The 140,413-nt window shown below is 39.4% G+C and overlaps 11 protein-coding genes, 5 long non-coding RNA genes and 7 other non-coding genes across 37 annotated transcripts in view; 17 read left to right on the forward strand and 6 right to left on the reverse strand.

Annotated features, from left to right (window-relative positions):
- LOC143415788 (uncharacterized) overlaps positions 1–262 on the reverse strand; it is a 4,461-nt gene extending 4,199 nt beyond the window's left edge. For 2 of the 3 annotated variants that reach the window (XR_013096236.1, XR_013096235.1), the window contains exon 1: positions 1–18. This exon is cut by the window's left edge and continues 254 nt beyond it. This is a non-coding gene — a long non-coding RNA (uncharacterized LOC143415788). Of the gene's footprint in view, positions 19–118 lie in introns of those variants that run through there. The other variant, XR_013096237.1, reaches the window with a different exon arrangement.
- Positions 263–1,275: 1,013 nt separating this feature from the next.
- LOC106674529 (nectin-3) lies at positions 1,276–12,856 on the forward strand. Of its 5 annotated transcripts, none has more exons than XM_076881144.1 (12): positions 1,276–1,385; positions 2,117–2,230; positions 2,398–3,957; positions 4,063–4,192; positions 4,604–4,712; positions 4,874–5,073; positions 8,027–8,365; positions 9,202–9,504; positions 9,584–9,622; positions 9,726–9,813; positions 11,507–11,569; positions 11,734–12,856. In XM_076881144.1, the coding sequence occupies exons 6-12, from the start codon at positions 4,995–4,997 to the stop codon at positions 11,849–11,851; spliced, it is 1,029 nt and encodes a 342-aa protein (XP_076737259.1). In that variant the 5' UTR covers positions 1,276–1,385; positions 2,117–2,230; positions 2,398–3,957; positions 4,063–4,192; positions 4,604–4,712; positions 4,874–4,994; the 3' UTR covers positions 11,852–12,856. The 5 variants fall into 5 exon arrangements, with proteins under 5 accessions (XP_076737259.1, XP_076737257.1, XP_076737258.1 ...); XM_076881142.1 differs by having other exon boundaries at positions 4,063–4,188; XM_076881143.1 differs by lacking the exon at positions 1,276–1,385 and having other exon boundaries at positions 2,224–2,309; positions 4,063–4,188.
- A 1,177-nt stretch (positions 12,857–14,033) lies between these two features.
- LOC101466254 (nectin 1a) lies at positions 14,034–17,837 on the forward strand. Of its 2 annotated transcripts, XM_076881141.1 has the most exons (7): positions 14,034–14,142; positions 15,381–15,719; positions 15,851–16,162; positions 16,238–16,276; positions 16,373–16,472; positions 16,566–16,612; positions 16,878–17,837. In XM_076881141.1, exons 1-7 carry the CDS (start codon positions 14,079–14,081, stop codon positions 17,069–17,071), a joined length of 1,095 nt encoding a protein of 364 aa, XP_076737256.1. In that variant the 5' UTR covers positions 14,034–14,078; the 3' UTR covers positions 17,072–17,837. The 2 variants fall into 2 exon arrangements, with proteins under 2 accessions (XP_076737256.1, XP_004576150.3); XM_004576093.3 differs by lacking the exon at positions 16,566–16,612.
- A 1,309-nt stretch (positions 17,838–19,146) lies between these two features.
- Positions 19,147–21,242, forward strand: LOC106676805 (uncharacterized). 2 transcript variants are annotated; one of them, XR_013096166.1, is made up of 3 exons: positions 19,147–19,292; positions 19,376–19,651; positions 19,732–21,242. It is a non-coding gene; the product is annotated as an uncharacterized LOC106676805 (long non-coding RNA). The 2 variants fall into 2 exon arrangements; XR_001342451.4 differs by having other exon boundaries at positions 19,376–19,448.
- Positions 21,243–23,702: 2,460 nt separating this feature from the next.
- Positions 23,703–26,198, forward strand: LOC143415742 (uncharacterized). 2 transcript variants are annotated; one of them, XR_013096168.1, is made up of 3 exons: positions 23,703–25,493; positions 25,577–25,852; positions 25,933–26,198. It is a non-coding gene; the product is annotated as an uncharacterized LOC143415742 (long non-coding RNA). The 2 variants fall into 2 exon arrangements; XR_013096167.1 differs by having other exon boundaries at positions 25,577–25,649.
- A 3,793-nt stretch (positions 26,199–29,991) lies between these two features.
- Positions 29,992–34,914, forward strand: LOC106674528 (OX-2 membrane glycoprotein-like; the record flags this gene model as incomplete). Its single annotated transcript, XM_076881213.1, has 3 exons — positions 29,992–30,061; positions 34,152–34,490; positions 34,613–34,914. Coding segments are annotated over exons 1-3 (711 nt in total), but the record flags the coding sequence as incomplete, so codon positions are not given.
- A 5,632-nt stretch (positions 34,915–40,546) lies between these two features.
- On the forward strand, positions 40,547–43,018 carry LOC112429770 (OX-2 membrane glycoprotein). Its single transcript, XM_076881214.1, has 3 exons — positions 40,547–40,793; positions 42,263–42,601; positions 42,696–43,018. Exons 1-3 carry the CDS (start codon positions 40,730–40,732, stop codon positions 43,016–43,018), a joined length of 726 nt encoding a protein of 241 aa, XP_076737329.1. The 5' UTR covers positions 40,547–40,729.
- Positions 43,019–43,077: 59 nt separating this feature from the next.
- Positions 43,078–44,363, forward strand: LOC143415786 (uncharacterized). The gene is made up of 3 exons (XR_013096232.1): positions 43,078–43,117; positions 43,224–43,296; positions 43,543–44,363. It is a non-coding gene; the product is annotated as an uncharacterized LOC143415786 (long non-coding RNA).
- A 771-nt stretch (positions 44,364–45,134) lies between these two features.
- LOC106674490 (uncharacterized) lies at positions 45,135–52,717 on the forward strand (the record flags this gene model as incomplete). The annotated part of the gene is made up of 8 exons (XM_076881215.1): positions 45,135–45,257; positions 46,396–46,480; positions 50,317–50,655; positions 50,776–51,075; positions 51,156–51,188; positions 51,298–51,394; positions 51,481–51,545; positions 52,161–52,717. Coding segments are annotated over 7 exons (1,020 nt in total), but the record flags the coding sequence as incomplete, so codon positions are not given.
- Positions 52,718–57,257: 4,540 nt separating this feature from the next.
- On the forward strand, positions 57,258–90,374 carry LOC101466814 (OX-2 membrane glycoprotein). Of its 2 annotated transcripts, none has more exons than XM_024799465.2 (7): positions 57,258–57,662; positions 62,335–62,673; positions 62,773–63,066; positions 63,146–63,178; positions 63,265–63,361; positions 63,446–63,512; positions 64,157–64,780. In XM_024799465.2, the coding sequence occupies exons 1-6, from the start codon at positions 57,599–57,601 to the stop codon at positions 63,486–63,488; spliced, it is 870 nt and encodes a 289-aa protein (XP_024655233.1). In that variant the 5' UTR covers positions 57,258–57,598; the 3' UTR covers positions 63,489–63,512; positions 64,157–64,780. The 2 variants fall into 2 exon arrangements, with proteins under 2 accessions (XP_024655233.1, XP_076737252.1); XM_076881137.1 differs by lacking the exons at positions 62,335–62,673; positions 62,773–63,066; positions 63,146–63,178; ... (1 more) ...; positions 63,446–63,512; positions 64,157–64,780 and adding exons at positions 86,776–87,114; positions 87,214–87,528; positions 87,689–87,788; ... (1 more) ...; positions 89,338–89,457; positions 90,152–90,374 and having other exon boundaries at positions 57,261–57,662.
- Positions 69,681–70,917, reverse strand: LOC143415743 (uncharacterized). The gene is made up of 3 exons (XR_013096170.1): positions 70,825–70,917; positions 70,058–70,191; positions 69,681–69,972 (listed from the first exon to the last, which is right to left on the reverse strand). It is a non-coding gene; the product is annotated as an uncharacterized LOC143415743 (long non-coding RNA).
- On the forward strand, positions 72,654–76,096 carry LOC105940597 (OX-2 membrane glycoprotein-like). 4 transcript variants are annotated; one of them, XM_024799479.2, is made up of 7 exons: positions 72,654–72,722; positions 73,516–73,616; positions 73,873–74,211; positions 74,334–74,660; positions 74,740–74,772; positions 74,879–74,975; positions 75,129–76,096. In XM_024799479.2, the coding sequence occupies exons 2-7, from the start codon at positions 73,544–73,546 to the stop codon at positions 75,157–75,159; spliced, it is 900 nt and encodes a 299-aa protein (XP_024655247.1). In that variant the 5' UTR covers positions 72,654–72,722; positions 73,516–73,543; the 3' UTR covers positions 75,160–76,096. The 4 variants fall into 4 exon arrangements, with proteins under 4 accessions (XP_024655247.1, XP_076737265.1, XP_076737264.1 ...); XM_076881148.1 differs by lacking the exon at positions 72,654–72,722 and having other exon boundaries at positions 73,005–73,616; XM_076881150.1 differs by lacking the exons at positions 72,654–72,722; positions 75,129–76,096 and having other exon boundaries at positions 72,997–73,616; positions 74,883–74,973.
- Positions 76,644–81,967, forward strand: LOC101467095 (nectin 1b). Of its 2 annotated transcripts, none has more exons than XM_076881138.1 (7): positions 76,644–76,733; positions 78,730–79,068; positions 79,988–80,305; positions 80,379–80,417; positions 80,500–80,629; positions 80,816–80,866; positions 81,125–81,967. In XM_076881138.1, the coding sequence occupies exons 1-7, from the start codon at positions 76,679–76,681 to the stop codon at positions 81,306–81,308; spliced, it is 1,116 nt and encodes a 371-aa protein (XP_076737253.1). In that variant the 5' UTR covers positions 76,644–76,678; the 3' UTR covers positions 81,309–81,967. The 2 variants fall into 2 exon arrangements, with proteins under 2 accessions (XP_076737253.1, XP_012771764.3); XM_012916310.3 differs by having other exon boundaries at positions 81,128–81,967.
- A 2,094-nt stretch (positions 90,375–92,468) lies between the features above and the next one.
- On the reverse strand, positions 92,469–92,587 carry LOC143415811 (5S ribosomal RNA). The gene has a single exon (XR_013096252.1). It is a non-coding gene; the product is annotated as a 5S ribosomal RNA (ribosomal RNA).
- Positions 92,588–92,944: 357 nt separating this feature from the next.
- Positions 92,945–93,063, forward strand: LOC112430961 (5S ribosomal RNA). The gene has a single exon (XR_003022263.2). It is a non-coding gene; the product is annotated as a 5S ribosomal RNA (ribosomal RNA).
- An 854-nt stretch (positions 93,064–93,917) lies between these two features.
- LOC112430956 (5S ribosomal RNA) lies at positions 93,918–94,036 on the reverse strand. Its single transcript, XR_003022258.1, has one exon. It is a non-coding gene; the product is annotated as a 5S ribosomal RNA (ribosomal RNA).
- Positions 94,037–94,381: 345 nt separating this feature from the next.
- LOC112430960 (5S ribosomal RNA) lies at positions 94,382–94,500 on the forward strand. Its single transcript, XR_003022262.2, has one exon. It is a non-coding gene; the product is annotated as a 5S ribosomal RNA (ribosomal RNA).
- Positions 94,501–95,354: 854 nt separating this feature from the next.
- Positions 95,355–95,473, reverse strand: LOC112430965 (5S ribosomal RNA). The gene has a single exon (XR_003022266.1). It is a non-coding gene; the product is annotated as a 5S ribosomal RNA (ribosomal RNA).
- Positions 95,474–95,818: 345 nt separating this feature from the next.
- Positions 95,819–95,937, forward strand: LOC112430962 (5S ribosomal RNA). Its single transcript, XR_013096251.1, has one exon. It is a non-coding gene; the product is annotated as a 5S ribosomal RNA (ribosomal RNA).
- An 854-nt stretch (positions 95,938–96,791) lies between these two features.
- Positions 96,792–96,910, reverse strand: LOC112430966 (5S ribosomal RNA). The gene has a single exon (XR_003022267.1). It is a non-coding gene; the product is annotated as a 5S ribosomal RNA (ribosomal RNA).
- A 1,804-nt stretch (positions 96,911–98,714) lies between these two features.
- On the forward strand, positions 98,715–111,605 carry LOC106674817 (OX-2 membrane glycoprotein-like). The gene is made up of 8 exons (XM_024799467.2): positions 98,715–98,748; positions 103,095–103,150; positions 108,395–108,733; positions 108,817–109,146; positions 109,223–109,261; positions 109,362–109,461; positions 111,120–111,170; positions 111,421–111,605. The coding sequence occupies exons 2-8, from the start codon at positions 103,096–103,098 to the stop codon at positions 111,551–111,553; spliced, it is 1,047 nt and encodes a 348-aa protein (XP_024655235.2). The 5' UTR covers positions 98,715–98,748; position 103,095; the 3' UTR covers positions 111,554–111,605.
- A 3,832-nt stretch (positions 111,606–115,437) lies between these two features.
- LOC101472939 (OX-2 membrane glycoprotein-like) lies at positions 115,438–118,084 on the forward strand. The gene is made up of 5 exons (XM_012916442.3): positions 115,438–115,615; positions 115,790–116,128; positions 116,223–116,549; positions 116,707–116,801; positions 116,955–118,084. The coding sequence occupies exons 1-5, from the start codon at positions 115,561–115,563 to the stop codon at positions 116,982–116,984; spliced, it is 846 nt and encodes a 281-aa protein (XP_012771896.3). The 5' UTR covers positions 115,438–115,560; the 3' UTR covers positions 116,985–118,084.
- An 11,061-nt stretch (positions 118,085–129,145) lies between these two features.
- LOC143415798 (OX-2 membrane glycoprotein-like) lies at positions 129,146–130,197 on the forward strand. Its single transcript, XM_076881211.1, has 3 exons — positions 129,146–129,152; positions 129,421–129,759; positions 129,854–130,197. The coding sequence occupies exons 1-3, from the start codon at positions 129,146–129,148 to the stop codon at positions 130,192–130,194; spliced, it is 687 nt and encodes a 228-aa protein (XP_076737326.1). The 3' UTR covers positions 130,195–130,197.
- Positions 130,198–140,413: the final 10,216 nt, after the last annotated feature.

The raw sequence follows: 140,413 nt of genomic DNA on the forward strand, positions 1-140,413 counted from the left end.
GCAATAAACCATACAAAAGTATCGTTCTACCTGTTTCTCAGGTAGTTGTTTACATTATATAATTTATTGTGTTCTGTATACGTCACTACAATGTGATTTGGAAAATGTCTAAATATACCGACAACAGGCACTTCCCGGCAATCTCTTCAATCGGAGGACCCTTCACGTCAATTCCCGACGCGAGAGGGGTACCCTGCGCGTCCATAAGTGCAGCAGAGGGAGCCTGACCATGCGTCACACGTTTGACGAGTTGGGAGTGAGAACGTGTTGACAATTTACCTGAAACTGAGTTCAGTACAATTTGAATTTTTGGCGGCACAGTATGAAACTATGTTAATTCCGTTTTTATATTTTGGAGTCCTTGACAAATATGAGAAGTTGTATCTTAATAAAACAAATGTATATATGACGATATGGGAGTTAGGTATTTTAGTTATAGATGGGAAAGTTTACATTTTTTAGTGATGATCATCATGGTGAGCTGGCATGTTAGAGAGTTTAATGGTGCAACCTTGTACAGTATAAACATATATTTTCTCACCTCGTGTGGTGTAATTTGTTTAAATAGGCCTCACTCAAGGAATAGCCTGCATTAGCAGGTTAATTTTTAATTGTTAATTTCTAATGCGATTTGACCATAGTAGTAAACTTGAATGTATTACTCCGATTGGTGGTGATATATCAATAATGCGCGAATGTAGCAACAGCAAGTTCATTGTGGGAATAAACGCATTCTACCAAGAGTAGCAAAGATTAGCAGATCAAAAACAAGCAAAGCTAAAGGTAGAAGAACAGAAGAGAAGGACAGAAATACTATAGTGAAGGTGCAACTTTTACACATGCGTTTCCTCTCCAGAAATGAGACATGTCAATGAGAGGAAGCAGTTTTGTTGAGCACCAGAAATATGTGGGGTACATATTGAGATGACAGGAGTGACTACAACAACGCTACCACCTGATATAAGTCGTGTGTCTGTCTCAAGGCAGGATCTAACCTCTGTATAAGCTCTTTCCCTCATGCGCACCATCACTGTGTTGTTTTACTATTTCACTGTTTAGAGATTCCCAAATGATCCTTCAAAGATCTGCAGGTTTTTGTCTCTATGGAAGCAAATTCTTTCAACAGTGTCAAGGTCCTTGCTAAAAAGTCCTCCTGCCAGGGCATGCGTTACCTGAATGGGAGGAGCATGACTCCCCCAGGGGCCAATAGCCAATCAGAGTGCACACCCGTTCTCTCCTTGCTGTGTCTCCCTGCAGGCAAGTTATGGACTTGGATTGAATCAGACTAAGGCGGGTGTTGTGCCAAAACGTGATTGTCTTCCAAAAACTGATTTCCGGTATTTGCCAATTTTTAAGTGGACAAAAGGGAGCTGATTGATTATAATGTAAGTACAATAACACAGTTACAAAGATACTTGAGAAACAGGTTTAATTTTGTATATAACCCCTTTGTAATACCTGTTCACCAAAGTCTATTTAGCAACATATGTAACGATATTACACATAAAAAACACACAGAAACATTGAAAATCAGTTTTTTGCACAACACGTGCAAGTGTGCCTTCATAGACGCAGTAAGTCACATTGGGAAAGTATTTTATTTCTGTTGCTGTTATGTATCAATGTAAACAGCTGTTATTATTGCCTTGTGTGTTAGCAGCTGTAGGTAAGTAAGTTGTCGCCTGGCTCCACAGGATGTTCCTTATTTATAAGTTGTTTCAGTTGTTGCCGAGAGTTAATGTTCACAAAGATTTTACCTGATGGAGTTACTAAGTTAGCATACGAGTTTGTTCTTGTTTATAAAGCCTGCGTAAACCTGGCGGCCTTTGAGTGAGTAATTGTGTCCACTAGAGGGTGGTGTTGACTCATAAATGAGGGAATTGGCTTAACCCTGGAGGACCCTGTTTCCCTAGAAAACAAATGGAGTCGGCTCTGACCCCATGGCTTCTCCAGGGTTAAATTGATTATGATTCTGTGTTTATGCCATCCTGTTATGTTGTTATGATAAGCTCTTTTTCTGGTTCTGTTCATTTGTAATGTGGTATGGTGTTCTCTGTAATACTGAAGTGTGAGAAATGCTAAACATTATATTATTTCTTATTTGTATTAATTTCAGACACACATCCTTACTTGCCAACGAGAGTGTGTTTGATGTGGGCTCGTGGTAAATAAAGTTCTTCCACTCTGACGTCATTCCCCGTCTCTGACCGGACGTTATTACCAGCGAAGGGTACAGAATCACGTTTCAGAGATAGTGGTCCAGGGCGTCCGCTATAACAGTCTTCCTTGAGCTCTGTCACCACTGCCTGGTTAAAAAATTCAATGACTCAATCAATCTGTTGCTGCTTCATAGGTTTTCAGGTTAATATTTCCTTCTCGACTGTCTTTTTCTTTAAGGAATCAGGATTTCAGTCATCATACCCTGTCTGTGTTGTTGATCATCAGCTGCTCTCATCTCTGTCGAGCTTAGAAAGAAATCTCAGGATAAGTACTTCTCTTAAAATTGCATATGTACCTTTTATTTATCAGCTAATTCAGATGATAAAAGTTTGCGATGATCACTCTTTATCATCCTTTGATTTACACCTATAAAGTGAAATCATTCCTTTTGAGTCTCTGATAAGTTGTGACATTGTGAAATTTTTTAAACTTATTTCTGGAGTTTCTTTTATGCTTCTATTTCCTTTCTAATCTGGTGTGAATTGCAAATATCAGGCAAACTCTTGATTGTGCAATATCAACAGTGTACCGCTACATTATTTTATTTTATTTTATTTTATTTTATTTTATTTTATTTTATTTTATTTTATTTTATTTTATTTTATTTTATTTTAACAATTCAGGACACTTTCTGTCAGTTGAAAATCAGCTCTAAAAGCAGACAGCTTTTAGATATTAGCTTGTTACTGTTGTTACTTGAAAATGTTTTTTCAGTTTTTACATCATGGGTGAGGGAACTTGACTGCTAAAAAAGCGGAAGTTCCTTTTACTTTAATTAATATAATGAAGAAGTTGAGTTCAGTAGTTGAATTATATTCAAGGCTTCATTCAACAAGCCTGTGTAACACACGTGTGTTAGGCAGGTTGTATAGAAAAACGTGGTCAGATTCATGCTTGATTGGCAGGTGACCCTGGTTGCACTTTCTGTTAGCATTCAGCTTTGTGTTCTGTAACTACAGGGGTTCAACAAACAATTGCCACGCATCACACTGATGTCTTCGGAAGTTTATTTTTCTCTCTCTCTTATTTTCTTCAGGCATTGTGAAAACTGAAGAAAACACAACGTTCACAACGCAAATATCTCTGACCGTATCAAAGTCTCTCATCTTAGTGTCCATAAACAGTCTTGAGCTAAATAAAAATGCAATATAATGGATATCACTGAAAATGTCCTCTTACTGCCAGTGTAAGACATACATACAATATTATATACACAATATATATGAAAACCATTACTGTGTGCGCCTCTTAGACAACATGCAGAATAACATTACTGTTGTGACTTTAGCCACATATGTAGCTCTGTGTCCATGCTCTGACCCTCAATGACTGTGCTCTCAGCTAAACTCTGGTCATGTGACCATTACAAACTCTACCTCAAACAAACCTTACACACTTTACACATTTGACAAACTCTTATTTTGTAATCACATATTTTAGACAAGTTTTTAATCATTGCTACCCTTTTTATCATCTTATCCAATAATTTTTTAACCCTTTCCTACAAATAAATGAACTAATTTAAACAGGAATGTATCACACAAACATATAAAGCAAACACATATATTTAAGTGTTTCGGGGACGGTTACATCCTCTTTACATTATTCAGCATTCCTTAAGCATTATTACAGCAGAATGAAAAACCTTGATTCATCAAGATAAACCTTTATGTTTATTTGTAGCAGACAGTGCACTTGACTGACAAATGGAAGATCCATGCTTTGTAGCCAATAATGGTAAATAGACTGATTCTACTCTCTCGGAGTACTCAAAGCGCTCTATACAGCATGCCACATTCGCCCAATCACACCCATTCTCACAAGCACTTTATCTATACTTAGTGCTCTCTAACTACATTCATACTCCGATGGACGCATCGCAGAGCAACTTGGGGTTCATATCTTGCCCAAGGATACTTGACATGCAGACTGGAGGAGCCAAGAATCGAACCACCAACCTTCCGATCAGTAGGTGATCAGTAGTGAAAGTAAATGTTTTATGTGTTTTTCCACTTTTAGGAATAGGGACAATCAGGAGTTGGGTACTGTAAAATTGCTTTCATCAATGTAAAAAATCTATATTACACTATCAGATTATTTGCTTGTTAAACATCCGAGTGGATCCCAGGCTTTGTCGTGTGTTAATAATAAGCGGGATCTCTGCTTACATTACGGCTTTTACATATACACCCCTTAAAATCCCAGACGGAGGCTGAGTGAGACTCAAACTGCAATCAGAGCTAAATTTCGGCTCAAATGACAGTTCTCTTTGTTATATTATTTTTTACAGGAAAATCTGTGATTTTTAGATCAGGGACATTTTATAAATTGTACAACATGACACCAAAGGAAACTGAAAATCATTTTTGTACATTTATTATAGGTGGGATGTGCAGCACGAGTGCTCTCTGTGTAAGTGTCAATAAACCTTTCAGGCTCTCACAAATGGACCTTGAGATGAGTAAGACACCTAAAAGCAGAGACACTCACAAGTAAGTCACTCTTTATCCTTTTCTGTACTTGCAAAGTTATTTATTGCACGTGTCCAGCATTCCACTGTTTAAAGCTATTGATTTGTTCATAAAACATACCATCCAATATTAATGTATTGATGAAAATTATGAGTGAAAACATATTTTATCTTTGTTTTAAGGGGTAGAGGACATTTATTTAATAGCGATCTCAGACAACAAACGTCTCTTCAGAAAAAGAATGCTGACCAATGTTGAACCTGAAAAAACTGCATCGAAGCTTGAGACACAAGTACTGTCACAATGGGATGCACTCGACCATCCTTCCTGCCCAGATCAGAATACCGCTCACTGACGAGTCACAATTGGAAATATATCTTGAGTAGGTTTCTCTTTGTAGAGTTAATTATTTATTTTTTTGCATTTTTTTGTAATGCAGAGTATAATTAAAGTGCACAGCATCTGTGCAAAAAACACAACATATGAAGTCATAGTTCTCAGGTATTTAATGAAGGAATATTTGTCCATCTGGTAATGTCAAATAAAGCAAAAATTTGAAAAAAGAATTCACAATTTGAGTGTTTAGGAGGAGCGTGTGAAGATTTTATAGAAAACCAGTAACAGACTGATTTAGACAGGAGGATCAACCAACTTGGACAATTTTTTTTAACTAACTGATGAAAGTTAGCTAACTATGAAGCCATGATTGTTAAGTTCCTGAGTTTTTTGTTTTTCTTTTGGTGCCACATTATTTATAACACAATGGTGATTGACACTGTTTGAAGAACCCAGCTGTGAATTTTTCCTTAAGGAAAGAACCGGCTGTGGAACTGCCACTGATCTCCTGCAGAAAACTCCAGTCTCATTTAGATTTGTGTGGCTGCGGAATAGTGCAATAAAGAAATACAAGTTTTCTTAAATTACAATGACCTGATGTTATATAGTGATAGAAGCCAACTAAAAACCAAAATAGCCAGTGGGAGATAATGTCATCAGTGTAACACACACGTATAATTAATTTAAACATGTTGTTCTGTCTTGTCTTAATGTTCTGTCTTGTCTTAATGTTGGTTTAAAATGGAGCACTGTAACAAAAAATAATTTCCCCCAGGGATCAATAAAGTATTCTGATTCTGATTCTGATTCTGATTGTATGCCAGGCAGTATGTAATGAACTTGTTGACTTGTTAAGAACCATGTGATGTTTCATGGAGTAAACTATCTATTTATTCAGCATTACATGAGTTTATGGAAACATAAATGTCCCTGATCTTTAAAGGCAAAGTTTTATTTGCTGCCATCATGCATAGCATATTTGCATAATGCATAAAAGGTTCCTGGTTTGTAAATGAAAAGAAACACAAACCCAGCTTCAGGGGAGATAGAAAATACATGACACTGTTAACCTCACAGGAATATTGTAATTTGATAAAGGAGGTTGCCAGAAGAATTGTCTAAATGTATAAATCTTTGTAAAGTCAACAACAACTGTGCAAAATGGAGAAAATGCAAACACACATGTGATATTTTGTTTCTCCACAATATCTCATTAAATGCTTCTTCTTCTGTGTCTTTACTGATATATTGTGTCACTTTTTGCATACTGGTTGTTTATTTGTATGTGATGATAAAAAAAAGTTTCAGCTCTATTTTTTTTCACTCTAAGGTCTTCAGTGGTGCTGAGAATATTATGTAATTTACACAAAAGGGTAGCCTACAGCCTCTCTGGGATTCTCAAGATAAACCCACAATTTATATACCTGAAATGTTATTATCTTTGTTTTGCTGTGATTTCCTGTCAGGAAGTTTCAGAACAAGCTGGAAAAAAAACTTGGACAGTGTAACAGAAAAGTTGACTTCGATATTTGGTGCGCTGGTATGTGGTTACATAAAAAGAGGACTGTACCACTGCAGCACAAGAGGGGAGACTCGCTCTTCATATCGCATGTTGAAGTGATAACTGAACATTGCCTGTTGAATAATTTATTTGTTATTACATTATAATACCACTCAGGTGTGATTTTATCTTATTTTTTTTAGCTACTTTATTAGTTTATATGTGATTATATAAGTGCTGTGATGAACAATTAACCCGGAACTGCTTTGACTTGCCCAGCCTACACGTCAAATCAGTTTGAATGTTTTGGCGGTAAAGTACGGAGGCATGATGCCGCGCTTTGGAGTTACATGTTATTATGTTACTAATCTTCTTATTTTCGCAGTCTTTCACAAAGGTGAGCTGAAACTGGGTGTCAATGTTACACACGTGCATGGGCCAATAAGCGATTCTTCCCGAAAATACTGACTTCTTCCTCTTCTTTGTTAAACGTGAGGATGTTCATTAAGGTGAACTGGTACTTTGGACTGTTTGGGTTTAACTGAGTATTTAAGTGGGAGGCAGATTTACACGCAGTTGGTTTTTAGGTCTCTATAGTGTACACGCAGAGGCGCGCTTACGTATCTATGATGGCGCTGTAAAAATGTTCGAGCAAATTTAAGAAGAGACAAAAAGTCCTCTCTGTCCAGCGTTTCATCGGGAGAGAAAGCGTAATCACGACAAAGTATTTTCACGGGTGCAGGTATGCAGCTCTCGCGTTCAAATTCCTCGCGCGTAGTCTGAGCTCTCGGTGCTCCCTCTGGCTGCTCCGCTTTCCCTTAACTGAACGGTGAGCCCGCCATTCACCGACTTTTCAAAGTTTGGAGGGCGGAGCCAAAAGGGAACATGGGCGACATTCAAAGCAGTACGAAACAACCTCGAGTTGCACCGTGCGGCAACGTGACCGCTGTTTTATACCGTGTTTGTTCTTGAAAATAAATTAAAAATGCCGTCATTTTCTGGAGTTTATGAGTGCAAGTACTAATAACTACCATTAGAATACTTTAATGCAAGGGCAATCTCATAATCCAGGAGATTCTCAGGCAGGTCCTGAAGCATTTCCGTCCACTCACAGTATGTGCAGTTACATGTGTTTGCTGCAGATTGGCCATTAAATTATGTTTTATCTCGCGGAGGACTTTTGACATAATTCAATACAGTCTGATGACTGAGCAGAACTGAACTGGAGTTAATGTGTTTAAGCATAGTAATGACATATGTGTAAATGGCAGCCTATGACAAAATTTACAAAGTTATTCCTATTGAAAATATTCACATTTAATATATGTTGGAAGCACTTAACCTATATTTAGCAACCATATTTATAGTAAAACTTTAATGACGGTACATAGACTAATGACTACTGCAAATACTGACGTTGAATTTAAACAGAAAACTGAAAAAAATGGACTAATTGAAAACTGAATGTGCCTCACATCTTAAACTATATCTCCTACAGCTCTAACAGCAGTGATCCAAACACAGCAGACTGTGCTGGCAGCAGTGGGAGAAGATGCTGAAGTCAGCTGTCAGCTCTTGGAGCCTAAAGACGTCGTTCAGGTCACATGGCAGACAACTTCAAATAATGTGGAGACAAATGTTGCCACCTACAGCAAGCAGTTTGGTCAGAGAGTGAATGATGGCTTTAAAGATAAATTTGAGTTTAAACACACTGGACTACAGAACTGCTCCATAGTCATCAAGAATTTGACGGAGCAGGATGAAGGCTGCTATCGCTGTCTGTTTAACACTTATCCTGAAGGAGCCTTTATCGGTAGACCCTGCCTCCAACTCTATGGTGAGAACTTAAACCTTCCTTTTCCAACAATAAGTGACTCTGATGACAGATTAGAACTGAAGTTGTAAAACAGCTAACTAATCATATGCAGAGGAATGGCTTATTTCAAGAATACTGTACCCTCATCGCAGTACAGAAACGGGTTTAGGGCTTGCAGTTTCACTGTTATGCAGTTGACACTTAGTTAAACTGCCGGGATGTCTTAAGTAAGTAATGACCTGTGTGCCCTCTCACTTCCTGCTTCTAAATTCAGATAAAATGTGCTTTACTTGGCACTAAAATTTCTTAGAAATATGGTATCTAACCAGATTCTTACTCTGGATGGCATTCCCTTGGCCTCCAGTAACGCTGTGAGGAACCTTGGAGTCATTTTTGACCAGGCTATGTCCTTCATTGCACATATTAAACAAATATGTAAGACTGCTTTCTTCCATTTGCACAATATCTCTAAAATTAGACATGTCCTCTCTCATAATGACGCTGAAAAACTAGTTCATACTTTTATTACTCCTAGGCTGAATTACTGTAATTCATTATTATCAAGATGTCCTAAAATTCCCTGAAAAGCCTTCAAATCCAAAATGCCGCAGTAAGAGTCCTGACAGAGACTAGAAAGAGAGAGCATATTTCTCCTATATTGACTTGTCTACACTGGATCCCTGTTAAATCTAGATTGAATTCAAAATCTTGATATCCTGACAGCTCACATGCAAGGTCTTGAATAATTAGGCCTAATTTGAATTGAATTGAACTCAAACAAACATAGCTGATATAAATGTGTGAGCAGCTGGTGTGTTTGTAAGAACATGTTGATGATATCTCCTGATCCTTCACAGAGCTGCATGAACCTGTTGTTGATGTCAGAGAGTCAAACTCTACTGAAGAGTGGGTTGTTTCCTGTTCAGCCACTGGTCGACCTGCTCCCACTGTAACACTGAGTGTCTCACAACAAGACCTCAGCTTCTCACAGTACAACACTGTCAGTGTGTCCAACACCAACGCTACATTCACTGTCACCACTACAGCTGTGCTCTCAGGTTCACGTAAACACAGCACACAGGTGGGATGTGCAGCACGAGTGCTCTCTGCTCCTCACAGAGAGGTGATGGTGACGATTCCTGAAGATGATGATGATGATGGTGAGAAATTGTTTCAACATCACCGATTCATAAATTAATGATTTCTCTGTGATTCTAATGTTTGTGTTTCTTTTTCCAGGTTTGGATAAGAAGTCAGGATCTAATCAAAGGAATTTAGGTGTGTTAACATTTGTATGTTTTAAAGTCAGCTTTCCTGATCCTATTTTGTTTTGATAGATGTTCAAATTCTTATCACTTTCTTTCTCCTGTTTGTCGTAAAGGAATCACGATTTCAGTGACTTCATCCTCTGTGGTGTTGGTGCTTGGTGTTCTCATCTGTGTCTGGCTTAGAAAGAAATCTCAGAACAGGTACTCCTCTTAAACCGTGTCTATGTTGCATAGATTTTTGTGCAGCAAATATCTTCAACCTGTTCTTACAAACACACCAGCTGACACATTTATGTCCACTATGTTTGTTTCAAGAACTTACCATTAGGGATGGGTATTGATAAGATTTTAACGATTCCGATTCCATTTTCGATTCTGTTTAACGATTCGATTCTTTATCGATTCTCTTATCGATTCTTTTTTTTTTTTTTTAAAAAGGAGAACACTAAGGTCGATTAGCTTAGAACTTTGTTTTAAATCTTCTCTTTGAACAAGATAGAAATTTAGGAGTAACATGGCCTTACAAACCCAACAGTGAGATCTTAAGAGATCCACAGCCTACGGCTCTTCAATGGGGTGTCACAGGGTCCAGGAAAAGAAATTGTAAATGTAAAATAATAAAATAAATATTCTCCTGTAGCAATAACAAAGTATAACATAAATTGTTCTGTAGCAATTACACAAGAATATCCAGTAATGTCCCTGCCTACAATTAAACACATTCACTTACCAAAAATCGGGGCATCTGCTGTGGCAAATGGGTGCAAGCCTTTGACCACAAACTTAGACACTGCTGGGTGACATTCGTCTATCCTGGCCTGAAAGGAGACGCTACCGGTAGACTGCAGCGAGAACTACCAGCGAGCGCCAGCCAGACTCTGTCTGTCTCTCTCATCATGGTCACCTACATGTACAGTAATGGCAGGTCTTGTAATAAGGCAGATCGCGCTAACATAATATGCACTGTTAGTTGATTATTTACCTGCCGCATTAACGGGAGAGGACGTGCAAACGTTAGCGCTGCTGCTGGTTGAGAGTCACGAGTCCGGAGCGGAATTAAAAACGCGTGTCATCGCGTGTTTTGTGAGCAAATGCTTTTGCATATTCGTAGTGTTTCCTCCCTTAAATGAAATATCTACTTTGCAAGTTGCCCTGTTGTCATCGGTTCTCATAAAGTATAATCAAACTTTTGAGCGTTTGAGCCGCTTAGGCGCCGTGTTTCCTGCCAGGTAAATGACGCTCGGCAACGTGGTGACGTCATTCGGGGCGACTGGAATCGATAAGGGAATCGTTTGCAAAAATGGCAAACAGTTCCAAGGAATTGAAACAGTGGGAACCGGTTCTCAACAAGAACCGGTTTTCGATACCCATCCCTACTTACCATAGACTTGGAGGCAGGTTTTACTAATGAAGGAGCCTTCAGGATAAGTGTTAAACAGACAATAGCATCCTTCATCCTGCTCTGTTACATTCCTGATGACTATGGAGCAGTTCTGTAGTCCAGTGTATTTAAATTCAACGTTATTTGTAAAGTCAGTACACACTTTTTGGCGAAAGTACTTATTGTACGCGGCAATGGTTGTCTCCACATCATGTGAGATTTTCTGCCATGTGACCTGAAGGACGTCTTTAGTGTCCAAGAGCTGACGGCTCAATTCAGCATCTTCTCCCACTGCTGCCAGCACAGTCTGCTGTGTTTGGATCACTGCTGTTAGAGCTGCAGGAGATACAGTTTGCGAAGTCAAGAACTTTCAGAACTATTGTGAACTGTCCATTTTTCTTAGAGGTCAAGGGTCCAAACTATGGTTTTTATTATTTATTTCAAGTATATCATAATGCATTTGTGTGAGTGTATTAGCAATAATAAATCTAATAAATTTCTTACATTTTTCAGTCTTTCACACATGGCGATTCAGTTGAATGAAACACCTGAAACTGCAAACAGAGACACTGATGAGTAAGTGATTCTTCATCCTGTGAATGTACAACTGGAAATTTCAGCCTCTGTTGTTACATTTCACTTTCAATCTTTTAAATGTTCTCACACTTTGCTGTAACTTTATTCTCAATCATACAGTAATATTTAAAAAATTTAACTTTTTTGTTTGCTCTCATTTTAAGGACTGATACACAAGAGTGCAGGGAAGTCAGACAAGAGACTCCTGAGCGAACTCAACAAAATCATAACCAAGTGTTGTCATCAGCACCCGCAAGAAGACTCATTTTTGATGAAAACTGAAACAAAGATTTGAATGACAGAAAGTATCCCACAAGATGGTGTATAAGAACTTCTTTTATTTATGTATTAGTCACATTAATTAATCCTATATTGCCTTAGTGCCACTGGACCTTAGCATGTTTCACATTCATGCAGTTCGACAGATGGTGGGGGCCTGGTAAGGATGTTGGGGGGAAGCAGACCACTCCACAGGAAGAGTCTTTTGTCTCTTAGGCTTAGTCCACGCGTTTTGGTTTGAAAATGCATCGTATTTCTCCGTTTTGGCCTCGTGTCCACACTGAGACTTGAAAACTCTCCTGAAAACGCAGACTTTCTAACACGAAAGACGCATTTTAGTCATGTGATGCAGTCATGTGACCAATTAAACAAAGATAGTGGAGTGCATTATACAGCAGTTGTTTTGATGGCTCTCAATTTTGACATGCGCAGTGCTGGAACATAAGCGTTTTCGGCTGTTTCAATGTGGACGCACAACTCTGTGAAACGACTGAAAACGCTAGTGTGATGAAAACGCCTTTTTCAAATCTATCCAGGCTAGTGTGGACGTAGCCTGAGAGACTCTGCTGACCGTCTCTCCACCAAGCTTAGTTTTCTGTTCTTTGTTTTGATTAAAGAATGTTAGCTACCGCTCACCACTTGTCTGCAGGCTTTATTTAATGGAAAACTTCCACAACAACGGTAACAACAAAGAAGTTCAATCCTGAAGAAAAACAAAGGACTACACCAAAAGAAATCATCGTACTGGGGCTTAATTAACTTTCTGTTTACCATAATGAATTTTTTACACAACTGTACCGTGTCTGTAATTATGTAACATACTGTAAATATGAAAAATATGTCTGTTTGTTTTCACTGTGCATATTTTCATGTTGTTGTTCTTTTTAGTGTTCTAGGTTAGAGAAGTAATCAAATATGTAAAAAATACACATACTGCATATAATTGTTTTTGTTTTGTTTTGGCCCATCATGTTACTTTAAATTGTAAAAAATGGGCGACAGTGTTGATTTATTGATTTATTTTGTAATCATTAAATATATCCATCCATCCGCTTCTGCTTATCCTTTTCAGGGTAGTGGGAGGGGGAGGGGGGGGGGGGGGGGGGGCTGGAGCCTATCCCAGCTGTCATAGGTCAAGAGGCAGGGCACACCCTGGACAGGTTGCCAGTCTGTCGTAGGGCCAAGACACGGAGACAGACAACCATTTGCACATTCACACCTAGTGGCAATTTGGATTATCCAATTAACCTATCCCCACAAGTTGCATGTCTTTGAACGGTGGGAGGAAGCCGGAGGGAACCCACGCAAACACAGGGATAACAAAGACCCCGGCCTGATGGTGGAATTGCACTCAGGACCTTCTTGCTGTGCGGCAACAGTGCTAACCACCGTGCTGCTCAGTGTTGATTTATTTAAGTGTGTGATTTACTGATTTATTTTGGAATCATTAAATATATATGTATATTTATTCATTATGAATGTTTGGCACCTCTCTCTAAAGGGGAATGCCATATTTTAAAAGGAATTATGCGTGTAACTGTAGAAAGATAACAAAACAAAGGATTTGTGAAACAGTAGAATAAATATATATTTATAGTATGTTTCATTTGAATATTATTCTTGACTCACATGAGAATATCGTGTATTCAATATTAATTTCTTTTCAAAGAGTTTCAGTTTATCTGGTAACTTTACACTACGATGTGCAGCTGGTTTTGATGAACATCTGTGTTCAGCAGCTGAAAGACTTTGGGATCTATACAAACAACCTGCAATTTAGTTGTAAATAGATGAGAATATAACAGCTTTCCACAGAGAGACCTCTCACAACAAATGTCCTATAGCTTAATATCCCATCTGAAAACATGACTTTAGAGAAAATTCTAACATTTCTTTTCTCTTAGTGACAGAAATGCTTTTTTTTAAACCACATGAAATGTAGTAAAAGATAATATGATTCTGGACTGTACTATTATCATACGGGGATCATAAAGGCAACTGCGATGTATGTTATTGCACTTTTAAGTAATAAGTAACCATCAGTTACTGACAAATTCTGTTACTATGTCCTTATAATCATGAAATATGTGTTTTATCATCAGGCATTATTGCTTCTTTACATACATTACAGAAATTATTACAACAATTTACCCGGAAGTAGTAGCGGCTTCTTTCGCAGCCATACTGTCCAGCTTTGGCGGTACTTCTGGCGGTGCAGCATGGAGCAACAATGCCACAGCTTAGAATTACACATTATGTCACTGCCGTTTTTATTTTTGGAGTCTTTGACAAAGGTAAGAAGAAACTTTTATTCCAGAATACCTACGTCTATGTATGTGACCATAGGGTGATCTTATTTTATTTCCAAAAAAAGAGGACACTTGGCTCAGTCATGAAGAACTTGCTTAGAAACATATTTATAACATATTTAAACGATGCCTTCTCTGTGCGGTTAATGAATTATGGAATAAAATATGTCATATAGGCTTTTACAAGTCAACAATTGCAAAAAATAACTTAAAAGCCTCTGGAATTAAATAATGGTACAGAAATAATGCCTCATCTACATAAGAAAAAATACCAGTACTGGGTCGGTACGAGGGAAATTCTTTTGCAGTTCGTCTGAAAAGATGCACTTGCGCTTTGGGATCTTTTAAACATCATTAGGCGTGGGGACGGTTGGTCACCCTAGACCACACGGACGTGTTACACTCTTTTTTTCGTATAATTTGAATTGTGGAACCGCTTTTCAGTGGGTAAGCGTTGAGTGTGATATTACACGAGTTCGTCAAATTTCAAATAAACGCCTTGTTAAGAAACGAAGTGTTTCTTTTACAGCGTTTTAAATTTGAAAGGGGCTACAGGAAAAGTTGATTTTGCATGACGTGACTTCAACGGCGCAGAGTGTAAATAACCTAATTTATTTTTCACTCATTATTGTATCAAACAAAAGAAAAGAGAAAGGTTACGTTCAGCAAGATGAAGGTTGTCTAAATGAAGTAACGCTGTTCCTGATTTTGCTCAGCCTACAGTTTGAGATTCTTCAAATACTTCTGCTGCTTGTCATTTTAAAAGCAGACGCAGCTACCAGCAGCTTTTAAGGTACAAAGCTATCACGTCACGTTACGATGTGATACCTTTGTCCATAGACGTTATTATGGACATCGCCCACAGAACTTTCTTTGTTTCTTTTTATTGCTTTATATTTCTGTTATCATCATAAAAGTTACTGCCTTTGAAAAAGATTTTTATTGCTAATAAACTCACACAAATGTATTATGATATACTTGAAATAAATAATAAAAATCACAGTTTGGACCTTTGACCTCTAAGAAAGATGGACATTTCACAATAGTTAAACATTTATGCACACAATAGTGGTATAAAAAAACGAATGTGAATTTGATATTTGAATTTAAAAAAAGGTATGAAAAATTCCTTTAGGACAATGACAGGCCTTAATAAGAGTGACATGATAATGACAGTTTACTTTTCTGAAAGTTCTTGACTTCTCAAACTGTATCTCCTACAGCTCTAACAGCAGTGATCCAAACACAGCAGACTGTGCTGGCAGCAGTGGGAGAAGATGCTGAATTCAGCTGTCAGCTCTTGGAGACTAAAGACGTCCTTCAGGTCACATGGCAGAAAATCTCACATGATGTGGAGACAAATGTTGCCACCTACAGCAAGTACTATGGTCAGAGAGTGAATGATGGCTTTACAAATAAAGTTGAGTTTAAATACACTGGACTACAGAACTGCTCCATAGTCATCAGGAATGTGACGGAGCAGGATGAAGGCTGCTATCACTGTCTGTTTAACACTTATCCTGAAGGCTCCCTGACAGGGAAACCCTGCCTCCATGTCTTTGGTAAGAACTTTATCTTCTTTAACCAACAACAAATGCTTCAGGCATTTATGTCAACATTTACTGGACATAAATGTGTTTGCAGCTGGTGTGTTTGTAATTACATGTTGATGATATGTCCTGATCCTTCACAGAGCTGCATGAACCTGCTGTTGATGTCAGAGAGTCAAACTCTGCTGAAGAGTGGGTTGTTTCCTGTTCAGCCACTGGTCGACCTGCTCCCACTGTAACACTCAGTGTCTCACAACAAGACCTCAGCTTCTCACAGTACAACACTGTCAGTGTGTCCAACACCAACGCTACATTCACTGTCACCACTACAGCTGTGCTCTCAGGTTCACGTAAACACAGCACACAGGTGGGATGTGCAGCACGAGTGCTCTCTGCTCCTCACAGAGAGGTGATGGTGACGATTCCTGATGATGATGATGATGATGATGATGATGGTGAGAACTCTTTCAAAGTCATTTATTTATGAATGAATCATTACTCTAATCTAATGTTTGTGTTTCTTTTTCCAGGGTTAAATGAGACATCAGGATCTAATCAAAGAAATTTAGGTATGTTAATGTTTGTACTTCTTACAGATTCAGTGTATTGTTACTTTCTAGGTGTTCAGATTAATTTTTTTTTCTCCTTTCCCGTTTGTCTCAAAGTTCTCAGGATTTCAGTCATGGTTGCCTCTGTGTTGTTGGTTGCCTGTGGCTTTTTAGCTCCACTCATCTTTCTCCAGCTCAGAAAGAAAACTCAGAGCAGGTACTCGTCTTAAACATCATCTGTGTTGCACTTTCTCTCTTTCATTCATCTGATCAAAGTTTGTGCAGCTTTAACTGTTCTTGAATCTTTCAGTCTGTCACACAGGGAGACGATTAAAACACTTGAAACCACAATCAGAAGTAATTCCATCTTTATCATCCGGTCATCTCACATTTGGAAAGTTACTTCATTCTTTTTCACTCTCTGATATGCTGAGACATTTGACCTCTAAGTTACCTCTAGAGCTTCTTTTTTCTCTCATTTATTCGTAATCTGATGTTTACTGCACATCAAACAATCTCTGATACATATTCCGTTGTGCTGTCTAAGCTGTTAATCTGTCCAGAATACTTTGCTTTGCAGTATTAACAGAGTCATGATTCACTGTTTTTGTTGTATGTTAAGGCATGAAACACCTTCAGTCAACCAAAGTGAAAACAGGCTTAAAAAGCGGAGACCTGAGAGAAACCAACCAAACCACGATCCAAGCCTTTCACCTTCACTTGCACAAAGACTTACGTTTTAAGAGCATTGACTTGTTTTTTGGAGCAGGGTTTGCAGCTAGATGTCCGGCTTTTCTGGACGGCACACATGTTTAAATGGACAGCTAGCATGTTCTGAACTCTTTTTTTAACTGGTCTTAATCAGTTAAAACTGAATTTACAGTAACTAAAGTGTCTGTTTTCACTTCCATTTCCTTCAGTAATCAGTGTCCTCGCCCTCTTTGTCTTTGAAAACAAATTAGCGCCAGTATTAATTTGTACAACACTAATGATTCACTTGATCTTTGAAAACGTGCTCAAATGATTTCAAACACTAGATGTTAGCGGTGTAGCAATTCTGTAAAACCTTTAATACCTCGATTGTTTGAACACAACTTTTGCCGATACCTCAAAATTTCTTTAGGGTGAAGGTATAAAAAAACAACAAAACAGTATAACTGTTTTGTTACCAGAGGTCTGATCACTTGATCAGGACTGTATCATGTGAATAATTTCTATGTATCTTCAGTTTACTTTCTGGATGTACTTAATTTGCAGAGACCAAGTTTTGTGTGCATCTGTAGTGTAGTGGGTTATGCGCTTGATTGAAGAGAAGAAGGCCTCTGATTGGCAGCTCACATGTTTTTTTTACTCAGGAAGAATTTTTGTGTTTTTCAAAAGTGAACTGAATGTGATTGAAGTGAGAGTTTAAAGTTGACTTGTTTTGAAATTTCTCTGCTTTTTCACTTTTACAGTGTGATGTTAAGATTTGAAACACAAACCCAGAATCATATTGATGTGTTGTGATTTGCTTTTTTAATGTAAATTCTTTGTACTATTTTTTTATAACTTTTTTTAAACATTAAACGTTTTTATACAATAATTTTGAATGACTGGTTAAACTGTTTTTGCAGCCGAATACTCTTCAAATACGAATAACCACAATTAAAATCCCATATTGTGTTCACTTAGACGACAACAGATTTTCATGTGAAATTACACAAAAAGACCACATGAGGTCTCTGTTTATTCATGATGAAGGTATGGAGGCTTTTCAAAATTTGAAAAAATGACACACAAATACATATACATATCACAGCTGAAAGAATAGTTTTAGGATTTTCATCATCAACCTGCAAATTATTTGCAGTTATATTGAGGCAAAAAATGAGAGATATTTCATACTAACGATTGTATTTTATTTTTCAATTTTTAATTGTCTGTTTAATGTTATGTCCACACTCAGAAACTGTTTCCTCCCTTCCTCCTCTTGGTGTCTCTGTGGGTTAAACAAAAGGAAGGAAATCTGTATGATCAGTGGCCTTTACACATTGTCCAACGTGAGCATTACAAACACTTCTGTTAGGTCCATATGGACTGTGAATTAAGTTGGCAGGTAGCTTTTTTCTTTATAAAAAGTGGACCTGCATGTTGTTACTCATATTTCAACTGAGTGTAAAAATACAGAATGTCTAATTAGTGATGTGAAGACACACAGAGCAGAAAAAATATACACTTGAAGATAACATGTAAACTTTCATGCAGTAAATTTTAGTCTCATGCAGAGTTACAGTCACCGCAACAGCACACGTTTTCACGAAGCACGGTAACGTGTGGGAAGTGATCTCAAGGACATACGCCTTACAGAGTAGCTCTGTGTAGAAGGTCATCATTAAAAAAAAAAAGGATAAAGACTCACCGTTAGAGACAGAGGAGGACAGAATTATTAGCAAATGAGAAAATTTCACTTTTTAAAAGCTATTTCCCAGGTGCTGTTTAACAGAGCAAAGAATTTGAAACACAGTTTGATCTTTGGATGTTTGCATTATTTTATTTTTCTCACACAAAGAAAGTCATTTCATAAAAATAAAAATGATATTAATAATTTTGCTTTTCTGTGTATGACGGGTCCTGACTGATCAAGAATAAAAATTACATAAACAAGGTTAATCAATCAAAAACACAGGATAAGAAAGTCGTTTTATATTTTTAATGTGTGCACATTTTCAAACTAATCCTCATGTTCACTTCCCGTTAGTCAGAATTTCACTCAGCTTGAGCTAAGCAGATAATTTCTAATCAGAGATCTAATGTCACGGTCTGGCTGGCAGACCATGGGGATGAGGAAAGTAGGACCCAAAACGCAGGACTCTGCGATGCCACAGTGCACTTTATTTACAGTGTGTAACAAGTGTCACCTGGCAGTTTGTTGCTCGCTGCCAGGTGATTGGCTGAAGAGCTGTGAAAAGGTAGTGGGTGTGTGGGGTGAAGTCAGCGCTCTTCTGTGGAAAAAACCAGAGGCAATTAATTCACTCAGGTGCGAGTGGGTATACTGTCGGTAAGAGACTTTTGCCATTTTTTTGTTTGGATCTTTTGCTATTGCATGTGCCTATTTTTTAATGTGTCATTGGACTTTTTTAGTGTGACCACGAATTTTAATAGAAGAATTGATCAAGCCCTAGATCGACTGCGCGCAGGGAAACTGATCAATATTGTAGGTATATTGAGTGTTTGTTTTAGTTTCATGATTTTGAATGGTTTTATAAAATTGCTATTTTATTGGGTAATATTTTAATTGATAATGTTGTTTGTTTTTCAGCTGTGCTGTCTCTGCTGTCCTTTTTTTTGTTCTTTTGATTGATTTGTAATTTTGTTTTGGTTAGTCCGTCCAGCCGTAGAGGCGGTTATTGATTGAGAGTAAGTTTTGTAAGGGTGGACTAACCTCTCTTTTGTTTTTTTTATTTTAATTGTTTGTGCCACTTCCCTTTATCTCTCAGATCACAGGCCATACATAGCACTGATTCCCAGCTGCGCTGAGACCCGAATTGTTTGCAGTGTGTGCCACGATTGCAGTGTCACTAAGCGGGGTGTGACGGGTTGTAGTGTTATTTCGCACAGTTTGTGTGGTAAGTCTCATGCGCAGCTGGGATATCGGCAGGATGTGTTGTAAGTCCTGTCTGGAAACGACTGGGAATTTGTATGTTTAACTTATGTAATAAATAAATGATCAATTATTTCTTTGCCCCGTTTACTCATCCCTTGTCCTCGGTTACATTTTGGCGTTGTCGACAGGTTTCAAGGGAGTGGCCATTTTGTTTTGTTATTTTGTAAGGACAGCAGGGACAGGTTTGTAAGATTGGAGAGAAGGAGCAGCCAGGTCTCGATCGCCATCATGGAGGGAAGCGAGCAACAAACAATGGCCCAACGTATACAGGAGTTGGAGAATGAACTTAGAGACTTGAAAACAGCATCTGTGGGTACAGAGAGGCCCTCTACATCAACAGGAGCTACAGGAAGTGAATCAGAGACTGTGAGACCCAATCCTGTGGTATACGTACAACAGGATAGAAAGTTGCCAACATTTTCAGGGAAGTTGGACAATATGGGCTCACTGACTCTAGATGAGTGGATTGAGCAAATGAGAGACTTTGTGCGCACGAGAGGCAGAACAGAAAAAGAGCAAGCTCAAATCATTTTTAACCATTTAGAGGGTACTGCACGCACTGAGATAAAGTTTTTGCCAAAGGAACAGAAAGAAAATGTTGAGAAAATTTTTGATACACTGAAAGAAATGTACAGTTGCTTAGATTCCCACATTTCTTTGCAACGCAGATTTTTCAATCGTAAACAATTAGAAGGCGAGTCCTTAATTGACTTTTCTCATTCCTTGATGGCCTTAATGGACCAGATTATTAAAACGGATGAGGAAGCCGCAAGAAAAGCTTCAAAAGATCTGCGTGATCAATTTTGTGATGGTGTTAGAGATCTGACATTGAGGATCAGGCTGAGAGATTTGATTAATGCCAACCCACAGTGGACGATTCGTGAGGCGAGAGCCGAAGCGACCAGGTGGATGGCACAGTATGAGAATCAGCCTTTTAGGTCTAGATATAATCAGTCTGTTTCAGTCTCTGCAGATATGCAAGCTTCTTGTGAAAGTGTCGATTCTAGAACATCAGAATATGCTGAGTTGGTGTCCCTTTTTAAAGCCCAACAGACACAATTAGAGTTGGTCATTAAGGCATTAAACCCACAGGAGGTGGCTGCTTCTAGCAATCACACTTCTCGACGTAGAAGGACGGTGAATGGTAAACCCATTTGTTTTAGGTGTGAGCAAATTGGACATATTGCCCGATTTTGCCCGACATTACCCAATTCTGATGGAAATCAGCATGAAAGAGCAGCTAGGGCTGATGGCCAAACTACTGGGGCGGCGGAAAACTAGTACCCACCAGTGCACAGAGCCACACACTGGTGGGAGGGTTGCAAGGCTCCAGTAATGTAGAACTCGGTCATTTAGTTGGTGAATGCTTGGAAGGGGAGGTTGATTTGGGTGGGGTTATTATTTCATGTTTGCTGGACACAGGGTCCATGGTCACAACAATCACAGAAAGCTCTTTTAAAAATAACTTTTCTCATCTCAGTGATAAAAAGCTTAAAGACTGTGGTTGGTTGGGACTTAAAGCAGCTAATGGCCTACAAATTCCTTATTCTGGGTATATTGAGTTGGATGTTACAATCCTGGGAATTCACCTACCTCGTCGAGGGGTGTTGATTGTGGGAGATCCAACAGATAGCCACATGGCACAGAAAAAGATATCTGTACCTGGTGTGTTAGGAATGAATGTATTGAACCCCCTTTACTCTGAATTGTGTAAACAATATGGTTCTGACCTCTGGGAAGCTCCAGTTTTGAAGACTGCGCCACGTGGTTGGAGAAGAGCGTTGAGATACTGCCAAATGATGGAGGCCATGGCAAATTCTCCTGAACCCCATCGTGTTAGAGTACAGGGTAAGAAGTCTTTCTGTGTTCCAGCTGGAACGCAAAGTTATGTTCCTGTTACCTGTCCAAAGATGCCTGTGAATACACCTATTGACCTCTTGATTGAACCCCTCGGGCCTGATGATGGTTTTCTCCCGGAAGGCCTATTGGTGTCTCCTTCATTGGTAAAGGGAGAAGGAGGGGAGGCTTTTGTTCCAGTTACTAATGTTGGTAAAACTGATGTCTATTTGACACCTCGTCGGGTGATTGCTACAGTTCAACTGGCCAGTGTGCTAGCAGAGGGTAACTCTGAAATACAGGTCTCTGTAAATTCACAGTGTTGTACAGCTTATATTTCCAGTCATACAATGGCAGACAATGCAGCGGAATTGGATTTGCCTGAATTTGAAAGTCTTGAGGAGAGCGAGAAACGGCAAGCAAAAGTTTTATTGCAGAAGTATAGCGGCGTGTTTGCCAAGAATGAGTTGGATGTTGGTTGTAGTAAATTGATCACTCATGAAATTCCTTTGATAGATGAAACACCAGTGCGACAACCATACAGGCGAATCCCTCCGTCTCAGTATGAACTGGCAAGGGATCATATCAAACAGCTGCTGCAAGCTCGCATCATCAGAGAAAGTAGTAGTCCGTACTCATCCCCAATAGTTCTTGTTCAAAAGAAGGATGGAAGTCTACGCATGTGTGTCGATTATAGACAGTTAAACGCCAAGACCAGAAAGGATGCATTTCCTCTGCCAAGGATTGAAGAATCCTTGGATGCTTTGACTGGTGCTCAGTGGTTTTCCACTTTGGACCTGGCTAGTGGTTATAATCAGGTGGAAATGGCTGAGAAGGATAAGATTAAAACTGCATTTTGTACCCCATTTGGTTTGTTTGAGTTCAACCGCATGCCGTTTGGTTTGTGTAATGCACCCAGTACATTTCAGCGCCTGATGGAGCGTTTGTTTGGAGATTGCAGACATCAGTCGGTGCTTTTGTATTTGGATGATGTGATTGTTTTTTCATCCTCCGTGCAACAGCATTTGGAGCGGTTGGAAGAAATCTTCTCTCGTCTGGATAAAGAGGGGCTTAAAGTGAAACTCTCCAAGTGCCAGTTTTTCCAGAGGCAAGTGAAATATTTGGGGCATGTGGTGTCTGCCGAAGGAGTTTCTACTGATCCAGATAAAATAGCTGCAGTGCGGGATTGGAAAACGCCCAGCAATCTAGCAGAACTGCGTTCCTTTTTAGGATTTGCTAGTTATTATAGGAGATTCATAGCTGGTTTTTCACGCATGGCTGCTCCCTTGCATAGATTGGTCTCTGCACTCCTCCCTCCAGGTAGAAAAGGTAGGACCCCCCCAAAACCGTTATTGGATTTTTGGGATTTGGAGTGTGAACAAAGTTTTCATCAGCTCAAGGCTGCTCTGGTTTCTGCACCAGTGCTTGCTTTTGCTGATTTTCAGAAGCCATTTACATTGGAAGTAGATGCAAGCTATGGGGGTCTAGGGGCAGTGCTTTCCCAGGAGTATGAGGGTAAATTGCGGCCAATAGCTTTTGCCAGTCGGAGCTTAAAGCCTACAGAGAGGAATATGAGAAATTATAGTTCCATGAAGCTTGAGCTTGTAGCTCTCAAGTGGGCCGTCACTGAAAAGTTTAGGGAGTATCTTTTGGGTCATCGTTGCACTGTATTTACAGATAATAACCCACTAAGCCATCTGTCCACGGCAAAGCTAGGTGCCACAGAACAGAGGTGGGCATCAGAGCTGGCCGCTTTTGATTTGACCATAAAATATCGGCCTGGGGCTCAGAATGCTAATGCAGACGCATTGTCCCGCCTACATGGAACTGTAATGGAATTGGATGGTCCATTATCTAATGATATTGGAGTGCAGTGTGAGATGATTCCCAGTGTTCAGGCAGAGATAAGCGTTTTACCTGGTTGTTCTTTCTCTGATCTCTGTACATTACAGAAACAAGACCCTGTGATTGGTCCCTTCTTAAAGTATTGGGAGGTGGCCAGGTTGCCAGATTCAAAGGAAAGAGATGGTCTTGGTAAGGGTTCGAGGGAATTGGTCCGTCAATGGGGGCGGATGAAACAAAGGGAGTCTGTGTTGTATCGCTGCACTCATACTCCTGATGGAGTGAGGGAGGTTGACCAGCTGGTGCTGCCACAGTGTTTACAGGGCCGCGTCCTTCGTTTACTCCACGATGAGCATGGCCATCAAGGGGTTGAGCGTACACTGCAGTTGGTGCGCTCGCGATATTATTGGCCGCACATGTATGCAGATATTGAGAGATGGTGCAGAGATTGTGAAAGGTGTGTTCTTTCTAAGGCTGTTGTGCCAAAGATTAAAACCTTTATGGGTAGTATTTCTGCATCTCGGCCTCATGAAATTTTGGCAATTGATTTTACAGTACTTGAACCCTCAACTGATGGTAAAGAGAATATTTTGGTAATGACTGACATCTTTTCTAAATATACTCAGACTGTCCCTACAAAAGATCAGCGAGCCAGTACAGTGGCAGAGGCTTTAGTGAAGCATTGGTTTCATTTATTTGGGCCTCCAAGCCGTATACATTCTGATCAGGGGCGAAATTTTGAAAGCGCTTTGGTGCAACAGCTGTGTAAAATTTATAAGATAGAGAAGAGTCGGACGACACCCTATCATCCACAAGGTAATGGTCAATGTGAACGATTTAATCGTACACTTCATGACTTGCTGCGTGCCCTGCCTCCTGAACAAAAGCGCCGGTGGCCGCGGCATCTCTCCCAAGTCACATATGCGTATAACACCACAGTACATCAGTCAACTGGTATGACTCCATATTATTTGATGTTCGGGCGAGAGCCACGGTTGCCAGTGGATTTTTGGTTGGGTGCTGGCAGTGAAGTTGATGAGGACGTCACTCTTGAAGAGTGGGTACAGGAACACCAAAAGTCCTTGGCTGCTGCATATGATGTTGTGCAGCAACGGTTAGAAAGGAGAAGGGTTCAGAGAGATTTGAATTCCTCTAAATGTGCTAGTCCTGATTTGGAGCAGGGCGATTTGGTGTATATGAGAAACCACTCTGTAAGAGGTCGCAATAAGATTCAAGATTTTTGGGATCCCACGCCCTTTCAAGTAGTGCGACCTCCTCCTGGTCATGGCGTAGTATATTCAGTCGCTCCTGCTGGGCACACTGGTCCACTTCGACAAGTACATCGAACTGAGTTGAGAAACATTCCAATCAGGGAATTGGATGGAGACCAAGATAGTGGCCTACAAATGTCAAAACAGGATGATCTAACCGGAATGTTGGCCACAAATAACAGTATGGTTGATGAAGTGGAACAGATGTTTACAGAACAGGGAGATGGAGGCGATTCTGCAGTGTTGGAGGAAGGGACGTTGAGTCCCACACATGTGGGGGTGCCCCATTTGGATTGTTCTGGGGACCTAGAACCTGGGGAGGAAGATGTTGCCAGCTTGACGCAAGGGTCTCGTAGGTCAATGAGGAAGACTGCTGGACAGCACTCAAACCCATTTAAATTGCCACAATCCATTATAAAATGAGCAAAATTTTAAGTGTGCTCTCTTTTCAGCTCATCGTCGGGTCGCCGATGCCCTTTGAAGGGGAGGGTTGTAACAAGTGTCACCTGGCAGTTTGTTGCTCGCTGCCAGGTGATTGGCTGAAGAGCTGTGAAAAGGTAGTGGGTGTGTGGGGTGAAGTCAGCGCTCTTCTGTGGAAAAAACCAGAGGCAATTAATTCACTCAGGTGCGAGTGGGTATACTGTCGGTAAGAGACTTTTGCCATTTTTTTGTTTGGATCTTTTGCTATTGCATGTGCCTATTTTTTAATGTGTCATTGGACTTTTTTAGTGTGACCACGAATTTTAATAGAAGAATTGATCAAGCCCTAGATCGACTGCGCGCAGGGAAACTGATCAATATTGTAGGTATATTGAGTGTTTGTTTTAGTTTCATGATTTTGAATGGTTTTATAAAATTGCTATTTTATTGGGTAATATTTTAATTGATAATGTTGTTTGTTTTTCAGCTGTGCTGTCTCTGCTGTCCTTTTTTTTGTTCTTTTGATTGATTTGTAATTTTGTTTTGGTTAGTCCGTCCAGCCGTAGAGGCGGTTATTGATTGAGAGTAAGTTTTGTAAGGGTGGACTAACCTCTCTTTTGTTTTTTTTATTTTAATTGTTTGTGCCACTTCCCTTTATCTCTCAGATCACAGGCCATACATAGCACTGATTCCCAGCTGCGCTGAGACCCGAATTGTTTGCAGTGTGTGCCACGATTGCAGTGTCACTAAGCGGGGTGTGACGGGTTGTAGTGTTATTTCGCACAGTTTGTGTGGTAAGTCTCATGCGCAGCTGGGATATCGGCAGGATGTGTTGTAAGTCCTGTCTGGAAACGACTGGGAATTTGTATGTTTAACTTATGTAATAAATAAATGATCAATTATTTCTTTGCCCCGTTTACTCATCCCTTGTCCTCGGTTACAAGTGAATAGACGGGTCAGTCCAACAATTAACTCAGAGATGCAATTTGCCAATGGTGCTCATCACTTGCTCCCAGTGCGTCCCGTGCTGTAGCCCCCTTAGTGTGTGTGCTCCCCAACTAGTTTCTTCGCTCGACTTTCCTGGAGGAAGAAGGACAATCCACAATTAGCCACACACGCTAGCCGACTACCAAGAGCGCACGTCTCGCACAGACTATACCGGTCAGGAGTAATAATCCCACGTCGACTGTCGCCGTGGGTCCAGGTTAAATACCTCTTTCTAGCCGGGAGGGATGATTACCACCAGCTGGTCAGGTAATCAGCTGCAGGTGGGCCACGGCAACAGCGAAGAGGGACTCCCGATGACGACAGTCGCCCGGACACGCCTCTCCCACGACGCGCGCTTCCGTCAACAGCCCCGAGGACGGGGGGGGAGAGAGAGAAGCAGACACACGCACTCTACATACAAACGTGGACAGAACAGAAGACGACACAGACCCCAAATAGTAGTAATAATAATAATAATAATAATAATAATAATAATAATAATAATAATAATAATAATAATAATAATAGCTGCTCACGGACCCCTGAGGGTCCGTGACATCTAAGTGTTGGAGTTTTGACTGAATGCTGAATGTTTGCCTTATAAACCTGTTTCATGATTGTTTTTTTACTGATTTATCTTTAATATATTAATGTCTCAATTTCCATAGATTTATTGTTGGTCAGCTGATTTGTTTAATGGATTTTGCCTGTGTTTCAGATGTTGACATGAACATAGCTCATGCCCAGTAATTTCTTTTCTTAAAGCAGGTTCAGTTTAGCCGCAGTTCGTTTTGATCCGCATCAGTGACTCTGAAGCTGAAACTAGCCAACAGTTTAGGGTCACATGAACAACTTGCACTTTAGCTGCAAATACATAATAACATTTTAGAACAAATATAAAAACTTCCAAACTCTCTTTTCTTTATGAACAGACAGTTTCTTTTAACCACTTTAAATGCACTTGCTAAAATAAATAAATATCTATATATAGATATCCTGTGACTCAATGATCTGAGGTGTTTCGCCGGAACAATAACCCAGTACTTTCTCAGCCGTGCATTTCCTTTCAGTTTAAAGTTTTAGCGTGTGGAGCCACGATGTCGCATCTTCTTGTCTTGTTGTAGTCTCGTGTTGCTTTGTTGCTGTCATGTTGACTGGCATTGATTGGTTATTCTTTGTTTTATGGTGTTTTAGTGTTAACTTTTTATTACGTTTTAATGGTGCTGGTGTACCATTTGCATGTACCTCTGCTGCACTGCACTCAGTTGGTGTTCAGCTTGGATGTGCCAGATGTTGCTTTTAATTGAAGTTGTATTTTAAAGTGCATGTGTGTACGTGTGTCTCTGTGTGTGTGTTACTGTTTCTTTCTCTATTATTTATTGAGGTGTTTCGTGTTTTGTATTGCTTGATTTATAGATTTAATTTTATTTGCTTTAGTGGAGACACAACTGCTTCCACCTGTGGTGGAATTCCCTCTCATGCATGTGAGTGTACACACTGAAAAGCAAATATAGTGCAACATTTTAAGTTGCAGTAAGAGTGGTAGTAAGGATTGCAGAGAGACTGCAGGGGTGAGTAATTAGTGGCACCCCTTGGGCATTCCTCTCTGTAGGTTGCCTCCCCTGGTGGCCAGTCTCCACCATTAACTATTTTATTGAGCTGCTATTTTAACTAGGCCAGCATCGTGGCAGCGAACCTTGGTTTGTTTTGGGTTTTGGTTTTTTTTTAAAGTAATGTTGGTTAATAAAGTGTCTTTATTAAAGGTTTAGTATTGGAAGTCCTGCTCCTTAATTTCCTGTTTTCTTTTCCTCCCCTTCTCTCATTCCAAATATAAAGTGTTGAGTTATTCAAAATGAGAAAGAAATGTAAACAGAATGAACAATGGTGACATGGACCTAAAGCTGTCAGTCGAGTGTGTGAAACTTTCCCTGCTCTGAATACCCCTGAAGATGTAAACACAGTAAGCGCACCAAAATGAGCTTTGCATCAGCGGTCAAGTGTTCAGCGCGCAGAGTTCGCAATATAGCAGTCACAGTTGTAACGCAGTTTCTTTTTAGTTAATGAGACTGTAAGAAAGTCATGTCTTTGGTCAGGTGCATGATGGTGGTCATAACTGTGTTTACATGTTTAGATCATATGTGTCATCATTGATCATTTTTAATCCTGGTTTACTTGTAAATCTTGTTTGAGTGTCAGTTCAAAAGCAGCCCATACACTCCTGCTGTATGAGCTGTATTAGAAAAAAGAGCTCTGATCATAAATGTTCTTCTGCCCATCGTACGGCTCAGCAGTTACACACAGATTTCAGGTTTGTACAATGGAGCAGTTTGCTATAGAGCCCCGCAAGGGACATTGGAGAAAAAAAAAATTAAGAAGAACTTTTGCGAGATCTTGCAAAAGTAACTCGGGATCTCGCAAAGGTTTTGCAAAATCTTGTAAAAGTTCTTCTTAATGACTTTTTTCTCCAGTGTCCTTTCCGGGGCTCCGTAACAATCTATTTCCCAGAACTTCAAAAAAATTATTCAAACTCTTCGCCTCAAAAAACTGAGTAAAGCTTACTTAAGATAATATGTTATGACAACTTATTAATTTCAAGTATATAGTACTAAGAATAACGTTTTAAGTTCTAAATTAAAAATCAATTTGTGGGAAATTGAGCAATTTGTGGGAACTTGACATTGTTTTATCACAATTTCTAGTACAACACTTATATTAATACAACACTGAATGCAAGTATGATTCAAAAAGAATAGTTAACAACACTTCTTGTAATGGCGTCAAAATCAGCCCAACTTTTACTTCCAAATGCAAAAAAGTAAATCAGCCAACATACTGGACACTGTTCTTCTGAACAACAAATAATTATACTGCCAACACTGTTTCACTGTGAGGTTAATAACAAAGTCTCCGATTTCATGATTCTGAAACTAAGTTTAGACTTCCTACAATTTTGTTTTACAAGTTACATGCATTTTATTTTCATTATATATTGTTCAGTCATAAGTGCAGTCTCTAGATCAAACAATACATTTGTTTTGCATTCAAACACAGAAGCTTGGTATGTTGTAATACTTTAAGGATGGCTTGTTTCCAGTCCAGACATTACTTCCTGAATGACTGTCATGGATTTAGGTGATCCAAATGTAAGTGCAGGAGAAAGTCTTTAACTTCTCTTCCCTTAAGTACAGTGGCAGTGGATTTGGGCTGGAGATTCAATGACCTTGAACCTGCAGGCGGCCATCTTCACTGACCACACCATCTGTCATAGAGAACTCATCTCTCCTGGTGTCCTGCAAGAAAACAATCATATTCTGTAGAACCCCATCTTATTTGTTTTCTTGATTTTTTTTTATCTGCATTTACTATAGAACAGACCACAATTTGCAGGCTCCCTTCCCACCGGAGAGGTAACATTCAATGTCCTACTTGTCAGTCTGGATATCCCTGACACCACCTGACACACAATAATGTCATGAAAGCATTTTTTTTTTAAAAAGGGCTGTGCAAACACAGCCAATAACTTTTCATCCTGATGATCTGCAGAATAATTTGGGCATAAAACAAATTTCACTGTTCAAAAAAAAAAAGGAGGGGGGGGATAGCTCAGTAGGTAGAGTGATGGCCCCATGATCGCAGGGCAGGGGTTTGAATCCAATAGATGGCTACCCTGAGGTACTGCTGCAACACGTTCTCACTCCCAAAGCGTAACATTTAACGCTGGGTGACAAATCATCAACATGTCACGTTTTCGGGCACCCAACACGTTCCTAAATGACAACTTCGGAAAAATGAGGAACCATGAGAACCGTACCGTCCCCACTGTCCCCCGGGCACCCAATGGCTGCCCACTGCCTCACTGAGTCACTGAGTAAAACTGGTTTAAAAAGTGGAGACCTGAGAGAAGCCAACTAAACCATGATCCAACCCTTTCACCGTCACCAGCACAAACACATGCTTTTTGACAGCGTTGACTTTTTTTGGGCTGCAGGTTTTGCAGATACACGGTTTTTTCTGGATAAACATACGTTTTGTGTGGATTTGCAGTGTAGTGGTTAGTGCACCTGACTGAACAGCAGAAGATCTCTTATTAGCAGCTCACACATTTGTTTACTCAGCAGGAATTTGTGTTTTTCAAAACCTGAACTGAATGTGATTGAAGCAAGAGTTTACAGTTTACTTGTGTTGAGTTTTCTCGACTTTCCTTACAGTGTGGTGTTAAGATTTGAGACAGAAAAACCAGATTAATAATATTGTATTGTGCATTGTTTTTTTATGTAAATTCTTTGTTTTATTTTTTTATTACTTTTTTGAACATTAAAATTATTTTTTCAATAATTTTGGATGACTGGTCAAACGGCTTTTGTTGCTGAACACTCTTCAAAAACAAATAAACATAATTAAAGTCCCATATTTTAAACACTTAGCCGTCAACAGATTTTGAGTGAAGTTACACAAAAAGGCCACATGAGGTCTTTGTTTATTCATGATGAATTTATAGAGGCTTTTCAAAATGTGTACAAAAGACACACAAAATAGAAATACGTATATCGATATTTACATTTATAAAGTTTTCAGTTCTCAGTCCAGTAATGTTTATCATGTAAGACCATGCCAGTGTTTCTTGTCAGGTATTGTTGTATAGTGTTTTAGTCATTTTATATTTTATTTGGCAGCGACATCAACACACAAAAACTGGTCCACCCAAGGATTGGGTCCCCCAACACTAACAGTAACATAGTGTACGCTGTTAAGTGCCAGCAGGATTGCCAGGATTTATACATCGGGGAAACCAAACAACCTCTGGTGAAGCGGATGGCACAACACAGTTGAGCTATCAGGCCCAGACTCTGCAGTCTATTTACACCTACAGGCCAGTGGACACTCTTTCAATGATGAGGATGTAACATCCTGGACAGGAAGGAACGCTGGTTTAAGCGCGGAGTCAAGAAGGCCATTTATAAATAACCATCTGAAGAAGAAGTCACTTGAATGAGTGACTAATCGTTTCTCCTTGTAAAAACGCTACGTCCAGATGCACAGTTAATTAAAGTTCTTTACAAAAAAATGAAAAAGAAAAAAAAAATGTAGTCACTGGGGCTATTGTGCCATCTAGTGAGTCTATCATGGAAGTGGTTCACATGAGGCAACGACTATACTACCAATTAACTCGGAGCTGGACGGACTTTGAATTCAGAACGAAAACTTTAATAAAAAGATTTTAACCGAGCACTGAAGTGTCGAATAGAATATCCAAAGAAATAAATGTTTCATTTATTATTCCATCAGTTAAGCATACATTTCCCCTTCATTCCCAGACAGGATTTACAACAAATTCTACTAATATCCCAGCCGCACATGAGACCTATCAAACCAAAGGTCCAAGCAAATAGCACTACAATGCTCACTAAAAACAATCAATATACGTACTATATTGATTGATTTCCCCGCTCACAGCCGATCTAGAACTTGATTGATTCAACCATTAAAACCCTTGGTCACACTAGAAAGTCGAAAAACACGCATTAAAAATGAGCACCTACAATACTGAATAATCAAAATCAAACAGCCAAAGTCTCTGAGTTAATCGTCTGTGGAACTTCCCACAGAAGAGCGCTGACCTCACGTCACTCACCCTAACTTTTCAAAGCTCCTCTGCTGACACGACGGAAGGCAGCAAACTGCCAGGTGACACTTGCTACAAGATAATTCACACAAAAACCCTCCTTCACGAATGATTTAGTAGCAAAAACACAGTAGTTCTGTGTACAAGGTAAGTATTATTTTTTTCTTTTTAAAGATAAAGACTTACCTTCAGAGACAGATGAGGGGTTATTAGGCCCATATGAATAGTTCTCCTTTTAAAAACTATTTTCAAGGTGTTGTTTAGCAGAGCAAAGTATTTTAAACGCAGCTTCTCCAAACGTCCCAGTTTGAATTTTGGATGTTTGCATTTTTATATTTTGCTCCGAGAAAGAAAATCATTTCATAAAAATAATAATGATATTAATAATTTTGTTCTCATGTGCACTCGTTAAGCTGCTCGTTTTGATCAACCTGAAATTAGCCAACAGTTTAGTTTCACATGAACAACCTGCAATTTAGCAGCAAGTATACACAAAAACATCTTAGAACACATGAATTATAAAAGCTTTTAAACTCTATTTTCTTTATGGACAGACAGTTTTTTAACCACTTTAAGCGCACTTGCTAATATAAATAAATATCTCTTTGTTTCTCTCTCTCTATACAGTAGATACATATACTGTGACTCAGTGTCGGAGGTGTTTCCCCGGAACATTCACATTTCCGTTCAGTTTGAAGTTTTAGCGGTAAGTGTGGAGCCACGATGTCGCATCTTGGAGTCTCATTTTATGTGATTGCTATTTTTATTCTTGGAGTCTCTGACAAAGGTGGGAACAAAGTCTGTGTTAATACAACTCTATACAATCTCTCTCTCTCTCTCTCTCTCTCTCTCTCTCTCTCTCTCTCTCTCTCTCTCTCTATCTATATATATCTGTGTGTGTGTTCGATAGTTTACCACTCAGTTTTACTAACTTTGTAATCATTTGAAGTATTTGGACTTTCCCATGTTCAGCACGTAGGCGTCAAAGTGACAGATATTACTCAAGTTATGATAAATGAGAACTTGAGTTTGTGTAAACTGTGCAATGCAGTAACTAACAATGAGGGGTGAGGTTATCTGATTTTTACAAATTTACAAATTGGGAAAAATTGGCAAATTAGCGGATCAAAAACAATCCTGACAGGAGAACAGTAATGAGTGTGCAGTAATGGAGCCGCTTTCACGCACGTGTTTCTCTCCAGAAACAGCACGATGACTCAGCGCAACGAGAGGCAGCTGAAGGAAAATCAGTGTGTTTAATATCAGAGAGGCTCGTGTTAAAAAAAGCTGCGTGTGGATAAATGTTCCTGCGTGTCCTTGCACAGCTCAAGTTTCATCCAGAGGACTGCTTCATTGCAAACTCTTCCACCACGAACATCAAGTCTTTTTAACAGCTCACGTGTACAATGTGAAGAAGAACACAGAGCATTATTTACAGTCAAACCCTGAACCATTAGAATAAATATGAGCTTACGTAATAACTGTGCACACTGTTGTCCTTTACTAAAGTCGATATTCTGTACTGAGAGTGAGCAGACAAGTTTGCAGGGTTTCAGGATTTGAGTCACATTTCTGCACAGAGGCACATAATGAAAAATGTCTCACACTAAATGACTTTTGGTAAGTACTTTTTCTGCTCACTGCCTGCAAACCACAGCAAAAGGGACAGTTACAGTATCTTCATTAACACAGGGACTGTTGGGGCTCTGATCATAAATGTTCTTCTGTCCACTGTATAACTCAGCTGTTACACAGAGATTTAGAGGTTCATAGTGGAGCAGTTTGTAATACCTCAGATTTCTCTGGATACTCCCTGAGTCTCAGGACCTCACAGTCCCCTGACTGGTTCAATCTTATATCAAAAACAGAATAATTGCCCTTCGGCCTCCTCTCATTTAGCCGAATTGCCACGCTGTTTACAGAAAAACACTTACACTCTGTTATTTGCTTTTAAATATTCATATTTAATGTTTCGTCAGGTCTGCTCATTTCTTTACTCTTAATTTGCAATGCTCTTTTTGAAATGTCGGTCAATACTAAAATCCTCCTTGTAGTGTTAGAAAATCCCCTGCAGCAGTTACTGTATACTATTGGGGCAGTTCTATTCAGGAAGGAAACTCAAAAAAAAATAAAATAAAAAGACTGTAAAACATGTTATGAACAGTGAGAAAAATAACAAAAAAGTTTTAGCAGTGAAACTGCAACTTTGTGTGTTACAGTTCACCTGAACAAAAACTGAATGTGCCTCACATCTCAAACTGTATCTCCATGCAGCTCTAACAGCAGTGATCCAAACACAGCAGACTGTGCTGGCAGCAGTGGGAGAAGATGCTGAATTCAGCTGTCAGCTCTTAGAGACTAAAGACGTCCTTCAGGTCACATGGCAGAAAATATCACATGATGTGGAGACAAATGTTGCCACCTACAGCAAGTACTATGGTCAGAGAGTGAATGATGGCTTTAAAGATAAAGTTGAGTTTGTATACACTGGACTGCAGAACTGCTCCATAGTCATCAGGAATGTGACGGAGCAGGATGAAGGCTGCTATCACTGTCTGTTTAACACTTATCCTGAAGGCTCCTTCCCTGGTCAAACTTGCCTCGAGGTCTATGGTAAGAACTTTAATCTTCTTTAACAAACAACAAGTGCTTGTAACAAACATACTGGACATAAATGTGTGAGCAGCTGGTGTGTTTGTAAGAACATGTTGATGATATGTCCTGATCCTTCACAGAGCTGCATGAACCTGCTGTTGATGTCAGAGAGTCAAACTCTACTGAAGAGTGGGTTGTTTCCTGTTCAGCCACTGGTCGACCTGCTCCCACTGTAACACTCAGTGTCTCACAACAAGACCTCAGCTTCTCACAGCACAACACTGTCAGTGTGTCCAACACCAACGCTACATTCACTGTCACCACTACAGCTGTGCTCTCAGGTTCACGTAAACACAGCACACAGGTGGGATGTGCAGCACGAGTGCTCTCTGCTCCTCACAGAGAGGTGATGGTGACGATTCCTGATGATGATGATGATGATGGTGAGAAATTGTTTCAACATCACTGATTCATAAATTAATGATTACTCTGTGATTCTAATGTTTGTGTTTCTTTTTCCAGGTTTGGATAAGAAGTCAGGATCTAATCAGAGAAATTTAGGTGTGTTAACATTTGTGTTTTTAAAGCCAGTTTTTATGTTCAATGTTTTTCATCATTTGATAGTTGTTCACATTATTGTATCCTTCTATCTCCTGTTTTTCTCAAAGGAATCAGGATTTCAGTCATTCTGTCGTCTGTGGTGTTGGTGCTCTGTGTCGCTGCACTCCTCTTTGTGGCTTATATGAAAAAGAAATCTCATAGCAGGAAATCCTCTTAAACACTTTCTCCTTTTGATTCCCCTCATAAATGTTTGTGCAGCTTCATAAATCTTTCAGTCTGTCGCACACACAGTTCAAGATGAACGAAACACCTGAAACCTTAAGCCAGACACACTCAGGTTTATTGGTTATTTATCATCCTGTCATTTTGTGCGTGGAAATTTTTGTCATTCTTTTTCACTCTGTTATGTTGTCACATTTCAAATCTTCCAACTTGCTTCTAGAGCTCCCCCCCCCCCCCCCCTCCAATCTGATGTGTACTACACCTCAGTAGACTCTGCTGCATTTGTCTTTGTTCTGTCTAAGCTAATCTGCTCAGAATGCTTTGATTTTGCACTATTAACAGACAACTGCTGCAGTGTTTTTTATTATTTTTTATGGGACTGAAACACCTCCACTGAAACACGATGATAATCACCTCAGATAATGGACTCCTAGGAGACACCAACCATGATGATCCAGGACTTTCATCTTTATGAGAGCCAGCTAGACTCAATTCTGAGTCTATCTCCACCTGTCCTCATTTTTTCCAGGTCCTGGAGTCTCTGAAATATGGAGAGCATAGTTACTGAATTGCTTCCAGCAGCCCTGCCAGCCTCCCTGGCACAGCCCCTCCTTTGCAGCGGAGCCACAGACCACACTCTGCTTGCAACGGCTGCCAGACAGGACAGTCAAAATAAGAAACAAAGATAGCTAGCTAGATATATTAATTAATATAATGGTACATTGCAATTTTACTCTTAGTGATTTGTGCTATTTATTTGTTTATCTATTTATCGATTTACCTAAACACCAGAACCCAAAGTTGCATTACATAAATATTGGCTTATTCTGCTTATTCCTCCTAACTTACGTCGTAACTGGAAACTGCTTTTATCCTTACACCATAACCTTACATGCCATTCAGCTTTGTCCCCTTTACTTTATGCTTTAAATACATTACAGCAAATCAGACATGAAGCCTCAACTAAGTGAAGTAAGTAGAGGCTAATTTAATGTCTGTGTGTTATTTAGTGTGTTAGTAATTCTGGGCTCACGGTCTGTTTAGTTCAGCATCAGTATCTCACAGCTGAAACAAACGTTTTAGGATCTTCATGATCAACCTGCAAAATATTTAAAAATCTGTGAAACTATAACAGCTGAACACTGAGAAAGAAAACCTTCCACTTGAAATACAGAAATCTGGAAACGAGGCCACGGGACGTAACAGTGTGTGTGTGTGTGTGTGTATGTGACAGCTCAGGATTCATCCAGAGGAGGGCTGCTTTGTTAGAAACTCCTGCACCATTAACATGAAGTCTTTGTAACTTTGTAACACCTGACTGTCCAATGTGCAGAAGAGCACAAAACATTATTCACAGTCAGGTCTTTTTTACTTCCTGCATGACCTGTAACATTGCAGACATTTATTAAAGTCAATATTCTGTACCAAAAGTTTCAGACATGAATCTAACTCACTTCTAATATGAGTGACACTAATTGCAGCATCGTGACAGATGTGCTGTAGGCTGTAGTGCAGGTCTGAGAGAAGGAAAAACTACATGAAATTGATTTGTAATGTTGCAGAGGTTTGTGTGTGTTTGACTCCAGTTTTTGTTCATCATGGACCGATTACAAAATGTGTATACATATCTGAAAGAAGTCACTGTAAAAACTCAGTTGATTGTCTGTGTGTGTCTTTTATTGTGGCTCTCCTCCTTGACCCTGAGGCTTCATCTTCAGTTCTGCTCTGTTTCATAAAAACTGCAGAATTACTGAGGAGCAGAAAATTCAGAGTCAAAGCTTTGAGCACAGTGTGTCACGGTCTGGCTGGCAGACCGTGGCGATGAGGAAAGTAGGACCCAAAACGCAAGACTCTGCGATGCCACAGTGCACTTTATTTACAGTGAATAGACGGGTCAGTCCAACAGTTAACTCAGATGTAATTAGCCAATGGTGCTCATCCCTTACTCCCAGTGCGTCCCGTGCTGTAGCCCCCTTAGTGTGTGTGCTCCCCAACTCGCTTCTTCGCTCGACTTTCCTGGAGGAAGAAGGACAATCCACAATTAGCCACACACGCTAGCCGACTACCAAGAGCACACGTCGCGCACAGACTATACCAGTCAGGAGTAATAATCCCACGTCGACTGTCGCCGTGGGTCCAGGTTAAATACCTCTTTCTAGCCGGGAGGGATGATTACCACCAGCTGGTCAGGTAATCAGCTGCAGGTGGGCCACGGCAACAGCGAAGAGGGACTCCCGATGACGACAGTCGCCCGGACACGCCTCTCCCACGACGCGCGCTTCCGTCAACAGCCCCGAGGACGGGGGGGGAGAGAGAGAAGCAGACACACGCACTCTACATACAAACGTGGACAGAACAGAAGACGACACAGACCCCAAATAGTAATAATAATAATAATAATAATAATAATAATAATAATAATAATAATAATAATAATAATAATAATAATAATAATAATAATAATAACTGCTCACGGCCCCCTGAGTCCTCCAGAGCCGGTCCGTGACACAGTGCCAAAACTTTCTTTCCTCTAACTCTTTCTCGGTCCCAAAAAAGTTGATTCTGTTGATCTGGATGTAACGTTTTCAGTGGGAGAAATGTTTTGTTACTCAGCCAAGTGAATTCTTCAGTCTCAGCTGACTCCAGGTTTCCCCAAACTTATAAACAATACATTTCCATAATGACTGAAACCAGCACCACTCATGCTGTGAGGTCAGTTTCTTGGTTATTGATGAATGCAAATTGTCACTATCAGAGAGAAGTGACTGTTTAGAAACTCTTTTAAAGTAATTGATTCATAAATTAATGATTACTCTGTGATTCTAACGTTTGTTTTTCTTTTTCCAGGTTTGGATAAGAAATCAGGATCTAATCACAGAAATTTAGGTCTTTTAACATCTGTGTTATTAAAGCCAGTTTTTATGTTCAGTGTTTTGTCATTTAATAGCTGTTCAGATTATTATATCCTTCTTTCCACTGTTTGTCTCGAAGGAATCAGGATTTCAGTCATTTATTTAGTCGGTCTTTGTTACTGCACTCTGCTTTTTGGGGGGGAAATGCACTTTTAATTTTAAAACTTTGTATATTTGTATGTTTGTATATTTCTTTATTATTAGGAAAAACTGTTGTTCATAAAAGGTAAAATTTTGTCTTGTTTGTCAAATATTTTGACATCAAGTGATTTTAAGTGAGAATTGTGAAAATGAACAAACAAGCTGCTCGTGTTGCTGAAATGAAATCTAATGCAACAGTTTATTCACTGCACTGCTGTTTGACCTCTTTGCAAAGGTAAATCAAACTCACAAAGACAACCTAGTTGTGTGAACCTTGATTTATTTAAAAAATTTACACAGCAAATGTTTTTGAAAACACATTAATAGATCCCCACTTTTGGATGTCACCACATATAAGGTAATTTATTGGGGATCTTTTCACATTATATGTTTATTATTGGATACAAAAAAAAAAAAAGAAGAAGTTGAGAGCATCAAGCTAAGGCTTCGTTCATTAGGAATTGCATTCATTATAGGGATGGTATTGGTTTCCTCCAGACATGATGCTTGGCATTCAGGCCAAAGAGTTCCATGTTTGTTTCATCAGACCAGAAAAGTTTGTCTCTCATGTTCTGAGAGTCCTTGCCTTTTGGTAAAGTCCAGGTGTGTTTCCATGTGCTTCTTGGGACCTTCAATACTGCACACATTTTTCTGCACACTTTCCTACAATCCCGTCTCAGAGATATACAACCAATTCCTTGGACTTCATGGCTTGGTTTGTGCTCTGTCACCTATGTGGCCTGATAGAGACCAGTGTGCGCCTTTTAAAATCCTGTCCAATTCAACTGAATTCATCACACATATAGAAACATCTGCCAGATGATCATTGGCAACAGGATACACCTGAGCTCAACTTCCAGTGTCATGGTAACATCTGTGAATAGTTGTGTGTGTGTTATAGTTTTGGTTTTCTTTTTAATAAATTTGCAAGAATTACAAGCAAACATTTTCACTTTGTCACTCTGGCGTATTGTGTGCAGAGTTTCAAGGTGAAAATGAACTGAATGAGACAGTAACATGACAAAATGTAAAACAAATGACTGTGGTTACGTTCAGAACAGACTGCTGCAGAGAGACGTGCCTCCTTATTTATGGTGACCAGGCTTAGGAGACAGAAGTATCTGTAGATGGTTATTCTGCTTATTAACATTTCATAAATGCTCCAGTGTGATACAATAAAGCGAGTAAACTGACCATTCTTCCATCAACCATATTTTTCTAGTCTGCCTCGACACTCTGAATATGTGTTAAAGTCAGGTACCAACGTAGCTAGAAGGAACTACAAGAAGGTAACGTCTTGCTGTAGTTCCAGGCTGCACATGTTTATATTATTATTATTATTATTGCCTTTCATGCTGTTGCAGCTATTGTATGTGATAACCCACTGACTCCTATACAGTGAGACTTTTTTGTTTCCTCTCTGCCAACTGATGTAAGAGTTTGCTGTTGAACCATAGGCTGAGCAGTCACAACTGTTCAGTTAACATTTTATTTTATACAAAGTGCCAAAACCAGCTACCTATGACAACTACTGAAAAACATAAACACGTCGCTACAACAAGCATATGGTAGATGTACTGTGATCTGTGACTGAACCTGCCCTGCATCGCGCAACCATCACTACCAGCCAACTAATGTGATGAAGACTGAGTAGCCTACGCCACCTGCTGGTATACATGTACACTGAGCATGAGAAGCTCGGGGTTAACGAGCTTTAGATTACAAATGAATCTCTGCACAGATCAGATGTAGGAGAAGAGTAGCAAAAGTCGCGTGTAAAAATCAGACAGTTGAACAGCTGAACGACTTGTAACTGCAGATATTTAGGGGGAAAAATCGTAAAAACAACAAACAATTAAAATGTTTGAATGCTGATTGGAGTTTCACGTGTGTACAAACAGTCTGTAGGATTGTGCTGCTCTTGACCTGGAAAAAGATCTGAAGAGAAATCGAAAGTTACGAACATTGAAACGTGTTCAGTGCAGCCGCTGTCTGTGCTTTTAATCCTCTCGTGTTATTATGTAAGCTTTCTGTGCTTCTGCCGCTCCTGGTAAACTCCGCTTTCACTCTATTCCTGTCCACTTGTCAATCAATCAGCACTCGACCAACGCTATCCCTGTCCAGAGACATGCAGGTAGTCTGTTGAAAGACTGAACAGGAGCATTAATGGGGTGGGTGGAAAGCCCACTCTGTCAGAACGAAACACTTTAAGCGTAATTTATTGTCCTCGAGTGCGTTCACATCTCCGTTTGGACAGCGAACTGAGAGATGATGGTGGAGCTGCTCCGACTTTTAGAGCTGGAAGTGACGTGAAACGTTGAGTAACATGACTCCACGCGAGCTGTACGCATTTGATTGGATCAAACTCGAGGAACTGCAGAAGCAGGAACCTGGAGTTTAAATGAATGGCGAGTCAATGAAATGTCCTCCTTTGGAGTTTTATATTATTTTCTTGCTGTTTTCATTTCTGGAGCCTTTGACAAAGGTGAGAAAAAATGTATTTCTGTATGTATGTGAGTTAGACCCTTTTATAGAATAGACTTTTATTTTTATTTTTATACAGTAGAGGTCACTAAGGTGACCTGAGAATTTAGATTATGTTGTGACAAGTACAACAAGTTGTGACAAGTTTTTTCCAATTTCATTGTACTACTGTACTATGTATGACTGTGCAATGACAATAAAGAGTTATCTTATCTTATCTTATCTTAACCACCGACAGTGTTAAAGTTTATTTTCTGTGGTTTCTCTGAATATTTAGGAGGGGTTAGTGACGGTCACGGGGCTGTTGGAGCTTGTTCTTTAGGAAAATCATAGCAACACTTCAGCATTCCCAGTATGTTTTTTTCTTTTGTGTGTGTGTGTGTGTGTGTGTGTGTGTGTGTGTGTGCGTGCGTGTGTGTGTGTGTGTGTGGGGGGGGGGGGGGGGGGGGGGTGAATTAATCTCACTCTGAATCAATTTTCAATATGTGAATGTCATAGTTTGAAAAAGTAATAAGGTCCTGCAGCTTGTTGTTGGTGTCGACCGGCAAAGAAGAAGAAAAAGTAGAAGAACAAGAAGGGCAAAAGGGACAACGTGGCAGTTGTAATATTATGTCAGCTTACGATCTAAGGAAATGTATCCGGCTTGATGGCTAATGATGCCCTGAGTGACGTTTGTCTGAAAATGTTTGCACAGGTTCATGCCATAATCCACACAATGTATTATTTATCAAACATGGTAATGTGAGAATTGTTAATGCTGAATGGAGTTTTTATAATAGTCATTTTATAATGTTGTTTTAACAAATGTTTTTTAAAGAACTCAAACAGAGAAAGTGCATATGTCCCCCAGTGAGTCATTTATTGGTTTAGCTTTAAAATTTGGAGATTTTCCTAAACTGCAAACTGAAAAAAAAAGTTTGACCTTGACCTGTGATGTATGACCTCTAAGCATTACATACTATTGTATGTACTTTAACTTTCATGTGATATATTAGCCAAAATGATAAGTCAAATTTGACCTTGGGCGCTAACAATGAAGCTCAAAACAGCCTGTTTTTTGTTTTTGTTTTTTTTACATTCCTTGGCATAATTATAAGTCTGTCTATGGAGACACTGGGATGAATCTTACATCTAATATATTATGTAACCTTAAAATCTTGCCTTGTGGCTAGAAAGGGTGGATAGTGATCTGCACATGTGTGTGTGCACCTCTATGGTTGTGTTCGGGGTGTTGCAGTAGAACTAAAAAAAACATGTACTAAAAAACCTGAAACAGCTGGAAGCAACTTTGATTCCTGTTGCAATAACACAGTTACCAGATTTGTTTAGGCAGAGTGTCAGTGTGAGGCTGAAGGTACAACTGTGTGTTGCAGGAACTGGGATAGCCAGTAACACTGGACCTCATGTGTCAGCAAGTTGGACTTGAACATTATATTTAAAGTGCCTCACAGCTTGATCTATCTCCTACAGCTCTAACAGCAGTGGTCCAAACACAGCAGACTGTGCTGGCAGCAGTGGGAGAAGATGCTGAATTCAGCTGTCAGCTCTTGGACACTAAAGACGTCCTTCAGGTCACATGGCAGAAAATCTCACATGATGTGGAGACAAATGTTGCCACGTACAGCAAGTACTATGGTCAGAGAGTGAATGATGGCTTTACAGAGAAATTTAAGTTTAAACATACTGAACTACAAAACTGCTCCATAGTCATCAGGAATGTGATGGAGCAGGATGAAGGCTGCTATCCATGTCTGTTTAACACTTATCCTGAAGGCTCCTTCACAGGTAAACCCTGCCTCCAAGTCTATGGTAAGAACTTTTACCTTAATGTGATTAAATGCACCAGAAGCTGGTTTATTCTTGACAACATGGTCCTTATAACATATCTCCTGATCCTTCACAGAGCTGCATGAACCTGTTGTTGATGTCAGAGAGTCAAACTCTACTGAAGAGTGGGTTGTTTCCTGTTCAGCCACTGGTCGACCTGCTCCCACTGTAACACTCAGTGTCTCACAACAAGACCTCAGCTTCTCACAGTACAACACTGTCAGTGTGTCCAACACCAACGCTACATTCACTGTCACCACTACAGCTGTGCTCTCAGGTTCACGTAAACACAGCACACAGGTGGGATGTGCAGCACGAGTGCTCTCTGCTCCTCACAGAGAGGTGATGGAGACGATTCCTGATGATGATGATGATGATGATGGTGAGAAACTTTTTTGAAGTCACTGATTTATAAAATGATGACTACTGTTATTGTAATGCTTATGTTTCTTCTACCAGAGCTAGATGAGAAATCAGGATCTAATCCCAGGAATTTAGGTGTGTTAACATTTGTATGTTTTAAAGTAAGTTTTATCATTGAGTCTATTGACTTTTGATAGTTGTTTAAATTATTATACTCTTCTTTCTGCTGTTTGCCTCGAAGGAACCAGGATTTCAGCCATTCGGTCGTCTGTGGTGTTGTTGGTGCTCTGTGCTGCTGCGCTCATCTTTTTCTGGTATAGAAAGAAATCTACTCGTCTTAAACGATGTTGTTGTTTGTTTGTTTTTGTTTCAGCTGATAAATGTTTGCGCAGATTTAACTGTTAAATCTGTTGTCTGTCACAGAGAGAGCTCATCTTCTGACTAATCAAACTCTGATGAACTTGTATTTGTTTTTTCCAAGCCATCCCTCTTTCCAGAATACTCTGATTTTGCAACCTTAAGAGTGACATGCAATATTTTTCTTTTTCTGGTGTTTGTAGATCTGGATCATCTTAATAGAGGTTTCAGCGATTACACCACGATCCACGACTTTCACCTTTACCAGCAAGAAATGTTTTGACAAATTGTTTCTACTGGTCCATCTTCTGTTTTTGTTTTTGGTCTTTTTTTAACAAAATTTGAAAAGATAAAAGAAAAACACTCACACACAAAGCATTCATTTTTACTCATGTTGCAGTTTCTACTTCAGTAGTTTCTGCTTTTATTTATCTATTTTTATATTTATTCAATATTGTGTTTTTGGCAGATTTTTTAACATTAAGCTACTTGAAACAAAAAGTGTAAGAATGAGCAGGAGTGACTAACCTGAAATTGTTCTCATCAATAATTTTAGCTGATCGATTAAATTGCTTTTATTGCAGTAATTCCTCCTAATACAAGCAACCATGAAAACCTGAAGTTGCAAAAAACGGCCACTGGGGGTCTCGGCTTATTCATGGGGAGCATGTTGAGACATTTACTGGTCAATAAAACAATAGGTTGTTTTTTTTTTAAATCAACATATACATTGTTCAAACTTTAAATTACTCAGTGTTGGGATATTTGTCAACCTACTAAAACGATATCAACGATTTTTGTCAAGTATTGTGGGTATAACGGTTTATTCTCATGGTAAATGTGCAATCAACACTGTGCTCTTTATCGAAGATGTGTGTAGTAAATGTCATGAGCTTTTCACCTAAAACTCTATAAAACTTTTGAGATTTTGTAAGTTCTCTGTGTCATACTGAACTTCCTGAGGAAGCACACAAGCACACATTGTGTCAAAATGCACACAACATGTGTTGTCCCTGACCTGATGCAGCACGTGTTAAAGTTCAACACACTATGTGTTGAGAGTGAAGGGGGCCTAACCAAAGCACGCCGTGCCGTAATGCTGGGTTAAAACCACTGCATTTGAGTGGATTATATTTCTTGCCGAGTGAGCCCACTAGATGGCACTACAGCGTCAGTGCGCAGGACATTTCCTCGTTTTCACTTATCACGAAAACTTGCTCACCGTGCTTGAGGAAAGCATGCGACACTGCTCTGTGTTGTAGTGGAGAAAGTATGTTTTACTGTCATTTTAAGGATTAAAGCATGTTTTGAAACACAAAAATCTTAATGCTTTGACTCAGTTAACTTTGTACCGCTGCACATGTAACTCAGTATATAGGCCGACATAGCAGATGTCATTTTTTCAGACTGAATGTAAATACAAAATTTCCATGTCTTGTGATTTTTCGTTTTTATGGGCCGTTGTTTTTTTTTTGTTTTGTTTTTTTGTTTTTTTTTTGTAACAATGAATGAAATGAATGAAAGGTGGTGGATTGGCCAGATGCTGGCCCATGTGATGTGGGGGGCTAGAGGGGCTTGAGCACCCGCCCCTTTCCTGATGGGTGCCCAAGGTGCCCTTTTGTTGAGGCAACTTTTAAAAAAAAAAAACAATTATTTTTTTTAATGTGTGCGTGCGTGCGGAGTCCTGTCTGTGCCCCTCAACAATAATATTTAACTATTAATCACAGTTTTGCTAAATAAAAGGATCTGGCTTGCATCAGTCACATGATCACATTTAACCAATGATCGCCCTTGACGGCAGAACGCGCTGGTTACGAGCCGGGAACGAGCTCACAAAGAGCACGCGCATTTGTTGCGGTCCGGAGCTGTAGGAGAAACACAAGTTAACTCAGAGACACAGACTGATGCGACAAACCCAGTAAGTAGGTGTACAGCGTACACTGTAGTGTGTAGCACACAGGAGTATTAGCTTATTACGTACACGTTGGTAAGCTGTCTTGTTGCAACTGACGAACTGAAACAAACGAGCGTGCTGTGTGTGCAACAGCGTGACAAACATTACCTGTCCTTTTATTAACTGCACAAGTAGTGCTGGTCATAGCTGCTGGCTACCTGTGTAAGGCTGTCATGGGTCTGTAGCTCTGTCACCGTTTTAGGGAACATATTTAGTTTTAAAGCAAGTTACAGAGCATTTCCTGCCTTTCTGGGGGGATTATATTTCACTAAAAAACGATCTAATATGCATGTCCACATAATTATTATTATAATTATAATATATTAAAAACACACGCTGTATTTTAAAAAAACATACATTAAGAAACAGATTATATTAGATTTATATTTTAAATAAGACAAAAATTGGATTTTACAGCAGTAAAATGATTGTATCTCTACAGTTTAAAAATGTAATAAGCTTTGCCCCTGCACAGAGTGGATAGTGAAACAAATGGAATCATCATAAATACATTATTTCATATTTATTACTTCCCCCTCCTCATTGCTTTATTATTGTAGCTCTAGTAATAAATAATAATGTAAGGATTCTGGATCAGCACCATGATGCCCATAGTATATACAGTATTCTGAAGAAGGTCTAAAATGTCACTGTGTGTGCATGTGCTTGTTTTATGTATATGGATTTTTTAAATTATTACTCATGATATAACATTGTGCAGACATGGCTGGTAAGGACATGAGGAGGAAACAGTAGGAGCTGTGTGAGGCTACTAAAGGCAGTGCTATAACATTTTTCTGTCATCATTTTATTATAGATTAAGTGCAAGAGTTGTTAGGTGTGGATAATTAGATTATAGTTTATTGCAATAGCAAGTTGTGCCTTGTTCTCAGATAGACAGCAAGTGGAGAGTGATATATGAAATGATGGAAGGAAGAAGAGAAGCAAAGAGTGATTCACAGGCAGAGCCTAAATTATTTCTCACAGATTTTTGTTGCCTTATGGTTCCAAGCGCTGTCACCAATCTTTGCATTTTGTTATTATCTCATGACACTTGTTTAATCAGCTACCATCTCTCCTGTGGACTTTTTAATGCCTACAGTCTCAGATCAACACAGCCCTGCCCTCCAGCACTATCAGCAGCAGGAGCAGCAGAAACACCTCAACAGCAACATTGTACCCATCAGGTAAAACATAGGCTACGTTTGCTTTGCCTTGTTGCCCATATTAGATTCTTGATGAATGTGTGTTGTTGTTATTCAGCCTGGTTCAATGTGCCCCTTTTTAACTTTGAGCACCCGCCCCTTTAAACGTCTCTGCACGGCCCTGGATCTACATGTAAATCATTTGCAGCTGTTCAGTGATCATGGGGAGTGGCACATGCGGCAGTTTGCTGTAGTAGCTGAGCCCAGTGCCAGACAAAGTGTCAGCCTGAATAAAGTTTATATGAAATGTCCTTTTTTGGAGTTTCACCTTATCTTGTTGCTGTTTTTATTTTTGGAGCCTTTGAAAAAGGTGAGAAGAGACTGCATGCTAATGATTATACTATATGAGTTTTTTGTGAGACTTTTGAGACTTCAGTGAAAATGAATTAATTTTGTTCCCTCATAAGGTGATGGCACATTTCTGTTGTAGTGGTGGTAGGTCGCTATGGTGAAGTAACCTCTTAGAAAATGTTGTGATACAGGTGGAACCACAGGCAGCATAAAAGAGTGTTTTCTGTGTGTGTAGCTGAGTATTTAGGCGTTACTATCATTGGGGCAGTAGCGTTTTTAGATACGGGCGACACGGGCGGTTGCCCGGGGCGGCATCGTGGTGGGGGGCGGCATAACAGGCATCGGCAAAAAAAAAAATTGCTCGTACACATGCTGCCCCGACATCATGCCAGCGCATAGGGATGGTACAGGCACCGTCGGTTTTCTATCGCCCATTTGCTGGGAGTAAGGGCGCCCTCCGTTTGTGAGGTGCGCCTGCTGCTTGCGGCACAGGGAGGAGAGGACGGGCCGGCGAGGGGGATTCTCTGTCTGTCAAAATAAAAACAAACCAACAAACACGAAAACACCAGACATTATGATACAGACTTTCTATTCTATACGCGCGAGAGCCCTCGGTGCGCCTGCTCGCTGCTGAAGTCAAAGTAAACTTTATTGTCATCTCCGCTACTTACAGTCGAGCATATATAGAGACGAGACGACGAGGCTGCAGTTACAGCAGTGCAAGTAAACGAACAGTAAATATAAGAAGAGTAAGAAAATAAATATACACTTTAGGACTCGGGGTAAAGGGATCAATAACAATTAAAAATGTATATTTTATATTTTGTTGATTTAAAGTCTCACACACAACCCATTTTTAAAGTTTAAAGAGAGAAAAGAAGAGGAGGAGTGTAGCGACTTCCACAGTCGCTAGAGGCCGGGGATTGAGCCTGCCTATTTGCCTGACGCGCTGTCAACTTTACGCAATGAGAGGTGAAATTGCTCGCTTGTTTATTGAAGTGCTTGAAATTTTTACAGAGAAATGTGATCGGCTCGCGATTCAAACTCTTAAAACATCACAGACTCTCATGCAACAAGGGGAAACTCGTTGTGCTGCGGTCAACAAAGGCAGGTCATGTATCCTAAAACATTAAGAATCAGAATACTTTATTACTTACTTAATATGTTTTGTGTGTGTGTGTGTGTGTGTGGGGGGGGGGGGGGGCGCCAGAGGGAGTGTTCGCCCAGGGCGCCAAACGGGCTAGGACTGCCACGAGATGCAGAGAGGAATTTCCCCACGGGGATAAATATAGTATACTATATATTATTATTATTATTATTATTATTATTATTATTATTATTATTATTATTATTAATAATAATAATAATAATAATAAACTTGGTTTAGTCTCTGCACTTACGATTCCAGGGCTCTGGCTTTAGCTACTTTGTAATCACCTTTTACTCAGGAAACATCAATTGGTGGGAATTCAAAGAGTATAAAAATCTAGCAGGATCATCATTAAGGACAAAACAACAGTCTTCATCACTCAAGAATTCCTGTTTCTCCATCCTGCAATGATTTAAAGAGGGGTTTATAGACGTGCACAGCTTGGACCACTGGCCCTCCACCCATGGCAGTAAAATCATCAATGCCTTCAGACTCAGCCCCAACAGCTGCCCCAGTGGTCAGACAATTTTTTTTTCCATATATAGAACAAATTCCAGACTAAGAAGACACATTTTAACATTTGATTCTACAAACTCTTTAACTTTAACAACATATTTAACATTCATGGAAATGATTTAACTGGTGACGGGTGAACACAAACCGGTTTTTGTTTCTCCTGCATTCTCCGGCATAATTCAGTGAAAGCGTGTTTATGCAGACAGAGTTATGAATCTTATGACTCTCATATGTCCTGTGAGTTAATACTTGCCTTTTGTCAAACACAAAAAGGCAGTTGTTGCAAACAGGATACTGATCTCTACACAAGTGTGTGCAAATATCCTTGTATTTGTGGTGTTGTAGCGGAAAAATTGATTTTAAATATGCTTACGCATATACTTTTACAGCATGCCTTCATAGTGGAAAAGACAGACTGATAGGGGTGTGCCTGCTGATATTTAAAAATAGAAAAGGCATCTGATGGAGGTCTCAACGAAGGGCGAGTCAGTAACATCAGTTACAAAGGAATGTCGACTCTGCCATGTAACACTGAGCTGATACTGCACACCATTGCAAAAGCTGACAGAAGAGTAACAGGAAAAAAGTAACAAAGTTAAAAGAATATTGTGAGGGACCAAGCAGCAAAGAGGACACAGGAAAAATGTCTTCAAAATGTTTTTTATTTTTATTTTAACACTCAAAAAAATTGCAAAAGGACAGAATTCAAAGACATAATTAGCAAGCCCCCTAGCAGGTCACTTAAATATAGTGGAGGGGGACTATTCTGTACTAAATAAGCACAGAATAGCGCACATAAACCTAAGCACCCCTGTTTCTGATAGCACATGGTTGGTATTTTGACATTTTGTTTTTAAAGTCCTCAGCCACACCCCAAATCAGGTAACTCAAAGAAAGAGAAACATAATTAATGTAACAGAAAACATTATGATCAGTCAGAGAAATACAGATCGAGACTCTTCTTGTATTCCAATAAACCCCTTTTTTGAAGTATGTTCTCTGGTGTGGACTCCCTTTTTGTTTCTTTTGTCTAATGTTTGCCATTCTCCCCAGCATGTGTTACAACCCACCCAGATATTGGGGCAGATTGTAAAAAAGAAATGCAATGTATTTAACGTTAATACACAAGGTCTGTGGCATTCTTGCAGGGCTTTGAATAGATGTCATTTATAGGAAACAAAAGTGGGTATTTTGTGTAAAAGCTTGAGCGCTCTAGCCCCAAATTTAATTGAGTTACAAGTGCTAAAGCAAAAGGGGTTGCAGCCATACCTGATCTCCCCTACGCCAGAGACATATCACTCTAATTTTGGCTTCTCTTCATTGGTTGCCAGTAAATTTTAGGTTTCATTTTAAAATCTTGATTTTAACCTTTAGGGAGCTACATGGTCAAGCTCCCAAGTATATAGCTGACCTGCTGAAAGTTCATTCCTCTTCCCGAGCTCTAAGGTCATCATGTGAGAGGCTGCTGGTGGCCTCACACGACTTAAAACTCAGGGTGATTCGGTCTTTCAGACAGTGGCAGGTCGTGGAATTCTCTTCCACTGTTTTTATGCTGTAGAGACGCCATTAACTGTTTTAAAAAGCATCTGAAGACATTTTTAGATAGACCAGCTTTTAATTAATTAGTTTTTTTCTTTTTTTTTACATCAATATGTTGTATATTCATTTCTTATTTTATTGTGAAGTGCTTTGAGATTTTTTATTTTTTGTTAAAAGTGCTTTAAAAATCCTTTTTACTTATTTACAGTAGTGTGAGAGTGGAGGTAAAACTGGGTGTTAAATACAGGAATAATGAGAGCTAATGTAATTGTTGCATTAGAACATTCAAAGTGCCTTACATCTTGATCTGTATCTCCTACAGCTCTAACAGCAGTGGTCCAAACACAGCAGACTGTGCTGGCAGCAGTGGGAGAAGATGCTGAATTCAGCTGTCAGCTCTTGGACACTAAAGACGTCCTTCAGGTCACATGGCAGAAAATCTCACATGATGTGGAGACAAATGTTGCCACGTACAGCAAGTACTATGGTCAGAGAGTGAATGATGGCTTTACAGATAAAGTTGAGTTTAAATACACTGGACTACAGAACTGCTCCATAGTCATCAGGAATGTGACAGAGCAGGATGAAGGCTGCTATCACTGTCTGTTTAACACTTATCCTGAAGGCTCATTCATTGGTAGAACCTGCCTCCAAGTCTATGGTAAGAACTTTTACCTTCTTTAACCAACCACAGGAGACTCAAACTAATATAGTGGATATGAAAATGTAAGAAGCTGGTGAAGTTAAAGAGATATTCCTTACATTTCCTGATCCTTCACAGAGCTGCATGAACCTGCTGTTGATGTCAGAGAGTCAAACTCTGCTGAAGAGTGGGTTGTTTCCTGTTCAGCCACTGGTCGACCTGCTCCCACTGTAACACTCAGTGTCTCACAACAAGACCTCAGCTTCTCACAGTACAACACTGTCAGTGTGTCCAACACCAACGCTACATTCACTGTCACCACTACAGCTGTGCTCTCAGGTTCACGTAACAACAGCACACAGGTGGGATGTGCAGCACGAGTGCTCTCTGCTCCTCACAGAGAGGTGATGGTGACGATTCCTGATGATGATGATAACGGTGAGAAACTGAACTCAGTGATTTATAAATTGATGACTACTTTGTGATTGTAACTTTTATGTTTCTTCTACCGGAGCTAGATGAGAAATCAGGATCTGATCCCAGGAATTTAGGTGCGTTAAAATTTCAGTGTTTTAAATGTACTTTTTGTCCTGTTGAGTCTATTGTCTTCTGATAGCTGCATAAATTATTATATTCTCCTTTCTCCTGTTTGTATCAAAGGAATCAGAATTTCAGCCATTCTGTTGTCTGTGATGTTGTTGGTGGCCTGTGTTACTGCACTCATTTTTGTCTGGTATAGAAAGAAATCTCAGAGCAGGTACTCGTCTTAAACAGTGTTGTTGATTGTTTTTTTTTCCAGTTAATAAATATTTGTGCAGATTTAACTGTTCTTGAATATTTCAGTCAGTCACACAGGCAGGTTGAGATGAATGTTATACCTACCTGAATCTACGATGAGAAATAAAGGGGTAAGTCACTCTTGATCCGTCATTCTGGACCCACGAAGTTACAACCCGAGTTGTGAAAAAGTTGGGTTACTGTTAAATATAAATTAAAACATATTTCAATAATTAGAAAAGCTCATGAACCTATCATTTAATAACAACAGAATATAGTAAGCATATCAAATGTAATGAAGTAATAAAATGTGACATTTTATTATTGTGTGAAAATAATAGAAATAATTTCATGACAATATTTAGCTTATTTTTGATTCGGTTTGTCTGAATGCATCTAAAAAATGTTGCCACAGGACACCATAAGTTCAAAATGTAAGAAATAGCTGGAGGAACATTTTACAACTGATTAAAGGTTGACTTTTAAGATTGTGAACTCATAATTATAATGTAGTGAAACATGCAATGGAAAGTAAAAATTAAAAATATGTTGTGACATTTGAAGTTCTCTGACTTACCTCCAGAGCTGCTTTTTATTCTTTTACAATCTAATGTAAACTGCATGTCAACCAAACTGATGCGTCTTTTCAACTAAGCTATTACTTTGTTTAGAATTTTTAGATTCTGTATTATTGACAGAGCAGTGATATAATGCTTGTTTCTTTGATTTTGTTTTTTAATTTAAAGGACTCAAACATCTTCAGGTAAACACCGTGACAAGTGGGTACCTGCTGACACCAAATGATGATCTGGGTCATCATGTGGTGGTGATGAACAGCAACAAAACTACATAATGAAAAATCTTTACTTTTTTTGTTTACTTTTTTTTTCAAGAAGAGTGTGTTACCTAAAACAACGGTGCTAAAATTTGACAAATAACTGCATTAAAGTTGTACTAAAGAAAATGTCAAATGTTACATTTACATTGACAGTTAAAATTGTTACAATTCAATTTTTTTTATAATCCTCTGCGCTATATACGGTATTTATAGCACATGTATTTTTATTTTATTTTATTTTTCAACAGTTTTAAATGTTGTTATTCCTTTTTACATTTAGAAACATGTAACCATGTTCTTCCTTAGCAGAATAGCACAAAAGTTCAATAAGCACTAAAATGTGTTGCACTGAAACATTTGCAAACCATTAAATAATATTATTGTCCTGTACATTTCCATTTTCATGTACTTGATGCTATCTAATTTTTACACTGTTTTTTAAATATTTGAAAAAAAAATTGAAAATCCAAGAAAATAAAAATTTACAATAAAAAGTGATGTTCTGTTGTCATGTTAAAGATATTTATATTTTAACCATGGAGATTTGACCCCATGGTTTCCCTAGTAAACCAATGGGGTCGGCTCTGACCCCATGGGTTAAATTTAACTCACTTTAATTAATTGAAAGTCAGCAGGAGTGGCTAACATGAAACATTGTCAGTAACTTATGGCCTGGTAAATGGTCTGTATTTGTATAGCGCTTTACTAGTCCCTAAGGACCCCAAAGCGCTTTACACATCCAGTCATCCACCCATTCAAACACTGGTGATGGCAAGCTACATTGTAGCCACAGCCACCCTGGGGCGCAACCATACTGAATTTCACCAGAGAAACACACACACACATATGAGAAGAGAGAGAGTATGCATAGTATGCAAACGGATACCAAACAGCCATCATAATTTGTCATACAATGAGAACAGGACAAATCAACAATTGACAACGACTAATTAATATTAAAATCTGTAACATAATGTATTGTTTGGAGTTTAGTCTGTTACTGTTACTATTTTTACCATTTCTTCTTGGAGCAACTGTAACGCACATAATTTCCTTAAGGATTAATAAAGTATTCTGATTCTGATTGTTTCAGGATGAGCTGCCATTATCCAATCACACATCTGCTTACCTGTATCTTTGGCTCATTTCTCCTCCTCTTCTTTTCTCTTTTTTCTAAACTGAGCACCTGATGGCTTTGGCCTTTTCTTGTCCATCTTCCATTGGTTTTAATTTTGCACTCCAGTATGAACACCCATCCCTCAACCCAAGGATCACCCCAACATCATCTAACACACCTACACCTTAGTTCACAGATTCACTTTGTCGAGGGTTTATTTCTGGGATTTCACACAACCCAGGATTCAAATCATGAATACATAATGGGCTTGGATTTACAACATTATAAATGAAATGTGCTCTATTTGGAAGCAGCCGCCCCCCCCCCCCCCCCCCCCCCCTTTTGACATGTTGTGTGTGAGACTTTAAATCAGCAAACTGTAAATTATACATTTTAAATTGTTATTGATCCCTTTACCCCGAGTCCTAACGTGTATATTTATTTTCTTACTCTTCTTATATTTATTGTTCATTTACTTGCACTGCTGTAACTGGAGCCTTGTCGTCTCTCTATATACTGGACTGTATGCAGCGGAGATGACAATACAGTTGACTTTGACTTCAGCACCGAGCAGGCGCACCGAGGGCTCTCGCGCTCACTTTTCGCGTATAGAATTTCGAAAAAAACAAATTGCAAATTATAAGTCTGTATCATAATGTCTGGTGTTTTCGTGTTTGTTGGTTTGTTTTCATTTTGTTTTATTTTGCGAGTTGGTTATTAGATGCTGCTCCAGCCGGTCAGTGAAACCGCGCCGCCCCGCCCTCTCCTCCCTGTGCCGCAAGCAGCAGGCGCACCTCGCAAACGGGCGATAGAAAACCGATCGGTGCCTATGTCATTCCCAATATGCGCTGGCTGATGTCGGGGCAGCATGAGTACGAGCAATGTATTTTTTATTTTTATTTTTGCCGATGCCCGTGATGCCGCCCCCCACCACGATGCCGCCCCGGGCAACCGCCCGTGTCGCCCGTATCAAAAACCGCTACTGCTGGTCAGAGAGTGAATCATGGCTTTGCTCAAGTTTAAACATACTGTACAGAACTGCTCCATAATAATCAGGAACGCGACGGAGCAGGATGAGGTCTTCTATCACTGTTTGTTTAACCCTTAAGGTTCTCAAACAAGTGGAACCAGCTAAGTGCCAGAAACAAATATGCTGGATAACAAGGTGTTACCAGCCGGATGAACGTGTAACACAAATGCTGATTGTTTTTTTCATTCAGTACTCTGTGTTTTATACACTGTATATACATTGTATACATGTGCAGTATATGTAATAATGTTTTGTCTCATGTTCCACATATTTACTTTTGTCCTGCTAATTAATTATGGTAAATGGTGTTTGTAATTTCACTTGTGTACAGTGTTTTTGTTTCCAGTTATGACATTAAGATGTAAATAGGTGTAAATAAACTACAGCGGTGCTCTCAGGTTCACGTAACAACAGCACACAGGGGGGATGTGCAGCACGACTGCTCTCTGCTCCTCACAGAGAGGTGACTGTGAAGATTCATGTTGATGATGAAACTCTTTTGAAGTCACTGATTTATAAAATGATGACTACTTTGTGATTGTAATGCTTATGTTTCTTCTAACAGAGTTAAATGAGAAATCAGGATCTAATCCCAGGAATTTAGGAGTGTTTTAAAGTCAGTTGAGTCTATTATTTTTTTTATAGTTGTTCAAATTATTATACTCTTCTTTATCATTTTTTTCTCAAAGGTATCAGGATTTCAGTCATTCTGTCGTCTGTGGTGTTGTTGTGCAGTATCTTTGTCGGGTATAAGAAGAAATCTCAGAGCAGGTACTCGTCTTAAACACTGTTGTTGATTGCTTTTTTTGATTCAGAAGATAAATGTTCGTGTAGATTTAACTGTTCTTAAATCGTTTGCCTGTCATATTATGATTGGGATATTTGTCAACCTAATAAAACGACGACGATTTCTGTCAAGTATTGTGGGTATAACGGTTTATTCTCATGGTAAATGTGCAATCAACACTGTGCTCCTTATTAAAGATGTGTGTAGTAAATGTCAGCAGCTTTTCACCTCAAAGTCTGTTATTATCACTACTGCTGATAAACACATTTTGAAAGGTAAATAATTTTCACAAAATCAACCTGCTTGTGTACGTCTTGGTTTATATCAGATTTCCACCACAAATCTTTTAGAAAACGTGATAGTATGGAGGCTTTTGATTATCTGATTGTAAACAATTGGAATACAAGAATGAAAATCATTTAAACAGTTCACACATGTACATATGCATAGAGTAGATGCACTGTCACCACTACAGCTGTGCTCTCAGGTTCACGTGAACACAGCACACAGGTGGGATGTGCAGCACGAGTGCTCTCTGCTCCTCACAGAGAGGTGATGGTGACGATTCCTGATGATGATGATAATGAGGAACTCTTTCACTGATTTATAAAATGATGATTTCTCTGTGATTCTAATGTTTGTAAGGTGTGTTAAAAGCCAGTTTTCAATGTATATCAACTAAACTCTGATGTATAGCTCTGTCCAATAAGCTTTTACTCTGTTTAGAATACTTTGATACTTTCGAATATAAACAGAATAATGATATCATTTTTAGTTTTATTTTAAAACATCGTCAGTGAAACAAAGTAACACTTAGCTCAACAGGTGAACACCTCCTGACAGACACCAACTAAACAATCACCGTCACCACCAACTAAATTTTGACAATTTTTTTCTTTCTTTCTGTTTTTGTGTGTGCCTTTCCATAAAATAAAATAAAATAAAATAAAATAAAATAAAATAAAATAAAATGTAAAAAAAAAAATGTGCTAAAGCTTGACAAACAACTGATGCACTGAAGCATTCAGTAAATATTAATTGCACATTGCAGTCTTTGTGTGAGTACTTTGTGCAGTTAATTCCCCCCTCCCCCCCCCCGCCCCAATTTTTTAAGATTTCATTGATGTTTGTGGTGAAAAAAATGATGGAAAAAAAATGATGGTTATTGTGTGCCGACACATATTGGCACGCAATATGTGTTGTCCCTGAGCTGATGCGGCACATGTGTTAAAAACATCATGTGTTGAGAGTGAGGGGGGACTAACCAAAGTACCCCGTGCCTTGATATTAGGTTGAAACCATTGCATTCGTGTGGATTTGTCTCTTTCTTGCCCACTAGATGGCACTACAGCGTCAGTGCACAGGACATTTCCTTGTTTCCAGTTATCGCCAGAACTTGCTCGCTGTGTTTGAGGAAAACTTGCAACACTGCTCTGTGATTTAGTGGAGAAAGAATGTTTTTCGCCTTTCGCTTTATGTCAGCTGGGTTACGACTGCGACTATGAACTGGAAAATGGGAAGCCGATGGATGAATGACAATGCAGGGTTTCACTTGTGTACAGTGCTGTGACATGAAGATGTAAACTAACTAAAGTCCAGTGAAGGCGTTTACTGTGGACTCCGGTATGAAGCCAGTTTAATTCAACCTTAAAAGTTAATCATCAGATTTAGGTCGTCGACATGTAAGTAATTTACAGATGTTCGGTGATCCATGCACAGCAAAATCTCCAGCGTTAAATTAACACTAGAGAGTGTCTTTAAGGGTCCACTCCTCTGAGTGTTAAATATAACACCGTTGAGTGTTAAATGAACACTTCTGACAGTGTTATATTTTTAAAGGTAACCTAGTCAGTTTTGAAGATTAACAATGACTAATCTGAGCAGTGCTGATTTTCTGACACTGGAATATTTCTAACACTTTGAGTTATTTTCCAGTGTTAGGAAATCAGCACCGTTGGTCATTGTTAATCTTCAAAACTGACTAGGTTACCTTTAAAAATATAACACTGTCAGAAGTGTTCATTTAACACTCAGTGGAGTGAACCCATATAGACATCCTTAGTGTTAATATAACACTGGAGATTTAGCTGTGTGGGGAGCGGCTACAGCGCATGCGGCAGTTTCCTGCGATCTGCCAGATTGGTGTTATCTATCGACTGTACCATTATAATAAAAGGGGGGCAAAATGGCGACACGTGCCTTTACATCGCACTTTAAATTGATAATTCTCGATTATATTTTGTTATTTGTCTCACTATACGATCATGTTCACATGTATTATCTTATGATTCTTTTTAGCTAACCTGTTAAACGTTTATATGCATCAGACCAGCTGAAAGTTTACCCGTAACTGTAGTAGCTGAGCCCAAAGCCAGACAAAGAGTCAGCCTGAATGAATGAAGTTTTTGTGAAATGTCCTTTTTCGGAGTTTTGCTTTATGTTGTTGCTGTTTTTATTTCTGGAGCCTTTGAAAAGGGTGAGAAGAGACTGCATGTTAATGATTATAATGAGTTTGACTTTTTTATACAGTTAATTTCATTTATTTTGTTCCCTCATAAGAAAATGACTCAGTTGTGGTGGTGGGAGAGGTCGCTAAGGTAAAGTAACCATTTTGAAAATGTGATACAGGTACAACCACAGGCAGCATAAGAGTGTTTTCTGTGGGTGTAGCTGAGTATTTAGGCGTTACTATCATCAGGGGTGTGTGGATGATCCTGATGTATGCAGGAAAGGCACTTCAGCTATTGTTCTGTGAATTATTCATATCAATTCTCATTTAAATAAGCAAATACGATAATTTATAGTTTGAAAAATATTATTAAAAAGATATTTTAGATGAACATAAAAAAAAGTAAAATTCAGGGGGTTTTTTCCTCTGCACTTACGATTCCCGGGTTCTGGCTTTAACTACTTTGTAATCACTTTTTACTCAAGAAACATCAATTGCTGGGAACTCAAAGAGTATAAAAAGCTACCAGGCTCACTGTTAAGGACAAAACAACAGTCCTCATCACTCAAGAATTCCTATTTCTCCACCCTGCAATGATTTAAAGAGGGATTTATAGATGTGTGCACAGCTTGGTCCACTGCCCTCCATTCGTGGCTGTAATCACAGACTGCAGTAAAATCATCAGTGTCTTTAGACTCAGCCCCAACTGCCGCCCCAGTGGTCAGTCTTTTTTTTTTCCATCTATAGAACAAATTACAGACTAAGAAGACACATTCTGACATTTGATTCTACAAACTCTGACATTTTCCAACGTACTTAACGTTCATGGAAATGATGGTGATGGGTCAACACAAACCTGTCTTTGTTTCTCCTGCATTCTCCGGCATAATTCAGTGAAAGCGTGTTTATACAGACAGAGTTCTGAATCTTATGACTCTAATATGCCCTGTGAGTTAATACTTGCCTTTTTTCCAACACCGAAAGGCAATTGTTGCAAACAGGGTAGTGATCTGTACACAAGTGTGTGCTACTATGCTTGTATTTGTGGGGTTTATAGAAAAATAACCTTACTGCAATGTCAGGTGACCCCATAGCACCACATAGGAGAGACCTGGTATAGTTGTAACATTGGGATCACTGAATTGATCATATGACTCCTATCTCATCCCATGATCACTTCAGTGTTTAGCCACTTCCATCCCTGATTTGGGGCGATGGGGCAATTGTGGCTCAAAGCGTTGGCAATTTGTCTTGTAACCGCAAGGTTGCCAGTTTGCCGGTTCGTGCCCCGGCTCGGACAGTCTCGGTCGTTGTGTCCTTGGGCAAGACACTTCACCTATCGCCTACTGGTGTTGGCCAGAGGGGCCGATGGCGCGATGTGGCAGCCTCGCTTCTGTCAGTCTGCCCCAGGCTGTGGGGCAGCTGTGGCTACAACTGTAGCTTGCCTCCACCAGTGTGTGAATGAATAGTGGAATTGTACAGTGCTTTGAGGGCCCCGAAAAGCACTATATAAATGCAATCCATTATTATTATTTCACATGGTGGTTATCATGGCTGTAAGCAACTGCATGTAGATTGTAGAAAACTGATTTTGACTTATGAAATTACTTCTTTTGACCAGCACTAAGCTTTGTTAGGAGTTAAACAGCTGCAGACCAAATAATATGACTAACAGTATATTAAATAGGCAAGCTGTAATACATTTGCCCCCTGCTAATTTTAAGCCGCTATGCTAATAAAGTTAGATAAACAATGACCGACAAGGGTGGGGTGAGTTGTAACATATACTTTCAATGTGTTACAACAATTCCCTTCCCCAAAGTATGAATAGCTTATTGATTTTAAATATGCTAACACATGTACTTTTACAGCATGTCTAGATAGTGGAAAAGAAAAACTGATCAAGGTATGCCTGCTAATATTTTAAAAAAAAAAGAAAAAGGCATCTGATGAGGTCTCAACGAAGGGTGAGTCAGTCAGATCTTCCATGTAACACTGAGCAGATACTCCAAGTCATTGCAAAAGCTTATGGAAGAATAACAGAAAAAAGAATGGAAAAAGAATATCTCAGGAAAAATATATGCAAGCAGAAGAAAAAGAAAGTGAAATCTGCCCCCCAAAAATTTGAAAAATAACGCTGAAGATTCTGAGACAATGAATGATGAAAACCTTTGCATTGGTAACTCAAAGGCAAAAAAAGTTTGGGTAAAATTTACCCTGTGCAGTCTTTGGGCCCACCAAGCCTGCACTGCAGAGCTACCAACATTCATCTGTCAACATTGTGAATCTGATTAATACATGCACACTGCCATTGGTTTTTTTTGATACAGATAATATACAACAACATTGTGTGTGTGTGTGGTGTTGAGCTTTAACAACACACCAAACCACACCCTGAACCTGCTGGTCCACTCATCCCCTGCAGCCATGCCACAGAACACACCCAACCAGAAAGACCTACATCTTTTTCAGACAGGTGCATTGTACCTGTTCGTACCTGTGACTGAACTGTTTATTGAGTATTTGTGTTTGTTCTCTTAAGCTAATTTACACACCCACACACAGCAGAGTGCATTTGAGTTATGTTTAGTCACAAAGAGAGTTCTTTTATTCCAATAGACCAGCGGTCCCCAACCTTTTTTGCACCACGGACTGGTTTAATGTCAGACAATATTTTCACTGACCGGCCTTTAAGGTGTCGCGGATAAATACAACAAAATAAAATGATACGACCAACACTAAAACTGTGGTATTTTTTAAATTACTTTATTAGTAGCGTCCTCCTGAAATGTGCCAACAACATTGAGAGCAACATCCTCCTCTCTGTCCTTTAATGGTCTCTGGTATTTCTTTCAAAATAAGACACACAACTACAACACAGGAAAAGACCCAGGGAAATAGAGTTAATGATAAAAACCCTGAAAACCATAAATTTCACACCTGGGCCTCAACTCTCGTGGCCCAGTACCAAACGTGGCCCAATGAGTGCAATAAACCACTCTTTGAAGCATGTCCTCTGGTGTGGGCTCTGTTTTTCTGTTTCTTTTGTCTAATTGTTACAATTCTTCCCAGCATTTGTTACAACCCACCTGGATATTAGGGTACATTGTAACAAATTTAATGTTAACACACGAGGTCTTTTCTTGCAGGGCTTTGAATAGATCCCATTCATTGGAAATAAAAGTGGGTATTTTGTGTAAAAGTTTGAGAGCTTCAGGTGCTAAACCAAAAAGTCCTGTCAATGATCTCATTGAGAGGGTTCAGGCCTATGCAGAACAGCAGCAGGGACAGCATCTCCTTGATCCTGCACTTGATTGTGACTTGTGCTTGTGCTATGGACTTAAAGTAGTGTTGTACGCCACATCCCCAGTGAGCTCCCAATGAAGGCTCTTAGGATCCTGTTGATCTTATGCAATTATAAGCATTCCAGGATCCATGTGTGTGGCATCGAGTCTTAGGCTTTCTTGTAGTCAATCCAGGCAGTGCACAGGCTGGTCGGTTGCTCCTCTGGTATTCCTGCCTTTCTGTGCCCCGCTCAAGTTTTTGAGCCATGTGCCTGTTCATCTTAGCTGCTATGATGCCTGACAGGGGCTTCCGTGTGGTACAGATTATTGGCCAGTAGTTAGATGGGACTGTCCCTTCTGGGGGTCTTCGGGAATTAGGGCTGTCCGGCCTTCAGTAAGCCATACTGGGTGTCCAGTATTGCTCCATCTCAAGCCTTGGTGGTGCTGTTCTCATATTGTTCCCCCTACCACTGAGAGTACAACTTGGATGGTTCTGTGGCGAGACAGCTGGTTTATTCTCCTGCCTTCGATCTCTCGGGTATACTTCTTCAAACGGCTGGCCAAGGCTGTGATTCTTTGCTTGGCAGTTTCCAAGGCCTCAGGTATCAACAGTTTGCTGTACTTTTTAGGCACCTTCTTCATTTGACCTTTCTGACACTCTGATAGTTGGCTTACCTCCCTCTGTACTACCTTGATCTTGGCCTCTAGCTTCCTTCATGGAGGGTACTGCTCCTTGTGGTTGTTCAACTTGTAGCCAAGCATCTCACTGATCACTGCTGCTATAGTGTAGATCAGCTGGTTAGTTTTGGTAATAGTCACAGTGGGCATTTTCCATAGTACTGCATTCACATCATCAAGTCGATCCTCATAGGGTACTTCAAGTAGTCTTGGTAACCGGCTATGGAAGATCCAGGTTTCAAGTTTCATCATGATCCTATGTTTCAGGTCAGTTCCTCTCACACTCAACGATCCTTACATCACACTTGGGGCTTGGTACCCAATCTCGGGTGGGGGTGATGATATCTCCTCCCTGACCTGTCATCCTGGCTCTTCCTTGCAGCAGTAGCATTCCAATAGCAGATGATTTTCAGCCTGTCAGTGTGTTTGGCAAATCAAGCATATAAACTGTTTTGGGGTTTTTTTTTGTGTATTATCTGATGCGTATGGACCAATGCTGATGTGAATGCTGATTGTAGATTGCAGCTTTTTCATAAGGTGCTGGCTTTGATCCTTTCTTTAATTTGATATTGTATTTGTTTGAGCAGAATGTAAATGTGAGTGTGGAGGCAAAAAAAAAAGGTTGTTAATTGCAGGAATAATGATAGCTAACGGTACTAGACTTGTGTCAGTAAGGATTGCACTTGAACTTGAATAGAATATTTAAAGTGCCTCACAGCTTGATCTATCTCCTACAGCTCTAACAGCAGTGATCCAAACACAGCAGACTGTGCTGGCAGCAGTGGGAGAAGATGCTGAATTCAGCTGTCAGCTCTTGGAGACTAAAGATGTTGTTCAGGTCACATGGCAGAAAATCTCACATGATGTGGAGACAAATGTTGCCACCTACAGCAAGTACTATGGTCAGAGAGTGAATGATGGCTTTAACGATAAAGTTGTGTTTAAATACACTGGACTACAGAACTGCTCCATAGTCATCAGGAATGTGACGGAGCAGGATGAAGGCTGCTATCACTGTCTGTTTAACACTTATCCTGAAGGCTCTCTGACAGGGAAACCCTGCCTCCGAGTTTATGGTAAGAACCTGTACCTCAAACAAACATACTGGAAATAAATGTGTGAGCAGCTGGTGTGTTTGTAAGAACATGTTGATGATATTTCCTGATCCTTCACAGAGCTGCATGAACCTGTTGTTGATGTCAGAGAGTCAAACTCTACTGAAGAGTGGGTTGTTTCCTGTTCAGCCACTGGTCGACCTGCTCCCACTGTAACACTCAGTGTCTCACAACAAGACCTCAGCTTCTCACAGTACAACACTGTCAGTGTGTCCAACACCAACGCTACATTCACTGTCACCACTACAGCTGTGCTCTCAGGTTCATGTAAACACAGCACACAGGTGGGATGTGCAGCACGAGTGCTCTCTGCTCCTCACAGAGAAGTGATGGTGACAACTCCAGATGATGATGGTGAGAAACTCTTTCAAAGTCATCGATTTATAAATTAATGATTACCCTGTTATTCAAATGTTTGGGTTCCTTCTTCCAGGTTTGGATGAAAAATCTAATCACATAAATTTCGGTATGTCAAAATGTACACTTTTTAAAGCCAGTTTTTCTTTTCCATCTGTTGATATTTAAAACGTAATACCCCCTCTTTGTCCATAGGATCCAGGACATTAGTCATTCTATCCTCTGCTGCGTTGTTGTTTGCCTGTGTTTCTGCACTCATCTCTGTCTGGCTTAGAAAGAAATCTCAGAGCAGGTATCCTCTTAACAGCGTTGCTTTTTGTCTTTTTGTTCAGCTGATAAATATTTGTGCAGATGTAACTGTTCTTGAATCTTACAGTCAGTCACATCGGCCGGTTGAGATGAATGACATGGCTACCTGAAGCTACAATGAGAGATACTGAGGAGTAAGTCAGGCTTGATGCATCATTCTGCATCTACAAAGTTATAAACCCAGCTATGAAAAATTTGGAATGCTGTTAAATACGAATAAAAGTATAATGCAGTAATTAGAACATTTTATAAACCTATCATAATAGAATGTTGAAGGTATATCAAATTGATGAAATGTAAATCTAATGAAATAATGAAATTTTTAGCTTATTTTGGATTTGGTGTCTCTAAATGCATCTCAAAAATGTTGCCACAGGACACCAAAAGTTCAAAATGAAAGAAACAACTGGAAGAACATTTTACAACTAACTAGATTAACTGTCAAAATGCTAGTAGTATAAAATGAGGATTTTAAAGAGACAGGGTTTGTCAGAAAATGGCCAGATGTTGACTTTTAAGATTGTGAACTTGGAAAATAATGTAATAAAACATGCAATGGAAAGTTAAAATTAAAAATATGTTTTGACATTTGGAATTTTCTGACTTACCTCCAGAGCTCCTTTTTATTCTTTTACTTCCTTTGTAAACTAATGTAAACTGCATGTCAACCAAACTGATGCATATATCTTTCCACTAAGCTATTGCTTCATTTACAATACTTAGATTCTGTAATATTGACAGAGCAATGATATAATGTTGTTTTTATTTTATTTTAAAGGACTAAAACATCTTCAGGTAAACAACGTGTCAGTCAGCGCAAAAAGCGAATGCCTGCTGACACCACATCATGATATTGGGGCCTTTGAGTGATGAAACGTTTCTCCCACAAAACGCTACGTTCAGATGAACAGAATCAACTTTTGGAAATTCATTTGCATCAAAACTACAGTTTGACAGATTTTTGCTTTTTGTGTTTACTTTTTGCTTTTTTATCAAGAAGAGTGTATTTTCTAAAACAATGGTGCTAATTTGACAAATAACTGCACTAACGTTGGACTAAAGAAAATGGTAATTGTTACAGGGAAATTGCAGCTTTTATATCATCACTTTGTGCTATATATTTATAGCATATTTATTTTATTTATTTTTTCACCAGTTTTTAATGTTGTTATACCTTTTTATATTTGGAAACACGAGACCATGTTGTCCCTTAACAAAACAGCACTGAAGTTCTGTTTACAAAGCACTAAAATGTGTTGCACTGAAACATTTGCAAACTGTTAAATAATATTATTATCCTGTACATTTCAATTTTCTGCTGTTTATTTTTTCCACTGTTTTTTTAAATATTTGAAAGAAAAATTGAAAATGCAAGAAAATAAAAATGTACTGTAAAAAGTAATGTTTTGTTGTCATTTTACGGATATCCTCTGTTGTTGACTTGGCTGTCTCTGACCACTACTGTGTGTTTTTTAACATCACCGGTTTTATTCAGCGGAAGACCTCGGTGCGAACTGTGAGGAGGCGCTATCTAACCTCTGAAGTGGCTGCAAATTTTACCAGGGTTTTAGTCAAATGCCCCCCTGTGATTTTACCTGCACCCTGCGATTTGATTTTTAGTTATTTTAACAGCAAACTGAAGAAAAGCCTTGACTCCGTTGCTCCACTCACTACCAAAAAGATTAACGTAAAACATGCATCACCCTGGAGAAACGAAGAAGTCAAAAAACTCAAAAGAAATTGCAGGGCAGCAGAAAGGAGATGGAGGAAAAATAAAAATAATATCAACCATCAAATATTTTCCGAGCAACTTAAAATGTACAATAATACATTAAGGAAGTCAAGAAATTCATACTTCGCCAAAATAATCAGTATTAACAAAAATAATCCCAAGGTCCTCTTTTCCACCATAGATCATTTATTTAACCCTGATTTTAAAAGCTCCAAAAGAACCCCCACAGACTCACTCTGCGAGCAGTTTGCAGACCACTTCAGGGGAAAAATCAGCGCCATCAGATCTGATATTTTATCTAATCGCGATATGATTGTAAACACATCTGAGGGCTCGATTGTACCTGAGGAGACACTGGACAGCTTTGTCCTGGTTAATGCTGAGAACCTTCAGAAAGTTTTCTCCACAGTGAGACCCACCACATGTCTTTTAGATCCAATTCCTTCTTCACTCTTTAAAACACTTTATGGATTTTTTGAGGCTGAGCTTTTATACATGATGAATTGCTCTCTTCAGTTGGGTGTCTTCCCTGCTGCCTTTAAAACGGCGGTGGTGAGTGTTGTGATATTTTGATACCATGGTAGCATTTACAGGATATTGTTTTATAGTGATATTATACAGGAAAACTGTTACTCAATAAGGCCCATTTACTAGTTGTTTTTCTCTTTCTCTGTGACCCAAGAATTAATGTGTAAGAATCACAGGATGGTACCTCAAGGTTGAAAACACCACAGAGATCACTCCCTTACTCCCATTCTCCCTTCCTTATCTTTTAGAAAAGAGCTTGTTAAAAAGCCAGGTGGTTTGTTTCAGAATTCACTAATGAAAGAACTCTGTATTCTATGTCTAGGAGTGTATTTTGCTGGGATGATCATAAATTGTAGCTGAACTGATAAACTACACAAAGGATACTTCTTTGCTCAGAAGGCAGGAAGACGTTTCCTTATTTGGTCTGTACCGGTTTGAACTGAGAACCTGCTGACACACGAGCCTTTTTTTCTTCTATATAAACTGTTGTCTGATGAATAAACCTTTGAGTTGATTGTGGGAGAGCAACCTGAAACAGTCTATGTATCACTTTGTTCTCCTAACTGCTCCCGGCGCTGTAACTAACCCGCTGAACGGCATACTTAAGCGTTACTTTGAATAATTAGGAGTCTTATAAGGAAAGGACAAAACTCTGCTTATCGGTGATCACGCCTCGGAGGAAACCCGATCCACGGATGAACCCGGGACGGAGATTTCTTTCAGTGAGGCCCCTTCTGAAGAAGAGCAATTTGGATTGTAATGATTTTAATAACTACAGACCTGTATCCAACTTACCATTTTTAAGTAAAGTCTTAGAAAAACTTGTTTTTACTCAGATTACTGATTTTCTCAATGATAGACAGATCCTGGAGATATTCCAGTCTGGATTTAGGGTGAACCACAGCACAGAGACGGCTCTCCTAAAGGTTTTAAATGATCTTAGATGTAACTGGGACGCCCAAAAGCTCTCAGTCCTGGTGCTACTGGATCTAAGCGCAGCCTTTGATACAGTAGACCACGCTATTCTTTTAAACAGACTGAAACACATGGTGGGCCTCTCTGGTGCTGTACACAACTGGTTCACTTCCTATCTCTCTGACAGATCTTTTATGGTGAGTATGGATACATGCTCCTCTAAGATCCATAAAATGACATGTGGTGTGCCTCAAGGGTCGGTTCTAGGCCCTGTACTTTTTAATTTGTATATGTTGCCTCTCGGCAGTGTCATCAGTAGGCATGGAGTGAACTTCCACAGTTACGCTGATGACATGCAGCTGTACATCTCCGTGTCTCCTGATGACACCAGACCAATGGATGCCCTTTTTAACTGTATCTTGGATATAAGATCTTGGATGGCAGAAAACTTTTTACAGCTTAACCAGGACAAAACTGAAGTTTTAATTGTTGGTCCTGAGGCTCAGAGAGAGAAACTCTTGTCTAAATTAGAGGCATTTTCACTATGTCCTTCGCTACAAGTGAAAAACCTGGGTGTTATTTTTGACTCTGAGCTTGGTTTTATCCCACATGTTAAACATGTGACCAAAATTGGATTTTATCATCTAAAAAATATAGCCAGAGTCCGCCCTATTCTCTCTCGGGCCAACACGGAGATGCTGATGCATGCTTTTATTACCAGTCGCATTGATTACTGTAATGCCCTGCTCTCTGGTCTTCCTAAGAAGAATATTTCAACTTTACAACTCTTGCAAAACTCGGCAGCTCGTGTGCTGACGAAGACCAGAGGGCGGGCCCACATTACACCGGTTTTAGAATCGCTGCATTGGCTCCCCGTGTGTTTCAGGATCGATTTTAAACTTCTTTTATTGGTTTTTAAATGTCTTAATGGTCTTGGGCCTTCTTATCTCTCAGATCTGCTTTTACCATACGAACCCTCGCGGACCCTGAGGTCCTCTGGTACTGGCCTTTTAATTGTCCCTAAAGTCAGGACACATACTCACGGAGAGGCAGCTTTTCAGTGGTATGGTCCTCGTCTGTGGAACAGCCTGCCGGAGGAGCTCAGGGCCGCAGAGAACGTACATGTTTTTAAGAACAGGCTCAAGACCCACCTTTTTAATTTAGCTTTTACTTAGCGTTTATTTATTTTTTATGCTTATTTATTCTATCCTGTTATTCTATTATTAATTTAGGATTTACCTAATATTTGTTTGATTTTATTCTTATTCATTTTTTAATCTTCTTACTCTATTTATATTTATATTTATATTGTATCCTGTTCTTATTTATTTTATCATTTTACCCTGTATACATCGTATTGCATCATATCTCCAGTGTTTCCTCGGAGGGCGCTCTCTGCACCGGGGCTGTTATTGACCGTGGCTGCTGGGTCTCTGGGGTCCTCTCAGCCTGGTTGGGGGGCTCCTTTGCCTCCCTCCTGCTGTGTGCCCAGCCCGGAGGCTGCGGTCTGTGACCGGCTCCCGGTGCAGACGGCTCTCTGTTATAATGTTTCCTCACTTGGCTCATGCGAGCCCAGCCCAATTTTTACTCCTTAAGTGTGCGCGTGTGTGTATGTGTGTGTGGGTGGGGGTGGGGGGATATATGTGTATTGAGAGTGTGGGGAGTGAGTTGGAGGGTGGGGTGGGCTGCTTTTAACTATGTAAAGCACTTTGTGCTACATTTTTTCTGTATGAAAAGTGCTTTATAAATAAAGATTGATTGATTGATTGATATTTATATTTTCAATTTGACTTACTTTAAATGACTTTAAATGAAAGTCAGCAGGAGTGAGTGACTAACATGAAGCATTTTTCAGTACCTTTGGCTGATTGATATAATTTCTTTTGTTGCTGGAATTGATATGATTGATACCAACAACCAAATTTAAATAATTCCCAACAGATTTTCAGCTAAAATTGAATAACATGGCCCCTGAGGGTGCCTTATTATTCATGATAAAAATGCTGAGGTGTTGAGGAGAACAGATTTGAAGTTTATTATTAAAAGGACTAAGCATTTGTTAAGTCAGTGTAAAACTTTTGGATTTCTTTTGTTTTTTGTTTGAATAAAAGACATAAGAATCCAAATGTGTTTTAAGTAGACTGTAGGGCAGGGGTGGGCAATTCCAGGCCCCGAGGGCCGGTGTCCCTGCAGGTTTTAGATGTGTCCTTGAACCAACACAGCTGATTTAAATGGCTAAATTAGCTCCTCAACATGTCCTGAAGTTCTCCACAGGCCTGGTAATGAACTAATCATGTGATTCAGGTGTGTTGACCCAGGGTGATATCTAAAACCTGCAGGACACCGGCCTTCGAGGCCTGGAATTGCCCACCTGCTGTAGGGCAACACCCAGCGTAAAATGCTAATATGCATATAGAATTTAATGCTCTATATACTCCAAGGAACTTGGAAAGAAAGTGACTGGGCTTCTTTAAGTTCCTTGAAGATGTTTCACCTGTCATCTTGGAGGCTTCTTTAGTTCACTGGATGAGAGGTGAAAAAAATAACTCTTTAAATGAACATAAAAAAAATCATGGAAAGAATTTCCACGTGATTAAATTGCTTTATTTTAGCATTATGCAATTCTGTTACTCCAACTTAATGCACTCAAGTTGGACCAACTTAATTAAAGATTGATGAATCAATGTATTTACTGCATTTTGATCCAATATATTTTAATAGTGTTGATCCAACTTAAAGAGTTTTGTTCCAACTCAATTCAGTAGGTTTTCTCCAACTAATTTACTAAATTTGGTCCCAGCTTAAGTTAATTGAGTTGAACCAACTCATACAAATTAAGTTATTCCAACACAAGTCTTTAATGCTAATAGAAAGCAATTTAATCACGTGGAAATTCTTTCCATGAGTATTTTAAGTTAATTTAAAGAGTAATTTTTTGGAGCATTTAACAAAGTCTAGAGTCTGGTTAACATACATTTCACTATTACATCTAAAAGGTAAATAAAAATTTGTCATACACATCTTTTTGTTTTCTCCAATTTATTGAATTTATAGCAAATTTCACATAATGTATAAAGAATACATGAAATGCAAGTGCAAGTTACATAACAGAAAAAAAAGTAGTGGACAAAGTGGAAAGTTAACCTGTTAAAACAATTTTTTAACAACAATGAATGGCTGAAGCAGGTGATTTTCCGATGACCAATACAACTACTTTGAAGGTCAACAGATGCACTTTCAAAAAAGAAAATACCTGCAATTATTTTAGGTTCATGGTCCAGATACATGGTGTAGCTGTTGTAATGGGAACATTTCTCAACGAGAAAATAGTGTTTTGAGAACCTGTACTTTGTGTGCTGTTGGATAGTTCGTGTGCATCTAATTCCATAAGAATCTTCTGCAGGACCTCAAAGGTGTACCTGAGTTCCAGAGGGTAGCTCAGGTTCAGTGAATAGACCAGGCCAAGCAACATTGTCACTGCAAAAACTACATTGCCCAACTCACCCATCACTTCCACCCCCTCTAGAACAATCACAACATCCTGAGGGTCATCGCCAGGCTCCGCACCCTCTGACCGAATGACACAGATTCCAAAGACTGTCTCTGCTATGGCAGTGGCGATGCTTTTTATCAACTTCCTGTGACAATAAAACAAACAAAAAAAAGATAATGATTTCTCACTAATGTCCATTGCAAACAGTTTTAAAAGTAAATATCTGTTTTACATTAATGTAAAATACCTAAAAGCTTTATTCATTCAAGCCTTATAATAATGTAAATGTAATCAAAAATGACTGCCCGATATTTTTCCTGACTCATGAGAAGTTCATTCAATACCTCAACAATGTCCTGTCTTTCAAAATCTTGTGATAGGGGTGACTGTGGGACAGGAGGTAGAGCAAGTTGTCTACTGGTTTAATCCCTGGCTTCTCTAATCTGATACTAAAACTATCAATGGGTAACATACTGAACCCCAAGTTGCTCCTGATGCATCCATTGAAGTGTAAATGTTACATAAAAATCTTGTATGAATGTGTGTATGAATGAGGTTATTATAATGATATTATAATAATGATAGTATAAAACACTCAAGAATGGTGCGTGTAGTATCCAGTGAGAAACTTAAAGCTCTTACTTTTCCTATTTTAAAAGGTATTTTTTACAGCCACCGGTAATTTATAGGAAAACCCCATCCCCTGAAACTTTTTGTATGTAGTTCTAGCTTATCTTTGATCATCTCCTTAGTTAAGGATACAGGCAAGTTAACATACCAGGTAATCCTTCACCAGCTTCTCAGGATCTTCATTCAGGTACACGCAAAGATCTTTGGCGATGTATTCTCTTCTGATTTCAACAGCATCAGTCTTTATACACAGAGGGGGGAAAAAACAAATATATACGGAAATCCATCTCAACGACCTAGCAGTGGGATTAAAGAACTTTTAGTTGAATTACCAGGAATTTGTGAGAAATACAGAGGCTATTGTTTTACCGTCTTAATCTTTTCAAATAGTATTTATGCATTTTAGACAAGTCTGTCATTTTAATATTGTTTTGTAATTTGTGTATTAATTTAATCATGCCATACCCCCAATTCAAGAAAGTTTAGATGATGTGTACATAAAATCAGAATGCAATGTTTTCTTGGTCTCAAAACTATATGTCACTTACAAATGAAAATATTACATTTTTAACATGGGAATGTGATAACTTTTAAGAAAAATATTAGCTCACTATGAATTTGATGAACTGGCCTGTCAGCTCTCCAGACCTTTCACCACCTGATAAGATTAAACATTTATTATCTTTACAGGAGGGAACTGGAAGTCTCCAAGTTTATTAAGTAGAAAAATATTTAATTTCAAAAAAATTAAAAAACAGGAAAACATATCTGTTCATGTTTTGTCTTTCCTCCTCAGTGTACTAAAAACACATAAATTGTTAAATAAACCACTGTCCATCCGTTGCAACTTACAAACTTACAAATTTCAACAACCCACACGTAAAATGTAAATTTATCACAATAGTCTCTGTGGTAGAGCCAAACTAGCTTATTATAAACAATATCTATATTTGGAGTAGCTAAGTCTTTCATATTAGGCTATCATGCTAGCATGACATTGTGCTATATTCTTGCACTAACGTGTTAGCTAGCTAGAATGGCATAAACAAACAGATATTTAAAAACAAAAACTAATGTGAATAAATAGGACTGAAAAGAATCGACAAACTAATGATACCTTTGTGCAAAAAGTATTTTCATCAAGATGGATGAAGATAGATTCACTCTTACCTTTCCAAGATGACCGTGAAGCAAACCATGTGCTTTCCTGCCTCTTGTTGTTTAGAATCTCACGTGATCTTATGATATCGCGAGTCTTTAAGGCAGCTAACCACTCTTGTTAGATTTTATCATGTCATATCAACAAGAATAAATTTAAGAGGCGCTAAGTTGGTAAATTTCTTGTAGATCTTATATGATTTTATTACGTTCACCTTAGAAACATAAATTCATTGTGTTCAAATTACATGTTAGAGTCTTGTAAATGCAATAACCACCAAATTTCACTTTTTTGAGTGTATACAATGACTGAGAACCTACACAGACATTGACATATATAATTACAACAGTTAAAACTGACTGAGGATTTTGTCATCAGATCTCTGTCTGTATGTTCTGGCCACTGAGGGGAGGGGAGGGACTGAGCTGGCTGTTTTCCCCAAAGGACAGATTTTTTTTACAGGTCTGTCCTTTGTGTTGGACTTGAACTTGAACAGAAATCCTTGGCTTTGAAGGACATTCTTTAGATCACATGACATCACTTGAAGGACATCTACCATGATGGGGAGACAAATGTTGCCACCTACAACAAGTACTTTGGTCAGAGAGTGAATCATGGCTTTGCTCAAGTTTAAACCTGTACTGTACAGAACTGCTCCATAATAATAGGAATGTGACAGAGCAGGATTAAGGGCTTCTATCACTGTTTGTTGTTCTCTGACAAGTGGAACCAGCCTGAAACAAATATGCTGGATAACAAGGTGTCACCAGCCACCAACCTGTAACACAAATGTTGATTGTTCTTTTCATTCAGTACTCTGTGTTGTGTTGTGAATGGAACTCACTGAAGTTTAAGCCTTTCTTCTTTGTACCATATCATATAACGAGGTGAAGTAGAGACACATATTTTTTCACTGATAAAAAATGTGTTTCCTTTCTCAGTGTTTTTTGCTGTTTGGTCTTTTTAGGTTGTTGTGACTGCAGATTCTATTATTGCAACACTTTTAGTCACACAGTGTTATTTTTGTGTTCATAGTTTTTCTACAGTGTTCCCTGAAAAATTATACATGTGTATGTATATGTAACAATTTATTGTCTCATGTTCCACATATTTACTTTTGTCCAGCTAATTAATTATGGTAAATGGTGTTTGTAATTTCACTTGTGTACAGTGTTTTTGTTTGCAATTATGACATTAAGATGTAAATAAACGAACATACAGGATTTTCTTATCTTGGGGAGCCTCAGTTAGGTTGCTAAGATCTGTAGCTTTACATTGTGGGATGGAGCTTGTTCAGTGAAACATCATAGCTTAAACACTAGTTTGATCCACATCATCAACATGCAATTTAGTTGCAACTACATAAAAACATAACCACACAACACAGAGATGTAATATTTCTAGTTCAAAAATAATCTGAAAACGTTTGACTTTTTACAGAAACTTTTAATCTCTCTTTTCTGCACGGTCAGAAAAACCTTAGGAGAAGTTAAACCACTGGTTAAACCAGAAAGCAAACAAAGAGCCCCTTTTCTTAGTGCTGATATGAGTAACACAAATTTTGATTGGTTGGTTCATTCAGTACATGCTATAATGGATGTAAATTACTGGACAGAAGTTTAAAACTCTTGACTTTCCCTTTATGTGGTCAAACAAGTCACACATGCTTTTCCTGTGCAGCCTTACAGTTCACCTCGCATTGAATGAAATGGCGAACATTGGAGTTTTACTTTACGAGTTTTATGTTGCTGTCATTTTCATTTTTTGGAACTTTGACAAAGGTGAGATAAACTGTATGTTAATTACAATATGAGATCTAAGACAATTTTAACAGTAAAGACTCATTTCATTCCTTTTTTCCACAGGTACAGGCTCAGGTTTCAAAGGATTTTACTTGTGGTGGTGGGAGAATTATTAGTAAGGTGAAGGTGAAAATGTGTGTCATGTCAGACCTGTGGGAGTAACACTGGACTTTCTGTTTCAGTAAGTGTTGAATTTGAAGAGAGTGTTTGTCTTGCTTGACACCTTTATCTGCAGCTCTAACAGCAGTGATCCAAACACAGCAGACTGTGCTGGCAGCAGTGGGAGAAGATGCTGAATTCAGCTGTCAGCTCTTGGAGACTAAAGACGTCGTTCAGGTCACATGGCAGAAAGTCTCACATGATGTGGAGACAAATGTCGCCACCTACAACAAGTACTTTGGTCAGAGAGTGAATGATGGCTTTACAGAGAAATTTAAGTTTAAACATACTGAACTACAAAACTGCTCCATAGTCATCAGGAATGTCACAGAGCAGGATGAAGGCTGCTATCACTGTCTGTTTAACACTTATCCTGAAGGCTCTCTGATAGGTAGACCCTGCCTCCAAGTCTATGGTAAGAACTTATATGTTCTTTAACCGGATTAGACCGAAAGAAACCATGATGCTGTAAAATGGTTTAGAAGCTTGTTTCTTCTTGACAACATAGTCCTTATAGTATTTCCTGATCCTTCACAGAGCTGCATGAACCTGTTGTTGATGTCAGAGAGTCAAACTCTACTGAAGAGTGGGTTGTTTCCTGTTCAGCCACTGGTCGACCTGCTCCCACTGTAACACTCAGTGTCTCACAACAAGACCTCAGCTTCTCACAGTACAACACTGTCAGTGTGTCCAACACCAACGCTACATTCACTGTCACCACTACAGCTGTGCTCTCAGGTTCACGTAACAACAGCACACAGGTGGGATGTGCAGCACGAGTGCTCTCTGCTCCTCACAGAGAGGTGATGGAGACGATTCCTGAGGTCCAGGAGGAGTATGATGATGATGATGATTATGATGATGGTTAGAAACTCTTTTAAAATGATTGATTTATAAATTGGTGATTACTTTGTGATTTTAATGTTGAGGTTCCTTCTAACAGGTCTGAATGATGGATCCTATCACAGAAATTTTGGTGTGTTTACATTTGAATGCTTTACACTCAGGTTTTCTGTTCACTCTATTGTTATTTAGTAGATGTTTCAATGATTATGTCCTTCTTTTCTCTGTTTTTGTCAAAGGAAGGATTTTAGTGATTCTATCCTCTGTGTTGTTGTTGTTGTTGGCCTGTTTTACTACACTCATCTTTGTCTGGCCTAAAAAGAAATCTCAGAGCAGGTACTCTTTCTTATATTCTGTTACTGTTTGTCAATTTGATTCAGCTGCTAAATGTTTCTGCAGTTTTAACTGTATTTGTCACACAGCGAGCTCGAGACAAATGAGATCAATGATGTAAGTCACTCTTTATCTTCTCATTTTGTTTTAATTTAGGAACCAAAACACTTTTAGTCAGATGAGGTGACAATCCGCTCAGAAAACACAAACATCCTGAGGGAGACCATCCAGGGCTCACGTCTTTATCAGGATGAAGATCTGATCTTGACCATTGTTGATTTCTCTTTAATGAAGTGTGGCATTTCTGAACAAAATGGTGCTAGAGTTTGACAAACACAAAACACAAAAACCTGTTCCACTGAAGCATTCAAGAAGCTTTCCTGGTGTTCATGCTGCAACTATTATGTTTGTGCTAAATTTTACTACATTTTTTAAAGGTTTTTTTTATACATAAATTATTAAGGAAAAGGAAACGTTGGTGATAAAAAAGGATTTTTATTTTTTTTTTATTTTTTTGGTGGATATTATTACACTTAATTACTTCAAATGAAAACTTTGAAAATCAACAGGAGTGATCAACATAAAATTTTCACTTTAGTCATTTTTGCTCCCATTGCTGAAATTGAAGTTCTCTGTTTGTTGTGAAATTTTACAGATTTTTACAATTCAGTTTGTCAGCATCTATACAAAAATATAGCGCATACATATGGTTAAAGTTTTCACTTAACCCAGGAATGTTGGTTCTATCTAGTTCCATTAAAAATCCATTAAACCATCAAATATTGTTAGCATTATTTTTTATTCATATTTGATTTGATAAACACACAAACAACACTGCACTGCTTATGAGAAATATTTATTTTTTGCTAAAATGCTATAGAATTAATGTAATCGGATGTATACTCCAACGTGTACATGAAGTTATAACAAACTGAAAGCACTTTGTGAGGTTGTTCGTTTTTGGTGAATACAGGGGAAGTGGGAACCCATCTTTCTTTCTTCCTTCATGTTCATCTTATTAATATTTTAATAATAATAAATATAGATAATGAACACGGAAAGCTGTTTTGGTGATTTTATTTTGATGTTTTGTATGATTGAGAATAAAGCAATTAATAAGCTGAGCAATGCTGCTTTGTCTTGTCTGGAAGTAAATAATCTCATCAGTGAACTCTGAATGAAAACTTTGGCTGGTTTGAGCCGCAGTGAGATTCAGTCATTCATTATTAGATGGGAGTTATTCCCCAATATGACTCAGCGTCTGCGGCGAGCTTCACCTTCTCCTGTTTTGTTGAATGAAATAGACAAAATGTGATCAGTACATGTAAGAGATCAGGCGTGTTTCACACCACAGTCTGAGGTGTTGCGTCTCCTTTTAGAGAAACAAAGGCACGTTCATTCTTTTTGCGAGTTCAAAACGAAAGTGAAAGTAAGTCTGTTCCACTGCACTGTGAAGAGGGGACGATGAGGAATAAATGTGCTGTAAAACGACAGACAGGGTTTCCAAAATAGTAAATATTATCAGATTACTGACTTATTAGACATCCAAGTGAAAAATCATCATATGACATGTAGCTGTTGTTAATAAAAGGGATAATCTTTTATTATGTTTTTTTTTTTTTCACTGCACACCCAGAGATGGTACGGACTGGTCAAGCGGTAAGATTCAAATTTTTCTTTTTTTTATTTGGCGGCACACAGACAACATGGCAGGACGTAAAATCACACTGATCTTTTCTTTACTGGCGATCTTTTCAAAAGGTGAGAGAGATGCTGTTTTCTTTATGACTTATTGATTTGTAGTAGTCAGTTTGCTCTGTGGGGAGTGTATAAATTTAAGTGTAATCCACTGCAGACAGTCAAAGTGGGTTTGGCAGGTAGTTTGTTTTACAGTTATAGATACAGTTAGTGAATAAGATGGAATTTGTTACTGTGACACTATGAACATCAACAGCTTAAATTCAAGTCAAGTTGCTTCCTTTAGAAGCAAATGCTGTTAGTCAGCAGGCACACTGAGGAACACCTCATTTGAAGCAATACCTAAATTAACTTTTATTTTAATAGTGAGCGGGACATAAAAGTGCACGTGCAGAACATCGAGTCAAATTTGACTGTAAAAAAATAATAAAACACTTAAAAATTTGCTGACTTTGCACACAAAGCTTTATAAAGTTTTATCCCTGGAAGTATAACAACCAGCATGTTTGCTGTTTGAAAATCCCCTCACTTCACTGCCATCCTACAGGTGGGAGGGGCCTAACAACAGCCCCATCCTGGCTGCCAATCAGAAGTGATTTCTTTGGTTTTATTTTCAGTTTTTCAAATGTGCTCTCTGTTCTACAAAAGTAAAAGCATTTAAGAAGTTACCACAGGTGAATTCTGAGCGATCATAACAGGTCATTTTACACTGACGAATACCTCTCAAATCTAAGCAACTCAATTATCATGTAAATTATTAACTAATAGGTCACCTGTAATTGTTGGATGTGCATTGTTGCATTTTCTTTAGTGGTTTACACAGTTTTTTTTATTTGTTTGTTTTTACAGCACAAATGGGCTTTACATCAGTTTGTAATAGACTGCTGGCAAAGAGGTTAGAGTGACAATAAAGTCACTTAACACAGCGAATACATTTTATACTGAAAGTATAAAAGTATAAAAACCTAGAAAAACAGGAGTGAGAGCTTTTCTTTCTCTTTCATTCATAAGATAGTTTATTTATTATTTATATTTTGGATCTTGGTGTTTAAGTGAATGAACATCCTCCATTGGTGGAAGCTGAAGAAGGAAGAATTCTGTACAGCATTTGGGCTCCGGGTGTTAGGGAGTTACCAGCTGGAGTAACATAAGAGTGGAGGAAGGTGGAGTCCATCTCATTCAAAGGTGCAATCTAAAAGAGGCAGGAGACTGCAAGCTGATGTAAGGGGAAGCATCGCAGGGTCGTCTGTAGGGTGACTTTGGACATCAAGAAGAGGAGGCGGGCAAAGTAAATGAGACAAAGGAAAATCAATAGAGTAACAGAAATAATAACAATAATTATAATAATAACAAGAAGATAAAGATGAAGCTTATATAGATCTTTACAATACAATCCACTGTTTCGTTAATTTATAAGATTATTTAAAAGATCCAGCCCAAATTACACTCTGGCCCATCCAAATCTGGGCACTGTGCCTGGTCCCACATCTCTCGTATGTCTCTGTTGTTGCCCAGGACCTAACCTAGCAACAGTCACTGATGCTACAGGCTGTCACTGTGAACTATACCACAATAGTGCAAAACACAAAGCTTAGCCTGCACTGAACTTCCATTTTAGCCTTTGCATATCATGAAATTATTATCATGTGATTTACTTTGAAAGATATTCCACAATGTGACATAATTAGATAACTTCAGCAGCACGTCACGTACAGCTCTGCTGTCTGGTTACAAACATCTAAGTTGATTTAAGAGATTACATGTAACCTTTAAATTTCCATTTTGTAAAGTTTAAGGTGCTGAGCGATCAGAACAGCATATTTGTCTTTATTTTGAATTTGTCTGCCACTTCAAGTTTCTCCATTTATGCTACATCCTGTTCTGTAGTTCTAGCTAGAAACAGAAGAACCTTTAAGAGGACATGTATGATCATGACAGGGTAAAGGTGGCCCATGTGGTGACTTAACTGTTTCTGTGGCATCAGCAGGGATAACCATCAGCCTGTGGTTCATATGCTGCTCAAGCCATTCATAATTTTCGTGTCATTTTCTCTGTGCAGGTCATACATCTGGGATACAAACACAGCACACTGTGCTGGCAGCAGTGGGAGATAAGGCCTGCTTGAACTGTGAGCTCATGCTTTCTAAAGACGTCCTTCAAGTCACATGGCAGATGATCTCAGGAAGTTCAGAAAAAAATATGGCCACCTACAACAAGTACTTTGGCCAGAGAGTGAATCCTGAGTTTACAAAGAAAGTGGAGTTTAAAAATCCTGCACTACAGAACTGCTCCATAGTCATCAGGAATGTGACGGAGCAGGATGAAGGCTGCTATCGCTGTCTGTTTAACACTTATCCTGAAGGAGCCTTCACAGGTAGAACCTGCCTCCACGTCTACGGTAAGGACACGTGGTCTAGAGTTATAGAGGAAACCTATCCACAGCTAAAACTAGATCTCTACATCATCTGCACCCACAGTGCTTGTGGTATTTACTGTTAATGGCAATAATATAGAAAACAAAACAAATGTGAAAAAAAATACAAAATATATTAAAAATAGGAATTGCTCAGTACAGTTGGGAAGTACCAGTTTTACCTCGATACAATATTATCTCAATACTACACTCACAAATTAATATTATTGCAATTCCTAACATTTTACAATATACTGAAAAACCTTCCTCTTCTATATGAATATAACTAGAATACATCCTGGCAGTTGAGTCCCCGTTAGTTGTGCTTATTGATAAAAACTCAAAAGTGTCTTTTTATTAGGAGATAGCTTTGTCAAGATGGGTGCGTTGAATGTTTTTTTGGTTGAGTTGATTTAATGTAATTTTGCACAGTAGTGCATGAGATGAGCCATTTTATTAGGTATTCCCAGACATTTGTTTTGTAATTTATTCAATAACATTTTCATATTTGGTGTCCCTGTAATGATATAATATCACCATGCAAAATATTGAAATACTCTTCTGCATCGGGTTTTCCTCCACCCTTAGTGCTTAGTATGCAGGGTTTCAAAAGACAGGTAAGGAAAGAGACTGTGAAAATTTGTATTTCATACTTTATTCACAAATACTCTGTTTAGAAATTAAAATATTTTATTAAAAGAATAATATTTTGTTTCCTATCCCCAATGTTAAATCATTTTGAAGTTTTTACACCACTCTTCACAGTAAATCTATTTACATAGAGAATGCGATTGCCTAAAACACTGCACAGCTATAGTATACAAATCAGCAACACACACAGGCTTATTTGGATTTTTATTTCCACATTTAATGGTGACTTTTCTTAAATATATTCTCTTCGCAGAGCTGCATGAACCTGTCCTTGATGTCAGAGAGTCAAACTCTACTGAAGAGTGGGTTGTTTCCTGTTCAGCCACTGGTCGACCTGCTCCCACTGTAACACTCAGTGTCTCACAACAAGACCTCAGCTTCTCACAGTACAACACTGTCAGTGTGTCCAACACCAACGCTACATTCACTGTCACCACTACAGCTGTGCTCTCAGGTTCACGTAAACACAGCACACAGGTGGGATGTGCAGCACGAGTGCTCTCTGCCCCTCAGCGAGGGGTGACGGTGATGATTTACGAGGTCCAAAAGACACCTGATGCTACTGAGGATGGTGAGAAACATTCAAATTCACAGATTTATAGATCGATGCCCTGCCACTCTAATATTTGGGTTCCTGTTTTTAGGCTCTTATGAGAAGATCACATCCCATAGCAGTGAATCAAGTAAGTTTGCCTTTCCATGTGTGTAATTTGTAAGTGCTTTATGAATGGTGCTCCAAGTCACAGTTTTCCTCTGTTCTCCCAGATTTCACCTGGATCATTGTATTAGTTATGGTGTTGGTGGTTGCAGTGTTAGTGGTGATGTTGTATGTGGTTCATCGCGATTGGATCTCGGCTTTCTTCACTGCTCATTTCAAACAACAAAACAAGACTGGGTAATTTTCACTTTAATATAGTCTCCTCGTAATGTAAGTTTGTCACTGTTAATATAGTAATGATTTACTGACATTAAGAAACTTCACATGAACACCTATAAATCTTTTCAGAAAAACCCCAGTAAATACCATTTATATGTTTTTGCAGTATATAATTTAAATCCTTTAAATGTTTTCATCACTCAGGGACCCAGAGAAGACCAACACACCACTAAAATCAAAGCAAGACATTGATGAGTAAGTACATTTCATAACTATTCATATTTTACAGCATTTTTTCTTTGTCAGTTTTGTTTTTTCCATTTTCTTGTCTGTCAGCTTAACTTCATCCTGATGAAACTGAAGTGTTTCAGTGAATCACACACTTAAGTTAATCACACTTGATTGTTTCATCTCCTTCATGTATGCATTGTTCATGAACTTTAATCTTCATGTATATATACAGTCATCATTTGCTGTGTGAGTGGAAATGAACTCATGTCTTGTTTCTGTCTGAAGGAACAAAACACCTTTAATAGCGCACGAGAACGAGCAGCTCAGGCAGCGGACGTCTACAAAGAAAACTCCAAAAAACATCAGCAGGAAAGACCCTAACCCATTAGCAGCAAAAAGACTGTTTGGAGACGATCAGTCAATCAAAACTAAAATAGATGAACAAACTGCATCACTGGCTGATTAAATAAAGAGGACCGTGTCAACAACAAAGATTCCTACCTGATATTTCTAGACAACACTAATAAGAATTCAATAAAGAGAGATCAGTGGGAAGAAATGAACATGAGTTATTAAAATAGAGAATTTAATGTACTTGGTGATTAGACTCTGATGACCCGCCACGTCAGAACGGAGGCTTGGATGGAGCTCTGACTGAGCTGTCTGTGAGGTGGAGACAGGGAGGAGGTGGGCTGAATGAATAACATGTACAACTGATTAATAATAGTTATTCTGCTTCATAGACATTTGTTTGTTATATCATACTGTTAACATGTAATTGGTTATAAAGTTTTGATATTTTGTAACATGGATTGTAATAGAGTAAAATAAGCTGTGAAGTGTGTTAAGTTGTTTCTGCAGATTAAATGAGGACTGCAGAGATGTGATTTATTTCCAAATGTAACTCAGTGTGTGCTGCAGATCTGCATCTAATATACACAGAAAGAGCACATGATGGCACTGTTGGTTCAAACTAACTGAGGAAGTTTTGCAACTGTCAAAGGACCATGCCTGTAAACATTACTCTAAGAAAACCAAATGTTAACGGTGTTTCTGGTTAGTTATTATTATATAAGTATAATGTTTTTATTATCTTATGGCAAAACTCTAAATAAATCAATTTGTATCTCCTATTTTCTCCTGCTTATGAGCTCATGTTTTGTTTAAAGTTGCATAGACTCCAAGTGCTTGTCTAAACAGATTAGTCATGTTTCACAACTTAATCCGAGGTATTTGAAGCGTTTCATCTTACATTTGTCAGTCTGTCTGTGCGAGTATTCTAAACGAAAGTAGAAGTAAGTTGTTGGTCTGTTCCACTGCACACTGAAGAGGGGACAATGAGCTGTAAAATAGCAGAGAGGTTTTACAAAAAGAAAAATGTTTATCAAGTCAGTGACTTATTAGCTATCACATCAAACACCATGAAATGTTGTGTAGCTGTTATTAGGAAGAAGGATGACTTTCACTTTGCTGTTTTTCACTACACTCCCAGTGACATTTTGGACTGGCCGAACGTTCAACGTAAGTTCAAAATTGGGCGTTGTTTGTTAGCTTTTTAAATTTGGTAATATGCAGACAAAATGGCAGCACGCAGTCACAATTGTCCTTTCATTGCTGGCAGTCTTTTCAAAAGGTGAGAGAGACACTGTTTTCTTTATTATTTTTAATGATTTTAAAATGACTTGCTCTCACTTTGCTCTGTGGTAAGTGTCTAAAATGATTTGACAGACGGTTCCAGTGTAACGGGGCGAAAGAGAGAAGAAATCCTCTAAGCTGTATAAAAGGTAGAATTAGGAAAGTGTTACTAAAGAAAGCCATCGGCTTAAATTGAAATTGACCAAACATAATCTTAATAAAACTAGTGCTTTCAGTTTGATTTCCAAATAGCTGATGAGTAACTAATTATTGTGCTTCTAAAAACTGGAGAGCTGCTCTATGCTCCCTGAGTACGCCCCAGAAACTCAGAAATTATGTTCTTAATAGCATTTTTTGTTTTGGGTCCATCTCTCTCTCCCTCTCTCTCTACATATATATTATATACATATATCACACACACACACACACACACACACACACACACACACACACACATATACATATATATATATTCAAAACACAGAAACAAACCCCACCCCAGAGGGATCAATCAATTGTAATTTGTAAATTCTAAACACATTTCAATTACTTTTATTTTCCACAATAATTAGTTAACACAGTAAAATACACCTTTCAACTGAAACTGAAATGTAAGTATGCCCTAAAACTAACCCAATCAAACTACAAACATATATAGAAACAAGAGCACAGGTGTTCTTTCCACTCAATTTAAATAAAGGAGCTACAGTCTAACCGATGCACCCTGGTGGCCACATGTTTTTATGAATCATCAAATTCTTAAAACCATTGCAACAATGGACAAATCAGTCTACTGAAGTAATAGCTATAGCCACCAAAAACACTTTAAACACACATTAAATAAATCTCAAGATTCTCTATTAGTCATGACTGAAACATTACTTTCACCACTACAAGAGCTATGTGGCTCATTGCCTCTCTGAAAGGACTGACAGTGAGCCTCTGTCTCTGCACTAGGACTCTGGGTCTTCTCTTCGATTTTCACCCTCCTGTCCAGTGGCAGTCCTAGCCCGTTTGGCGCCCTGGACGAACACTCCCTCTAGCGCCCCCCCCCCCCCCCCCCCCCCCCCCCCCCCACACACACACACACACAAAACATATTAAGGATTGTACATTAACATAAAGCTGTTGTACACACACATAGATATGAGGAGAGAGAGAGTATGCATGCAAACGGATACCAAACAGCCATCATAATTTGTCATACAATGAGCACAGGACAAATCAACAATTGACAATGACTAATTAATATTAAAATCTGTAACATAATGTATTGTTTGGAGTTTAGTCTGTTACTGTTACTATTTTTACCATTTCTTCTTGGAGCAACTGTAACACACATTATTTCCTTAGGGATTAATAAAGTATTCTGATTCTGATTGTTTCAGGATGAGCTGCCATTATCCAATCACACATCTGCTTACCTGCATCTTTTGCTCGTTTCTCCTCCTCTTCTTTTCTCTTTTTTCTAAACTGAGCACCTGATGGCTTTGAACTTTTCTTGTCCATCTTCCATTGGTTTTAATTTTGCACTCCAGTATGAACACCCATCCCTCAACCCAAGGATCACCCCAACATGATCTAACACACCTACACCTTAGTTCACAGATTCACTTTGTCGAGGGTTTATTTCTGGGATTTCACACAACCCAGGATTCAAATCATGAATACATAATGGGCTTGGATTTACAACATTATAAATGAAATGTGCTCTATTTGGAAGCAGCCGCCCCCCCCCCCCTTTCGACGGGTTGTGTGAGACTTTAAATCAGCAAACTGTAAATTATACATTTTAAATTGTTATTGATCCCTTTACCCCGAGTCCTAACGTGTATATTTATTTTCTTACTCTTCTTATATTTACTGTTCGTTTACTTGCACTGCTGTAACTGGAGCCTTGTCGTCACGTCTCTCTATATACTGGACTGTATGCAGCGGAGATGACAAGAAAGTTTACTTTGACTTCAGCAGCGAGCAGGCGCACCGAGGGCTCTCGCGCTCACTTTTCGTGTATAGAATTTCGAAAAAACATCGGTGCAAATTATAAGTCTGTATTATGATGTCTGGTGTTTTCGTGTTTGTTTGTTGGTTTGTTTTTATTTTGCGAGCTGGTTATTAGATGCTGCTCCAGCCGGCTCTCCTCTCTGCAAGCAGCAGGCGCACCTCGCAAACGAAGGGCGCGCTTACTCCCAGCAAATGGGCGATAGAAAACCGATCGGTGGCTCTGCCATTCCCAATATGCGCTGGCATGACGTCGGGGCAGCACCAGTACGAGCATTTTTTATTATTTATTTATTTTTTGCCGCTGCCCGTGATGCCGCCCCCCACCACGATGCCGCCCCGGGCAACCGCCGGGGTCGCCCCTATCTGAAACCGCTACTGCTCCTCTCTTTACTCTTTTGCTGTTCGTGCCAAGACAAAGTACTCCTTTTCGTGGTCTTTCATGTATGTATGTTTGAAGAGTTTCATCTTACATTTGTCAGCCTGGCTGTTCGTTTCAAACGAAAGTGAAAGTAAATTGTTGGTCTGTTCCACTACACACTGAAGAGGGGACAACGAGGAATAAGCGTGATGTCAAATGGCCGAGAGGTTTTACAAAATAGTAAAATGTTTATCAAATCAGTGACTTATTAGATTTCCCAATGAATGCTTTGTATTTTATGTAGCTGTGATTAATGAGAGGGATCATGTTTTGCTTTGTCGTTCTCACTACACACCCTGTGACATGGACTGGCCGAGCTTCTCTTGTGCAGTTTGCAGTTTTGAAATTTAGCGGTAAACCGATAACATGGCAGGACGCGCGATCACGTTTGTCTTTAGTTTGCTGGCGTTTTTTTCAAACGGTGAGTGAGATACACTGTTTCATTTATGAATTTATTTATATTAATTCGATCTGCTGTAGTCAGTTTGCTCTAAAGTGATCTGACGGATGGTTTCTGGGCGATAGACAGAAGAAATCACTCTAACATATAAATTTAGAGTTAAGAAAGTGTTACTAAAGAAAGTCATCAGCTTAAATTGAAATTGATGAAGCGTGATCTCGACTAACTTTCATTTTCACGGTTGGAACATAAAAGCTGCATTTACATCAAGTCTGACAAAAAAGAAACGCCGGATGTCACTAACAGGTAGACCTACAGCCATAAAACGGTGATATTTAAACGTTTTAAGGGTCTGTTTTAACAGACGCAGCTTTCACAGTAGGCGTTTAGTTGATGAGGGACTGCAGAGAACAATTGGATGCAAGTTAAGCTCTCACACCGGGTAGCAATCAGTCAACCAATTCCGTGTTTAATACCTTAATACTCAATACTCTAATTTTTGGTAATGAGCCAATAACAAGTTAATACGGAGCTGGTGTTGACAATACCGGTACCAACAGTAATAATTAGAATTAGAAAGGCAGGTTAGGTAATGTTATTTGTGTTAATTAAGGGTTTTGTTTGTTTGTTTGTTTTTTTATTTTCCAATGTAACACGTCTCATTGGGCTGAATGTATTATATTTAAAGTCTGAATATAGTCTATAGGTAATCAGTCTATTAAAATGACAACTATGTTGATCAGTGACTGGTGAACAGTAATTGATCAACATAGTTGTCATTTAGTTGTCACGTAGTAAAACTTCCAGCATTATATTGAAAAGTCTGCAGTGTAGATAAATAATTCAAACTAGTTCGTCACAGCTTGATTTCAGCAGGTATATGATGCAGATAACTATTAATAAATACTCAGATATCATATTAACCATTTCTTCCTCCTTTTTATTGATGAAAAAGCTGATCAAAAGCAGGATCATTGTTGCTAAATGTCAAACACAAAGACGTAATGTCAGAAGAGTTCCTGGGATAAACAACTGTAAGAGGCAACGTGGAGGTGAAAGAGAGTCTCAAGGAGATGCACCTTTTTAATGTCTTTAATTATCATTTGTAATTTGGATGAGTTCGGAATGACAAACATAGTGGATAATTAGAGAGCCAAGTGTTTGTCTTTTGAACACATGTAGATCCTACATAATACTTCTGCACGTCTTTATTAATATTGTGAATTTAATTGATTTGCCAAAAAGAAACATAACACACATCTTACTGGTAGCACTGTTTTTGTTTTTGAAATTCCATATTAGACATCCAATAATATCATTGAAGTACATTATTTTATTCACATATGTGAAACCTGATACATTGTTATTATTTAGTGCCATAAATTAAACTCAGTCTAATCCCTAGCCCGAATTATTGTTTCAGTCTTCCCATCAAGAGCACTCAGTTCATCTTTAACTGATGTTATTCTCCTACAGCTCTAACAGCAGTGGTCCAAACACAGCAGACTGTGCTGGCAGCAGTGGGAGAAGATGCTGAAGTCAGCTGTCAGCTCTTGAAGACTAAAGACGTCCTTCAGGTCACATGGCAGAAAATCTCTCCTGATGTGGAGACAAATGTTGCCACCTACAGCAAGTACTATGGTCAGAGAGTGAATGATGGCTTTACAGATAAAGTTGGGTTTATATACACTGGACTACAGAACTGCTCCATAGTCATCAGGAATGTGACATATGAGGATGAAGCCTTCTATCACTGTCTGTTTAACACTTATCCTGAAGGCTCTCTGACAGGGAAACCCTACCTCCAAGTTTATAGTAAGAACTTTTACCTCAAACAAACATACTGGAAATAAATGTGTGAGCAGCTGGTGTGTTTGTAAGAACATGTTGATGATATCTCCTGATCCTTCACAGAGCTGCATGAACCTGTTGTTGATGTCAGAGAGTCAAACTCTACTGAAGAGTGGGTTGTTTCCTGTTCAGCCACTGGTCGACCTGCTCCCACTGTAACACTCAGTGTCTCACAAGAAGACCTCAACTTCTCACAGTACAACACTGTCAGTGTGGCCAACACCAACGCTACATTCACTGTCACCACTACAGCTGTGCTCTCAGGTTCACGTAAACACAGCACACAGGTGGGATGTGCAGCACGAGTGCTCTCTGCTCCTCACAGAGAGGTGATGGTGACGATTCCTGAGGTCCAGCAGACGTCTGATCATGAATATGGTGAGAAACTCTTTCAGTCACAAATTTATAGATCGATTATATCTGGGTTAGTTCGACTGAGACCTAATATCAATGAACTTAGTACTTCTGCATTTCCTTTTTATCCATGATTAATGTATCCGTGTTGTTCAGTGTCACATTTTCCTTGCTTTTCTCTCAGATTCCACCGTGATAATTGTATCAGCTGTAGTACCGGTGTTGGTCCTTGGTTGTGTAATTCTGCTCGTCACTGTTCGTCTTAAAGAAAAAGACAAGCAGAGGTAACTTTCACATGTGGTTTAATATGTGTCTTCTTGTTAATATGATAATATATGGTGTCATTCCTGGATATGTTAATATAATAATGATTTATGACCCTAAGAACCTAACCCACATCTATCCAGTAATATCTGCAGATATTTATAGTACTGACTTTAAACTTTAAACCTTAAATCCCTCTGTCACTCAGGGACCATGAGAAGAGCAAAACACCACAAAAGTCAACCAATAAGATGGACGGGTAAGACTGTTTGATAATTATTCAAATTCTTTTTGTTATTTTTTTCATTAATTCGTGGGAATATCATTTAACCTGCTAGGACCTGGCATCCACATATGTGGACATCACATTTTGGGTTATTTAGACCAAAATACAAAATTTTGCTCTAGGGCCTGATATCCACTTACGAGGACATTATACTGCTACTGTTCTATCAAAATTTTAAATGAATATCCTCATGTGGCTCTCATTTTTCTTAGAAACAAAAATCAGGTAAAAAAAAATCTGGTAATTCTTTGTTTTTACATTCATCGGGCCCCAATATTCATAATATTCATCGGGCCAAATATCAAGGAGAAATTAAAAATGCATGCCGTGTTTTTGAACACCCAGCCACAAACATCTGCTGCACATACACTAGTAGAAGTAGACTAGTATTAGCAGATGTTTTCCAGGTGGTTGCTCCCAAACCTGTCTACATGTTTCAGCATTAATGGTCTCTTCACCGATGTCCACCATGTGCACGAGTCCACCCCAGATGGTCCCTCTCTTCTGTAACTTTGAGGATGTGGTCCATGATTTCTAAGATGAATTTCAGGTGGTGATCGGTCAGACCACACAACAGTTTTGGACTTTGTGTCAGTCCCACGGTCCCAGAGAGGGTGGTGTCATTCCTGGATCTAGTTTGGTTTTCTGTTCACTGTCACAGTGTCGTCTGTTTTCAGTGTAGCCTGAGAGTCCAAAGATGATGATCACTCAGTGTGTGCAGAGATATCGCCAGATTCTCTGAATCTTTAAATAGAGCAGATGATGGAAACTCTACAATGTTTGGACAAAGATTGTTCCAGATGTGTTGTTGTTTGTTCACATTCAAATGTGTAAACCTGAGCCATTTCAGAGCACAGAGGCTTTTGCCTGACCACGCTTCCAAAGACTCAGCTACCTCTGGGGCTCTTTTTATATTTTATCATATCATTATATATCATTTCTGTTACCTGTTGCCAGTTTATCTCATTGATTATAACATACTTCACCAGATATTTGTATGCATTGCATAATATCTTCAGTCTTTTTTGTCTCTGTCCCAAATGTTCTGAAATGTGTTCCTGGCATGAAATTCAAATGAGATTTTTTTTTTCATATAATTAAAATGTCTCAGTTTTAATATTTCATTTTTTTGTCTTTGTACCATTTTATTTAAATATACATTTTAAATGTATTTTTAAATTGTTGTATATTGTTTTTACACGACAAACAGAATTCAGATGCTTTAGAAATGTGGTGGCGTTATTGAAAGTAGTAATGATCTCATATTTTGTTTTTATCTAAAGGAACCAAACACCTTTAATCAAGATGAAAAGCGAGGAGATAAGACAACGAACACCAAATAACAACAGCCCAACAAATGATCCCATAAAACCACCATCACGAGCAGCAAGAAAACTTGAGCTGTAAATAAATATTTACTCATATATGCTTAGAAGTATATAATCATGTGTAGATTGAAAGAATGTCTCATCCTAGGAGGTCTGTTGAAGAGGGGGGTGCGTTCACTCCTCTACAGAGTGTTCTGGCATAGATCACACACCTCCTAGGAGAGGTCGTATCTTCTCTTGCTGATATATGGTATAGCAAACACATGTATATCTGTTTGAGTGTAAGAGCCTTTTGTGTGACCTAATTATTTGTCATGTCACATTTTTTGTTCTATTTGAAGCACAACTGTATTAAATTGTATTGATTAACAGCAGCAACATGTTGTAACAGTAGAGAGCTGTTGCTCGTTAAAACGAGTGCTGCAGCATTTTTATCAGGATGAGTTTTGGACTTTGGTCGTTGCAAATTTGATTCTTTTAAGTATTTCGCACCTTAAGTGAACACTGTTGTGGACTACATTTTTTATTAGCACTTTTTAATATTTTTGTTATCTTCTTTTGAACACCACACTAAAAAACTGCATTACTGTAACTTTCCATTTTTACATTGACAATGAAGCTGTTGAACCTTGAATTGTGTGTTGACACATATTTGTTAGTGTAGGTTTTTATTGTAATGGTTGAAGCACTTTTAACATTTTAATTTCAAAATCATTGATTATGATAAATGATCACACGGCAATCTTAATGTTTGGGTTTCTTTTTCTAGGTTTGGATGAAAAATCTGGATCCATCACTAGAGAGTTTAGTATGTTTGCTTTCACATATTTATAAATTCCTGTTCAGTCTGTTTTACCTTTATAGTGCTTGACTTTATTACATCTTTCTCAGTCTTTTTCTTAAGATATTCATAATCGCATCTGTGGTTGTGGCCTGTGTTACTGCACGTAACTGTTTAATGTCCTAAATAAATAAATAATCAATGCAAATTTTCTGACTTGTCTCTGTTGTGCTTTTTATCCTTCTGTTGTTGGGTCCAATCCAGTGTACCACAAACTCAGATACTTTGCTCACTTTCAGTCCTTTTACTGCACTCTGAGTACTTTAACCACGCAGTTATAATTCAATAATTGTGAGTGAGATCAGACAAGAAGCAGCATGAGACGTCTTTGCACAGCTATTTATTAACTTTGGTAAATAATAGATGCTATATTCACAAATGTGAAAAAAGTGTGTGATGCGGATTTTCACCTTCTATTTCATTAAAAATGGCCACGAGATGGCGCTTTACATTCAAGATTATAACCGCTTGTCTCGTTAATTTAAAACATAGAACTGTAACATTTTATTGTGATTACCAGATAGAGTTAGGGACGCGGGTTCTGTAATATGAGTTATATTGGGAAGACGCTGACCATTTAAGGTGGTGACCTGCAAGGAGTGGGGAAATGCTTGTGTGTTAACTTTGAGTTCGAGAGCCAGGGAAGCATCCATGAAACTCTGCTCCACCCCGGAGTCAATCAGTGCCTGAAGGGAGTGGGAGGCAGAGTGGACAGTCACTTTAGCAGCTAGCATGAAACGTGGAGGAGAATGTGAAAAGGAGACCTTGCCCAGAGAGGGACAGAGAGAAAGAGCCAGGAGCAGGGATATTATGATCAGCGCCTTGCTGATCCTGCAGGTCGTGACACAGAGATTATTTCCCGTTCTTGACTAATAAATTATGTTTTAGAACTTGAGTGGTTCCCATCTATTACCAAGTAAAAGTATTTATTGGCACCTTATTTGAATTTTTCAGGATGACAAATTTTTAATGTTTTGCTTGTTTACTGGCGGTCTTTTCAAAGGGTAATTTTCATTCCATTACAAAGTTATGCTGTTGAATCATTATGATCGCTTTCAAGACCAATATTATAATTTGGAATCCAAAATGCCTCGTCAGTTTTAGTTGATTTATGGGAAATCTTTGAAAATTCAGAATTCGTAAATATGCATTAAATAATGCACAGGATTCTCTATTAGTCATGACTGAAACATTACTTTCACCACTACAAGAGCTATGTGGTTCATTGCCTCTCTGAAAGGACTGACAGTGAGCCTCTGTCTCTGCAGTCTGGGTCTTCTCTGGGATTTTCTCCCTCTTCTCTTTAGTCTTTGCAGTTCGTGCCAAGAAAAAGTACTCCTTTTCGTGGTCTTTCATGTATTAAATACAGCTTACATGTCTTGATACTTCACAAAGCTGTTTTACTAACTAACTAATCGAGCTTTGCACCACTTCATAATGTCCGTAACTCTGATAAATAATAGCTTCTACTTCTGTTTCATGGGCAAATCTTAGTATCATACTGTTAAAAACAATTAATTAGATATAATGTTTTGATATTTTGTAACATGGAGTGTAAGATGTGAAGTGTGTGATGTTCTTTCTTCTTGTGTTGAAGTCAGTGACCCCATAAGTGCAGATTAAATATGAACACTGCAAATTTGAGCAGCAGTGAGATTCAGTCAGTCCTGCTTATGTGGAAAGAGCTCATGTTTTGTTTACAGTTTCATAGACTGCAAGTGCTCGTCTAAATACATTAGATATGTTTCACAACTTAATCTGAGGTGTTTGAAGAGTTTCATCTTACATTTGTCAGTCTGGCTGTGCGTTTAAAACGAAGGTGAAAGTAAGTTGTTGGTCTGTTCCACTACACACTGAAGAGGGGACAACGAGGAATAAGCGTGATGTCAAACGGCCGAGAGATTTTACAAAATAGTAATTTTGTAGCTGTGATTAATGAGAGGGATCATGTTTTGCTTTGTCGTTCTCACTACACACCCTGTAACATGACAGCACAGTTATAATGCATACTTAATGCTGCAATATTCACGTCATAAACAATTGTGAGTGTTTGCACAAAAACATCTACAGGTGCTCTGTGCATGTACAGTGATACTGATGTAACGCTTGAAGAATTTGACATTACTACATGAGTGGAAGAGCTCTTTGCGCAAGACTCACTAACCATCCTATTCGAAAATGAGCTTAAAGAGTGCCTCAGATCCGTTTCACTATTTAAACTGTCATTTGTGTGTTGAAATGCAAAAGCTTACAGCACCTGGTATTCCCAGGCGGTCTCCCATCCAAGTACTGACCAGGCCCGACCCTGCTTAGCTTCCGAGATCAGACGAGATCGGGCGTGTTCAGGGTGGTATGGCCGTAAGCGAGGGAGACCCGCTATAAAAGACCTTTTATACTTGGCAAATGTCACGCACTTTAAAATATAGGATTGTACTAAGCTTCACATGTTACAGCGAAAACATGCAAACCTTTGTTGTGAACTGCAGCTTCAACACTGAGCTGCAAAAATGCTTTTCCCGCGGTAACGTCACCATAATAACACATGTTACTTTCTCACAGCACAGTGTTAAAGTGACACAGAGCACACAGTGTGTTAGGACCATTTGGAAGTCCAACATTTTTGTGCTTTGGACAATTCAACTTATATACAGGACATAAAAACCTAAGCATGACTGCGTCATCACAGCATGTATAAAGAGGCTGTTTGTGAAGCAGTCCCTCGCTTACGGCCACACCACCCTGAACGCGCCCGATCTCGTCTGATCTCGGAAGCCAAGCTGGGTCGGGCCTGGTCAGTACTTGGATGGGAGACTGCCTGGGAATACCAGGTGCCGTAAGCTTTTGCATTTCAACACACAAATGACAGTTTCAACAGTGAAACGGATCTGAGGCACTCTTTAAGCTCATTTTCCAATAGGATGGTTAGTGAGTCTTGCGCAAAGAGCTCTTCCACTCATGTAGTAATGTCAAATTCTTCAAGCGTTACATCAATATCACTGTACATGCACAGAGCACCTGTAGATGTTTTTGTGCAAACACTCACAATTGTTTATGACGTGAATATTGCAGCATTAAGTATGCATTATAACTTTGCTGTCATGTGCAGCTATTAAAAATAAAAGTAGAAACTAATCAATATGCTTCACTCTAAATTGTTTTTTAAATCCCAATAAATGGGTTACAGTATCTACATGAAGCCCGTTGTCGAGGAAGCCTCTCACTTACGGCCATACCAGCCTGTTCTCATCTGATCTCTGAAGCTAAGCAGGGGCGGTCCTGCATAGTTGCGTCACCTTCACCTTGCTCCATGTTAGAAACTCCATGATATGGTGTTCCCTGCTCAGGGTAGCACACTGATGCGCATTTATTCAGTATTCTTCGGGGCCGCAGTCGGCAGCCAATAAGAGTTAAAACTGGTTGCACAAGAGTGTCAGGTTGACACTGTGCCCGCTGCACGCTACAAGGTTAACGAGTTCCTCACTATTGAGCCCAGACGGACTAGCCGTAGACATTCTCTACATTTACAGAATAAATAAGTTCGTGTATTTCCTAAATATTTCGTTCCTGCTGTTCTTTTGTTTTGTTTTGCACAAAAGGGAAATGCAATGAGGAGCGTTGTCATGAAGCTTTTCCTCAAGCTGCCTCCACTGAGTGAGCAGCGGCGCCCTCTGCAGTTTGTGTGTGGGAGTGCAAAAGCTTACAGCACCTGGTATTCCCAGGCGGTCTCCCATCCAAGTACTGACCAGGCCCGACCCTGCTTAGCTTCCGAGATCAGACGAGATCGGGCGTGTTCAGGGTGGTATGGCCGTAAGCGAGGGAAACCCGCTATAAAAGACCTTTTATACTTGGCAAATGTCACGCACTTTAAAATATAGGATTGTACTAAGCTTCACATGTTACAGCGAAAACATGCAAACCTTTGTTGTGAACTGCAGCTTCAACACTGAGCTGCAAAAATGCTTTTCCCGCGGTAACGTCACCATAATAACACATGTTACTTTCTCACAAGTGACAGAGAGCACACAGTGTGTTAGGACCATTTGGAAGTCCAACATTTTTGTGCTTTGGACAATTCAACTTATATACAGGACATAAAAACCTAAGCATGACTGCGTCATCACAGCATGTATAAAGAGGCTGTTTGTGAAGCAGTCCCTCGCTTACGGCCGCACCACCCTGAACGCGCCCGATCTCGTCTGATCTCGGAAGCCAAGCTGGGTCGGGCCTGGTCAGTACTTGGATGGGAGACTGCCTGGGAATACCAGGTGCCGTAAGCTTTTGCATTTCAACACACAAATGACAGTTTCAATAGTGAAACGGATCTGAGGCACTCTTTAAGCTCATTTTTCAATAGGATGGTTAGTGAGTCTTGCGCAAAGAGCTCTTCCACTCATGTAGTAATGTCAAATTCTTCAAGCGTTACATCAGTATCACTGTACATGCACAGAGCACCTGTAGATGTTTTTGTGCAAACACTCACGATTGTTTATGACGTGAATATTGCAGCATTAAGTATGCATTATAACTGTGCTGTCATGTGCAGCTATTAAAAATAAAAGTAGAAACTAATCAATATGCTTCACTCTAAATTGTTTTTTAAATCCCAATAAATGGGTTACAGTATCTACATGAACCCCGTTGTCGAGGAAGCCTCTCACTTACGGCCATACCAGCCTGTTCTCATCTGATCTCTGAACCTAAGCAGGGGCGGTCCTGCATAGTCGCGTCACCTTCACCTTGCTCCATGTTAGAAACTCCATGATATCGTGTTCCCTGCTCAGGGTAGCACACTGATGCGCATTTATTCAGCATTCTTCGGGGCCGCAGTCGGCAGCCAATAAGAGTTAAAACTGGTTGCACAAGAGTGTCAGGTTGACACTGTGCCCGCTGCACGCTACAAGGTTAACGAGTTCCTCACTATTGAGCCCAGACGGACTAGCCGTAGACATTCTCTACATTTACAGAATAAATAAGTTAGTGTATTTCCTAAATATTTCGTTCCTGCTGTTCTTTTGTTTTGTTTTGCACAAAAGGGAAATGCAATGAGGAGCGTTGTCATGAAGCTTTTCCTCAAGCTGCCTCCACTGAGTGAGCAGCGGCGCCCTCTGCAGTTTGTGTGTGGGAGTGCAAAAGCTTACAGCACCTGGTATTCCCAGGCGGTCTCCCATCCAAGTACTGACCAGGCCCGACCCTGCTTAGCTTCCGAGATCAGACGAGATCGGGCGTGTTCAGGGTGGTATGGCCGTAAGCGAGGGAAACCCGCTATAAAAGACCTTTTATACTTGGCAAATGTCACGCACTTTAAAATATAGGATTGTACTAAGCTTCACATGTTACAGCGAAAACATGCAAACCTTTGTTGTGAACTGCAGCTTCAACACTGAGCTGCAAAAATGCTTTTCCCGCGGTAACGTCACCATAATAACACATGTTACTTTCTCACAAGTGACAGAGAGCACACAGTGTGTTAGGACCATTTGGAAGTCCAACATTTTTGTGCTTTGGACAATTCAACTTATATACAGGACATAAAAACCTAAGCATGACTGCGTCATCACAGCATGTATAAAGAGGCTGTTTGTGAAGCAGTCCCTCGCTTACGGCCACACCACCCTGAACGCGCCCGATCTCGTCTGATCTCGGAAGCCAAGCTGGGTCGGGCCTGGTCAGTACTTGAATGGGAGACTGCCTGGGAATACCAGGTGCCGTAAGCTTTTGCATTTCAACACACAAATGACAGTTTCAATAGTGAAACGGATCTGAGGCACTCTTTAAGCTCATTTTCCAATAGGATGGTTAGTGAGTCTTGCGCAAAGAGCTCTTCCACTCATGTAGTAATGTCAAATTCTTCAAGCGTTACATCAGTATCACTGTACATGCACAGAGCACCTGTAGATGTTTTTGTGCAAACACTCACGATTGTTTATGACGTGAATATTGCTGCATTAAGTATGCATTATAACTGTGCTGTCATGGGCAGCTATTAAAAATAAAAGTAGAAACTAATCAATATGCTTCACTCTAAATTGTTTTTTAAATCCCAATAAATGGGTTACAGTATCTACATGAACCCCGTTGTCGAGGAAGCCTCTCACTTACGGCCATACCAGCCTGTTCTCATCTGATCTCTGAAGCTAAGCAGGGGCGGTCCTGCATAGTCGCGTCACCTTCACCTTGCTCCATGTTAGAAACTCCATGATATCGTGTTCCCTGCTCAGGGTAGCACACTGATGCGCATTTATTCAGTGTTCTTCGGGGCCGCAGTCGGCAGCCAATAAGAGTTAAAACTGGTTGCACAAGAGTGTCAGGTTGACACTGTGCCCGCTGCACGCTACAAGGTTAACGAGTTCCTCACTATTGAGCCCAGACGGACTAGCCGTAGACATTCTCTACATTTACAGAATAAATAAGTTCGTGTATTTCCTAAATATTTCGTTCCTGCTGTTCTTTTGTTTTGTTTTGCACAAAAGGGAAATGCAATGAGGAGCATTGTCATGAAGCTTTTCCTCAAGCTGCCTCCACTGAGTGAGCAGCGGCGCCCTCTGCAGTTTGTGTGTGGGAGTGCAAAAGCTTACAGCACCTGGTATTCCCAGGCGGTCTCCCATCCAAGTACTGACCAGGCCCGACCCTGCTTAGCTTCCGAGATCAGACGAGATCGGGCGTGTTCAGGGTGGTATGGCCGTAAGCGAGGGAAACCCGCTATAAAAGACCTTTTATACTTGGCAAATGTCACGCACTTTAAAATATAGGATTGTACTAAGCTTCACATGTTACAGCGAAAACATGCAAACCTTTGTTGTGAACTGCAGCTTCAACACTGAGCTGCAAAAATGCTTTTCCCGCGGTAACGTCACCATAATAACACATGTTACTTTCTCACAGCACAGTGTTAAAGTGACACAGAGCACACAGTGTGTTAGGTTTGTGGAGTGTTTTGATGGTGACAGATAGCGAACCACTGATCATTCCACTGAGAGATTTGGAGCCAGCGAGGAATAGAGGAGGTTCTGTTGTGTGGGAGTATTTTGAGTTGATTTTTGTCAATCGGGTGGGTTTTCCAGCTTTGTGTTCTGGCCGTTTGCTTTTGTTTTGTGGGTGTTTATTTGATCTGAAAACGGGAAAAAGGTAAAATGTCAAAAATCTGCTTCCATAATATAAATATCATTAAATAACTTTAGAAAAACTTCCACTTGACTCTTTACTTGTAATGTTGTAAAAATATATATATTTTATTGTTTAATTAATCTGAAAATGTTAGTCTGCCAAATGTGCAGCAATTGAATTCATTTATTCTCTTTATCTGATAGTTTGTGGGGCCCAGTTAGACTGTATAACTGCATCTGTGTGAAGGGATGTTCCTTAAGGCACGATAAATTATCTCCACGAAAAGGAACAGGTTCGGCCATCGCACACTAGAACAAATTCTCTTCTTAAATAAAAATGAAAAAGGGCTACTTTTTAATTTGTTTTTAATTTGCAAGTTCATAAGCATTTTCCCTTTCCAGTTCACAATCAATTCTACCCCCAGGTCAAAAATATGTCTTGGAAAATTTCCCTAATATAATATTATTTATAAATATACCCGTCTAGCACATGCACAAGTGCATGGAGGCAGGACCTCACAGCAGAAGCCTACTCCATAATGTGTTGTACCTTATTATATGTATATTATATGTAATGTGGTATTTTTCAATTATTGTATTTACCAACATCAAGAAGTCACAAGCAAAGGAAGACCAAACCATGGCGCATGTTTAAACAAGGAGAGTTTACTGATCAAAATTATTTATTAAACAAATAAAACACATTTTTTTAACCACCAAAGAATACACGTTCAAAGCAACACAACAGCGGCCCAATATCAGACAGGATTCCACTCTGTAGAGTGGGCAATCATAATGAAGCAGTTGGTTTTATTTTGTGGATTCAAGCTGCGCTTCATATTTCTGGCCACCAGATGTCACCAGAGAGGACTGTGTTGAAAAGCTTCGAGTAATGAACCGTTTTTCGATACAAGCTTCAGTGCTTCAGAAAGCTTCATTTGGCCATCACTAGTCAAAACCTACTGCCAAAACAGACACCAACGTGAAGTCGATGACAAACTGGCGGCAAAGGAGAGTCTGAGTGGACCTTAAAACCTCAACCTTATTACCCAGAATCAGCTTCAGGTGTGCGGGACTGCAGGAGAGATGCTGGCTCCGCCCAGGGGTGCAGACCAAGGAACTCAGGTGCCTGATGAAATTTTTTGTGATGTGTCGGTCGTGAATGAAACGGCTCTTAGAGCCAAGTCTTTGAAGTGAACGAGGCGAGCTGGTTCCTTATTGGGAGCCGTGGATTTTTGTTTTTCTTTCTCTCACCCTCTCTCTCGCACTTTTTTTCCGCTTCACTCCGCACGCATGCGAGCCTTGTGCTTTGCGCTGGGAAGAGGTGGGAGGGGCAGTAGTTACATTAGCAGTAGCACAGGAACAGAGCTGGAGGGAGAGACAGAGAAAGAGAGCCAGGGACAACAACGTCACATTAGAAAGGTATAGTAATCATCCACAACTATTTTCGGTTGCGGATGATAAAGGATTCAGAAAGTTTATTCATGCAGGCCTATATGACAGAGAATATGCATGTTCTTTTAGTTTTCATATTTTAATTTATATTTAATTGTGTTGTGGTTTGCAATGTTTTGTGTTGTTTCACTTTAAATTTGTTTAAAAGGAAAAAGCTGAAAATTAAATAGTTAAAAGTTGAAATGTAAATAGCTGGTTATTGTATCATATGATTTATTTATTACATTTTATGTGGAGTGAATAAATAAAACTATATTTACGGTGGCCCCTACAGACAAAGCACGTAAAAACTCCAAAACAGTTAAAAACTCCGAAGTACGTACAAAACACAACAGAAGTGCTCCAGGATGCTAGGCGCAGTGTTGTGTGGTAGTGTGTGGTAGTAACAGGTAAATGAACATTTTTTAAATTATTTGAATATATATGAGTGCTTGTGTATAAATTCACAAACAATACACCTATGCTTTCAATTGTGTAATTTAAGTGATCTAGGTAGCTCTGTTTTGGAAGTTCAGTTAAAGCTAGAAATGTGTTTTGGAGTTTGTATGTGCTTTGTCTCAAGGGGCCACCGCATATATTTATATATAAACATATATAAATAAAACCACAGGGTTTTTTTACATTAGTAATTCCTTTTGTGCATAATTTTATGTTGTTGTTAATAATAAATTAATTAAAGCAACAAAACAACCTCAAGAGGTTTTCCTCTTGAGGTTGAGCACAGGTTTGGGAGCCGAAAGAGCCGGTTCTCTAAAAAGAGCCGGAAATCCCATCACTAGAAATTTTCCAGTCATACATCCAGATCATGACACCCTTCAGTTGTGGTGTTGGGTTGGGTGCTACTGTTATATTGTAACACTAAAATTTAGGACTGCAACAGAAACAGCAGCACAGAATTAAGCTTGTTAAACTCTGGCTCAGAGTGTTAATAAGCCTGAAGTGCTTCGGGATGTTCCGCTGTACAGTGAATAGGGGATAATAATGACTAACGTGCTGTAAAGTTTCTCAAATTGGCAGCTTATTAAAGACTCGGAGTGACGTTATTTAAATTTTACGTTCAACAAGGATGAGACCGAAAGCCTCAAATTAAAATACTATTGCAGCATGTCAGTACAGCCAGCCAAAAAAAGCAAACTAGTCTGATTTAAATCGAACCTCTGACTCCGTTTTGACAACAGAAAGAAGCAGCTGACTGTCAGTCTGCCTAAATTTTCGTATGTCAGGAGACATCAGCGCTCGATCTTTCCAGGCTAGAGTCAGCTTGTGTTGGAGAACGTGTTGTTGTACGATGTTGCTTAATGTCCCAAAGGACAGATGCAACAAGCTTTTAGCGATAGTTACTAAAATGGACGAAGAAAAACAAAAAAACAGAGATGGGTGCCCCAGCCAAAATGTAAACGAGAAGCAGACCGCGAACCAACCACACAATAAGTCATCAGTTTCAGGCTATCCACGCAAATCTAGTTCTGAGAAACTAAACTAAGCAACTAGACAGGAAACTGCAAGAGGAAGTTTCCGGGTAAGTCTGCGAAGCACGAGTGATAGCGTGTGTGTGTGTGTGCGTGTGTGTGTGAAAGAGAGAGAGAGGGAGGGAGAGACTCAGACCTGTGGCAGAGGAAAGAGAAAAACCCTGAGATGACGCAGTCTCTGTGCGCGTGATGTCTGATAATGGGCCCCAGCTGACTGAAATATTCCAGTATTGTCAGCCAATGAAAAAAAATGCAAGTCTGCAACTTAAGTGGAAAATTAAAGTCAGCTCTAAGAGTAGGATCTGGGGCTGGATTTAGTAACGGTTTGCGAAACTTAGAATAACGTCTGAATTAGTGATGCGCGAATCATGAACAAATCGTTCAATATTCGAGAATCACTTTACTAACTCATGAATCATGATTCACAAGCCCAACTGACTCAGTGACTCATCCCTGTTGCTGTTAGCAGCAATGTATCTAGCTTATAATTAAAATTGTGGAGAAAAACACAACATCCAGTATTGTAACAAAAAAATTTCTGCTCTTAAATGGAAGAAAAAAAACCTGAGTAGAAGCTCACATCAAGAAAATAGCTCCTCGGTTCACAGTAGCATCGCTCTGCTAACATGCTAACAGCACATTTGAGCTACTCACCCCCTCCCTTCCTGTATTGAATCATAAGCGTAAGCGAATCACTCAGGACTCGCTCACCCCCTCCTTCCTGTGCTGAATCATAGGTCGTGTCCAAATTCATGGACTGCATCCTCCTGAGGACCCGGCCTTCGCGGTCTACGTGGGCCGGGTCCTCAGAAGGTCGGGTAGGCCGGAAGTAAACAGCTGGGGAAATTGGACGGTCTAGCCTTCTGATTTGCGTCACCGCTGTCTCGGTGGAGTTTAATAAACTCAGCCATCTGCTCCTTGCTATCTAAAATATAACAGGACACTGGCGTAAATTCTCGACTGTCTCATACTTCTGTTTAATCAGTTTTCTGTTTGACGTTTAGTCAGCTGTGTAAAAACCAAGGAGGAACCCACCCGGGGGATTAATAAAGTTTTATTTTATCTAATCTAATCTAATAACTTTAATCTCAGCCAAACCGATTTACTGACGAACAAACAAAACTGAAAAAAGCCCAACAATAACATTTTGAGGTTGTCTAAGTGACTTATATATTACGTTTAACCCGAGCAGCGAAAGTCCGCGGTGATCTGAAAATGATGTGCCGGGAGTTGTGCCGTTCTCGGCCGCATCAGTGACCCTCGAGCTCCCGGCGAGCTGTCGAGCTGGTGGGTAGCAGACGCCTCCGAAAACGTCGAAGCACTTTTGCAAATATGCGATATCTTGATAAACCGAGCAGATATTTGATGTTTACACAACTACTTTCTCGCCTGAAAATATGTTAAAAAAAATTTTTGTGACCCAGAAAGATTAGTATGAGTAATTTTAAAACTTAGTAGCGGCCGCCATTGTTGGAAACTGGAGTTTGGCTGGGCCGCACTATGAATTCTGGGATATGGTAGGCCACGAAGGACACACCCGACCCATCCTTCAAATTCGGGGAAAAGGAGGACGCATTTGTTGGCTGCATTCGGAGGAGTCTACGAATTTGGACAGCCTTCGGTGCGTCGCTATGCCGTAATCGGTCTACAAATGCGGCCTCAGGAGGATGCAGCCCATGAATTTGGACACGACCATAGAGCGAACGAATCACTCACTCACTCACCCCCTCCCTCTTGGCTCACAGCTTCTTCTTCTTCTTGGTTGGCAACGAATGTTAAGGCGCATTACTGCCCCCTGGCTCACAGCTCAGTGGACATTTAGATGAGAAAATATATATTTAACACATTTAAGGAAAATACTAATAAAATAAAAATAAAACAAAATAAAATAAAAATAAATAAATGTTTATTAAGCAATTTTGATAGGAAATTGCTTAATTTTAGAAATGTTTTTGCTCTTTTTTGCTCTATATAATAGTTGTTTTCTTTTAGAATCATTCATCTTAGCAGTAGGATTTACATGAAAAGAGAAACAAATTAAGTTTGAGTGAAAATGTACATTTTTTGCACTCTTTGGTCAACTGACTCAGTGAATCAAATGACTCAAAAAATCCGATTCACTTTGGTGAGTGACTCATTAAAACTCAATTCAGTAAAAAGAATCAAATTTACCATCACTATCCTGATCATTTATAATAAAGAACTAAATCTGTACATAATTCCTGTAGATTTTGTATTTAGTCTTGAGAAACAGCCTCAGTGGTGAGCAGTTCAGTGACAGAAGGACGTCCTATCTCGGGAGACAACGAGACAGGAGACACGAACGTTGAGCACAGGATAGCGGAGTTCGGAGCCTTGCCCCTGCGGGGATTTTATTGTTGTTTTCATGTGAAATAATTTATTTTTTAGAAACTTAGTTTTTATATTCTCTATTGCCTTGAATCCTCCACTGATCTTCCGGTTTTAGAAGGGGTTTTTCTTCACAGAGAACACCTCGTGACAATCCCAAGGCGTTGTAGGCATGTCATGATTTGAACTTTATTCTCAACATCAATTTTTTTTTCTTCTTAATTTGCCCCTAATAATACATCGGAACGTTCACTACAGACTGAATATGGGTTATTTTTATCTACCTGGGATAAATAAACTTGCTGCTGTGGTGAAATAAAGTTTCTAAAAAATGAGTCAACACTACACGTGAGCAAAAACAACACAGAAAAATTCCACAACTGCGTGGAATCCCCCCCACCTCATATGTAAGAACCACTTAATGTAATTTTCTTTTTATGTCTTTAAAATACCAAACGCACACTATAGAAACAGCTCGTGTTACTCTCTTTACAGCATGGCGGATGGTGCAATTGTATATTTGCTTTCTCTTCTAATGGTCTGTTCTGAAGGTAAGCTGTGTTCACTATTCTCCGTTTTGTTTTTAAAGCTGTTTTGTGGATGGGTGAAGAAAAAACGTTTCACTCGTAATTATTAGAAACTGATCTCAAAGAGGTCACAAGTATGATTTTTGTTTTTCATCTGAAGCCATGAGAGATTCTATACGAACAGTGGAGACATTAGATTTTATTTCTGTGAATATGGATTATTTTCATTAAGCGTTTACTGCAGCTGATGCTCCACACGGAAGAAAAAACTGTTCTTAATACTGGTTTAATGAACATGTTTGTTAATTAATTTTCTCTTCCCATATTTTTTTTTTACTCTACAACATTATCACTGGAGTATACCCAATACACCATTCTAGTATTCATTAAAATCTTCAGCAGTCAGGAGATGTTTGGTACAGTATGAGTATTGTTCATTTTGTAAAAACATAATGTTTAATTGATTCCCACTTTTTATGTTAGATAACAAAATATGAGATAGGCCATTTTCATACTACAACTAAGAATTACTATTATCATTATTTTTTCCCTGTCCTGTCCAGAACTGTAGTAATCAGAATTACTGTCTGAAAGCCAAGAAAAATGGCCAACAGATTTATTTTCCCAAGTGGACCTTATGCTGTACTGGTCCACTTGATTGTTATACACTGTAAAAAAAAAATACAGTACAATCTACTGTATAAACGTGAAGGAATTTTCCGTATTAGTCATTTACAGGTATTTTTCTGTATGTCTCAACTACTGCAATGCATTGTGGGGAAAAAGAACCCGAAAAGGAGTGAAAAGTAAGTGCAAGAGCCTTAAAATCTCTGTGGTAAGTATTAAAACTCATGTTTTCTTTTATTAAAATAATGTTTTTCAAAAGACCACGTATTTTTATTTAGAAAGAATTGTTAATTTATTTGTTAACTGGTTTCGGCTGTCTCCAGACAAGTCAGGAATATTTTGCTGACTCATTTTTTAAATAATCGTTAGTTAGGTTTAACATGACTTAAGCTTTCCATTTTAATTAATGTTAAAAATAATTTTTACTGTGATACCACCGGTTTTGTCCTTCAGTGGCTGAACCAGTTTTCATAAATATTATAGTTAGCTGTCTGTGTCTCTCTGGGTATTACTAATGTTAGCCTCTGATTTGGGCTGCTAAAGTAAAGACTTTTAGCTAGCTGACCAGCATAGATTATTTCGGTTAGCAGGCTGTAGTGGTAATATTATTGAAAGTATAGTTTCACCTCAGCACATTTACAATTATGTCTATTTTGTAGCACATAGAAATGTTTAGTTAATATTTACAGACAGACACATTTTCCCTGTAACTGTGTTTTTACTCCAACATTTGTTGAAAATGTAATTTATGAAATGTTGAGCAGCATTTCTAGTATGTGGAATATTTTTGTTACCCACTGTGCTAATGTGATTAAATACTAATAATTATTACTAAAAGAATTCAATAATAAATCAATAATAACTATTTATTGATTGAACTATAATGTAAGCGCAGTGCTGGTGTGCAGGGGCTTTATATGCCTTGTGGGGGATCCTGACATATTATAAACTGTTGTGTCTATATCAAGCTTTTAGCCAAATATAAGCAGAGATATTTGTATCTTTCTTAAAAATCCATATCCTTACAGATTATTTGAGAAATGGATCAACAGGTATCACTACTTGAAGCACTCTAAGTCCTGCAGTGGAAAAATATCCCTTATTTCACCTTTGATCACACACTTTGGTTTTCCAGTGCAGAGCAATGGCCAAGAAAAGGAAAGACTTCCCCGTGTGAAAAAAAAGACGAAGATACAAGCTGGTGATGATCCAGAGCAGCTGGTCTCAGGAAATGAAGAAAAACCCTGATCACCTTCTCTACAGAAACAAGGTGAGTTTAATGTTGTGGTTGATTTAGTTTTTCAAGGTATGTATGTTACTTTAATTATAAACTGCTTTTGTTGCAACAGAATGGTGTTATGTGTATGCAACTCAACGTGAATTATAATCCTTTGTAGGGCTGCGTGATATGACCAAAATCTCACATCCCAATATAAGACGTATCTCTCCTGATAACGATATATATCACAAAATAGTGCATTTTCTGTAAATTCTGTGATTCTCGGGCAACTCGACTTATGTGAAGTGTTTTCAGCTGGGGTCCTGTTTCGACCTGGAGTCGAGTGTTTTGATCAATGCGTGAAACTATACATTTTTAGACATGAGTTTAAACGGCCGCCATTTTCTTTCTGAGTATTTATTACACGGCGTGCTGCGAGGAAAAGCCTGTTCTAACGTTTGAGTCTAAGGATTATTTTGAGCACCTGACGGCTCTTTTTTGCTTTTCATTCGTAAACTCTCTCGAAACTCTTTCATGTGATTCTTGTGTAGGTGGTTAAAGAGGTTTGTCGTGTTCGAGTGGTGGTGGGGACCAGTTTGTGGCATAATTTGCATAGTACAGTTTTCTGGGGCGTGTCAGACTTTTCATAACCAAACCATGTCCATGCTACAGAGGTAGCCTCTCGTTTAACAATAAGGTCCTCGATTTGTTTTGACTGGTCCTTCTGTTTGGAGCTAGCTGGTTCTGCCTCATCCTTGCTGGCCATGCTGGTATTCTCTGTGCCTTCATCTGCGTGGTGACTGTAAGCGCCATTTATAGTTACTTGATGTTTTTATTTGAGGTCATTTGTTTGATGCATATTCTGAAATTTTATGTTTGAGAATAATGTATATCATTTCAGTTTAGTTTGAAAAGTCTCAACAGAAACTTGAGCTTTATTGTGAAAGGTTTATGTGGAAAATAAACAAGCGGACGGCGGAGCCACACGATAGTTTTACCGTCATTGTTGGTAACGAAAGTACGCGTAAAAACAGTCACGTGTCCGTCCATAGTGTGGTTATTGTATAGTATAAGTATAAGAGAAGGAGAGAACTTTAAGAAATAATATAGCAACTACAGTGACCATCAAAACCATGAAAAAAATATTGCCGTAAACAGTTTATTTTGCAACAGCACAAAACAAACAATAGTGTATAATATGAAACGATAGAAATTTTTATATCGTCATCTGATATATATCGTCATATCGCACAGCCCTAATCCTTTTTTTGTTTCTGTTGTTTATGTTCAAAGTAAAAAAATTATAAAAATACAAACTTTTTAAAAATGTGTTGTGGTTTCTCTTTTTTTCCTCAGAATAAATTGCGACTAGTCTCAATGGCTGAGCCTGAGATTTATTTAAAGCTCAGATGGACCTTGATGGACTAACATGCAGGCTGCATTCAGGACTTTGTCACACTGGTATATGAAGAGTGGTAACAAGAGAAATTGTGCACACACAATGTGTCACTTTATGCTTGCTCTTCTCCAGCCTCTGGTGTCACTTTGTAGTAATTTGTCTTACTATTGTCTTATTTATTGTGATTTAGGGTCTGTGCGCACAAGCAGAGGTTTTTGTTTGTAACCGTAACCTCGTTTTCAGAGCCTTGTCTAACATTTAATGGCCGTGAAATATGTCAGACTTTTTCCTCTACTTAAACAGCTAAGAGCATTTGAACCCCGTGGAGAGAAAGATGTGAAAGATTAAGGATTTTGAACTATGATGTAAGTGTTGTCACTGCTGAGGATTCGTGGACACAGATCCTTATTCACTACGCTGCTACAGTTTAACTTTTCATCAGAACAAGCACTTCTAATTGTACTTTGCTCTTCACTGACAAAACAAGTCCAGTAAATGAACTTTTGTCTTTAAGTTTGGGACAGTAATCTGTCTTAATTTATTTTGTGTTTTAGTTATCATATGGGGAAAAGTTCTGTGGTTATCCATCCGTCCTGTTCGAATAAACCCAAAGTTCAGGAACATCTTCTTTAGATCTGTTCAGTTTTAATCATGTGGCACCACTTAAACAGTCAAGTATGTTATATTGTAAGGTAAAGACCCCAAAGAGTTAATCTCAGACAAATGTTCAGACAAATGTGAATTACATTCACTTCATTAATGAAGTGAACGTAATTCAGTAATCAAAGGTGTTTGGCTATAACTGACTACATGTGTATACTGTACCATAAGTGGACAGACATGGATGTAAACCACACCTTAACCATTTGGCTGAGGCAAACCTACCACAAGGCAGTGATTCTAACTCAAAGGTACTCTGGATATTATTAAATGTGAACATATCGTTAAATATGACATTTTTTGTTTGTCAGGTGTCCTGTTTGAATTTAACACCTGGGAGCTCCTTGAATGAATGTAAATAAACACATTTACATGAGGGCAACCTGATTTCAAGGAAATAAAAATGCTCAAATTTGAAAGCTTGTGAGTTATTTTGTTCATGTATCAGCTGTTTAGTCGTTTTATGACAAGATGGATGCTGTCGTTATATTTTAGTATAGTTTTAGAGTTGAGGAGAATAAAAGAATATTTAACATTAATTGTACCAATGCTGTTGTGTACGAAGCACAAATTAATTAAAAAAAACCCTATGAAGCAAGCATGAAGGAGAACCGGGCCCCAGACTTCTAGAGGACCACTGAAGGGGCAACGTTTTTAACCTTTGACACAGCTGAGCGGCCGTGTGTTTAAGGAACGGACTCAAAAGCAGGCGCAGGAGAAATGTGCTGAAGTTTAACCAAAAGTGAGCCTTTATTGTGGCTGACACAAAAAACAGAAAACCAGGCAAGATGACATTAGGGCGAAACAAAACTAAAACCTAAACTGGGAAAAACTAAAACTATCTATGAAGATGATGACAACGGACATGGACATGAAACTGGACAGGAACATGCAACCAACATAACTATGAAATAATCCAAACAAAGGTAACGAGGGAAGTGGAGACACGGCTGATACAAATGAACATTACGCCACAAGGGGAAGTAAAACAAAACACACTGAACATGGAAACACTGGACTCCTCGAAATAAAGCAGGAAAGCTGGAGAGACTGGACACGAGAAGACAAGCTTGATAACCTGAAACACGCAGACAAGAAACACATGAAAGACTGACACAAAATACAGAAAAAGACAAACACGGGGACATAGATAAAACCTAAACTAGACTGAAACTCAACTAACTCCTTACTAATAATAACCAAACAAGAAGTAAACAGACTTCCAATATAACATAAGAAATCGAAAATACACTCAAAACGTGATTATGAAAAACTTTACAGTGAGATGCCTACAGGTTTTATTGCAGCTGATAAGTAGCAGACACACACTTGGTGCTCATGCCTCACATGTCTGTTTGTGCAGCTCTAACAGCAGTGATCCAAACACAGCAGACTGTGCTGGCAGCAGTGGGAGAAGATGCTGAATTCAGCTGTCAGCTCTTAGAGACTAAAGACGTCCTTCAGGTCACATGGCAGAAAATCTCACGTGATGTGGAGACAAATGTTGCCACCTACAACAAGTACTTTGGTCAGAGAGTGAATGATGGCTTTACAGATAAAGTCAAGTTTAAATACACTGGACTACAGAACTGCTCCATAGTCATCAGGAATGTAACAGAGCAGGATGAAGGATGCTATCGCTGTCTGTTTAACACTTATCCTGAAGGAGCCTTCACAGGTAGAACCTGCCTCCGAGTTTATGGTAAGAACTTTTACCTTCTTTAACCAACAAGAGGAGACTAAAAATAATATAGTGATGTGATGATATCTCCTGATCCTTCACAGAGCTGCATGAACCTGTTGTTGATGTCAGAGAGTCAAACTCTACTGAAGAGTGGGTTGTTTCCTGTTCAGCCACTGGTCGACCTGCTCCCACTGTAACACTCAGTGTCTCACAACAAGACCTCAGCTTCTCACAGTACAACACTGTCAGTGTGTCCAACACCAACGCTACATTCACTGTCACCACTACAGCTGTGCTCTCAGGTTCATGTAACAACAGCACACAGGTGGGATGTGCAGCACGAGTGCTCTCTGCTCCTCACAGAGAGGTGATGGTGACGATTCCTGATGATGGTAGTGGTGATGGTGATGGTGATGATGATGATGATGATGGTGAGAAACTCTTTTAAAGTCACTGATTTATAATTGATGATTACACTGTGATTGTAATGTTTCCTTTTTTTTCCAGGTCTAGATGAAGACTTTGGATCTAAGCGCAGAAATTTAGGTGAATTCACATTTGTATGTTTTTGAGTTCAGTTTTTTTCCATCTTTTTTTATTTTATGTTTGAATTAATTTTTCCTTCTTTCCTCTGTTTTCTCAAAAGCAATCAGGATTTCTGTCATTCTGTCCTCTGTGTTGCTGGTTGCCTTTAGTTGTGTTGCTGCACTCATCTTTGTCCATCATAGAACAAAATCTCACAACAGGTAATCCTATTAAAACGTGTCTGTGTTGCATTTTCTCCTGATACAGGGAGTGCAGAATTATTAGGCAAATGAGTATTTTGTCCACATCATCCTCTTCATGCATGTTGTCTTACTCCAAGCTGTATAGGCTCGAAAGCCTACTACCAATTAAGCATATTAGGTGATGTGCATCTCTGTAATGAGAAGGGGTGTGGTCTAATGACATCAACACCCTATATCAGGTGTGCATAATTATTAGGCAACGTCCTTTCCTTTGGCAAAACGGGTCAAAAGAAGGACTTGACAGGCTCAGAAAAGTCAAAAATAGTGAGATATCTTGCAGAGGGATGCAGCAGTCTCAAAATTGCAAAGCTTCTGAAGCGTGATCATCGAACAATCAAGCGTTTCATTCAAAATAGTCAACAGGGTCGCAAGAAGCGTGTGGAAAAACCAAGGTGCAAAATAACTGCCCATGAACTGGGAAAAGTCAAGCGTGCAGCTCCCAAGATGCCACTTGCCACCAGTTTGGCCATATTTCAGAGCTGCAACATCACTGGAGTGCCCAAAAGCACAAGGTGGGCAATACTCAGAGACATGGCCAAGGTAAGAAAGGCTGAAAGACGACCACCACTGAACAAGACACACAAGCTGAAACGTCAAGACTGGGCCAAGAAATATCTCAAGACTGGTTTTTCTAAGGTTTTATGGACTGATGAAATGAGAGTGAGTCTTGATGGGCCCGATGGATGGGCCCGTGGCTGGATTGGTAAAGGGCAGAGAGCTCCAGTCCGACTCAGACGCCAGCAAGGTGGAGGTGGAGTACTGGTTTGGGCTGGTATCATCAAAGATGAGCTTGTGGGGCCTTTTCGGGTTGAGGATGGAGTCAAGCTCAACTCCCAGTCCTACTGCCAGTTTCTGGAAGACACCTTCTTCAAGCAGTGGTACAGGAAGAAGTCTGCATCCTTCAAGAAAAACATGATTTTCATGCAGGACAATGCTCCATCACACGCGTCCAAGTACTCCACAGCGTGGCTGGCAAGAAAGGGTATAAAAGAAGAAAAACTAATGACATGGCCTCCTTGTTCACCTGATCTGAACCCCATTGAGAACCTGTGGTCCATCATCAAATGTGAGATTTACAAGGAGGCAAAACAGTACACCTCTCTGAACAGTGTCTGGGAGGCTGTGGTTGCTGCTGCACGCAATGTTGATGGTGAACAGATCAAAACACTGACAGAATCCATGGATGGCAGGCTTTTGAGTGTCCTTGCAAAGAAAGGTGGCTATATTGGTCGCTGATTTGTTTTTGTTTTGTTTTTGAATGTCAGAAATGTATATTTATGAATGTGGAGATGTTCTATTGGTTTCACTGGTAAAAATAAATAATTGAAATGGGTATATATTTGTTTTTTGTTAAGTTGCCTAATAATTATGCACAGTAATAGTCACCTGCACACACAGATATCCCCCTAAAATAGCTAAAACTAAAAACAAACTAAAAACTACTTCCAAAAACATTCAGCTTTGATATTAATGAGTTTTTTGGGTTCATTGAGAACATGGTTGTTGTTCAATAATAACATTATTCCTCAAAAATACAACTTGCCTAATAATTCTGCACTCCCTGTAAATGTTTCTGCAGCTTTAACTGTTTTAAAATTTTTCCGTTTTTCACACAGGAATCTCAAGATAAATAAGACATCTGAAACTAAGATCAGAGACAGTCAGGAGTAAGTCACTCTTTATACTGTTTTTCTGCACTGTTGACATTTTTTAGTCTTCCTTCGGGCTCTTTTTTATTTTCATTTTTCATTTCTTCTAATAAGTGTCCATAGTCCTCTGTTATCATTTTCATTTCAAGCCTAATCTAACACTAACCACAAACACTTAAACAATTTGCTCACTTTCCTCTGTCCAGGCTATTTCTCAGAGTACTTTAATCATGTGATCAAATAAAACTATTTCTTATTTTCATTGAAGGACTGAAGCATCTTTATTCACAGCAGAGGGCAGCGAGGTCAGAAACGAAGGAGCGTTTGAGAGAAATCACCAAGACAACAACCTGATGTTCTCATCAGAAGCAGCAGGAAGACTGAATTTTGAGCAGTGCTGAACAAATGTATTGTTGATGTGACTGGAGATTAAAAACATCTTTGTGTTATAAACCACTGATGTGATTATGTTAATAGTTTACCGACAGGTTATTATTATTATTCAGTTATCATTGATGCTGATATATCATTAATGATGCATTGTGTCACTTTACATGTATGAAATGAAGATTTAAGTATTGTTTCAAGTTGCCATTTAGGTGCAGATATGATGCAGCGGGTGGAGTTCAACATCAGCGTGTGACGGCTGAAATAGTTTAGGATCATCAACCTGCAGCTGACTTGCAAATAAATGTGACCAACAGCTAAAGACAGAGAGAGAGAAACCACGCGTCTAGTTCATGCATTGGTGTTTAGACTCCGATGGTCCAGCGCAGCAGAACACAATCACAGCTGTGATAGCGATTAGGGAAGGACCCCCAGAGTATAGATGCTGGTGGTGGAGATGAAGATGGAGGCTTGAATGGCGCCTGACAGAGATGAGTGAAAGGTGGTGGAGATGGGGAGGAGGTGGGTTGTACGAAGGCATCTAAAAAGAAGAATCACAGATGTGCAGTGAGATTTTAAGTACATGGAGTGAAGGCTGATTGGCCTAAAGAAGGAGGGCTGAGTGCTGATTGGACTAGACCCGTGATGTCACAACCAGCTGGACAAGCATGGGAAAGTGGAAGTGATGTAAAACTTACATTAGCTGCCAAACACCCGGGAAGCAGACAGACGTGTGACTACAGAGCTTCCTTAGTGAACTTGCGCATAAGCCTCATGATGGTCACATGAAAACCACCAAGCTTAATGTTTTTAGCTGATTTGTTAGTGTGTGTGTGTGTGTGTGTGTGTGTGTGAGAGAGAGAGAGAAAGAGTTAGAGATCCAATGTTAAATCTTAAACCTTTTGTTGGATGATAAATAATGTCTTTTCATATTTTGCTAATCACATGCCTCATTCCAGGAGGGATGTTTGCTGTAACTTTGTCCTCGCACACTGACAGTAAAGCTGTCCTGTCTTAAATTGCTTGTTGGGACATGTTTGTTTGTTTGTTTGTTTTATTGTGTGGATTCTTCTTATCAATGTTTGAAGCATTTTCCAACTGTATTTAAAATACATAATTATTTCATTAATATAATAATAATATATTTCACGTCATCTGCTTTTTGCGGATGATGTGGTTCTGTTGGCTTCATCGGGTGAGGGCCTCCAGCTCGCACTGGAACGGTTCGCAGCCGAGTGTGAAGCAGCGGGAATGAGGATCAGCACCTCCAAATCTGAGGCCATGGTTCTCAGCCGGAAAAGGGTGGAGTGCCCACTCCGGGTCGGGGATGAGTTCCTGCCCCAAGTGGAGGAGTTCAAGTATCTCGGGTCTTGTTCACGAGTGATGGGAGAAGGGAGCCGGAGATCGACAGACGGATTGGGGCTGCAGCTGCAGTAATGCGGACGCTGCACCGGTCCGTCGTGGTGAAGAGGGAGCTGAGTGTAAAAGCGAAGCTCTCAATTTACCGGTCGATCTACGTCCCTACCCTCACCTATGGCCACGAGCTGTGGGTAGTGACCGAAAGAACGAGATCGCAGATACAAGCGGCGGAAATGAGCTTCCTCCGAAGGGTGGCTGGCCTCTCCCTTAGAGATAGGGTGAGAAGTTCGGCCATCCGGGAGGGGCTCAGAGTAGAGCAGCTGCTGCTCCACATCGAAAGGAATCAGGTGAGGTGGTTCGGGCATCTGACAAGGATGCCTCCTGGGCGCCTCCTGGGTGAGGTGTTCCAGGCATGTCCCACCGGGAGGAGGCCCCGGGGCAGACCCAGGACACGCTGGAGAGATTATATCTCTCGGCTGGCCTGGGAACGCCTTGGTATTCCCCCGGATAAGCTGGAGGAGGTGGCTGGGGAGAGGGAGGTCTGGGCCTCTCTGCTTAGGCTGCTGGCCCCGTGACCCGGCCTCGGATAAAGCGGATGAAGATGGATGGATGGATGGATATTTCACGTATTTCAAGGCAATGGCCACACAACAACAGCATGTAACAGTCATAAATGGATATCCATCCATCCGTTCGCTTCCGCTTATCATTTTCAGGGTCACGGGGGGCGCTGGAGCTTATCCCAGCTGTCATAGGGCGAGAGGCAGGGTACACCCTGGACAGTTCGCCAGTCTGTCGTAGGGCTAAATGGATAATTTAGTGATATTAGTCCATCTTACAGGAGGAACTGGAACAGCAGATTTTTGTGACTTCAGACTTGAACATTTCCTCTCCTTTAATATAGTGAAAGCAACATGTTTCATCTACATACATGTGCTGCAATCAGAGGACTCTTATGCATTAGAGTGATAAAAACTACAAGCTGAGCGTTAATGAAGAAATGAAACTGTGGCGTCTCCCCAGGGATGAAACAAGATACACAGAAGATTTTACAATCTGCGTGTCATTCTGCAGACCCTCGATCCTCCAACTATCTAATGAAGGTAATGCGCTGTGACAGAGTTACAAAATGAGAATATTATCTCTGACAAACCACCGATGGCATTCATTGACACGGACACTGTCCATTAATCTCTCCCTTAATTAAAAATGGCATTTTGATTTACATTAATACATTTCATCTTCTCAGGCTTTAAAACCAGGTTTGTCATTTGAGAGTCAGAGTGTGTGCAGTTCAGATAAAACCAGTTCATACCTGATGGGATGAATACTTTATTTGAATTTTTTTCATGCATTCCTGTTAAAAACTTATTTACTGAGGTTTTACTTTTACTTTACTTTATTTATATAGCACATATAATAACAACAAAATGTTGACCTGTACAAAGAAGGGAAAAAGTTTACACAGTAACAAATAACATAAATAACAAATACCTGATAAAAGATGATTAGGTGGACAGACAGGTAACTCTCATGCGGTGTCGAAAACCAGTGAGAATAAATGTGTTTTAAGATGGGATTTGAAAAGACTGATGGTCGGGCCCTTTCTAATGTGGAGAGGTAAATCATTCCACATTTTCGTTGCCACAAACACAAATTCCCAGTAACCTCTGTGGACCAGCCTCGACTTAAAAGTGGCCAAGAGCGAGAGATCACTTGATCTTAGATCTCTAGGGGGTATATATGGCTGCAGTAAGTCAGACAGATGTTCTGGAGCCGGACCGTTCAGTGCTTTGTAAGTCAACAACAAAATGTTGTATTTAATTCTAAAGCGGCCTGGGAGCCAGTGAAGTGAGGCGAGCACTGGGGAAATATGCTCGTGTCTCTTTGAACGTGTCAGGAGACGAGCTGCAGCATTCTGGACCAGCTGGAGCCGTGCTAGACAAGACTGGCTAACAGCTGCATATAGAGAATTACAGTAGTCCAGTTGAGATAAGATAAAAGCGTGAATTGCTCGTTCTAGGTTTTTAAAAGATAAAAAGGATTTCACCTTGGATAAGAGCCTCAATTTAAAAAAAAGGACGACTGTACAACAGAGTCAATTTGTTTCTCAAAGGTAAACTTACTATCTCGTATAACCCCCAAATTTTTTGCATGCAGTTTAACAAAAGGTGCTAAACTGCGCAGGTCAAGATCCGGGGTACTAGAATTGCAGCTTGGTCCAAAGATGATCACAAGATGATCACGAGAAATTTGAGGCCATCCAGATCTTAACTTCGCAGAGACACTGAAATAAGGATTCCAGTGAAGCGGAGGTGATGTTATTTGTAATCTTGTCTTGAGGATCTGATTCAGATGAGGAATGCGAGAAATGCAAATAGCAACGTTTTCACTTCCACTTTTTTGTGGCCGTTGTAATTTGAAACTTCATACTTAACTTTTTTTTTACAGAAGCCCTGAGAAAAAGCAGAAAGAAAACCATGAAAACAGAAGTATCTTCTTTAATTGAAGTTGTGTTTTTAAAACTTGCCAGTCATTGTGTTGTATGTCTGCACAGAATTCTGTGTAGTACATGCATATATTTATTCAATACAAACCTGACATCTTTTTATATCCACAGAGCTCTCGGGTTCATCTCAAACTTTGACACTTTATAACAGCAATGACATATTGTGTGCTTGTCTATCTACTTTTTGTCTGTGGAGTCCTTCCAAAAGGTAGGAAACAGTAACCAGTGTTTCTCTTTGATGCTGATTGTTTTTTTTATCATGTTAATGTTTGACTTCATGTCAGGATAAGGATAAAAAGATAAGCTAAGAAAAGCTGCTTCTTTCACTGACTAATATTTCCTCATTCTCACATCTAACCGTTCATTTATTTTCTCCATGCAGCTCTAACAGCAGTGATCCAAACACAGCAGACTGTGCTGGCAGCAGTGGGAGAAGATGCTGAAGTCAGCTGTCAGCTCTTGGACACTAAAGACGTCCTTCAGGTCACATGGCAGAAAATCTCACGTGATGTGGAGACAAATGTTGCCACGTACAGCAAGTACTATGGTCAGAGAGTGAATGATGGCTTTACAGATAAAGTCAAGTTTAAATACACTGGACTACAGAACTGCTCCATAGTCATCAGGAATGTGACGGAGCAGGATAAAGGATGCTATCACTGTCTGTTTATCACTTATCCTGAAGGCTCCTTCACTGGTAGAACCTGCCTCCAAGTCTATGGTAAGAACTTTTACCTTAATGTGATTAAATGCACCAGAAGCTGGTTTATTCTTGACAACATGGTCCTTATAACATATTTCCTGATCCTTCACAGAGCTGCATGAACCTGTTGTTGATGTCAGAGAGTCAAACTCTACTGAAGAGTGGGTTGTTTCCTGTTCAGCCACTGGTCGACCTGCTCCCACTGTAACACTGAGTGTCTCACAACAAGACCTCAGCTTCTCACAGTACAACACTGTCAGTGTGTCCAACACCAACGCTACATTCACTGTCACCACTACAGCTGTGCTCTCAGGTTCATGTAAACACAGCACACAGGTGGGATGTGCAGCACGAGTGCTCTCTGCTCCTCACAGAGAGGTGATGGTGATGATTCCTGAGGTCCAGCAGGTGTTTGCTGCTGCTACTGCTGATTATAATGGTGAGAAACTCTTTCAAAGTCACAGATTTATAAAGTGATGATATCTGAGTGAATTTGCATCTAATAACAATGACTTCAATAGGCCTACATTTCCCTGTGATCTATAATTGATGTATTAGCGTTGTCCATTGTAACATTGTTCCTGCTTTTCTCACAGATTCCACCTCAGTGATTGTAATAGCTACAATAGCAGGACTGACAGTTTTTGCTTTAGTAGCTGCTCTCATCGCACTCCTGCTTGAAGAAAAAGTGGTAACGTTTTTCTTCTGACTTAATATATGCCTTTTATGTGGCTCTTCCTATTAAAAGAATTATATGAATTGACTCCAAGAGTCTACATCCACATATATCCAGTAATATCTGTAAATATCTGCAGCGCTGACTTTAAACTGTTTAAATCCGCAGGTCTCCAAATCCAGGACCTCAGTCCTTTAGAGCAGCTGTGAGATGTACTGGAACAGGAGATTGTCATTCTTTGTGTGGAGCAGACAAATCTTCAGCAACCGTGTGATGCTATCAGCTATCATTTGTGTGTGTATGCTAAATCCTCACAGGCTAGTCTAACAGTGTTTTACTATTTTTGATTGTATAGAGAGATGAAACCATTGAAAGAGCTCATGAATTATATAGGAAATTCAATTCAATTCAATTTTATTTATATAGCGCCAAATCACAACAACAGTCGCCTCACAGCACTTTTTATCTTAGAAGATGTGATCACCAAACTGGCCCTCTCAAAAAGCAAAACATCCACTGTAACGTGTGTCTTTTCGTTTTAGTTCATTAAGTAATAAAAAAAAAATCTGGTGATCACATAGCACCCCTCCTCTTCAGTCTTTCAGTGTGAATCACATTACACTTCCTGTTTCTAAACATAATGACCACATAGAAAGCACAGCCTTGTACTTCCAGTCACATGAAAACCTCCGTTTTTTATTTTCTCTTCCTGTTAGTTCAATTTTTTGAGGTCAAACCCTCAAAACTCTAGTTAACCCTTCTTCAGTCTCTCATACCTGCTAAAAACCAAATAGTGTCACCTTTTCATAAACAGCCTGGGTTATAATTTTGGCTCTACTTTATGGCTGTGAATACATTAAAGCATTTTACACTTAAGTGCTGTGCTGTGCTCAGTGTTGATTTTCTTTTTATAATGTTCATATTTCTCATATTTGTACGTTTTATACAGGATTTGTGTTTATCTGTGTCCCTGTCTTGATGTGAAAGTCACACTGGAGTACAGCATGTAATGTAATGTTGTAGTTTTTGCACATTATCAATAGGGCTTTTCAATCCTGCGTGCTGTGTGAGATACTTCCTGGGTTTGGGGTGCAGCATTGCTGTTCTTGCCTTTTATGTGAAGGTCCTCTTAGGGAAATATAGCCTGACAAAGTAGGACTATCATAATGATTTATTTTAATGCGCAATATAACAAAAAAATTGTAAAGAGCCAGAATAAAACAATAGATCTTATGCAGAAATATTAGAGACAAATCGGGACTAAATTACTAATAAAGATTATATAAAGACTGTTCCCACTTCTACTTTTTTTTATTTATTTATTCTGTCTTTTTATAATTATTCTAGACCAGGGGTCAGCAACTTTGAACACCCACAGAGTCACTGGATTTGGTTTCCACGGAAAAGAAAACACTGGGGGCCGCAAACACTGTGTTGACATCTAACATGAAGATAACACTCTATAAATTGTTTTTTTTTCTTTATGCTTTGTATAAACAACTATAGTGTGTTGCTTGTTAAATCCATGAAGTGCTATAGAGAAAATTTAATTTTATGTATGTAAGGAATACATTTCGAACTTTTAAAAAATTATAACAAAAAAGAAAGACACCCAGTCTAAGGTCTCTTTTCAGTGAATTAAAAAGCTGAACTATCACATCACAGCAAGGTACGCCAGTGTGTTTTGTTGAACGGACCTAGAAGCAGAGTTTGAAGAGGATTAGCAGGTTTTAACAAAAAGCAATCTTTTATTTGGATGATGGCACGTGAAAAACATGGACCCTAGAAAAACTAAGAAAACTAGGAAACAGTTTGTCTGTGACTATGGGGGAGATAACAGACGACCTGACAAAAACATATAGTGGACACAAATGTACACAGGAGGTGATCACGGGAAGAGAGGACACATGGGGAAACGGCTGACTGACTAATGACGTGACAGGGGAAGTGAAACTACATACAATGAACAAAGAAGTAGCCTTGATCTGAATTTTAATTTTTTTTTTAAAAAGCACTATGCTACTAAAAAATTGCTTCTGCTCCTGAACCTCTGCAAACAGCACCTGCAAATCGGGGCTGTACAAAGTCACTTCCATCTTTACGGAGGACTGTAAGCTCTCGTCTGTGAGGCGTGAGCGGTGTTTGTTTTTAACATAGTTCATGGTGGAGAACAGCTGCTCACGTACAACGTCACATACGTATCTGGATCCGAAGATCGGCAATCCACATATTAGGCATACTGGTAGGCTGCCCTCCTCAGAAGTAAATGCAAATGAATCTGCCCAGGCATCATTAAATGTTCTATTTTCTTCTGATATTTTTCTTTTTTCACATTTCTCCATACTTGGCCTACCTGGAGTTGAAAGTCTCGATAAATGCACGGCAGGTATACCGGCTTCCACAAGTGTGACGCTTATTTTGAGTGACGAAAAATAATAAAATATAATTTTATTTTTATATTTCAAGATCGCAATAATCTTTCAATTTAGAATTACAATTTTTAAAAGAACTAACACAAATAAAATACACTTCAGTTAAATACTTGTATAAGGACTAAAGAGCTGCATGCGGCTCTGGAACCGCAGGTTGCCGACCCCTGTTCTAGACTGTATGCTCCCAGGTCCCTCTTTGACTTTCCTTGTTGCTTTGTTGCCCAGCATTACCACTCTTACTTGCTATTTTGCTGGTGTAAAGTGTTAATTAATCGGGGTGTTATTATCGCAGATGACCTCAATAAAGATAGATTTATTACACCTCAAACCACTTTTATTTAGTTGTTTTTTCTTCTTCAGAAAGATCAGAAGTGTCTTAAATTAAATCTGAATCTTTCATTACACAATATTGTATTACAAGAAAACAAAAGCGCATTTACTCACGTGTCACAGTTGAAGTCTAAATTCAATACTCGTATGATCTGATGGTAAAAGGAGCATTGTGTTCTTCCACTTCATACTTCTCGGCTGTTACACAGAATTCAGGTTTACATGTTGCAGAATGTGGCGTGGTGGAATAATTGAGTAAATCTCTTACTTGTGTGAGATGTGGACCACACCCATGTGAGAGTGGAGATTCTTCTCTAGTCCAGTTGGCAGCTATTTGGAGTTGAGTAAAGGGAGTAGTTGACTGGTGATGATTTGAGCCCTTCTCTATAAAGGGGAGAGAAAACAGGTTATGGGGGAAAGGGGGGAGAGACACATGAGGTTGAGGAGTGGAGGTTTGGAGAGCTGTGTGCTTTCAACATGTATGGTGTGGTTGTTGGAGTTAGTGTGTGTTTGGATTTCAGGAGTACCTTAGTGGATTTTTTTTTTTTTTGCCTGTCCCATTTGGTCCTTTAGCCGTCAGAATTGTTGTCTGAAGACCAACAAGGATACCCAATGGATTTACTTTGCCAAATGGATCATCCTGGCATTGCCGTATTGGTCCATTTGATCGACCTTTGTTTTTATTATTTATTATATTTTATTTTCAGATGTTACAGACGGGACAGACATGAGTGAGGGATAGGAAAGGGAGAGAGAAAAAAAAATCTCCTGGATCACCTGTTGAGAGGAGAAGAATAGAAAACAAGCAAAAAAAACAAAAAAAACAAAGCAACATACTAAACACAACACCATCGCATTAATCTAGCTAAGTGTAAACAGCAGTAAATACTAAAAATTCAATGTTGTTGTGCAGCACACAGGACAGACAGCGCACAATGTGCTTTGAAGTAGCAGCCAAGAAAGGTGTAATTTAAGTTTACGAGCAGTGAACATCCGTGTGCACACCTGTGTGGATCAGCGCGCTTGTATTCAAATGGTTTCCACATGTAATGGTCTGCTAGAGGATGTAGCAAGCCATAGCCCCGTCCCCCAGGGCATGAAGCAGGCATGGAGGAGATCCAGGCCCCAGACATCCAGAGGCCCCAGAGTGTGAGAGCCCAAGGAGGACCTACCTTAGTGGATTTAGTGAGTGAGATTAGCAGGAGAGTCGGTCGAAGGCCTGTACAGGTCTGCAAGTTGGAGAAATCACATATGCTAAGATACTCAGAAATGGAAATCTACTGATTGGTTGTAACATAGAAGTGCAGGTGGAAAAAGCAAGAAAACTTTTGGGTGTGTGCAAAGTTAACGTGAAAAATACTATAAGAGTAGGGGAAAGGAGAACTAATGGAAGTAAAGGAGCAAGGAGTGCCCTTAAATGTCAATATGAAAAAAGAAAGCGACATTTGTAGAGGTATGTAAAATGGTTGAGCAAGAGAGACAGATTAGGAAACCCAGGTTAGGGGAGAAACAAGTGATAGAAAGAGTAATGGAAATGGGTGAAAGGAAACTAGAGGAAGAGAAGAAGATGATGGTGACATTCATTGTGAAAGTAATACATGGAACATCAGATGTGAAGTCCAAGACTGAGAGGATTCATGTCATAGTTTAGATATGAAGAACATCATTTGGGAGGACATAAGGGGTGAACTAAGTAGTTATGCAAGTCAAGAGGGATAATGTGGTGGTTAATTTTTATAACCATATTAATCCTACAGTGGAATGCAAGTTTTTTGTCAAATGGTCAAGATTTTAAACAGTCTATATATGATCAGAAAGAAAAACCTGACTGAGGTCCCTTTTCAAGACTCTCTAGCTCCCCCTGGAGCCTCTGCTTATCCTTTCTCTCCAGATTGAACTGAAGAACAAGCTCTACTTAAAACACCTCCGGGTGCCCAGGTCAAGCCAGACGCAGCTTCCCAAACCCTGACTCGCTTTAAGCCTTTCTCTCCAGAATCCCAGACATCTAGTAGCTACGTTTCTGTTAAATTCTCTGGTCCTTATGTTGTAGAGAAAAAGCTCAGCAAGACCAACTACATTATTCAGACCCCAGATCGTAGACGTCCTACTCGGTTGTGTCACGTCAACATGATGAAGTTGTATAACTCTCGTGAACCTTCAACTGTGCCACAGTGTGGGAAGCATCTGAAATGTCAATTCAATTCAATTCAGTTTTATTTATATAGCCCCATAACAACCGTCGCCTCAAGGCACTTTATAATGTAAGGTAGACCCTAAAATAACACATTTAGAGAAAAAAACCCAACAATCATATGACCCCCTATGAGCAAGCACTTTGGCAACAGTGGGAAGGAAAAACTCCCTTTTAACAGGAAGAAACCTCCGGCAGAACCAGGTTCAGGGAGGGGCGGGGCCATCTGCTGCGACCGGTTGGGGTGAGAGAAGGAAGACAGGATAAAGACATGCTGTGGAAGAGAGACAGAGATTAATAAAAAGTGTGATTCACTGCAGAGAGGTCTATTAACACATGTTGGGTGAGAAAGGTGGCTGAAAAGGAAATACTGAATGCATCATGGGAATCCCCCAGCAGCCTACATCTATTGCAGCATAACTAAGGGAGGATTCAGGGTGATGCGATCCAGCCCTAAATATATGCCATAGATCTCCAATCTAAGGAGATTGGATTTTGGGGGCAAGAGAAGCTGCAGAGAGGTGTGTAAGACTGCAGCTCTGCTTCCTGGTCCCAACTCTGAATAGTCACATTTTGTGGGATTTAATAATTTGGCCAGACTTTGAGATTTCTAAAAATGAGAGCTGCTCCATCCAGCTGGGATGGATGCCATCTCTCTTAACAAGACCCGGTTTCCTCCAGAAGGTTTCCCAATTATCTATGAAGCCCACATTGTTTTTTGGACACCACTCAGACAGGCAGCAATTTAAGGAGAACATGCGGCTAAACATGTCACTACTGGTCCGACTGGGGAGGAAACCAGAGAAAACTACAGAGTCCGACATTATTTTGGCAAAGTTGCACACCAATTCAAGACTGATTTTAGTGACTTCCGATTGACATAAACGGGTGTCATTACTGCCAACGTGAATTATAATTTCAGCTTTTGTAATGCTCGACCACTTCCTGCAGTACACGGTTATGCCTTTTGGCATGTGTAATGATCCTTTTGCAGGGAGCCGGGTAGTTGTGGGGGATTTGTATTCAGCTGCTCTCCCTGATCGTTTCCCAATGAAACCACCAAAGTTTCCTACCTGATTGGAACACTGCAGGGTAGAACCTCTGTTATGGGCTCAGGCTTATCTCTCTTCTCGTCCACTCCAGTTCTGCTCGTGTGATGAGTTTTTGGAGGAATTAAAGAAGACTGGCGGATTAAGGATGGCGGATTAAGCTCGAGGTCTTCCAAATGTGCTGTTTGCGTCAGATTCTGGGAGTGTCCCTCCGTGATCGTCTCAGCAACAGCGTGATACGTAGCCAATGTCACCAGCAGCCCTCAATGGAAGAGCTGATTAGGAAGCAACCACTGCAATGGTTTGGCCACATCTGCCACATAAGCAACCATTGCCTACCATATCACCTTTTGATCCAGTAGAACCCCGCTCACTGGAGAATCAAGCATGATGCGCTCAAGAAGACTTGGATCAAGCAAATTGGAGACGATCTTAAACAACGACATCTAACCCTCGAGCAAGCAAAGGTGAAGGCTAGAGACCACAAGGCCTGGAAGTGCATCATTGATCAAGATGGAAACCCTACTGCACCCACAGTGACGTATTGGCTTTGTTGACAACCTCCCCTGCCAATCCCCAGCTAGGGACAAAAGAAAAAGAAGTGCGGCGGATTACCTCAAAAATTTATGGTCAGCTGCAGCAGAGGTGGGTTGGCTGGATCGAGCATTGCAGGAGTATACATTCAAATACTAATTCAGACTAAGAGGGATTCACTCGCTTCTCGGGATGAGACTATGACCTTTGAAGAGTTAACCTCTCTTATGCTTTGTATTGACAGTCTCTTAAGGAAAAGGGTAATGGAGAAACACAACAGTTCCTGTTGGGCTTTGCCTCTTTTTCAGGGAGCTCTGTTTAGTTTTAGCAGCGGCAAGCTCCTCTCCTCCTTGCAGGTCCGCGCAAGGAGGAGAGGAGGACGGCAGCAAAAAGGAAGAACCTGGATATAAGAAAGTATTTTTCAAAGAAACCTGTAAGTCACTTAAAGCCAAGTTAACTCGTAAAATTTGTCCCTCATAATAACGTTACAGGCTATGCTAGGCTTTGGCCCACATCAGTCTGAAATTGTATTTTGATTGAAAGTGTCAGAGAAATCGGCAGCCTCGAGCAAGCCAGGATATTAGTTTACAGAGGCTGTTAAAATTACATGTCTAATGTTAAAATGTTGGTGAGACAATAATTACATTCTAATGGCACTGACATATTCATAGGGTTAATTTTTGAGACAAAATATCATGAGGTAATCTTGATTTTGCAAATATTCCACCTTGTAGTGCAGTTTGCACAAATTGTTTTTAAAATGCACTCAGCCTACAAACATTACTGACGAGTCAAGATCTGCACAAATTGACAGAAACACTGAAGCAGCTACACATTTTATTCTTATTGTGATGTATGTCCTATTGTCAAAAAGTCGATGGAACGTTTTGCATTGTCAAAGGCCACTGCGGGTGCCTTTGGCTTTATTTTGTAATACTGGAGTTATTTTTCTACGAAATTTTGAACTTTGAGAGTGTTTAAACAAGAGAGAGAAGTGTGGAAATGTTCGAGCCTGTCGGAGAAAAGTGTATAAAGTGTGCAGTGAGGGGTTTTACAGCCAAATTAAGTTAGCTACTTTCTATATTTCACCTATCGCGGGTTGGTTTTAGAACGTAACTACTGCGATAAACGAGGGACCGCTGTATAGCTAACTTCTACCGGTGCTTCATCCACAACTACAGTCAGGTAGCAGCAGCACACTCACACGACTTAACTCCACAAAGCTCCCCTTCACCTGGTCTCACGAAGCTGATAGAGCTTTTGCCAAACTCAAAGACTTGTTTTCATCTGCTCCAGTTCTGATTCACCCAGAGAGCCATAAGCCATTTATTGTAGAAGTAGATGACAATGGATCCTCTTTTAGGTCTGGAAGATGATATGATTATGAAGATGATACAGATTAATAAACAATATATTTTTTGGGTGTAGTTTTTAATAAGATATTAACTTGAAAAAAATCACAGAGCACATTATGGGGAAAAGTAAAAAGGTACTTAATATTATAACATGTTTAGCAGGGTTGACAAATGGTCTGTCACGTTAATTTGCTCAAGAATAGATTTTGGACATGTAGTATATGGGTCAGTGGATAAAAATTGGCTAAAAAATTTGGATGTTATCCAAGCTCAAGCACTGAGACTTTGCTTAAGGGCAGTTAAAACAATGCCAATGTGTGCTTTACAAGTAGAATCAGAAGAAAGTCCACTATATATTAGAAGACAACTAGTTAATAGTTAACAATTGGATACAGGTCATAATAAAAGTCATCCTGTTAAGAAAGTGTTAGAGAATTGTTGGGAAAGAGAAAAGATTTTAAAAATAGTTTTGGGTGGGTTGGGGATAATAGAGCTAGAACATTTAAAGTATTAAATGCTTTACCATTTATTAAGTATTAAGAATAGAAGAATTACAACAGATATTTGTCAAGAATTTTATAATAGAGTGGTACAGTGACTATTTACAGATTTATACAGATGGATCGAAAGGTCACAGTTGCAGAAGGGAAGCCAGTTAAAATTGGAGACTCCAGTTAGAGAAATGAACATTTCAAAGGAAAATCGTTTTAACCTGGCCTGGAAGCTTTTCCTTTTAAAATAATCAAATGACACTGGAGGGAGGACTCGTTTTAATCAGGATTTATGTGGACTTGTTGTGATAAAAAGACTGGATTGGAAACTTTTGGTGTGCTGAGTTCAAGGAGCAACACCCTATTCTGGAATTCGCAGGTAACCAATGAGAGGAGTTCAAGACTTGAAGAAGAAGAGCTTGAGAGTTGAACTCCCAGGATCTGGTGTGGAAACCCATTCTCTAACAACACAAGGTCTGATAAGGTGGTTGGAAAGTCTTTCTCAGGAAGATGCAAAATTTGTATGTGCTTGGCTGCTTGTTCTTCTTAGTGATCACCTTTTCCTGTTTGTAACCAGGCTAATAATTTGGGCAGCTTTGGGCCTTGGAGGAAAAATAAATCTTGTGCACCTTATTTTCAGTGTGAGTGTGGTGGTTTTCTACTGGTCACTATTAGAACTTGTTACTTTCTTGGATGCCATTTTTCTGCCCATCTAACATACATGGTGTATTAGTTGGTAGTAAAGCAACTCTCCTATGGATGAATACTGCCTCCACCTGAGAGGTCAGCTATATCTGTAACTATGTGAAAGAGCAGAAGAGCAGAGAGCTGAAACTGATGGTGGTGGTCAGACACGTGACTTTATGTTCTTTTTGACATGAGCAGAGGAGGGAGGGTGAATGTGTTGGAGCTGAAGCTGCCTGGAAGGAGGAAAAGAGGAAGACCTCAGAGAAGATACATGGATGTAGTAAAGGACATGCAGAGGGTTGGTGTGGCAGAGGATGGATGGGGTGAAATTCAGGCAGGTGATCTGCTTTGGCGACCCATTAAAGGGGGCAGAGAATTAACTACATACATATTTATTTATTTATTTTTAAATATATTATTTATGTGACTTATTCATCCAAGAGCAACTTAGCTTCTGATACGAGTAGCAGGTACTAAAAAATAAAAATTACCAAGCGACGAAGAGGCTTTACTGAATTCTCAAAATGCAGAAAAATAACAATTTAGATGGATGATTAAAAGATTTCAGCCCTGCAAGGAATGCACAGATGACACTCTACTGCACTGGGAAGTTTTTGTACTTTACTTTGTGTTTATTTCACAGCTGGGAATTTCCACAAGGAAGGGACTAAGTGAAATTCTCTAATTTGTTTCTATGCATTGTATAATAGCCAGTGAGGGGACAGACATGGCAAATGGTGCAACATGTCAGACTGTGGGATTATACATTTGTTAGTTTTTCTAATGGCCTCTTGAAAAGGTAAGTTTTATTCCATATTGTCATTTTTGGTTTTTTAAGTTATTTATTGTGACAGGAAAACAAAACAAAACAAGAAGCTCCTAAAAAGGTCATAAATGTGAGAACTTTTCCAAAGAAATCTCAGTCAGTTATGCCTGAGACAGAGAGATGATTATAACAGAGTAAAGATAGCATTAAAATGTTGGTGACAGAAGTAATGCTAAAATCTCAACAAGCCAAAGTTACATACATGTTAAAGGGAAAGATCAAACAGTACTGAAATGAAGAAGTGGGCATTACGGGGCTTCCCCAGTGAAATAACTGAACTTGGAGCACAAAATAATAAATAACATACCAGTAATGCGCGGAGGGAAGGCTTCTGAGAAAATGTATAAGTTCACAGGAAATTTCTACAATAGCACGAGTTAGAGGTGGGCAGATTGATGCAGTTATCAATAGTATTGATACCAATGCTGGTATTGTTACTGGAGATATACTACTGCAATAGGATTGGTACTTTGTTTCTGTCCTGTAAGTTCAGTATGTACCTCAGTGAATTCTGTTATGTAGTTTTTTTGTTTTTTTTTTTAAATGAAACATAAAACACGGACTATGAAAGCCTCTTATTTTGTTTGTGCAGCTCTAACAACAGTGATACAAGCACAGCAGACTGTGCTGGTTGCAGTGGGAGAAGATGCTGAATTCAGCTGTCAGCTCTCGGAGACTAAATACATCCTTCAGGTCACATGGCAGAAAATCTTACAAGATGTGGAGACAAATGTTGACACCTACAGCTTTACTGAATTTTCAAAATGCAGAAAAAAATGATTGAGTTTGCTGATTAAAACACTGATGAAACTCTGCACTGGGAAGTTTTTGTACTTTACTTGGTACAGTTGATCATTCTAACACGCCTTGGAATGTCCCACAAGGAAGGGAGATTCTTCCTTCCTTCGTGGACATTTGAGTTTTCAATAATTTGGCTATTGTACGACGTTGTTTCAATACGTGGTACAATAGCCAGTGGGGACACAGAGACGTGCACCATGTCAGACTGTGGGATTCTGTGTTTGTTTTTTCTTTTTATGGCCTTTTCAAAAGGTAAGTTTTATTCCGTATTGTTGTTTTTGTTTTTCAAAGTTATTTATTGTGACAAGAGAAAAAAAAAAGAAAACAAGAACCTTCACTCGTAATAATTAAAAATTGATCCTAAAATGTGAGAACTTTTCTCTGAAGTGACAAAGAGATTGTCTTGAGACAGAATTAGAGGGAGATACAATTACTGAAGAGTTTAGATTTTGTTTGAATGAGTGACAAAACGTTTCTCCCACTGAACACTCAGCCTAATAAAAAAGAACAAAATCAACTTTCTGTGTTGAGTTGTTCATCATTCAGATTAATGAGACTGTTTTGAGAGCTGTGTGAAAACAGCTTTAGACTGTTTTGTTAAAGGTTGCCCCATGCCTATTCATATTACGATGAAAGCAATAGATAAACCACATGTTTGTGTGTTATGTATGTATGGTTGGTAAATTAACAAAAATTGGGTTGTATGTGGCCTACAATGTAAAAGACGTTTCACAACCCCAATGTAGTTAAAAACAAGAAGGCACTCATTTCCATTAGACAGAGACGGAGTTCAGGTCATAAGTAGTTTACTGACAATTATTTAACATTTGAAATTAAAAGATCCGTCAGTCCATTCACATATATACTGTTCAGAGAAGGAATGTAGTTTAGAGCAAAGTGTAGTAGTGTGAAGTGGCTAAACACACTCACCAATTGTTCTAAAATAAACAATTTATCAAAACATTAACAGTCTTTCACACATACATACGGTTTATACACTATTTTAAAAAGAAGGGCTTGAAGACTTGATTGATTACAAAAAGTCTATTAAAATGTTCTGGGTAACCACAGAAATCTTAGTCAGTTATGTCTGAGAGAGAATGTTTATGACAGAAGTAATGCCAAAATCTCAACAAACCAAAGTTACATACATGCTAAAGAGAAAGATCAAACAGTGCTGAAATTAGGAAGTGGGCAATATAGGGCTTCCCCAGTGAAATAACTGATCTGAAATAATTGAGGCACAAATTAATAAATAACATACCAGTAATCCACAGAAGGGGAGGCCTCTGGGAAAATGTAGAAAATCAATGGGAATTTCTACAGTAGCACGAGTTACCAGTCAATACCAGTCCTGGTATTGGTTATGTTGAAGTGATGGGTTTTATAATTCATTTTTGGTCCACTGAAGGGATTGTTTTGTAACCCCAATATTGATATTTTGTAAATAAAAATATGACCTCAATTAAACCTTTAAATTCCCTGCACTTGTCATAGATATCTACATGATGTCCAAAAAATATACATCAAGTCCAAGGTTCTAATGTTGAACGCCATATTGATGTCCAGCTTAAATCATGGTTGGACCTCCAAATTGTTGAAAAAGTTCAAATGCAGTACAGACCTCCAGAATTGGTCATGGACCAACAGAACCAATATAAACATGATCTGTACATCTATCTGACTTTCTTTGTTTAGTTGGTAGCTAACTGAATTGTGTTACTTTTTATAGATTATAGAAAATGTACCTGAAACATACAGTATGAAACAATGAGTGTCAGGTTTATATTTATAGTCTACATCACATTTAAGTGGTACCCATATGTCAATTTGTTTGAGCCTAAAACACAGACTACTCCATGACCCGAATTATTGTTTAATCCTTCCCATCAATACCTCTCAGTTCCACATCTCTAACTCATGTTATTCTCCATGCAGCTCTAACAGCAGTGGTCCAAACAGAGCAGACTGTGCTGGCAGCAGTGGGAGAAGATGCTGAATTCAGCTGTCAGCTCTTGGACACTAAAGACGTCGTTCAGGTCACATGGCAGAAAATCTCACGTGATGTGGAGACAAATGTTGCCACCTACAGCAAGTACTATGGTCAGAGAGTGAATGATGGCTTTAACGATAAAGTCAAGTTTAAATACACTGAACTACAGAACTGCTCCATAGTCATCAGGAATGTGACAGAGCAGGATGAAGGATGCTATCACTGTCTGTTTAACACTTATCCTGAAGGCTCCTTCACAGGTAGACCCTGCCTCCAAGTCTATGGTAAGAACTTTTACCTTAATGTGATTAAATGCACCAGAAGCTGGTTTATTCTTGACAACATGGTCCTTATAACATATTTCCTGATCCTTCACAGAGCTGCATGAACCTGTTGTTGATGTCAGAGAGTCAAACTCTACTGAAGAGTGGGTTGTTTCCTGTTCAGCCACTGGTCGACCTGCTCCCACTGTAACACTCAGTGTCTCACAACAAGACCTCAGCTTCTCACAGTACAACACTGTCAGTGTGTCCAACACCAACGCTACATTCACTGTCACCACTACAGCTGTGCTCTCAGGTTCACGTAAACACAGCACACAGGTGGGATGTGCAGCACGAGTGCTCTCTGCTCCTCACAGAGAGGTGATGGAGACGATTCCTGAGGTCCAAAAAACATCTGTTGGTGGTGAGAAACTCTTTCTGTATACCACAGACTAGACTAGAGACGGATGATACTTGGGTAAATTTGACTGGGATCTAATAACAATGACTTCAGTACTTCATGAGTGATGTATTATTGTTGGTCAGCGTCACGTTCTTCTGTTTTTTTCACAGATTTTCCCTCAATCACTGTAATAGCTGCAGCAGTGCTGGTGTTGGGGTTTGTCTTTTTCTGTTGCTCCACTATGCTGCTTGAAGAAAAGTTACCTTTTCACTTTCTAGTATGTTGTTTTGTAATGTGTCTTATCTTATTAACATGATAGTGATTTATTGATTCTAACCCTAAATCTATCTAGTAATGTCTGCACATATTTTCAGTACTGATTTTAAAGTGTTTTAATCCTTCTCTCACTCAGGGAACCAAATAAGGATTCAAATACTTCAAAAGTCAACCAATGACACTGATGTGTAAGACTATTTAATAATTATTTATTTTTTATATTTCATTTATTCATTCATTCTTTGCACTGTGATTTAACCCATCTTTGTGTAAAGCAGGGGTGTCAAACTCCAGGCCTTGAGAGCCAGCGTCCTGAAGCTTTTAAATGTATCTCTGCTGCAACACACCTGAATAAAATTATTAGGTCATTAGCATGACTCTACCCTACTCAAGTAAATTTAAATAAATGTAAGTACATACCACCAGGTAGCTCCACTCGTACCCAGTGTAACGGGAAGTGAGAGGGTTAGGTTTTGGCGCTTTGAATGTTCAGTTGTGTGATGCAGCGATTAATGTTTGAGTAAAATATTGGGCTCCCTCGTGTCTTCCCTACATTCCTCCACAATGTACGTTTTTGCAAAAATGTACTTCTAGAAGTACTTTTATTACACGATGTTCATTCACTCATGAGCTGCTGCAACATGAATCAAATGGCTGAACTGCCACCTTGGCGTGCAGTCAAGTTCTACAGTCTGCTAATGATCTAATAATAAGTATTAATATTCCTCACTCACCTTACTAAATGTTTGTTAACACAGCCAGAAACATTTGCATCACAAACACAGACTAGTGTTTATTAGCAGAAGCTTTTGGGTGGTTGCTCTCAAACCTGTGTACAAGTTTAAGCATTAATGGTCCTGTCACTGATTTCCAGGTATCCAATGTCAGGGCTAACAGATGGATTCAGACGCAGGCAGCGTTCTGGCAAGCAAAGGGTTGACAATTTATTAACACAGAGGGAAACCACAGTGATGTGTATATACAGTGAATGGGGCAGGGCTTCAGGGCTCCAGGGAAAGGAATCCACACTCGCTGTCCACTCGGCCCAAACTCCGCCACTCCTCTTCTTACGCACACTCGCTTCTCCACAGCCACTCTCGCTCCAATTTCCACTTATGTTGACACACACAGGGATCACAGGTCAGGGTCTGCCACCAGTTCCGGGGAGATCTAAACACAAAGAGTCCAATTAGATCAATACGCCACACAACACTGAGAGAGTTTGTCTTAGGAGAGCTGAGAGCACGAACATGGGAGGTTCAACATTCCAGTGCCGAATACTCCGTGCCGCAGCGTTAAATAGGCAAGGGGGACGCCGCCTGATCAGCAACAGGTGTAGAAATCACCACAGATGCGTGGGCCAAGGGTGAGAGCCCACAATGAGCTCCACCCAGGGAAGCAGGAGAGAAAACAAAACAAACCTGTGGCCAACATGAGCGAGCCGGAGAGGCACAGGGACCATGACAGCCAATACCAAGTGCACAAGTTCACCCCAGATGGTTCCTCTTCTCTGTAACTTGGAGGATGTGGAGTAGGCTGTATTTTAATCAAAGACATATCAATCATTCAATCAATCAATCAATCAATAACCATGTCTAAAAACAACACAGGTTGACCAAAGTGCTGTACACAGTAAAAGAAAAAGTAAAAAGTAGAAACAAATACACACAATGAACAAAACAAAAAATAATCCCAAATTTCGTTTTTTTTTTCTGAAGGGGTCAAACACTTTTATGCAAGAATGACAGCGAGGTGAAAAACCTTCACCCGCAAGAAAACTCGAGCTGTGACTCATAGTACGAACACACACCTCACAGTAACACACTTTAATTGTTTAATGTGAACTTTTTGCCAAGCTAGCTAATCCTGACCAACACACCAGACACAGAAGATAAAGGAACGATGTTTTACTGTTAGAGACAGAAAGGTTAAAACATTTTGGCAGAGGGCTAAAATTACCCAAAAAGAAATTCCATTTGACCAAAAACACTTAATTTTTAAAAAATTAAGTATATAGTTATGAATAATGAACAAATAATTAACAAACTGGGGTTTATAAATCGTGTAACACATCCTTATGGTAAGAAATTTTACCTTAATGCGTTACATGTGTTAGAAGTCAATGTATCTTTAACAATATACTCCTTATTTTATATCTCCTGATCCTTCACAGAGCTGCATGAACCTGCTGTTGATGTCAGAGAGTCAAACTCTACTGAAGAGTGGGTTGTTTCCTGTTCAGCCACTGGTCGACCTGCTCCCACTGTAACACTCAGTGTCTCACAACAAGACCTCAGCTTCTCACAGTACAACACTGTCAGTGTGTCCAACACCAACGCTACATTCACTGTCACCACTACAGCTGTGCTCTCAGGTTCACGTAAACACAGCACACAGGTGGGATGTGCAGCACGAGTGCTCTCTGCTCCTCACAGAGAGGTGATGGAGACGATTCCTGAGGTCCAGCAGACGTCAGATTATCAGTGATGGTGAGAAACTGAGATGCAATAACAATGCATTGTGGTAGTATGCATTTTCTCTTTGATCAATAATTGATGTATTCATTTTGATCAGTGTCACATTTTTCCTGCTTTTTCAAGTTTCCTCCTGGATCATTGTATTAGCTGCAGTATTGGTGATGATGGTCTTTGTCAGCATTGCTGCTCTGCAGTAGGCTACTCTTTAAAGAAAAAGACCAGATAACTTTCATTTTTGATTTCTTGTCATTTTTTTCTACACCAAAATCTATCCAATAATATCTGCATAACATTTTCTACTTGTGATTTAGTTATTAATTCTTTGCTTCATGATTCAATCGGTCTTTGTCTAGTATTAAATTTTATGTTTCCCATTTTATCCCACTGGCTTTAAAGTGTTTCACCAGATTTTTACGAAGTATTTACAGTCTTTTGTTGTCTCTGTCCCAAATGTTCTGAAATGTGTTGCATGTATTAAAAGAAGTTGGACTTTACCAAAAAATGTACAATGTACTTATAAACTTACATTTATGAAAGCTGAACAAACATTGATATACTTAACTTTTGTAACAGTGAAAGGCGATCTGTTTTTATTGATAAATATATATGTTTGCATTACTGTTATTTGGATTGCCATGTTAGAACGTAGCAAACAACATTGTTTGTTCCTCTATGGTTTCTTATTTTTTACAAATTTAAATGTTTTTTGTCAAAAGATTAATAATTTCATATTGAGGTCAGACGGTCAGCAGTTTTGATGTTTTTGCAGAGATTTTATTTTTTGCAAAATAGCACAAGTAAACATTAAAAGTAGTTCCTAAATCAAGGCATTTATTATTAAGGCGGCCATTATTATGGCCCTGTGTGGAAATAGTGATTGCCCCCTAAACCTAATAACTGGTTGGGCCACCCTGAGTAGAAACATCTGCAATAAAGCGTTTGGGATAACTGGCAATGAGTCCTTTACGAGGTGGTGGAAGAATTTCTGCCCACTCATCTTTGCAAAATTGTTGTAATTCAGCCACACTGGAGGGTTTTTGAGTATGGACCACCTTTCCAAGGTCACAGCACCTCAATCAGATTCACGTATGAACTTTGGCTAAGCCATTCCAAAGTCTTTATTTTGTTTTACTTAAGCTGCTTAGAGGTGGACTTGTTGGTGAGCTTTGGATCAAGTGCACTTCAGCTTGTGGTCGTGAACAGATGGCCAGACATTCTCCTTCAGGATCCCAGAAACTGGATTCTGTTCATCTTGACGTTGCATCTCCAGACTGAGAGATCTCAATTACTTTGTTTCTTATTTGCTTCTGAATTTCCTTGGATTGCGCCATGATGTGTAGTTTTTGAGGATCTTTTGGTCTACTCTACTTTGTCAGACAGGTCCTATTTAAGTGACTGATTCAGCACAGGTTTGGCAGTAATCGGGCCTGGCTATGACTATGGAAAAATTGTATATTTTCTATTGATAAATGCAAATATTTTATGTCTGTTATGTGCATTGCCGTGTGGAGAATATAAGGAAAACAATTGTGTGGTTTACATTGTTTCTTCCTCTTAGATTTCTTGATTTTTTTTTTTTAAATTGCAATAACTTTATGTTAATTTCAGTGCACTTTCACATTTCTTTAAATTCAAACTACAGTCCTGTGAATAACTAGAAACACTTCTAGCAGCACGAATGTGAGGTAATTGTTTTCTGCTTGACTTTATCAGTCTCTCATATTGTTGTGGAGGAATGTTGGCCCACTCTTCATTACAACGTTGCTTCAGTTCTTTGAGGTTTGTGGGCATTTATTTAAGCACAGCTCTCTGAATGTCCCAGGTTGAGGTCTGGACTTTGACTGGACTTTGCTTTTCAGCTATTCTGCTGTAGATTTGCTGCTGTGTTTGGGATCATTGTTCGACTGCAAGACCTAAACTTTACCTATTAAACAGTTAACTCTGTATTTTACACTTTATGTGAATATTGTTGCAGATTTCAATTATTAATGTTTTTATAACTTTGTTCTTTCTTATATTTAATATTATACAATATTTATACTTCATGTCTCTGTCTTCTTTTGAACACTCCAGCACAGCATCACTATAACTTTGTCCTCACTGACAATAAAGCTGTTTTATATATTTCGTTGCAAATGTTTCAAGCAATTTGTAGCTGTATCTTAAGATATTTTGTTAATAATATAGTATTTTATATTGTTTTTTTCCCCATATTTGAGAAATATTTAACATGTAAAAGTCTGTTTATGTACAATTTGGTGATATTAGCCCTGATTATTGGAGGAACTTGTACATGAAGCAGATTTCTGAGACTTCAGATTTGAAGGTTGTTGTCATATAATCTAAATGATGGCAGATTAACGTTCCCTACCTCTGTCCTACAACCACAGGACTCCTTTGCATTCGACTGATAGAAATTTCAAGCTCAGTGTTAATGAAGATTTCAAAGGCCTTAGTGCAGGGGTAGGGAACGTCTAAAACCTGCAGGGACGCCCTCGAGGCCTGGAGTTCCCTACCGCTGCCTTAGTGTGAAAGGAATGAAGCTGTAGCGCCTCCCAGTGGTTGAAAAGAGGTACACAAGAGGTGTTTGCAATCAGCTGGGACAAAGGTACATTATGAGAATAATATCTCTGACAAACCTCTACCTCAATTAAAAGATGCATTTTGATTTACATGAATGCACTTCATCTTCTCTGCAAAGGCTACACAACCTTCTTTGCCATTTGAGTGTGTCCAGTCTAGCTGAAACCAGCTCATTACTGATGGCATAAAAACGATCTGTGAGGTAACATTTTTACTGTCATTCATTCCTGTTGAAAACTTGTCACGTGTTTGCTTAGGTTCTTCTCAATAATCCTCCCGTATCCTGTGTAAAAACTACCCGAGCTTAAAGTATACAGACTGCCGGGAGGGGCGAGACGGTAGTTCCATGTGTCATTTTCTGTCTGTCTCTCAATGTCGAGTCTGCGTCTTAGTGTGATGGTTTCTTGTTCCTGTTTTATTGTGAAGGTCTGCGTCTCATGTGAGTGTGTTCAGTTTTACCTCTGTCTCGTCTTGTTGATTATTCCCAGCTGTGTCCACCACCTGTGTGTAATTCCCCTGTGTTTCTCTGTGTATTTAAGTCGTGTCCTCTGTCATTGTAGTTGCTGGTCCGTCTGTGTATCCACCATGTCTCACCCGTGTGTTCTCCCTGCTGTCCATCTCCTCTGCTCGTTCTTGTCCAGGTTTGTGCTCTGTAGTTTAGTTGTTTCCAATCTAGTTTAGTTCCTGCTCCATTTGCTGTTTGTCCATATTTATTTTTGTGTTCAATAAACCACCTTCACTTCTCCACTACTGCCTGCGATTGGATCCTCATTTATTATTTTCACACGGCTCTCCTTACCCGCCGTGACAGTACGGACCAGCCAGATATGGATCCAGCGGCAGTCACCCCACCTAGGGAGCTTCAGGAGGCCGTTATCGACTCTGCTTCTAAATTGATTTACCAACTGTTAGAGCATGAGGGAGAAGCGTCTCTTTACACTGTGGAAGCCAACCTACAACACCTTATTTCCAGTTACCCCTGGTTATTGGACTCACTGCATCTGCTCGTACAGAATTTTTGTTCTTCACGAGCTTCACCTACACCCCCCCCCCCCCCCCCCGCCGCTACCGCTCGCCTGCTCAGGCGACAAGTCAGGTGATAGAGGCTAATGCAAAATGGTGTTTCAGTGAGGTAGAATTTATTATGACAATACATTTTTTTTAAATACTCAGTATGAATTAAACAGGTTAAAGGTCAATGCTCTGTTGTAATATATGATATGATTGACAGCAGCCCAGCAATATCAGTAAAACGCAAATTAGCCACATGGTGCAATGTAAGGAGCTCTGTGATTGGTTAGGAAAGGACAGACTGGCTACCTCGATTTTTCTTCACTGCACATTGATCCATAGCTTTGCTCTGTAAAGGCTAACAAAGTGCTTTTGCTTTACAAAGACATTCAGCGTCGGTATTCACTCTTTTAAAATGCCACTGAACACTGGAGTGAAATGGAGCCCTGATCCTCAGTTTTATTGTTGCTAACATTTCTTATAGATAGCACAGATAGTGCCCCACTGCAGTAATCACTCATGTCTAGATATTCCTGTTAAAAGGGAGTTTTTCCTCCCCTCTGTAACATGGCAAACATAGCAAACGAATAATCCAGCTGAAGCTTCAGACAGCCGTCAGACAGTGAAACACTGCCATCTGCTGGACTCGAATAACAAAGACGCTGCTTTGACGGGTGAGGGAGTTTCAACAAGTCTGCAACGACTCAAGCATCAAACTACTAGGGGTGGGGGAAAAAATCGATACTGCGTAGTATCGCGATATTTTGTTTGCCAATAATGTATCGATACAGGGACAGCAGACATCGATATTTTGTTCCAAAAACTTCCAATCCACCAGATGGTGCGGTTGAGCTTTTTCTCTAGTGAGGTCAGCAGAGGTTAGGTCAGCACATGGGAAAATTGATCAAACAAAGATGGAGGAAGAAAAAGAGATCAGGAAAGCGCCATCTGCGTTTAAATCAAACGTCTGGACGTACTTTGGATTTTTTAACAAGGATGGAACAAATGAGATGGATATGACACACGGGATTTGCAAGGTGTGTCGTATGAAAATAAAGTACTCTGGGAATACTACGAACATGAGGGCCCATCTTACACGGCACCATCCAAATATAGCATTAACCGCGGACGGGAAAGCTAGCTCTGAATCAGCTCCACTGAAAAATCAACCGACGCTCTTAGCTTAGCAAAGCTATCTCCCAATTCAGAGCGAGCTAAGAAAATAACACAATCTATCACGTACTTCATCTGCAAAGACCTGCGTCCTTACAACATTGTGGAAAACGAGGGCTTTTCTTACATGATCAAGACGCTGGAACCCAGGTATGTGATACCATCACGACGTTTTTTCGCCGACACAGCCGTACCCAATCTCTACATAGATGTGAAGCGTAAAGTTGAGGAAAGTTTGAGCACAGCAGAAAGGGTTGCATTAACTTGCGACGCATGGACCTCGCGGGCTGTGGATTCATATGTGACTATAACAGCTCATTATCTCACAGCGGACTGGCAACTGCTGTCTTACGTTCTCCAAACTCGAACATTACATGAAAGTCACACCGGAGCGAACATTGCAAATCTCCTGCAAAATGCAGCACAGGAATGGGGGATTGCCGACAAAAATCTTGTGGTTGTCACCGACAATGCTTCTAATATGACAATTGCCACTCAGCTAGCGGGATACCTGCATGTGAAGTGTTTCGCCCATACGCTCAATCTGGCATCACAACGAGCCTTAAACCTGCCTGCAGTAGCCAGGGTCTTGGGGAGAGTGCGGCGCATAACTGGGTTTTTCAATAGAAGCACAGTGGCAAACCACACTCTGGAGCAAAAACAGAAAATGTTACAGCTCCCGACTCACAAGCTCAAGACCGACGTCTGCACGAGATGGAACAGTGCTTATGACATGCTCCAGCGTTTCCTTGAACAACAACCTGCAATTTGTGCAGCGCTGCTGTCTCCCGAAGTCAGAAAGAGTAGCACATATCTTTACTCTAAATGAGACGGATATTGGGAACACTGAAGAAATTGTCCGGGCCTTGAAGTCAATGCAAGTCGTGACTACTGTGATGTCTGAGGAAAAGAATCCTACTCTGTCTCTCGTAGCACCGCTGCTAGCACAGCTGTTGCACGACACCCAAGACAACATTGGTGACACAGCACTGGTCAGAAACATCAAGCAAAGTATCAGTCAAGATCTTAAGAAGAGATATGCCAGCACAGTCGAGAGGAACACCCTCTACACAGCATCAGCTCTCGACCCACGCTTTAAAACCCTGCCATTCCTGTCACTGGAGGAAAGACAGGAAACCTATGCCAGAGTGGTTGCTGAGGCTATAACCCTTCAGGTAAGCAAACATTCTGGTGTTATAATTTAAATAACTTACAATATTAGTAGATCGGTGATATTTTTGTCATATTGGTAATATTCTATTTAACAATTAAATACATTAATTATAATTTGCTAACATATTACTGCATACTAAAAGATATGAAATATTTATTTTCTCCCTCTCTCTGTATGTGTGTGGGTTTTCTACAGGAAGAAAAGAGGCAGCAGCCCATCTGTGAGCCAGAAGCCCATGAACATCATGAGAAACCCGACGAGACTGAACAAAATCCCAGACCCCCTCTCATACCAGCCAAGATGAGGAAGTCTCGTGGGTTAACAGACTTGCTTGGTCAGACTTATGGTGATGTTGGAGCCCCACCAAAATCATTATCTGCCACAGCTGAGGAGGAGGTGAAAAGATACCAGGAGGTCACATCACTGGCACTCACAGAAGACCCACTAAGCTGGTGGAAATCCCATGAGGAAGTCTATCCTTTCCTGGCCACGCTGGCAAAAAGATACCTTTGTATCCCAGGTACTAGTGTCTCGGCTGAAAGAGTCTTCTCAACCGCTGGAGACATCGTCACAGCAAAACGGAGCACTCTGACTTCAGAGCATGTTGATCAGCTCCTTTTTCTGAGCAAGAATGCTGACATTGCTTCACTGTCCAAATGTGTTTAACTTTTTAGGGCAGCAACAAACAGGACAGTTTACTTATTTTAATTTAAGAAATGTTTTATTTTATTTAAATTTAAAACTTTTTTATTTAATGTAAAATTATATTTTATTATAAGCTATAATTGTACCAGATAGTTACGTTCAGTTAAGTTGGTTACTAGACTGTTATACAAACCGTTCACTTTGTCAGCAATAAAACTGACTGACATGAGAGAAAGACTGAGTGTGAGACTTTATTATTAAAATAAAATGAATAATGATAAAGTTTACCTTTATGGACAAAATCTGCAGTAGAAAAAATATGTGATAAATCACAAAATATTGTATTGCAATACCCAGAATATTGCAAAAATATATTTAAAAAAAAATCGCAATAATATCGTATCGTGAGTTAAGTATTGTGATAATATCGTATCGTGGGGTGTATGGTGATTCCCACCTCTACAAACTACAGAACTATTATAGCGGACATGGTGCTCTAATGACTGCTTCATTAACGCAGGTCAGAAAGGATCAAACATATCAATAAATTATAAAACACAAAACGTCTCTTATTGCCCAGGGCACAGGAAGTGAGTGACCACTTAAGTGTGTTCAACAGGAAGCTAAAAGTTGTTAGCTGTTAAAGTGTTCAAAAAACAGCAGGAGCTCGGTGTGAGGCCACAGTGGGCCAAAAAACACACACAAGATGACCTCCAGCAAGGACAAAATGTATCTGGACGTCTCTGTGAGCATCTGTCTCACTGTGTAAGTGTAGCACAGTGTCTGTGTGTGCATGGCTGGGCAAGAGAAACAGCACAACTGAAAGCCAGCACAGACACAAACTACACCTTTCTTGGCTGCTGCCTGAAAGCACATTGTGCGCTGTCGATCTTGCGTGCTGTAACATAACATCTAATATTTGGTATCTACTGT

This window comes from Maylandia zebra, unplaced genomic scaffold (assembly GCF_041146795.1).
Source record: "Maylandia zebra isolate NMK-2024a unplaced genomic scaffold, Mzebra_GT3a scaffold03, whole genome shotgun sequence".
NCBI classification, from domain to species: domain Eukaryota; kingdom Metazoa; phylum Chordata; class Actinopteri; order Cichliformes; family Cichlidae; genus Maylandia; species Maylandia zebra.

Bases quoted from the DNA above. Each gene is read 5' to 3' on its own strand.
- LOC106674529 (XM_076881144.1), top strand. From the start codon at position 4,995: ATGGGATGCACTCGACCATCCTTCCTGCCCAGATCAGAATACCGCTCA. The intron at 9,623-9,725 runs GTGTGTTAACAT...TTTGTCGTAAAG, and splicing joins ATCTAATCAAAGGAATTTAG to GAATCACGATTTCAGTGACT. The intron at 11,570-11,733 runs GTAAGTGATTCT...TCTCATTTTAAG, and splicing joins GCAAACAGAGACACTGATGA to GACTGATACACAAGAGTGCA.
- LOC101466254 (XM_076881141.1), top strand. From the start codon at position 14,079: ATGCCACAGCTTAGAATTACACATTATGTCACTGCCGTTTTTATTTTT. The intron at 16,163-16,237 runs GTGAGAACTCTT...TTCTTTTTCCAG, and splicing joins TGATGATGATGATGATGATG to GGTTAAATGAGACATCAGGA. The intron at 16,473-16,565 runs GTACTCGTCTTA...TGAATCTTTCAG, and splicing joins AGAAAGAAAACTCAGAGCAG to TCTGTCACACAGGGAGACGA.
- LOC112429770 (XM_076881214.1), top strand. From the start codon at position 40,730: ATGTCCTCCTTTGGAGTTTTATATTATTTTCTTGCTGTTTTCATTTCT. The intron at 40,794-42,262 runs GTGAGAAAAAAT...TATCTCCTACAG, and splicing joins TTCTGGAGCCTTTGACAAAG to CTCTAACAGCAGTGGTCCAA. The intron at 42,602-42,695 runs GTAAGAACTTTT...GATCCTTCACAG, and splicing joins ACCCTGCCTCCAAGTCTATG to AGCTGCATGAACCTGTTGTT.
- LOC101466814 (XM_076881137.1), top strand. From the start codon at position 57,599: ATGTCCTTTTTCGGAGTTTTGCTTTATGTTGTTGCTGTTTTTATTTCT. The intron at 87,529-87,688 runs GTGAGAAACTCT...CTTTTCTCTCAG, and splicing joins GACGTCTGATCATGAATATG to ATTCCACCGTGATAATTGTA. The intron at 87,789-87,976 runs GTAACTTTCACA...TCTGTCACTCAG, and splicing joins AAAGAAAAAGACAAGCAGAG to GGACCATGAGAAGAGCAAAA.
- LOC105940597 (XM_076881148.1), top strand. From the start codon at position 73,478: ATGTGGTCAAACAAGTCACACATGCTTTTCCTGTGCAGCCTTACAGTT. The intron at 74,661-74,739 runs GTTAGAAACTCT...TCCTTCTAACAG, and splicing joins TGATGATGATTATGATGATG to GTCTGAATGATGGATCCTAT. The intron at 74,976-75,128 runs GTACTCTTTCTT...GTTTTAATTTAG, and splicing joins AAAAAGAAATCTCAGAGCAG to GAACCAAAACACTTTTAGTC.
- LOC101467095 (XM_076881138.1), top strand. From the start codon at position 76,679: ATGGCAGGACGTAAAATCACACTGATCTTTTCTTTACTGGCGATCTTT. The intron at 80,418-80,499 runs GTAAGTTTGCCT...CTGTTCTCCCAG, and splicing joins ATCCCATAGCAGTGAATCAA to ATTTCACCTGGATCATTGTA. The intron at 80,867-81,124 runs GTAAGTACATTT...TGTTTCTGTCTG, and splicing joins TCAAAGCAAGACATTGATGA to AAGGAACAAAACACCTTTAA.
- LOC106674817 (XM_024799467.2), top strand. From the start codon at position 103,096: ATGGCGGATGGTGCAATTGTATATTTGCTTTCTCTTCTAATGGTCTGT. The intron at 108,734-108,816 runs GTAAGAACTTTT...GATCCTTCACAG, and splicing joins AACCTGCCTCCGAGTTTATG to AGCTGCATGAACCTGTTGTT. The intron at 109,262-109,361 runs GTGAATTCACAT...TTTTCTCAAAAG, and splicing joins ATCTAAGCGCAGAAATTTAG to CAATCAGGATTTCTGTCATT.
- LOC101472939 (XM_012916442.3), top strand. From the start codon at position 115,561: ATGACATATTGTGTGCTTGTCTATCTACTTTTTGTCTGTGGAGTCCTT. The intron at 115,616-115,789 runs GTAGGAAACAGT...TTCTCCATGCAG, and splicing joins CTGTGGAGTCCTTCCAAAAG to CTCTAACAGCAGTGATCCAA. The intron at 116,802-116,954 runs GTAACGTTTTTC...TTAAATCCGCAG, and splicing joins TCCTGCTTGAAGAAAAAGTG to GTCTCCAAATCCAGGACCTC.
- LOC143415798 (XM_076881211.1), top strand. The intron at 129,760-129,853 runs GTAAGAACTTTT...GATCCTTCACAG, and splicing joins ACCCTGCCTCCAAGTCTATG to AGCTGCATGAACCTGTTGTT.